At 43.8% G+C, this 144,179-nt stretch overlaps 1 protein-coding gene across 1 annotated transcript; it reads left to right on the forward strand.

Moving 5' to 3' along the window:
- Window positions 1-4,298: 4,298 nt before the first annotated feature.
- On the forward strand, window positions 4,299-116,332 carry LOC126336989 (uncharacterized). Its single transcript, XM_050001230.1, has 5 exons — window positions 4,299-8,911; window positions 45,841-46,000; window positions 62,504-62,771; window positions 93,651-93,868; window positions 115,701-116,332. Exons 1-5 carry the CDS (start codon window positions 4,347-4,349, stop codon window positions 115,872-115,874), a joined length of 5,385 nt encoding a protein of 1,794 aa, XP_049857187.1. The 5' UTR covers window positions 4,299-4,346; the 3' UTR covers window positions 115,875-116,332.
- The last annotated feature ends 27,847 nt before the right edge of the window (window positions 116,333-144,179 follow it).

Genomic DNA, 144,179 nt, shown 5'->3' on the forward strand with positions numbered 1-144,179 from the left:
GTTGTTCGTGGTATGGCGTAATGCCTGAAATTTGCTATTCTAGGCACGCTCTTCACATTGTGGATCTCGAATATTGAATTTCCTAACGAGTTCCGAATTGGAATATCCCTTGCATCTGGCTGCAAGCATCATTCCACGTTCCAAGTCTGTTAATACTCGTCGTGCGGCCATAATCACATTCGAAAACTTCCATGTGAATCATCTGAGTACAAAAGACAGGTCTGCCAATGCACTGCCTTTTTAAACGTTACGTATGCGGTATTACTGCCATCTGTATATATAAATATCGCTATCCCATGACTTTCGTAATAACCTTCGATATCAGTGTGGGACTACGACTAACATATCCGTTAGGACAATGCGGTGAAATTGTAGTACTGTCAGAGACAGCAAAGGACTTGGAAGGGCAGTTGAACGGAATGGACAGTGTCTTGAAAGGAGGATATAAGATGAACATCAACAAAACCAAAACGAGGATAATGGAATGTAGTCAAATCAAGTCGTGTGATGCCGAGGGAATTAGATTAGAAAATGAGACACTTAAAGTAGTAAAGAGTTTTGCTATTTGGGGAGCAAAATAACTGATGATGGTCGAAGTAGAGAGGATATAAAATGTAGACTGGCAATGGCAAGGAAAGCATTTCTGAAGAAGAGAAATTTGTTAGCATCGAGTATAGATTTTAGTGTCAGGAAGTCGTTTCTGAAAGTGTTTGTATGGAGTGTAGCCTTGTATGGAAGTGAAACATGGACGATGACTAGTTTGAACAAGAAGAGAATAGAAGCTTTCGAAATGTGGTGCTACAGAAGAATGCTGAAGATTAGATGGGTGGATCACATAACTAATGAGGAGGTATTGAATAGAATTGGGGAGAAGAGAAGTTTGTGGCACAACTTGACGAGAAGAAGGGACCGGTTGGTAAGACATGTTCTGAGCCTTCATGGGATCACAAATTTAGCATTGGAGGGCAGCGTGGAGGGTAAAAATCGTAGAAGGAGACCAAGAGATGAATACATTAAACAGATACAGAAGGATGTAGGGTGCAGTAGGTACCGGGAGATGAAGAAGCTCCCAGAGGATAGATTAGCATGGAGAGCTCCGTCAAACCAGTCTCAGGACTGAAGACCATAACAACAACAACGGGCTATGGCAGGAGATGACCAACACGAGTGCCTTTTGCGAACAGCACGGCATCGCCTGCAGCTCCTGTCCTGAGCTCGTAACCATATAGACAGGATCCTAGACGACTGGAGATCCGTGGCCTGGTCGCATGAGTCCCGATCTCAGTTGGTAATAGCTGATGGTAGAGTCGGAGAGTGGCGCAGACCCCACGACTCCATGGACTCAAGTTGCCAACAAGGCATTGTGCAAGCTGGTGGTGTTTCCATCAAGGTGTAGTCTGTATTTACGTGGAATGGCTAGGGTTCTCTGGTCAAACTGAACCGACCATTAATCGGAAATGGTTATGTTCTACTGCTTGGAGACAATTTGAAGCCATTCATCCATTTCACGTACCCAAACAACGCTGTGCCACGTTATCGGTTCACAGTTGTCCGTGACTGGTTTGAACAAAATTCTGGACAATTCGAGCGAATGATTTGGCCACCCAGATCGCCCGATATTAATCAAATCGAACATTTATGGGACATAATCGAGATGTCAATTGCTGCACCGACAACACTTCCGAAATTACGGATGGCTATGGAGGCAGCACGGCACAACATTTTTGCAGAAGACTTCCAACGACTTATTGAGCCAATGCCACGTCGAACTGATGCTCTACACTATAAAAAAGAAGCTCCTACACAATGTTAGGAGATATCTCACGAGTTTTGTCACTTCAGTATATGTTATACATTGTACACCGTGCTTTGCCCAAAGAGTACGACAAGCTCGTTGACGAACGGTTTGTTAGAAGAGCTGATAATTTAGTGGGCATTTCCGAGTTCTTAATGTTATGCAGACATCGGAAGTTGTCTGTCTTATTATTATAACTGGTCAGCCTCCGTAACTGAGCGGAGAGCGTGTTTCACTATAGTGCGGAGAAAGTGAGTTCAATTCACATTACTGTTGGATACAGTCCACTTTCAAAGGACTAGAACTGTGTGCACTATTCCTCGCGAGGCTAACTGGGGAGCTACTTGTGTGAGAAGTAGCAGCTCCATGGTTCGGAGAACTCAGGGTGGCAGGTAGAGCGATGTCCTGACCGCATGCCCCTCCATACCGCATCGAAACGATTTCACATGGCACAGGATGACATACGGGATGATTGTTGTCCTTTGATCCTCTGGGCTTGACCGCGGTGCACATTTTACTTTATTTTAGTAAGTCAACTGCAGACTTGTACCGCTGTAACGGGCTATACCTGGAAGTAGCCACATTTTTTACTAAGTGATTATTCCTTGTGGAAGTGACCGTTTCGATGTTCCTACATACTTTTTGAACATGCTTCATTTAATTCATAATTGTTTAAGTGATTTCTTTTCGACCCTTGTCTGCGAATTGTTTTGGAGCGTAGCATTACGTTGTTCTGTAGCCCTTTCGTTATGTCGCAGAACCACGGCATTATTTCTTAAAATTAACATAGCTTTAGGATATTACCGTATTAATTTTACTTCTTTCACTTCTTATAAGTATCTCAAACCACTACTAAAAATCACACTTTCTGACTTTTGTTTCTTTTTTGTTAGCCATGTGTGAAGCGAGCCACGTGCCGTTGACGAGTTCTAGCAGCCAGCAAAGTAGCACGGCGGGCGAGGGTGACCACGACTCAAGCCAAGAGACTGCTGCTGTCGGTGACATGGGCAGGAGACGTGATATTGCTAAGGCAGCAAAACGCAAGCCCTCAGGCATGGGACTCATGCAGCTTCAACTGCCGGAGCTCCGCGGCAATGTTGCAGATGCGTTCTTTAAACCGCCCGAACGCCGCCGATCCGTTGGACTAGTGCTTCTTGATCAGAGGGGACATCGCAGAGCCGTTATCAGATCCTTCAACCCATTACTATCAGAAGTTGAAGAGGAGTCGGACAGGACAAGTGAAGCAGTTACAGATGCGGCTGATGGTGAAAATGGATGTGTGGTTGCGGATCCAGAAGAGTACGCTCTGTTGGACAGGCCTCTGCGTCCCCTGAAATCGCCTTTATCGGTTATGGAGGAGGAAAGAGAACGGTCGTCTATGAATGATGAGAACGTCGAGGCCAGAGGAACAGGGGACGCTCGTTTGTGTGTTGAGCTAAGCACATGCCCACTGACATTGTCTTTATCGCCATCTGGCCCTCTGATAGTTGGACCTTCCTCTCCTACTGACGAAGGCACTGAGACATCATTGTTCACAGCAGTCAATGAGGATTCTCTTGGAAGCGTAGAAATTGACGACAGAGAACTAAGTTATAACGGCGATAGATGTGTCACATCTGTTTGTTGTCAACTGACAGAATCAGCACAGCGGGTCGAAAATTCTTCTCCAACCATCCCTAATTTCCATCGCTATTCCAAGGGAGGAATTTCTTGGTGGGCGCCGTTTCTGGATACCCGTGATTTCACAAGTGACGACAATATCAATGACACTGAAGGATCTAGTGTAGCACAGAATTATCCTGCTGATAATTTCTCGGTAATAGCAAAGACGATAGTTGATAACTGTTTCTGTGTTCTAGGAGAGGAAATGTTTACAGATACATCAATTACAACTGACACTCGTAAAACTGAAATCACAGATGACCAGAGATGTACGGACCTATTGTCAGTTTCCACTATCACCCTTTCGTCGAAAGAATCAGTTGCACAACAGAGCCCAGAAGAACAGGACACTCTAGATACTATATGGCGGTCACAAATCCCAGATAATGGATTTAAAGGCATGAAGAATATTGGCAGTCTCAGTCTGTCAGAACACGAAGAGACGTGTAGTAAGAATGCTGACTGCCGTGCGACAAGTGAAATCCACTCCGACAGCTTGTATCCAGATGCGGCCACAAATGTGTCTGTTCATCCTGAAGACACATATCACACAAACGACAGTGATGTCTCTTATACTTGGAGCACCAGATCCCGAGGCCAAAAAAGATTCGATGAGGAAGAGCTGAGGTTCCCAGAAATCAGAATTCCAAAGCGGAATAACCAGAAGCAGAAGGTAGGGAAGAAAAGAACATCTCTGTCTATGTGCACTCTACACGACTTGGAGGAGCATAACTTTGGTCATAGTGTATTTCAAAGAGCCACAAAGGATGTCAAACTTAAGGACCGTCTCAACTCATGGCGAGAGATGCAGTCGAGAAAGAGGAGTTCCAGGAAAAGTGAGAAGAAGAAACATAATAGATCGAAGCGACGTCATCACAGTTCGAGTAGCATGGATCACTTGCTTCACGACTCAAGTTCTGAACACCGATCAGCGATGGAAAATAAGGCGAGCAAAAAGATTAAAGTACCAGCAACTGCGAAAAAAAGCGACACAGTATTTGCGGATGGCAAATCTACGAAAGATGGATACGAATGCCGGCTACGACAGCGTTCCAATTCATCTACATCACTGTCAAGTATTTTTAGCAGCAGTGGGGTAAAATGTGTAGAAAAAGTCATAGAGACTGGGGGGATACAAGAGTTAATCGGAAGTGGAAATGAGATGCAACTACAGGAGGTCAGCTTCCAGTATGTCCCGTGTCGTCCTGGAACAGCACCTTTAAACAGAAAGCACCTGTTCACAGCGGCACACCATGGAGATAACACGTTCGATAAGTCGCCAAGTAAGCTTCGACTCCATTTGAAAGCACCAGTGGATGTGAGCCAGTTACTTAAAAAGGTACCTACTGGAAGCTATATTACAATAGACAGCCCAGGTGCGAATGTACCCGAACGAGAGGTCACTGTGGCGATGGTGCTAGTGGACAATCTTAGATCAGAAGACGGAAGAGGGACAAATTGTTCCTCTGCACAAGAAATACCGAGTGCCATGGCCTCTCATACGAATCGTGAACAAGCGGAAGATACTCAAATTGGGGATTCACAGGATTTGTCCATATTAGCACCTGAAGACTGTGGCGCTGATGAGCACACCTCAGCTAATCAGCTACAGTCTGACGTTGACAACGTAGATACGCATCGAATGGAAACTTCGGAGGTCACTACAACCGATCTTTCAACCACCAAGCCTCACTCTCCTCACAAAGACAGATGTTGTAACGGTGAGTGTTGGATTTGCCAGTTATCAACTATTAAAGTCATACAGTACACTCAAGGGTTAGACAGTTGTGGAGATTTACCGAACCCTGAAAACAGTGAAAATGTTGTAGATACTCCTAATTCTGTAAAATCTGCTGTTAATGAAGATGAAATTACGGCTTCTGCCAATGTTCCAACTAATGTGGTGCAGGGAGTTTCATCAGTAGTTTCTAGAACCCCGGGAACGGCTCAGTATTCTGGCTCAAATGAAAGATTACCGTTACCGGAACCCACCCCAATAGGTGACGTGCCCCTGCAGGAGTACCATATCGAAGACATTGTTTTGCCATCAACACAGAACGAAGTTACCGCACTCGAATCTAGGGAATCATGGTCTACGAATCCTACACTTTATCGCACAACTATGGTATTACGACTTTATCCAGATGGGAATAGATTAAGTGGAAATAACAGCAGCAGTTCCAGCGGCGGGGAAAGGATGAACGAAAGTAGTGGAACAAGTAAGGAAGTCGTCTCAGAAGAACAAAAGCCGCCTCAAATGGCAGATTATGATGCGAATTCCAGCCATTGTGAGGAAACGAATAAGACTGCACCATTGCCGACAGTAGACGATGAAAGTAAGGGGGATGAGGGGGATGATGTTGGTAAAATGTCTACAGAGATTATCGATATATTCCGTAAGTACAAGCGAAGGTCTCAGAGAAGAAATAAATCATCTATGGAAGGAATTCATGAAACAAGGATTATGGATGGGCTTACCTCCTATACTGGTTGCGCAACGGAAAGTGATGTTTCCTTGATACCAGGCGAAGAGGAAGGTGTACCAGAATCAGCTAACACTCAGTCGTTTGCTTCAGGGGAAGACATTCTAACAAGCGAAAACCAAGGAACGAAATGTACAGAAACGAGCGAGGAAGGCGGAAGGAATTTTCTTTCTTGCGAGGATGGTAAATCAACCCTCAAAAGATTCAGTCTAGAATATGACATTCTGTCTAAAGTAATGCTATACGCTACTCTTCGGCAACTAGAAATGAACTCGACGTCTGTGGCCAGAACTGCAGGAGTACAACCTTGCGCGCAGAACAAGATTTGCGGCGGCAGCGGGCCGAATTACATGGGAGATGCATTTCAGCCCTCGCTGGACATGGAAGTGGTGAGGAGCCTTATGCAGCTACAAAATAGTCAGCATAAGTACACTAGCACTAAGTCTACGTGGACAGGACCTGAAGAAATTAATACTTCACCGACTGAACATTCTGCATCCTCACAAGCACTACCGATCACCTTCGAAGAGGAATCGAGCCGTGAAACTGGAGACACCAAAGAACGTCAGCAATCGGTTCCTGATGCGGACGGAGGCACCATTGAGGCGAACGTTTCAAATACACAGCTGCTGACTGTCACTTCCAAAACTGAAAAGAACTGTAGCATGTTGTGCACGAAGGGCTCCGTCGCTCGAGACGATAGAACACCAAATGTCGTTGAGGAAGTGACGTGCAATGATATGGAGGGAGAAAGCGTTGCTGATTCTCAGGATATGCGAGATCTAGAAGCAATAGATTTTTCAAGTAGCAGCGTCTCGTCAAACGCAACGAAAAGTCAACGAAGCAATAATGCCGAAACACACAAAACAGCTTCAGTCGAAGGCAGCGTGAAAGAACAAAAGTTGTGTTCTGTCGAAGTTAGAAACAAAGTGCATCATCCTGGCGGCGAACCTCAGCAGAGAAACAGACCGAAAAGACCTCAAACACGAGACAGAATTTTGTCTGCAAGAGAAGTGTACGAACGGAGGAAAACGTATGCAAAAAATTTAGCTCTGCGTCGCACTCAAAGAACTAAATTTTGTGGCGGCTCCGAAGACGGAGAAATTCGCAGTACTCTTGACGAAAATCAGTCGGCTTCAGAAGAAAAGAGCACTGGAGAATCATCACATAAGGAGTATCCTTCAAGAAACAAGAAAAGTGCAGATGGGTATCAATCTGCAGACAGCGTTAAGCGGATAGAAGCTGGAAATGAAAGTGTATCGTCAAACAAAGAGACCACAGTTAAGAACTTCAAACACACGACCGACAAGCCTAGAGCAGGGACTCGACCGGAGGCTGTCAGGGCAGGAAAAGGTGAGTCTTCCTGTAGCACGAGTAGCACCAAGAACAAAAGTGCTGCGTCTAGCGTAAAGGACAGAACAGTTTACGGCAATAGGGGCCTCAGAAGTGACTCGAAACTACCCGGAGCGAGAGAGAGAAGTGTGAGAACAAATGTCATAGGACAGCAGAGAAGAGGTCCTGTAAAAGAAGTAGACAAAGAAAGTGCCAATATTGGGCGATCCTCTGCTAGCTCGGACCATTCAGGTGGAGCGTCTGGCGCCAAGCGCACACCAGGGAGTATCGCAGCCAACGCGGGGAATGGGAGGAAGCTTTTTGGGATACACGGACACGGGTTGAAGAGTACCACTGTGAATGATTCTGCAGTACGAGCGCCTACGCCGAGCAAGCAACGAGGTCTTACAGAGAAACAATCAAACAAACATCTCGACAGTAAATCCTCGCTGCTGAAGTCTGTTGAGTTCGACTGTTTGGAAATAATTGATAAGCCTTCTCTGTGCGAGTCGTGGGTGAAGCAACACTATAGTGACTCGACTCTTGGCAGTATATGTGGCAGTAGTTCTGCAGAAACGACGGTCAAAACCACAATACACTCAACGAACAAGTCAGGCACAGAGCTGAAAGTATCCAGAAATCCAGCAGTCAGTTGCGAGAAAACTATAACAGCTAACGAATCGCGTGAAAGACTTAATAGAAAAGCAAGAGGCGGGTCAGAAGGCAAAGCATCTACACCACCAAATCAGCAAACTTCGTTGCCTTCAGAAAAGCGGAAGGTCAGTAGACAAACAGACGAGGAGAAGATACTTCCATCTGGAGACTCTGAGAGGTTGATGATATCTTTCCGAACGGATACTATACCTCTACTGACATACAAACCGCAGAAATTGTCTTCGGATGACCTGAAATCTGCACATTCAGCTCACAGTCGGGAATCGCGTTCAGAAAAGCGTTCGCAACTGTTACTCGATTCACTGCATACACAAACTGCTGGTTTGCCGTCGAGTCAAACAGATGTGGGTGACGTAAGAAAAATAGCTGAACTGTTGGGTAGCAAATTAGACGAGGATACACGCAGCAATCTACACTTACCAGAGATGAATTATTCAACGGAAAATGTTACTGAAACACTTGAACTTCGGAAGACATTGTCTTATGGCAATAAAACCACTGCAACTCAATCCAGCCCTCCTTCAGTGCCTGATAGGAAGTCTGTAGCCACGTCGCCCATGCCGCTGCGTAAACATAGTCGGCAAATGAGTCTGACTGTTGAAGCTTTTTCCTTTTGCAGTACTGGTGTCAATACGTCCCTCAGCGTGAGTCGTCTTTCATCGCACTCACTGGGTGTGCAGTGTCCATCCCAAGCAATCTCGAAACGGCCCTCAGCCACGACAGGCCTTCTTCAGTCTATAATTGAGGCTGAAGTGAAACCAGAAACCCATGTCTACGCAGCCACAGGCATGCATGCGATGCTCACTGAGGTCGCGACGAAACTGGAGAGTCAGCTATTGGTTCAGAGGTCTGTAGCAACCCAATGGATGCGTCGTGCTTCAGTGCCGAATCTTGCCTTGAAATCACCCGGCCCGAAAGTCAAGAAAACAGGGAAACGAAAGAAACGAGACTCTTCGAATAAGGGGTAGGTCACGCTTATTCTTCTATTAATTGCGACAATTATTTATCGATCAAGTGTACACTTGTATCTATGGTGGTTTTTATAAGTAGCAGGCGGAATGTTATTCAGAGTAGATTGATACATTAAGACCGTAACTTGTTGCTCTTTACCAGACTATTGCAAGTATAGTCTCTGTTATTTGGAGCGCTGTGCTTTAAATATGCCATTAGTAATATAGAGGCGTTACAGGTGCAATTTTGATATGAAAATGATATGCGAATTAATTAAATTGATCAATTAAACACCCCTGCCCACCCCCGCCCCCGACCACACCCACACCCGCCCCGGATGACGTCACGGGTTTTTCTCAGCCTGCACGTGTGCCCCATGTCCCTCCTCCCCCTCCCCCCCACCCCTCCATCTCCTTCCAACGTACCTTATTGGCAAAATTTTCGAATTTTGCTGGGAAATTCGAAATTTTTGTGGGAATTTCGAATTTTGGCGGTAATTTATTTTTCTCAGGGCTTTACTGACATCCCACCCCATCCCCCACAGGGGAACTGATGGGAAATTAAAAATGGCACTGCCCTTTCAGGGACCCGACTACTGATTCTACTGGATGGGAAGCACAAGTGCACCCCCTACCACATGGAAACTGTCCAGATGCGGGAGGGGAAGGTTAGGTTAGTGTACTTTATTTATCTCGGTCCGGAAACTGAAGTAAAGATCGATCCTAATTAAGTAATTAATCACAAAGGTCGGGTCTAATCACACAATGATTTGCATAGTGCTGCAAAAGGATTGCATAAAGTCGCAAAACAACTTAAATCTGACGATGCCATACAACTGGTGTTATCCTGTTAGGAAAAAAATTCGCTGTACCCCTCGAAACTAGCGACAGACACACCAATCTCCATCCTGCACCTTAAAGCTTGCGGGAAAAAGTATTAGGAGTCAGATGTAATCTCTATTCTGTTTGGTGGTAAATACGTTCAACTGACGAAATGCTGGTGTTGGACAGAGAGGACTTTAGTGAGTGTTTCACCTGTAAGCATGCAGCTGAGGTCTGCATTTACAGTTGTTTGACGTCAGAGTTCGCTGCAGTTACCTGCTCAAAAATCACACTGCAGCCCAAACACGATAACACAAAACACGATAACACAAGTGATGGAAAAAATTCCTCATAGTTCTAATTATACGTCGAAATACTCGTGAAAAAATCCCCACTTGTAATGAATGGGTCACAATGCAGCACATGTACTGGGGAAAATCGTCGTCCTAGAAGACGGGGTGGTAGTTAAAAGTGCGTTCTCCTCGATAGGCGTCCAAAAACTGCCGAAAATCGAGGCCCCCTGTCCACGCCCCCCTCCTTTCATCCACCTATAGGGGAACACAGGCTTCTTGAAATGGTCAGTTGCTCCGCCGAGTGGCTCGTAGTTTTTCTGTTCCCTCGCTGCCCGCACTCGGCTTCCCACCATCAGACCGCCGCCTTAAGGCGACGCTCTTACGCCAGCACAGTAGCGTTTATAGTCAATTAAACAAATAGGACATAGAAGTACGGCCACCACAAGTGCAACTTGTTCGTCCAAAATATAGTGATAGAGCCCCCACACGCCGCCCCCTGGACAGAGAGCGGCTGTGTCTGGCCACCACCACAGCAGACATGACCCCCTGTTCGGCGTCGGGGATCAATTATATTTGACGTCAGTGCATCTATAATCAAGCACCTATTACAAGAAGCAGAACACATTTGCGATCTTAATGTGTCCTCTTCCTACGAAAATAGGTGAAGTCAATTTTCTTTTAGTTTTATGAGCAAAATCTGTATAGTTTTTACGTACCACTGCTGTCGCACCTCATTTTTTGGGACATCCAACGAAGTCCACGACCACCGATCACAAATGATCAGCAGAGACATGACCAACATCATGTGTAAAATCAGGATAACAAAACTTCGACTATTATGCTGCAAAGATTACCAATCTCCTGAGCATGTCCTCTTTATATCGAAAGAGTCATCAGAGTAAGGAAAAAACGATAATTTAAACTCCAAAGAAAAAAATAATAACCTATATTAAGCAATTTCTTCCGGCTTGTTGATACAAATTACACGACCTGAGAGCGTTTCTTGCATTCAATATCTGTAAATAAACACTCATTCACGTCCCCTTTACCTTAGAGAATGCAATCTTTCATGCCATTGGCTCACATGTCGGAAAAAAACAATCACTTTACGTTTAACAACAGGAAGCTATAATTCAAGAGAACGTAGCTGTTTTGCTCACTATGGCAGGTCCCCTTTTACCAGTGCGATGCTACATCTTACTAGCGTTTACGAAACAGATCGTGAGAGCCTGTCTCGCTTTGTGTAGGTGGAAGATTGAAATTTCGTTAAAAGATATCGCTGCAACGAAAAAAAAAAAAAAGAAACGGTTGTCAAGAATCATTCCGTGGCGCCCTAGCCGTCTCTTTTAATTTCAAGGACTAATTAAGTAAATTAATCATGAGAGTCACTTTGTATGGCGAGTATTTTTTTTTTCAGTAGTCGGATTGCACTCAAACAAGTTGGACACTTGGGAATCCATGGAGGGAACACGTACTTTTTGAGGAACACTATTCAGAAACGACATCTGAAGTTGATCACAGAGGGATTCTACAGCCCACAACTTACATTTTGGGTAAGGACCGCGCTGTTAAAAACACGCTCATAACGCCTATGTTTTGATTTGATTTCATTATAACAGCGATGCTAAAACAGCTTGGGTATAACCCGCCACTGCCCGCACAGAAACTACGTTTACTGTGCTGTATCGCGCCCTGTCTATCGAGTAAAGCCAACCAGTGCCCTTAAATAGTGCAAAGAGTCCCTCTACCAGTTTTTTGTTAGACACAATTTCTTCAGCTCTAGTTGTCCCGAAGATTCTCTATCTTTTATTCTCCAATGCCATACATTCGAAGATTAGGTGTGATGCAGTTTCTTCACCCTCATCACAGATCCTACATTTAGGGTCCTCTTCCGTTATCCCCATTCCCTGTCGGTGTTTTTTTGAAATTCCCATGGCCGGTCATCAGTCCAGTCATGAGTTTGATCTCTTTCCTGTTCAATCCCAGGATTACAGAGCTTCTTTTAAAACATGGCTTGGGCATCATTAGCTTACCATGTTTTTGCTTATGGACATTGGTCCAGTATCCTACGTAATGTTTCCTAAGCTAGTTTCATAGTTCTAATTTAATCGTAGCCTTGATGATTGTCAGGACAGCATCCGATCCAATACATGGAGTTGTTGCCCCCATCCTAGCCAATCTGTCAGCTTGTTCATTGCCACAGATCCCTGAGTGGCCAGGGATCCACACTAGGTTTAGCCTATTGCTTCCCCCTATCTCCACCAGAGCCCTTTGGCATTCTGCAACAATCTTAGAACTTGTTGCAGGAGCTGCCAATAATTTCAGAGCTGCCTGGGTGTCTGAATAGATGTAGATGCTACAGTCCTTGTAACACGTACTCATATTCTCCTCCACTCATGCCCTGATTGCAGTAATTTCAGCATGGAATACAGAGGCCAGTTTTCCTAGAGAGATGATGCCCTCCAGTAATGGCTCAACCCTGTACTTCCCCAACGGCTTGGTCTATTTTCGTCCCGTCAGTGAACCAAACGATGTCCCCCATACGGTGTCGAAATGTTTTTTCCCACTACCCCCTCCTTCCAATTATTATATTGTAAGGCTTGTCGAAGTAGTTGGGAGTTCCCAGAATGAGATTTTCAATCTGCAGCGGAGTGTGCGCTGATATGAAACTTCCTGGCAGACTAAAACCTGTGCCCGACCGAGACTCGAACTCGGGACCTTTGCCTTTCGCAGGCAAGTGCTCTACCATCTGAGATACCGAAGCAAGACTCACGCCCGGTCCCTTACAGCTTTACTTCTGCCAGTATCTCGTCTCCTACCTTCCAAACTTTATAGAAGCTCTTCTGCTAACCTTGCAGAACTAGCACTCCTGAAAGAAAGGATATAGTGGAGACATGGCTTAGCCACAGCCTGGGGGATGTTTCCAGAATGAGATTTTCACTCTGCCGCGGAGTGTGCGCTGATATGAAACTTCCTGGCAGACTAAAACTCTGTGCCCGACCGAGACTCGAACTCGGGACCTTTGCCTTTCGCGGGCAAGTGCTCAACCATCTGAGCTACCGAAGCACGACTCACGCCCGGTCCCTTCCCGCTTTACTTCTGCCAGTATCTCGTCTCCTACCTACCTAACTCCTTCTCATTCTCGAAATATTGCCTTTGTTAGACACATGACAAGCAGGAGACGAGGTAATGGCAGAAGTAAAGCTGTGAGGACGGGGCGTGAGTCGTGCTTGGGTAGCTCAGATGGTAGAGCACTTGCCCAAGAAAGGCAAAGTTCCCGAGTTCGAGTCTCGGTCGGGCACACAGTTTTAATCTGCCAGGAAATTTTGAGTTGGGAGTTATTATATAGTCGGCAGGCATTTCCTCAGCCGTTCCTACATTTACCTCACTCACTGTGTTGGTGTGTGATTCTGGATATCCGAATGACACCCAATTTTTGGCAGTTTTGAGTCTGTGCGCAAGCTGCTGCCTCCATCTTGACCCAAAGGTGTAGTAGAGGCGTGCCCAGCATGGTTCCCATTCCAGCAGTTGGTGTGCTGCTAATTCCCCTTGTTATGGCTAAGCAGCCCAATCTCTGCACCTTAGCTAGCTCCTCAGCCGCAATCCGCTGTTCTACCTTCTTCCACCACACTACGGCCCCATATCCTAGGTCTGACCACAATGGTGTATATCAAGTACATACCCCTGGGGCTTCGGCCCCAGTTTTTGTCACAAGCCCTTCTACTAATCACTAGAGTACTTTTCACCTTGGAGTAGATACTCTTAATGAGAGGGGTCCATGTTAGCCCCTCATCTAAGGTTACCCCTAGATATTTCACTGTCCCCTTCACGGGTAGAGATTCATCGAAGAGCTTTAGATTCCAACTTGAATGTGGACTACGTCTCTTTGAAATAGCATCACAATAGTCTTCTTAGGATTAACCCTCAGATCTTGTTTAATGCACCAATTTTGCACAATGTCCAAACTTCTTTGTGTCAGATTTCTGTGTCAGTAAATTTGCCAAGTATTACTATGACAAGGTCAGATTTGTATCCTTGGCAGAAGATTTGCCTGGAATTTAATTCCACTATGACTTCGTTCACCACTAGTTTCCACAACAGAGGGGACCAAAGTCCTCCTTCTGGGCAGCCTCTAGTGGTGTTAATTACCATATTTTCATTCATCATGGTAGCCTCTACCTTCCTTCCACTAAGTATAGCCCTGGTCCTCCTGCATATAGTGGTCCCCAGGCCTGCACCTCTGCTGCCCTTACCATGAAATCGAAGGTCGTTTTACAGAAGGCCACCTCGATATCCAGGAAGATGCCGAGGACTATTTCTTGGAAGTGAAGTGCTTTCTCCATCTTCCCAATGAGTTGGTGGAGAGCTGGAGAGATGACTTGCATGATTTACCTGGTTGATATGCATGTTGCTTTGAATGTAAAGGGGCCCTAGTTGGCCTCCTCTCTCCAGCATATACATTACCCAGTTTTTCCAATATTTTGAAAATGAATGAGGACAGACTGGTTGGTCTCATGTCGTTAGCCTTGGTATGAACCTTTCTCCTTGGCATTGGAATGAAGACAACCTTCACTGCTCTCCAAGCATTGGGAATGATTACTACTGCTAGGCTGACCCTGAATATCCTGCATAGGACTCTTATGAGCTTCTCTCTTGCCTGTTGCAAGAGAGGTGGAAAAATTCCATCTGGGCCATGTGACATGAAGCGTTGGAATGTTCCCATCGCCCATTGCATTTTATTAAAGTTCATTCCCAGTCCTCTCTTAGAGTGCCTGAGAACCATTGCCTCTCTGGGATCACGTTCTGGACTGTGTTGTCCGGCAGAGCATATTAAGGAAAGTGGGTTTTGAGGAGCAGTTCCGGCGTGTCATGTGCTGTCTTTGTATATTCCACATCTACCTCAACGTACCTCCTGGATTGGTTGGTACTCTAGTGAGAATCTTGTGAGTCTGGCTTCTGCAGCCATGCTCTCCACTTCCTCTCAGAATGCCTTCCAGGATGCCTCCTTTGCTTGTCTGATTGCAAGATTGTAGTTGACAAGGACCTCACGATATTTAGCCCATTGTTCTTTACGTCTTGCAATATTAAACAGTCTCCGTACCTGTTCTCTTTTCATTTCTAAGTTGTTATTCCACCAAGGCACACTCCTATTTGTGCACTTCTTGGTGATTGGGCAGTTCTCCTGATACGAGGTCACTATTGCAGTGGTAACATGCTCAGCTACTTCATCCAATTCTACTGGATTCCTGATCGAGGTTTTAATTGCCGATAAGCCTAAATCAAGGTCCCTTCTATATGTCTCCCCGTCAGTTTTCCTGGGATTCCTGCAGGTCATGGTCTGTTTGATTCTAATTTCAACCTTGAATTTAATGTACACGTGGTCCGATGAGGATGGCTCCAACTCCACATGCCACTGTTTGACGTAGCTGCCCATCATCACGGAACTAAAGGTTATGTCAATCACTTCTCCCTTTCTGCTATTCCTTAATGTGGGTTCATGGCCCCTATTCAGGGTCTCTAAGTTGTTAGCTAAAAGGAATTCAAGAAGGCACTCACCTGTACTGCTGCTGTCCTTGCTACCCCACACTAGGTTGTGGGCATTGGCGTCGCAAACCCACAGAAGTTGGTTACCTTGCCGATGGCAAGTTCCTACCAGTCTCCTCACCTCCAAGGGAGGAAGAGAGCTGTCTTCGTAAAGCAGATATGCTGAGGCCAAAACAATTTCCGTCGTGATATCTTCCTCACCCTGCTCCATTTTAATGGTCACTAAATCCCTAGAGCAGAAATCCATCATTGGCATAAAAGAAATTACATTCCTTACGTATATTCATGTTCTGAAGTTTCTTAGATTTCTAGCATATATCAGCTTACCTCCGCTGCCACAGAGGCCCAATACACAACCTTTATATAAATAGGGTTCTTGTTTCAGAGCACGTCCACTTCCCGCCTCCCCAGGCAGCGACTTAGGGCAGCAGAGGCCCCTTTACTGTGCTGCAGATTACTCCGCAGCATAACGCCTTTGTTACTATCACCCTGATTTCAGGCAGAAATGATGTATGATGTGCTGACCACAATTTGAAATCAAGTCTATCCATTGAACAACATATTTGCGTTGGATCCTGTAGAGAGGTCTTTTAATGATTACAGCCACTGGTCAATCATGTTCGTGCCACTCTCATACCCCGGAAGAAGTCACCTTTTTTCGAACCTATCTGCTAAGGATCCCATACACCTAAAACTCCAGCGCTGTGTTGAGACAGTCCCTGTGCATCTAGCAACTGCTCCTAAGTATCTGCCACGCCCTCCCTGCAGTTTAGTCTATGTGATCGTCCCAGTTTAAGTCTGACCTGTACAGAAGTCGGCGAGCAGTATATCTAAGACCTTTTGCATCCTGTGGGGAAATGGGACGAGCTGAGCTAATGCCACATAAACACGTTTGACCACTCGGTGGAAACGAGAACATGATGTCATAGCTCCACCAACAGTGTACAGTGTGTAAGGCCAGTGCCAAACGAAGCTTTCCCCTGCAACAAGTGGTAGTAGAAGAGATAGTACGAGCAGTTACAGTGGGGTTTCTTGTTGGGAAAATTAGGAAGAGTACACTTCATGCATGGCATGGAGGAAGGATAAAGATTTTGCTACTGCATTGTGACACATCTCCAAACTACATACAGGTAGCCCAAAGGAGATTTGTGTCTCTCAGGTTGCATTCATGTCTATAACCAAAACATATGTGGCGATCCTGTTAAACATACAGATATTAGTTCATTGGAGCAGGTGGTTTGTGATCGAAGTCACTTCCACAGACCTGTGTAATGTTTCATCACTTGTACTGTAGGATGACCATATCCAACAGACTATCAACCACATGAGAGGGTTCCTGTATTGCTCCTTCATAAGCAGTTTAATACACTCCTGGAAATGGAAAAAGGAACACATTGACACCGGTGTGTCAGACCCACCATACTTGCTCCGGACACTGCGAGAGGGCTGTACAAGCAATGATCACACGCACGGCACAGCGGACACACCAGGAACCGCGGTGTTGGCCGTCGAATGGCGCTAGCTGCGCAGCATTTGTTCACCGCCGCCGTCAGTGTCAGCCAGTTTGCCGTGGCATACGGAGCTCCATCGCAGTCTTTAACACTGGTAGCATGCCGCGACAGCGTGGACGTGAACCGTATGTGCAGTTGACGGACTTTGAGCGAGGGCGTATAGTGGGCATGCGGGAGGCCGGGTGGACGTACCGTCGAATTGCTCAACACGTGGGGCGTGAGGTCTCCACAGTACATCGATGTTGTCGCCAGTGGTCGGCGGAAGGTGCACGTGCCCGTCGACCTGGGACCGGACCGCAGCGACGCACAGATGCACGACAAGACCGTAGGATCCTACGCAGTGCCGTAGGGGACCGCACCGCCACTTCCCAGCAAATTAGGGACACTGTTGCTCCTGGGGTATCGGCGAGGACCATTCGCAACCGTTTCCATGAAGCTGGGCTACGGTCCCGCACACCGTTAGGCCGTCTTCCGCTCACGCCCTAACATCGTGTAGCCCGCCTCCAGTGGTGTCGCGACAGGCGTGAATGGAGGGACGAATGGAGACGTGTCGTCTTCAGCGATGAGAGTCGCTTCTGCCTTGGTGCCAATGATGGTCGTATGCGTGTTTGGCGCCGTGCAGGTGAGCGCCACAATCAGGACCGAGGCACACAGGGCCAACACCCGGCATCATGGTGTGGGGAGCGATCTCCTACACTGGCCGTACACCTCTGGTGATCGTCAAGGGGACACTGAATAGTGCACGGTACATCCAAACCGTCATCGAACCCATCGTTCTACCATTCCTAGACCGGCAAGGGAACTTGCTGTTCCAACAGGACAATGCACGTCCGCATGTATCCCGTGCCACCCAGCGTGCTCTAGAAGGTGTAAGTCATCTACCCTGGCCAGCAAGATCTCCGAATCTGTCCCCCATTGAGCACGTTTGGGACTGGATGAAGCGTCGTCTCACGCGGTCTGCACGTCCAGCACGAACGCTGGTCCAACTGAGGCGCCAGGTGGAAATGGCATGGCAAGCCGTTCTACAGGACTACATCCAGCATTTCTACGATCGTGTCCATGGGAGAATAGCAGCCTGCATTGCTGCGAAAGGTGGATATACACTGTACTAGTGCCGACATTGTGCATGCTCTGTTGCCTGTGTCTATGCGGCTGTGGTTCTGTCAGTGTGATCATCTGATGTATCTGACCCCAGGAATGTGTCAATAAAGTTTCCCCTTCCTGGGACAATGAATTCACGGTGTTCTTATTTCAATTTCCAGGAGTGTACATTTCTTTTCGGGTGTAACACACCCAATCAGTGTACACTGCCATACACTTTGTTTTTTCTACAACGACTTAGAAATCAGTGTCAGCTGCTGCTAAACTGACGTAACACATTTCGATCCTGTGGCTCTCACAGCAAACTGAACATCGCATTGCATAAACTACACAACTACCACAACACAGGCTGGTAGCAATAAAACACAGAGGCGATGTTTCTCATTGACAAAAATGTGGTATACTTTGCAACACATGGGATCTGAAGGCGTTTGCTGTATTGTAGAGCGCTTCCAACAGGTATACGAAGCTGATGGCCTGTTCAGTTAATATCATCTTCCCATCGACCAGGTAGCGGATGTCACGGTGCTTCATTTCGATAAACATGGTTACTTCATTTTGCAGTCATGTTCATGATTACTGTTCTAGTGTTAACCATCGCTGGAAGGTGCTGTTTACAACATGCATGAGGTAGCACAAATAAAAAGAGGTACTCTTATCTTATTTGTGAAAAAAATTAAAATAATAACATTGCAGCTTATGGAAATAGGATGAATCTGTAGCAACGAGGAACGCTTCCAAAGAACTGCATTAAGGTGATGACCTTGACACTTAATCCGATGTTCCATAGCGACAAGTGGCAGATATTCGGTATTCCGCCAAGTTTACCTCCATCTCAACGGAGTGGTGTCAATCAGTCATTGTGTGGCAATCAACAGTGCACCCAGTGGACGGTCGGGATGGGAAAGACACCATTGATATGGGGCGACACGCAGTAATACACAGCACGGTTGATGGCGAGATCTATTTTACCCAGAAATCGGAGAGAACAATATCTACCAAATTCTGCAACTTGTGTAGAAACAGAGTGAGCTGACGTAATGCTATAGGACAGTGTTTTGACTACTCGGTGGATGTGAGAACATCATGTCGTTGCTCCGCCACCTGTGTACGATTTGTAAGGTCAGCACCAAACGAAGCCTGCTCCTGCAACACGATGACAGTACGAACAGTTACGGTGGTGTGAATTTTCGTCAAAATTAGGAGGACTTAACATCAAAGCAGATCTGCGACCCTCAAGTTCCATTCACGCCTAACACCCAAACGTTCTATCATCGTTACTCTGTACCATCCAACAGAGAAAAATTACAAACTATAAAAGCTCCGTTAATTTCATCCGATACATTTTTACTATATCTATCTCTTGCGCTATATCGAAAACAAATACTATCTACGGGCTGGCGTCAAGCAATGCAGCCATACTATTAAATATATTTATCCAGGTGGTCAGTGATCGACGTCGCTTGCACAGACTGCAGTGAAGTTTCATCGTCGGTACTATACGATAACCCTCTTCCACAGCCTTGTTTTGTTGTTTGATACATAACTTTTTCTGCTGTAATACGTCTTGTACACTGACATACATTTTTTTTCGCCACAACTTCGACGTCCGTCTCAGATTCTAAACTGATATTAACACTTCAGGGGCATTGACCCCCAGGAAATTAGACATCACACGGTGTAAATCACATTATGTGTTAATCAACAGCTTACCAGTGGAGTGTTGCGATGTAAAGGACTGCCGTGCGGGATTAGCGGAGTGGTCTAAGGCGCTGCAGTCATGGACTGTGCGGCTGGTCCCGTCGGAGGTTCGAGTTCTCCTTCGGGAATGGGTGTATGGGTTTGACCTTAGGATAATTCAGATTTAGTAGTGTGTAAGCTTAGGGAATAATGACCTTAGCAGTTAGGTCCCATAAGATTTCACACACATTTTTATGAAAAAGACACCGTCGATGTACTCTAATAATAACCTGCATAGTTGATAGTGTGATCAATTTTAGCAATTTTATCGTAATTTCAACACAAACCAGTGATGCGGCAGCATGCTTACCAATTTCTGTACCATCATTAAAGAACCGCTCCACTAGTTTGCGAGTACCATCGCGAATGTAAGTAGATGACTGTGCAGTACATTCATTCATTGTTAATTCTCGAACATATACATCAACGTATAGCAGACAGCGACCTACATACCTCTAGAACTTCGATCATAGTGCATAGCTTACGATCTTTCTGTATGTGAATTGGAGTCACAGGGCATTCTCACTTTCTTAAGATAAAGTTCGAGACCGAAAGACCTCCTCGCGTTATGTTTGGCCAACACTCCCTGCAGCTGACCAGAAGCAGACCGCTAATTCCACGTTTCGTGTAGGAATAGTGGGAATCGAGGCTGTAACTGCTATCCTGCGCCCATCCAAGAACACATGATTTCTCAAAAATGGTACAGATGGCTCTGAGCTCTATGGGACTTAACTTCTAAGGTCATCAGTCCCCTAGAACTTAGAACTACTTAAACCTATCTAACCTAAGGACAGCACACACATCCATGCCCGAGGCAGGATTCGAACCTGCGACCTTAGCGGTCGCGTGGTTCCAGACTGTAGCGCCTAGAACCGCTCGGCCACCTCGGCTGGCACACATGATTTCTCCAGATGGGCGAATGTCGAGGAGGTTAGCACCCCTTAACGGTGTACAATGGATGTGAAACGGTATTGATGCTAACACATACGGTTAAGAACAAGAAACTTTTTTTTTATGCGGTAGAAATTCTAAAGTATTGTTCTAGTGCCTGGGGTCATTACCAAGGAAGTATTGGTAAGAGAGAACTTAAACACATGTGCTCCTAAAGCTACAATGTTCTTCACATAAAACATGCTATAATGCTAGATCGTTGCGGTTTCGGACCTATTAGTCATATGGAATGCAACGCTGATAGTATCCCAATGTAAGAAATATATTTCCAGCGCATGACACACTCCTTGCAGGTTTCTCTACGCAAACTATGGTGATCAACTGTAAAATGAAAAACTACTTTCTTGTGATACAAGTACAATATAGCTATCGAGACTTCTACAGCTTACACAATTCACATCCGATAACGTTCAGAAATTGTATTATGGTCGCATCAGTCCTATACAGGGTGTTACAAAAAGGTACGGTCAAACTTTCAGGAAACGTTCCTCACACACAAATAAAGAAAAGATGTTATGTGGACATGTGTTCGCAAACGCTTAATTTCCATGTTAGAGCTCATGTTAGTTTCATCAGTATGTAGTGTACTTCCTCGATTCACCGCCAGTTGGCTTAATTGAAGGAAGTTAATGTTGACTTCGGTGCTTGTGTTGACATGCGACTCATTGCTCTACAGTACTAGTAGCATCAAGCACATGAGTGAGTAGCATCAACAGGTTAGTGTTCATCACTAACGTGATTTTGCAGTCAGTGCAATGTTCACAAATGCGGAGTTGGCAGATGCCCATTTGATTTATGGATTAGCACGGTTCAATAGCCGTGGCGCGGTACGTTTGTATCGAGACGTTTTTCCAGATCGAAGGTGTCCCGACAGGAAGACGTTTGAAATAATTGATCGGCGTCTTAGGGAGCACGGAACATTCCAGCACGGAACATTCCAGCCTATGCCTCGCGACTGGGGAAGATCTAGAACGACGAGGACACCTGCAATGGACGAGGCTATTCTTCGAGCAGTTGACGATAACCCTAATGTCAGCGTCAGAGAAGTAGCTGCTGAACAATGTAACGCTGACCACGTCACTGTATGGAGAGTGCTACGGGAGAACCAGTTGTTTCCGTACTATGTACAGCGTGTGCAGGCACTATCAGCAGCTGATTGGGCTCCACAGGTACAATTCTGCGAATGGTTCATCCAACAATGTGTCAATCCTCATTCCGGTGCAAACGTTCTCTTTACGGATGAGGCTTCATTCCAACGTGATCAAGTTGTTAATTTTCACAACCAACATGTGTGGGCTGACGAGAATCCGCACGCAATTGTGCAATCACGTCATCAACACAGATTTTCTGTGAACGTTTGGGCAGGCATTGTTGGTGATGTCTTGATTGGTCCCTATGTTCTTCCACCTACAGTCAAGGGAGCACGTTATCATGATTTCATACGGGATACTCTACCTGTGCTGCTAGAACATGTGCCTTTACAAGTACGACACGACATGTGGTTTATGTAAGATGGAGCTCCTGCACATTTCAGTCGAAGTGATCGTACGCTTCTCAACAGCAGATTCGGTGAACGATGGATTGGTAGAGGCGGACCAATTCCATGGCCTCCACGTTCTCCCGACCTCAACCCTCTTGACTTCCCTTTATGGGGCATTTGAAAGCTCTTGTCTACGCAAACCCGGTACCAAATGTAGAGACTCTTAGTGCTCGTATTGTGGACGGTTGTGATACAATACGCCATTCTCCAGGGCTGCATCAGCGCATCATGGATTCTATGCGACGGAGGGTGAATGCATGTATCCTCGCTAACGGAGGACATTTTGAACATTTCCTGTAAAAAAGTGTTTGAAGCCACGCTGGGACGTTCTGTTGCTGTGTGTTTCCATTCCAAGACTAATGTGATTTGAAGAGAAGTAATAAAATGAGCTCTAACATGGAAAGTAAGCGTTTCCGGACACATGTCCACATAACATATTTTCTTTCGTTGTGTGTGAGGAATGTTTCCTGAAAGTTTGTCCGTACCTTTTTGTAACACCCTGTAAAGAAAGGGACAAACCCATAGCAGTGGTATCTGACATGTGAAATTACATGTCATTCCGCCACTAACTCCGTAAACCGGACATCTGTGAAGCAAATGTATACACGGGGATTGTAGTACGTCACAAACCCATGTCGCTAACCTATAATCATCATACTTATGAAACTGAAGACTCTATTTTATACTCAAGATGTGGCAGGGGTATGGAGTAAGTGGCATAAAACATCGTTCGTCGAGAGGAATGTGTCGAAACAGGATGAAAGTCCTCTGATGACCTAGAGGTTTGCTGTTTACGACTGCACGTAGACAGTGCTCTAAGTCATACACAGAACCGGCAGTTGTATGGGAGTCGTTCTGAGATTATGTCTGACAACTGATGTATTTCGACACAGCAACGAAAAAAATGGTCAAATGACATACAGCGACATATCCCTCTCTTTCACTAGAATGTATCGTCCATCTACCATTGAATCCTACCTCACTACAACTCCATCTCACCTTATCACTCCATCCACTCTGTCATTCTTTAATGCGTATGCAAGTATGAGGCATATGGTTATCTTTTTCTCCAGGATAGGATCGTAGACAGCAGCAACTCGCGCGCATCTCTGTTACCCAATAGACATATAGTAGAATGTTTTCACGACGAAAAACAAAAGTTTCTTTCCCCGGTACACGCACGTCCCATGTTCCAAAATTACTTGTAAATGTAGTACAGTAAATATAGCTGTATCTTTTATGCCATGCCATGTTCAGTTTTCTGTGAGAGCCACAGGATCGAAACATGTTAATATCGGTTTAGCAGCAGCTGACACGCATCTCTAAGTCATGGCAGAAAACAACAAAGTGCACGGCTGTGTACACTAATTGGGTGTGTTATAACTGAAAACAACAGTGTATTAAACTGCTTATGAAGGAGCATTACAGGAACCCTCTCGTGTGATTGACAGTCTGTTGGATATGGTCATTCTACAGTACAAGTGAGGAAACTTCACACCGGTCTGTGGAAGAAACTTCGATCATTAACCACCTGCCCCAATGAACTAATACCTGTATATTTAATAGGGTTACCACATGTTTTTGGGTGATAGACATGAATGCACCCTGAGAAACACAGATCTCCTTCGAGCTACCTGTATGTAGTTTGGAATGTGACGCAATGCAGTAGAAAAATCTTTGTCCTTCCTCCACGCCATGTATTTCCCAACAAGAAACACCACCATAAGTAATACAATCTCTTCTTCTACCTAGTGTTGCAGGGGAAAGCTTAGTCTGAAGATGGCCTTACGCACTGTACATGGTTGGCGAAGATATGACACCATGTTTCCATTTCCACCGAGTGGTCAAACGCGCTCCTGTCGCATTAACTCAGCTCTTCCCATTTCCCCAGAGGATGCAGAGGGTCTTATGTGTAGCGCTCTCCGACTTCTGTACAGGTCAGACTAAACTTGAACGATCGCATGGACTAAGCTGCAGTGAGAGCAGGGCAGGTACTTAGCAGCAGTTAGAAGATGCAGAGGGACTGTCTAAAAAAGCGGTTCTTGGTGTATGGGATACTTAGCAGATAGGTTAGAAAAAAAGTGACTTGTTTCGAGGTGTGAGAGTGGCACACAAGTAGCTGTAACCATTAAAGGACGCTTCCACAGGATCCAACACAAATATGTGGTTGAATGGATAGACTTGATTCCAAACTTGCGTACATTTCTGCCTGAAAGCGTAGCACTGCCAGTGACCTATGGGTGCCTCTGTAGACTCAATACCGCCTTTTGATGCAGCGTGATGGTAACATGGGCTTTATGATCGTGTTTTTAACAGCGTGGTCCTTTTGCTGATTGTGTGTTGTGGGTTGTAAAATCCCTTTGTGGTCAGCTTCAGATGTCATTTCTCTATAGCGTTCCTCGAAAAGAACATCGTGTTCCCTCCATGGATTCCCAGTTGTCCTACTTGACGAGTGGAATCCGCCTGCTGAAAAAAAAACTCGCTATACAAATGACTCTCAAGATCAATTTAATTAATTAGCCGATGAAATTAATATCATTGATGTGCCTCCTGGAGGGTAGAAAGAGCGGAAGAGATGGCTAGGACACTATGGAAAGATTCTTGACAGGCGTTTTTCTTGTTATATCTTTCAACGAAATTTCAATCTCCCACCTAGACAGGGCGAGACAGGCTCTCAAGATTTTTTTCGTAAACGCTAGTACGATATAGCATCGCACTGGTAAAAGGGGACCTGTCATACTGTACAAAAAAGCTACATTCTCTTGAATTATAGCTTCTTGCTGTCAAACGTAAAATTAATGTTTTTTTCCGACATGTGTGCCAATGAAGTGAAAGATTGTCTTGAAATGTTTGTAATAAAATAGAGCGTGATAGTTTATTTGCAGACAGTGGACTCAAGAAATTGCGAAATATAGATTTTTTTTCTGTGGAGTTTAAATTACTGCTATTTCTTTACTCTGATGACGGTTTTAAAATAGCGAGGATATTCTGCGGTGATCGGTAGTTTTCGCACCGAAATAGTCTAATTTCTTCTTTTTCCTGATTTTACTCAGGATGGGCAACTCTGCACGCCGAGAAAAACACTTAGCTTCATCTGGCGGTAGGAGTGGAAATGATCGGTGGTGGCGGTGAGCGGGGGTGATTAATTGATCAATTTATTAATTTGCATATCCATTTGATATCAAAACTGCACCCATAGCCCCCCCCCCCTATACTATTATTTAATTCTTGTATTCTGTATATGTTAAGAAATGTCATTCGAGCATTCTTCCTGCGAGCTAATAAGTTGGAGTGAAAAGCAGAGAAATTAAATGAATCCTTGTGACATATTTTCTTTCTGAATACAATAAGACAGAAATCATTCAGAGTTAACTTGAAGCATCTGCCTCATGTACGGAATAATTATCATTGCACAATGTCCATGAAGGAACTGTTCCAGTGAGAGAAACTTCAACGTGTGAAATTCTCACTACGTTTTTTCATGAAGGGGATCTGTTAACCATAACCTATAATGATTCATTCCATACATTTGAAGAATTAGCACAGTACAACAATCAATACTGCATTTGTATACCCTGGGTAGGAGTAAAACAGCAAGTAAATGAGTTCATCCTGCATTAACGGCAAACAACATACATTATTGGGGGGAGTGGAAGGGGGGGGGGGAGGAATAATTCGCCACGTCCCTAGTAAGTTTAAACGTACGTGATGATCCATTTAAGGTGACGGCGCCCCAAAGATCTCCATCTATGCTGGACTGTTAGTGGTTTGATGAAGCAGACTTTCACTAGCTTGAGGTAGTCAAGCACGCTTTCTGGTATTACACCAGCCTATGGTCGTCGGCTTCATAATTTTTATCGGGAAATGTTTAACATTCATTAATTTAAAAAAAAAGATGAACCTCAAGTACTTTGTGAGTTATACGCAGACGTAGTGGATATCTGTCGGGAATAAACAGCCTTAAATGAACTATTTCCATCTGTTTCACTAGAAGTTCTGAGGCGCTTTTGTGAAGACATCGTTGATTCCATATTGGTTCATAACACTACCGCGAATCTGTAATTTCAAAGGAAACAGTACAAAAAATTGTGAAACAATAAAAAGAGCTCAATAGTTAGCCTATCTGAGTAAGCTTTTGTAATGGCTAAAGTGCATTTATGAGCCAAGAAACTATAACCACCGCCTGCACTGCGTGGATGACAGCGTATGTACACGATCATCGACATCCCTCCATATTGTAAAAATTGATGAATTTATACATATAAGTTTCACGTCTCCTCCTAAATGACTGAACCGATTTATACTGTACTTGGCACACATACCTCTTACTGTCTGGAAAGAATCATTCTGGGCTAGGATCCCCATCTGTTGGTCCGAGGTAGACTGAAGAGAAAGAAGTGTAGCTCACGGTGTGCAGGCAGCTTGACTATATTTGTCCAATATTGGAGAATGAGAGAACTTAGTGCCCTGAACCAACATGCACATAATTTGTAACCTATGAGAAACTTTTCCTCTCTGAAGATCTCTTAACATAATGTCACCTAAAAAGTTTTTCGTTTACTACATTTTAACTGTTCAAGCAGTAAAATTACCATATCAAGCATGTTATTTTAATTCATTACACTTTTACTGCTAACTCTTTTTTGCAACATATTGTGTAGACAGTTTTGAAATAAAATTATAAATGTAACTGCAAAAATATATCGTTGCACGATACATAGTTAAGGAGATATGGCGTGGCCAGGACCGAGACGTGTAAAAGAACTGCCTCATCATGCATCACGTTTCAGTTTATTACTTATTTACCAGTAACTCTATTCGCAACACATTTCGCAAACTGTATCCACATGTACCTCTGGATATACCTTGAAACGTACGACATATAGTTCAAGAGACATGAAGCAGTAAACGAAACTGCAGGGCGAAATTTATAGAGATACATGTGAAACATGTACTGGTATGTGAAATATATATGACACGTGAGTATGTTGGTAAAGCCACGGCTACTCCTAAGCCCCTGCATTGATTTCAGCCAATTCTGGTGCACATGTAACTTCTATGAGGAAAGGCATACTGTGGGGGATGAAACCTACAACCCTCCGTTATTGTGGTGTTCATAACGTGGAGAGAGGTGGGGGAGCAGGAGATGGACAGACTTAGAGGGAGGAAAGAGAAGATGGTTTCAGGTAGAGGGAGATGGCCAGTAGAGGGGAGTGGAAAATGGGAAATGGATGGGAAAGGAAGAGGAGGAGATGGACAAAGAGAAGGCAGAGGATGAGATGGACAGAACAAGGAAAGAGGAGAGGAGGAGATGGACAGACAGAGGTGGAGGAGAAGATGGAGAGGGAGAGAGGAGGAAGAGATGGATAGAGAGAGTGCGAAGGAGAAAATGGACAGAGAGAGGGGAGGATGAAATAGGCAAAGAGAGGGGAAGAGAAGATGGCCAGAGAGAGAGAGGGAAGAAGAGTTGGACTCAGAGGGGGTGGAGAGAGCAAAGGAGAGGAGCAGATGGACAAAGAGAGGGGCAGCAGATGGACAGTGAATGGGAGGTGAACCTTACAGTATATTGTATTTTGTTATCACTGAGTAGTGTTTCGTTCTTCGCAGTTTAAGCGCTTCATCTCTTTTCGTTAGTACATAATAGTATTCAGTTACATATATCTGTATAGTTATTTGCTTAGTTTATTCTTTTGTCGAGAAAAATGCACAGTTCAATGAATGGTAAGCCATTAGCCACTGGGATTACATCATCTGCCTCCAGAATGTTTCCGGATCATGAGAAGGGACAGATGATTCATCGTAAGGGTAATGAATAAGGAAGTTAGATTATTATAAAATCGTATGATCTAGAAGCAATGCTGCCAAGTAAAACACGGTTACCTACTTGCTGCCTGTTATGCTGAGGTATCTCTACGATCTGTGGCAAAAAGCCATAAAGGCGTAATTTTCACAGGTACGACCCGTTTGCTACCCTGGTGAAAAGCGTCCAAGATATGAAGTACGTAAGTTTCGCTATCTTAACTTCAATATGGAAGTAATAAGAGACATTACACTACGTACATGTGGACATCACATTTCCACTGTAAGCTAGAAACAGTCGAGAAGCCCTCACGAATAACAATGTTTGAATTGGCGTGACGAGGAAAAGCATTTCAGGGCATACACGCTACCAGAAGTAAACTAAATGAACTAATTAGGCCTATACAAATGAATTAATGGCCTGTATTGTTCCGAAAGTATGAGTATTTTGAAAGAATGTGGTGAGGTGATATACTTAACTTGTTGAAATGTATTGCTGACAAAGGTAGATGTTCTTTCATGAGAATGTTTTTAGAAAGCCGTGAACTCCCTCTCACAAGACACACCTGGCTAGCTTCGGCAACCCTGATGCCCTCATTATTCTCAGCTGCTGACGGCACATTGACCATTTTCCTGTGGGACCGATCAATTGCTTATTTTTCGCAAAACAGCTATTTTATCCGCGATTTACACATTGTCAGCTTGACCAGTCATAGGTGAGTAACCAGCATCTGGCATATGCCTGTAGTTCCGCCTGAAGAGAACGCTTGTCATTATTTTAATACTGCTCAGATGAAGAAAAGGAATAAAGTACTTTGGTAAGTTTCCAGTCCAGTCGTTCAGTGTTAAAAATACGTTAGATTACGGGGATTCAACCAAAATTCCAACAGAATAGGCAGTTTATTTTTGTGCGAATGGTTAACATTTTCTCATTGAAGAAGCTTCATCATTTATGAGTAACGGCCAAAACACAGTACAATTTGCACAAACTCATCTTACAGCAGTTATTGCGACAGAATTCTTAAGCAGAGTGGCTCATTAAACAAATAACTGGCGATCAGAGAGCAGAATAGCTTACGAAAAACCTAATTGTGTCGGTTTGTAGGAAATAAGAGAAAAAAATTCGTGTTTATTTTCATACTAGGTAACTCTTGTTTCTCTAGCTGTCGATAACTCTTAAGAAATTACAGACACGAAAGTGAAAAAAATAAAATAGGTAGTATGACTTCTGCTATATCGGTATAGATAAGAAAGTTCCGTGTGTTTACGAACTGGCAATGTATTCTATCACTCGCCAAAATCTCGTCTCTGTGTCTAGAGCGGTTTAGGATATATGAGCGATGTTGTGAATATTATTCTCGCGGGCGTGTGATCGGATGTGAACTCTGTACATAGTATCCATTTTCTCGAGGTCGGAGGCAGATAAAAACCTCCTCCGAAGTCTATAGAAAAATTCAGCATGTTCGCTAATTTCATGCGTAGCAACATAGGGTGTAATATGCAGCAAATGCAAAATCAAAGCGACCCAGCCGCGCGGAGTGGCCGAGCGGTTAAAGGCGCCATGTCGCTGACTGCGCGGCCCCTCCCGCCGGAGGTTCGAGTCCTCCCTCGGGCACGGGTGTGTGTGTTGTTATTAGCATAGGTTAGTTTAAGTAGTGTGTAAGTCTAGGGACCGATGACAGCAGTTTGCTCCCTTAAGAGCTCACACACATTTGAACATATCGACCCCTATTTTTCATAGCAAACTTTTCGAATTTTGCGTAGCATCTTACTGAAACGTGTACAGCACAATAAGTGTGACGATCAGCGAGATGATGGCCTCTTAGCCACGAATCTGACGTATAACACTAGAAGCAAGGCAAAAATCAAATAATTTTACTGAATAGTTTCTGTAAAATCGTTTGTGAAAGATTACAGGGTGCGCGCACTTCGATTTTGCCAGCGCAGAGCGTCGCCAACCGGCACATGCAAAGAATGTGTACACATCTTAGCATGCGATGGACCAGCGCTGTACATGCCTAACGTGCGCGTCGTGCTTTAAGTGTCTTGTCACGTCATACGTGCTATACACGTCTCAATTTGCGCTTAGCCTTCAGGAGAAGGCTAGCAGAATATAGGAAGACATAGATACTCATTGGATACTCAGGTAGTTTTACAGTAACAAATGTGTTGCTGCAACTTTGGAAAGTAAAACAATAGTGATTATGTATGGTATTGGTTAGACAGGTACTGGTTCAAATGGCTCTGAGCACTATGGGACTTAACATCTGAGGTCGCGCGGTTCCAGACTGAAGGGCCTAGAACCGCTCGGCCTCAACGGCCAGCAGATAAGTACTGGGTAGGTTTCCGGAGGTTTGAGGCACTAGTGGTTTCTGGGCACGAAGCTGGTGCTAGATGGCGTCCCAGGTATGGTCGTCCTTCAGGTCCAGATCACTACAATTTTAATGGCCAAGACATCAACATGAGTACAACGTGATGCTTCTCAAACTATTGTACTGCAGACAGTTATCCTGCTTGCCGATGCCATTCCGATTGAGGATGTCATTAACCATGAAGAGATTCAGGTCACGCCACAACAATGTTCACTTAATCCACAGCTGTTATGGTGCATTTGATTAATAACACAGGTCTCATGGAAGTCTAACTGACTTGCACTCGTAGCGTATTAATATCGTCACTGACCTGCTGAGCAAGTTTCGAATACCTGTTTACCTTGATGAAGCAGTTCATAGACACAAACATTGATCTGGTGTAACAACAAACACGATTCATCTCAACAAGTGACACGTTTCAATTGATCCATGGTTCAGCTTAGATAATCCCATACCATTGCATACATAATTGAGGGTGTTGTTGGGTGAAATTGAGAGCACATAAGGGCAGTCTGCTGCAGAAACCATGTTAAAAATGTGAACTGAATAGTGTACTCAGCAACGGTGGTGCCTGCACCATCAAAGCACTCTCTTATCAGATCTACTACGGATTGCCGTCCATCTTGCTTTATAGAATGCCAAGTGTCTGACCTCTACATTCTGTGAGGAGGCAAGGCGTACAACACCTTGTTGACTACTCTTTGCTTCACCACATTTAAAACACTTCTCATATATGCTCGACAGTAGCACACGAACAGCCAATCAGATTTGCCACTTGCAGGAAGTTCGTTCCCAGATGTAGGGGCATAATTCCTTACATCAGTGGGTTTTCTCAGTTGTAGCCATGATTGTCAAAAGAACCATTCTCCATTCGTCTCTCCTCTCCTTGTATATAGAGTGGGCAACATACAACTGGCTTGGAAAATAATTACAATAAGACTGACGTAAGATTGATCCTCCTTAATGAACACCTCAGAGGATTCTGGAAATGGTCACTCATGACGACAATGCAGCACCGCACTCGGCTTATCAAATTGGGAGAAACGTGTAGCCAGCAGTAGTGTTTCCAATGTTGTGTTGTAGGTATTCCAGTGTGTGAGGTTTATTTGAGTACACTTGACCCTTCAGCTTGTCGCACAGGTATCAAACCATAACGAGAGACATCAGACGATCCAGGTGGCCAGGATATTACATTGCCTTTGCTGATTACCCCTCCTCAACGAACACCTCACGCACTCCTGACAAGGTTGAAAATAACAATGGAGTCTTTCATCTTATGTGTGTCAATCTACATATATGAATTAAACAGTTGTCGACATACTGATTAGCATTGACAGTTTGGTGAAAGAATTGTGTTATGAAACAGACACCAAACATTACATGTCCAGCATAATCTTGAGGTTATATGACCGACCTTCGAAGGACTAATGGGGATTTTGTGGTGCATATTGGCGCATATTCCCTGAGTTCACATACCTTGGCAGTCTGAACCAGGCCTCATCTGAGGAAACGACAGACCGAGGATCCATGAGTCGTGATTATTCTTCACTCAGACACCACCGATGGAACTCAGTAGGCAAAAGTCCATATGGATGATTTAACTAAAGGATAACAGCAAATTTGTGAAGTTGTAGGTGCAGGTGCTAAAAATGGTTCAAATGGCTATAACCACTATGGGACTTAACATGTGAGGTAATAAGTCACCTAGACTTAGAACTACTTAAACCTAACTAACCTAAGGACATCACACACATCCATGGCCGAGGCAGGATTCGAACCTGCGGCCGTAGCAGCAGCGCGATTCCGGACTGAAGCGCCTACAACTACTCGGCCGCAGCGGCCGGCGTGAAGGTGCATTTCTATAATGTACAGAGACAAGACACCTTAATTCTCACTAGCACAGAGTAATGGCGTTGAGATTTCGTCGGACTTCATTCCGGGCTTTGCTATACTCTAGGAACATTTTCTAGTATACGAGCTCTTTTCTGATAGTTATCATTGTCATTTACCAAAGAACCTGCTCCTTGACATTTTGCCGCTTAGTTGAGCTTTGCATCCTGTACTGGATATTTTGTCAAAACACTTCTAGGCTGAATTCTTGGGCATACAGATCCGCACACGTTTCCCACTAATTGTCCAATGCATAACATTCGACAGTGGCTATGCGCTGTTTTACTGTGAGCACTATTTTGCTGCTGTATTCAAGTGCATACTAAACATGTCTGCTCCTCTCTCTCACTCAAATGTAACGGTACGACGAAGTACTTGGGGTAGATCATGCGTGGGACGGGCATGTGCAGACACATAACAGCAACCTACTGGTTCACCAATCCCGATTTCCAAAATTTTTTGTTATAGCCACTTCTCTCGTTCTTTAACATGGGCCAGTTCCTCATCAGTCTTATAAATAATATCTGAGCCACTTTTATTTTGCGCCGGTCGCGGTGGTCTCGCGGTTCTAGGCGCGCAGTCCGGAACCGCGCGACTGCTACGGTCGCAGGTTCGAATCCTGCCTCGGGCATGGATGTGTGTGATGTTCTTAGGTTAGTTAGGTTTAAGTAGTTTTAAGTTCTAGGGGACTGATGACCACAGCTGTTAAGTCCCATAGTGCTCGGTGCCATTTGAACCATTTGAACTTTTATTTTGCGCACCTTGTGCGTGCCTCACCATCTCATGGGCCACAACACCATAGAACGGCATGTTCAATGCTCATAATATTTTGGCTCATTACAGTATGTTACAGTGAAGTCAACATTCTCTGGTGAATAACGTATATAATACTACTGAATAATGACAGTAGTTCATAATTTGTTCCCATTTTACATTCATAATAGCGTAGAGCAGGTGACAGAAGTTATTAAAAATACTACGAGAAAGTACGATTCTGTAAGGAGCAGTCTAATGAAACCTAACACCCGCCACAACGGGACAGTGGAATGGTTCCATTCTAAGGTAATCACCACACGTTAAGAATGTCTCATCAATTCCTGTTTCGTAGAATGCGGTCGACGGTTGATAGATCCACAACCACACACACCCTTGCAATCTCTCGTCAGACTGAAACCGACGTCCTTGCATATCTTTCTTCGGTCATCAGAGGTGTGACTCTTACATGGTGTAAGATGTGGGCTGTACGGAGGGTGCTACAGCGTTTCCCAAAGCGTAGACTTCATGCATTTGACAGGGTGAGGATGGGCGTTATCGTGGAACAGGATGATCCTGTCTGACAGCATTACTGGGAGTTTTGACTTTACGGCGCATTGCAGTTCTTGCAAGATGTCTTCATATCACTGTGCATTGATTGTTGTCCCTCTCTCGAGGGACTCGATGAGCAGAGGGCCCTTGTAGTCGAAGAAGCAGGTCATAATAACCTATCGGAACTTCTGTGAACAGCTTTGGGTTTCTTTGGCGGGGGAGGTGTCGGATTCTTCCACTGTCAGATTTTCCGTTTTCCCTCGGACTGTCGGAATGCTGCCCGACGAGGAATCATCTTGTTCACGATAATGCCCTCTCCAATACTGCCAATCTGATGAAGGCCATGCTCCAGCCGTTCCTTTGGGAAGCAATGCAACGTCCTTGACACACCTTATTCTTTCTCTTAGATAAGCTGCGCTGTAAAGATCTTTTCCCCAACTCGATTAATTACCTCCAGGTTAGTTATTCGAAGTACCATTTAAATTTCAGCATTCTTGAATGTACTGTTTTTGGTATTGTTCGTTGTTTCATTCGTCTTTTTCTCTGCCCAAAATCTCTTCATGATTTGGCTCTGTTCTTATTTCCTTTGTTTTGTCAACGTTGCACCTGTTCCCTTCTTTTCTTTTACTTCTCATATAATATTCGTATAATATTTCTTCTGACTTTATCTCTTTCATTTATCATTTACCTACTGATTCCTGCTTGTTGTAAGTCTCCTTGTATTTCTTGAAGCTAAATGGTTTATGATTGATCTGCTTATCGTATCAAAAATCTTCCTCGTGAATCTGTTGTTCATTCTAAGTACGCGTCCACAGAATGTAAGTCGGCGTATTCTTTTCAGATCCCTGAGCTTATCTGTGTGTTCGTGTATTTTTTTGGCTTGTGTGCTGTTCTTTCTTTCTATGTAATGCGTTTTCTTATACGATATCTGTAGATCTGTTTTGGTGTCGCACGCCAGGAATTTTATGACTGCTTTGTCTGCACATGTTTCTCCTTTTACTTTATCCTCCCGTTGTTTGATTTTGTCAAAGAGTATGTTGAATGAATGAGCTACGAGCCCATTTCGTAGTCTACTCCCTTACGTATTTAAAATCGTTCTGAGATTTCTAACATAACTTTTATTGTGGATGTTGTGTCTGGTACTATCTGTTGTATGAATACATTAAAATTTTTGTCAATTCCACATGCTTCTAGTGTCGTACGCTTGAAGTCCGAAAATGTGACTATAGTGTTATCCGTCTCCCTGACCTTCATGAGTGTTTGCAGATTCCAAATCTGTTCAATAGCTAATATCCTTTCTCTGAAGCCTGCTTAGTATTCACCCATCTTTGCGTCACTTTGTAGTTCTGTTCTACTGAGTAGTGTCTCGGAGAGACTTTTGTAAGCGACTGGTGATAATGAGATACAGAGCTTGAACAAAAATAAGGAAGAACTGCATGAAAAGCATGTTTGAACATATAAGTAGTAGCTAGCAAATCCTGCAGGTGCTGTTGTATTTGACCACGAACGGCACCTGTGGAATATTCTCAATATGTTGCACGAGTCAGTCCTGATCAGAACAATGTTCTGTGTAGTTGTGATTGTATTTTGTCACGCTGGCTGAGTTCGAACGTGGGCAAGTAGGTGACGCTCATATTGTGGGTACTTCCGTAACCAAGACAGCTGAAGTATTTGACATTTCAAGAAGAACCATATCGAATATTTCTACCACATACAGTGAAATCAGGAAAAAATCATCCTCTCAGCCACAGCGCGGACGAACGTTTCTGAAAATATCGTGACAGATGATCATTGAAGACGACTGTGACGAAAAATAAGAGGACGAGAGCTGTATAGTTCACTGCAAAACTAAATATCGCACTCACGTAACCTCTCAGCTCCAAAACTAACACGAATGGAGCTCCGTAAGAAGGGATAGCGGTCCGAGGTGCAACTCTGAAACTACACTTCAATGATGCAGATCCCGATAGCACAAAAACATTATTTCGAAGCCTGGGCTATAGAGCAATGGAATAATGTCATTTGGCCGGGTGAGTCTTGTTTCAAGCTGTTTTTTTTTCTTCTGGCCGAGTCTGCAACCCAAATGTGAAACTTGGTGGGGGTATTCCATAGGACCCATGGTTACTCTGCAGGATCGCATTACTGCCAAGGTTTATGTGATCATTTTGGCTGATCATATGCATTTCATGATATAGTGTTTGTTTCCCAATGGTGATGCTGTGTTCCAAGACGGCAGGGTCTCTGTTCACATAGCTAGAATTGTCCAGGACTGGTTTTGTGGACACGAGGATGAATCGTCGCATCCCCCTGGCCACCACAGCAATGTTTGTGGTCTACATTGGAAAGAATAAAATGTGTTTGCTGTCCACCTCCATCATCATTACCGGAACTTGCCATATTTTGCAGGAAGAATGGTATGAGATTACCCTAAGAACCATATAGGACCTGTATTTATCCACTCCGAGACAACTGGAAGTACTGAACGCCAACGGTTTCCCTGCACATTATTAAGCATGGTAATGTCTTTGTGTTTTTGCTGAATCCATATTTTTGTCCAGCCCTGTCTGTACCTTTGTAGTTAGTAGGGTCTGTGTTGCTGCCCTTTTTGTGCAGTGAGCAGATCAACGCGCATTTCCATTCCTGTGCGATTTTCTCAATGCATATTTCTGTGAGAGGTTTATGAATTTTTTGTGATGTTTTGTCTTTGAATTTCCAGAGCTCGGTGGTAATGCCATCTTCTCCCGAGGCTCTATTGTTTTTAGTTGTTTAATAATCTCCACTACTACTTTAACTGCGGACGATTACGATTTTTGATTTGATATTGTTGTCGTGAAATTTATTTTTTTAGGCTTTTTGGAATTGTGGAGTTCATCCAAGGTTTTTAAAGAATTTGGCAGCTTTTTACTAATTGTTTATGGAATGCTTTTGTTGTTTTGAAATAGATATTGGGAGGCTGATACCTTTTGTATTTATTTAGTATACTTTTGTCGTACACGCTTTTCTGTCTTCTAATACCTTTCGAGAATTGTTTCTGGACTTTTTGGAAATCCTACCGCCACGTTTCTGTTGTTCCGTTACTACTAAACTTCCATAACTGGTTTCTTCGTTGAATGGCACGGTCATGTGCAGTGTTCCATCATCTGTGGTTGCGTTTCCTGGCAAGCTGACTGCCAGTCCATTGCCTTATGAATTGCTTTCGCGAGGAGTGTCCAATTTTCTTTAGTTCTGATCTGATGGTTTTCTTCTGTGTTCTCTTTTGTTGCTTGGAATGGCATAAGCTCTACTTCTAGCAAGTGAAGATCCCTTTAGGTGCCCTTTGCTTGTTCTCACGTTCAAAATTTATTTTTTATTTTTTATTTGTTATAGCTACGTGATCTATTTGGAATTGTCCCCTTATGTGTTTGGACGTTTTCCATGGTGTGAGTTTTCGTCTTCGTTTTTAAAATTTCGTTAAGATAATTTTTAAGTTAAAATTTTGGCAATAATGTATGTGCTCTTCTCCGTTCTTGTTCATGCCATTATGTTCTCTGTATGGGCCTGTGAGTTGCTTGTTCTTCTCTCTTTGCGTAATTGTGCATTGAAGTCCTCTGTCACATTTATATGTCGTTCCGATATTTTGTTTGTTATTTCTTCCTTGTCTTTCATAAAGTCTTCAACTTCTCGCGGTTTCTTTCTGTAACGATAGTTTGTTGGTGCATGTGCTTTGATGATTGCGTATCTTTTGTTTCCTTTTTGGAAGGTTAATGTAGAGATTCTTTTGACACTGAACTGAAATCTAGACTGCTGTCTATGACTAATGTGTGAATCGCAAATGATGTACCAAACATTGTTGGTGTGCCTCTTTTCACCTATAAAATGAATCTCTTACGCTGCGAGGAGGTGGATGCGCAAATTTTCTTGTGTATCTGTAAGCTGTTTACGTTTGTCTGTCCTAAGTAGCGTATTTTGCTTGCGTGTAGAAATATAGTGTTTGCGAAGAGATTTTGAAAAGGTCCAACTCTTCTCATTTTCAAGATGTTCCTGTTCCTCCTCCATGCCATGACCAGAAAACCCAGGACATTTACGGTATACCTCGCGAGGTAGTGGATATCTTCCCTGTTGTTTCACCATGATTTTTAAAATTAATGATGGTTATGGTGACCTCTGTTGAAGATCATAATCTTCAAGAGTTGTCTGTTGATCAAGACATGTTTGTAGCAGTTACACCAACTTAGTGAACAGACTCTGACCGCTATCCGCTAGATGCTACAACAGAAACTAAAGGCTGTATTCTGTGTCAGTATATGCTCCACCATGGGCATTCAGTTACCTAAGTGACACTTATATCTGAGAGGCTTCTTATTATCCGCTTCCAGGGCAGATAAAATATTCCAAAACATTATACGCAAAAGATTAATGAAGGTTTTCTATGTTGAAAAACATATTTTATTATAGAGAAGAAAACATCCCAGCAAATGTATGGTGGAGTGCCCATCCTACCCCAGTGCGGTGAGTTGATTGAGGCTAAATCGTCTCTATCAAAATTTTCTGGTAATAAAGGGTGGATAAGACAGGAAATATAGTCTAGATGTATCGGAAAAGAAAGTTTATCATTTATAGTTAAGTAATCTACTGACACTACTGCTATCTAGGCAAACTGAAGGCGCAATTAGCGTGAGAAATGGAAAGTAACGAATAATTTCGTAAAAGGATGCAATAAGAAGAAGCTAATCTTTGTCAAGAAATAGCATATGCAGGGAGAGAAGTCGAAAATGTGCGAAACATAACGTTGGGCAGTTAATGTAAATCGCATTGTTTTTACCAGTGACGAACAAGCACTTTTAATAAAAGGCTTAAGCACGATCTCGGACAAAGATGAGAGAAAACGAAGCGTATGGTCGCAGAAGTAAATGTAGAATGTGGGGAAGCTGAAGTAACTAAATCCCAAGAGACATGTACAGCAGTCAAAACTAAAGAAACTATTCAACGCGAAAAGACGGTGAAAAGATATTAACAAGAGAGAAGTTAATAAATGAAGTTAATTCAGATTGGATTCTACTGATGTAATCACAATCGAAGCTGATGAAGAGTACATCTATTTAGTAATCTACATAAACGATTACGGAAACAACATGAAGCGGTCTATTCTGGAATATGGAACTGAGAATATTAAATTAGGAGGACCTGATAAAGAAGTTCCAGTGGAATTAAAGGCTAAACTAGAAGATCCGCCATTTTTGTTTTCTCTGGGTGAAAAATTTAAATTGACTAAAATGACTCCAAAAACACCAGAAGCAAAGTGCAAGTAAAGCTGCACAAATGTAATGTGTCATTGCGAATTATTTGCAATGGTACGGAAGCAGTTAATGAGCTCCTGAATACAGCGTTATGTCTTAATTTTAAGTCGGCTTACTGATTACAGGAGGCTTATTATGTCAGAAATAAAATTTACTTTGTGATCATAGTGAAAGGCGTACCCAGAGGACGGACGCCGGGTCTTGTTAGGTATTGTGAATCTGTAAACCAATTTAACTTTTTCAGAAACTTTTGAAATTTTTAAGAATAGTGTGAAAAAACTCGTCAAATAGTACGGGTGAAATTTCAGAAGACTTGGATTTGCTAGAGCTCAGGTTACATTCTCGGACTGTTTTATCTTTTTCAGGACAAGGGTTTTATGCAAGACGTTGGTTTAACGAAGGGCAGAAATTTTGTGAAAAACGTAGAGAACAAATTTTGTAGGTCTTTCTCAAAATCTAGAGAGACGATGGTTTATTACAAGCTGTAAACTGATGAATCTCTAAACCAATTTAACTTTTTGAGAAACTTTGGAAATTTTTAAGAATAATGTGAAGGAACTCGTCAATTAGTGTGGGTAAAATTTCAGAACACTTGGATTTGCTAGAGTTCAAGTTAGATTCGGACTGTATTATCTTTTTAAGGACAAGGGTTTTATGCAAGACAGTGGTTTAACTAAGGGCAGAAATTTTGTGACAAACGTAGAGAACCAATTTTGTAGCTGTTTCCCAAAAATTAAAGAGAAGATGATTTATCACAAGCCGTACAGTGATGGCTCCTTTTTTGTTTAAAGGAAAGAAAAATTAAGTAGGTAGCTGAACTGATGGAAACATTCACTTTGATTGGAACATTCACTTTAGAAACTGAAACGAATAGAGCAATAAATTTTTTTATGTTTATCTGTCAATAGGGTGAAAGGAAGCCACACTTTTCAGCGCCTACCGAGAAGACACTTGCTCAGAGAATGTTACAGAACAGATCTCACGACACCCATTCCAACATAACACAGCATACTTCTAAGCCATGTGCAACAGTGCCGCCAGACTGCCACTCACGTAAAACGATTTGTAAACAGAACTAGGAATTATCAAACAAGTAGCAACACCAAATGAATATAGGGTACAAGATGTCCAGCGTATGTGACAAACAAAATAAATAATACAAATGATAAAAGTAAAAAAAATTAAAGTTAAGAAGAAATTTATCACTGAGATACAAAGGGTGAGTATCACAAAGTATCGCCAAGTTTTTCCAGCCAACGTAGCCTTAGAGAACTGGAGTCGAGGCGATTTAATACACAACTTAAGGCATAAACCTAGCATTGCAAAAAATAACAGATATAACAGTTCCAAAGTACACAAAAACAAATGAACTGAATCTAATAAAAGTTACACAAGCCAAACTAGGTGAAGTTTTAAGATCCCGTATCAGGAACGATATGGTAAGAATAGTAGGACAGCATTTGAGGCACATGTAAAGAAGTACTAAACGTTAACTTCGTACACTAGGAGAACTGATGGAAATGTACCACAAAGTTCCAAAATGTTTACCTTTGAAAATGCTAGAGGAGCTTGGAGTTTACATCCACCTGCTAAAAGCCTCAGAAGAGCTATTGAAAGGACAAAGTGATTTTTCACCCAGAAATAGTCACGAAATTTTTAAAGGCATGTTTTAGCCTTTATCTGCTCATCACTGAAATGCCTTCGCCAAAGAAGACGAAGTATATATTCCGGAATTCGAATACAGAACAGCTGCCAACTTGAGTAACGTAGAAGTATATATTTTCGGAATAGTGGAGGCAGTCTTCCTGGTCAGAGAGCATACCATCTAATGTACCCCCCCCCCCTGGGGTTGGTTTATCCCATCCTTACCATTTGCCATGCATGAAGATATCTGTCAGAATTAAAGGGGTTGTGAGCCTAGGTCGTGCAAGGTAAGGAGATTCTGGATGTATTCGCGATTATACATCAGAACAACAGCTGTCACACATGCCCTAATATATTTCAATAAGGAAAAGGTAGCCTCTAATCTAGAAAACACAAACAACTGTTACCTGTACTAAATCTTTTTGTTACACATTGAGTTCAAGTGTGTAGTTGGTGACATTGGAAAATCCTCCATAATTATGAATATCCTGACATTGAATTCACGAAAATGAAATTAATCGCGATAAACATGAACAAATAACAACCTTTCAAAAGCGTTCCTACGTGAGAACATAACCCCTAGCGTAACTTACAATACAACAATGACAAAACAATTTATCCTCCAAAATATTACACTCCCAACGCTACTATATACCCCATTGTCTATGCTATTTTAGGTGGACAATAACGTATATTTATTGATATCTTTCTCGACTTTCAAGCCCTGTGAACACACAGGCGAAACGTGGATATCATGGACATGAGGGAATGAGAAGAAAATGCATAATACAACTCCAATCACCAATAGAATTGAAGTGCACACTCAAGTTAGTGACCCCGTTACTGAGCGCCTGAGGAACATGGTATTTACCGTTCTTTGTCGGCGATTGCCGTGGTCGGCAGAGGCGTATGATGAGGGTGGCGCGTCGACGCTGTGCGGAACTGTAAAACTCAATACTGTTCTGGCTTTGACTGTGACGGCCAATAAACTGTGGTTGATAAAGTCAACCACTCGGCCGTGGCGTTCCTCCGACCGGTTGCTCAGGCGGGAGGAGGTGGCCCTCACACGTCTTCGGATCGGGCACTGTCCTCTCACACACAGCTTTTTATTACGGCGGGAGGATCCTCCGTTTTGTGATGCTTGTGGTGTGCACATCTCTGTCCGGCACATTTTAACAGACTGCATTTTATGCCGTGATGCACGGGCAGAAGCACAAGTTGATGGGGATCTGCCTTCTGTTTTAGCTAATGATGAGACGTGTGTGTCTAGGGTTTTTAAGTTTTGTGATGTGTCTGGACTCTGGCCTAAACTTCTAGGCTGGAGATTTTAGTGTGCAGCACAGTGGCTGACTCCTCCCCTTTTTTCCTTGCGGTCAGCCAGCCACTTCCATCTGCTACTTTGTTTTAGCTCCCTCTATCATCTTCTTACTGTGTTGTCCATGTTTTACTGCTGACGCTCTGCTTCATCCCACGCTTTGGTGTGGGTGAGCACATGTTTTTCAACGATTGTTACCCATGTTTTCTGTTTCGTTTTATATTCCTGTTCTGGGATTTTTCTTGACACCCGTCTCACTATGTTATTGATCGGGCGCTGACGACCTTGCCGTCGTGCGCCCAAAACCCCTCTACTACTACTACTTTGACTGTATCATCAGTCGGAAACTGCCCTGAGTGTTCATGAAGCGAAAGACTGTGTTTTTCCCTGGCTTAACTATTGGCAATGTCCACTCGCTCTGGCTTAGCGACGTGTAAATCTACGCCGTCTGTAATTGTTCCACGGAAAAAAACTAACTCGGGTCGAAATCCGTAATCTCCACTCAAGAGATGTTACGAGATTTTCGAACCGTGTGAATGTAAATGTTCACTAAAAAAACTCTTCTAGGCCTACAGTGCATAAGTGCTCCATCTACACACAGCCCTGGTCTGAAGAGATCTCCTCCTCCTCCTCAAGGCCCTGATCTGTATATCTTTTTTGTTCACTCCCCACTGTAGCTTGTGTTTATCGCCTACCACAATTCGTAGCGGGCAGTGCAGATTATGGTACGACTTGCGTCGTTTCTTGGCCCAGTGAAGCTTGATAAGCGTATTGGGGTGGAAACTATTTTCCTTCTGTCCTATAGCATTCATGTTTCGCTCCTATACTCTCAGGCTCCATCCATGCACAAGGTGTCCACGTGCACCCTCGTGTTCTCCACGCCTTCATCACATGATAAGTAAGTGTTCGTTAAAAACAGTGGTATTTTCCACTGTGGCCTGTTTTCTGTTTTGGAAAAAAAAAGAAGAAACACAGCGACAATATTTCTCATTCTTGTCAAAGGCCTCCCCTTGGATTCTGCAACCATTCCTTTCCGAGAAGCCTTCCCAGGCATCAGGTGTGGTCTTTCTGTGTGTGTTCTGTCCTATCGTCTCTGCCCTGCTTCATTTCGTGCGACTTAAAATTTTTTTATAAATGCGTATTCCATGTATTGGAAGCGGCCACATGGACGCTTGCTATGTTGTTTCTTTCTGTTCCACAGAGGTGTGAGTCAGAGAAGCCCACTTAATTGCTTACTGTTAGCTAACGGTGTCTGCCTCCCCTCTGCGAAGGGTCGGCTGTTTTTGTGGACCCATTCGAAATGCGTTCCTGGTTCTACTTCTCTCAACGGCTGGGAACTCGCTACGTCGACTTCGGTTCAAACTGATTGCGATACTTACGTGACTATTAACATGCAAAGCAGCGGATGTATGTTAGTATCGAGTTAACGTTGCCCCTTCGCATTATGCATATTAGTATCACTTTACTTGAAGTACGGCATGTGTGGTGTTAAACTCCTCAACTTGATGGGTAACTTAAGTTTTTAAATTTTAAATGCTATGTTAAGGGGCAAAATTATACGGTTACCTTATCCACCAGAGTTAGATGTCTTCTGAGTATGCTGATACAACAGCTCGCTACTTAACAATCATATACAACTGTTCACCTGACGAAAGATCTGTACCCAAAGATTGGAAACTTGCGCAGGTCACACCAGTGTTCAAGAAAGGTAGTACGAGCAATCCACTAAACTGCAGGCGTATATCATTAACATCGAAATGCAACAGAATTTTGGAACATATATTGAGTTCGAACATTGTGGGTTACCTCGAAGAGAAGTCTATTGACACACAGTCAACACGGATTTAGAAAACATAATTCTTGTGAAAAACAACTAGCTCTTTACTCACATGGAGTGTTGAATGCTATTGATAAGGTATTTGAATTTGGTTCTGTATTTCTGGATTTCCAGAAGGCATTTGACGCTGTACCACACAAGCAGCTTGTAGTGAAATTGCGTGCTAAATGATTATCGTTTCAGTTACGTGACTGGATTCGTGATTTCCTGTCCGAAGGGTCACAGTTTGTAGTAATTAACGGAAAGTCATCGAGTAAAAGAGATGTAATTTCTGGCGTTTCCCAAGGTAGTGTTGTAGGCGTTTTGGTGTTCCTTACCTATATAAAAGATTTAGGAGACAATCTGAGTAGCCGTCTTAGGTTGTTTGCAGATGATGCTGTCGTTTATCCTGCCCAGGAAAGTCATCAGAAGATCTAAACAAATTGCAAAACGATTTAGAAAAGATATCTGTATAATCCAAAAATTGGCAATTGAACCTAAATAACAAAAATTGTCAGGTCATCCACATGAGTGCTAAAAGAAATCCATTAAACTTCGGTTACATGATAAACCAGCCAAATCTGAAGGCCGTAAATTCAACTAAATATCTAGGAATTACAGTTATGAACAACTGCAATTTGAGGAAACACATAGAAAATGTTGTGTAGAAGGGTAACCAATTTGAAAATGTAACAGATCTACTAAAAGGCTACCTACACTACGCTTGTCCGTCCTGTTTTAGAATACTGCTGCGTGGTGTGGAGCCTTACCAGATAGGATTCACAGAGTACAACGAGAAAGTTCAAAGAAGTGCAGCACATTCTGTACTGTCGCAAAATAGGGGAGAGAATGTCACTGAAATGATATAGGATTTGGGGTGGGCATCATTAAAACAACGGCGTTTTTCCTTGCGGCAGAATCTTCTCACGAATTTCAATCACTAATTTTCTCTTCTGAATGCGAAAATATTTTGTGGACGCCGACCTACATAGACAGAAACGTTCATCACAATGAAATAACGAAAATCAGAGCTAGCACAGAAAGACAAATGTGGTTCGGTGAACCCTCTGCCAGGCACTTAAAAATATGATTAGCAGAGTATCCATGTAGAAGTAGATGTAGATGTAGACCGCAATGGGATTGGAAGGGACACATTACAAAGCATCTTCTGCGGCATTCCAAGGTGCTCTGGCAGTGTCAGATTTGACACAACGGAGAAATCCCAACGCTGTGCTGCTGTCGGCCCGACACTTATGGAGTTTACTCTAAGAGTCTCTAAATGAAAGAAGAGTGGACATATTTTTTATAAGTTGGAACAAAGTAATGGGTTTTGTTTGTACAACATGGTATTCCAGGAAGCATAGCGAGTATTTAAAATATGACAGGAACGATCATTTGAAGCGAAAAAGTCTAGTAAACATGAGTTCCAAAATGCACACTTTAAAAAATATAAGCACTTGTTTGTAAGAAGAGATCTGTTTCACAGGAGCGAAGGTGAGCAAGTGTTCGTAGGTCTTAAGGTGTCCACTATAGAACCTATGCTTACTGGACATTTTTTTCTTGTTTTGATGCATACTAAGACGCCCAGAAATATGAGAAGCAAAGTACTTGTAGTAGAAGAGGTCCGTTTCACGGCATCAAAAACACAGTGCTCATAGATCTTAAGGTGTGTGTGTTAGTGCCCGTGTTCACTAGAATTTTTGCTTCGAGTGATCGTTCCAGTTATATCCCTGAGTACTGACCATCCGTCCTGAAACACGCTGTGTACCACCTGAAGTATAATATGAAGAGTGCCTGTGATACAAAACAAGTAGCAATAACTAAAAAAACATTTTGGGATACTGCAAGGTGTTTTATAAAATACTCGTGGTAATAAGTATATACACACCTAAATAGAGAGAGAGAGAGAGAGAGAGAGAGAGAGAGAGAGAGAGAGAGAGAGTAACTGAATTATAGATGGTAGCTCGTAAAATCTGTTACAGGTACTCCAGCTTCAGTGGGTTTTGATTTTTCTTTGTTTGCAGGCAGGGAGCTACATCACCCCAGCCTCAATTGGTGGAGTACGATCTGGGGTTAAACGAGGTCCAGATGGAGAACGTGCGCGCGCTACACAAACGGCGGCTATTTCGGGCTTTCTCCACTAACAGCCTCGCACTTGGCACCAACGAGGAGAGTACTAAAAAGGTGAGGTCCTGGTCCCACAGGTTGATGCACTCACTTTTGAAACACATTGATGCACATGTATAAGAGCTGCACAGGTAAGATTACATTTTGCGTACTTGTCTTTATGCAATGTATGCCAGTATGATAACATTGCTGAAAAGGAGTTACAGCTCCTGTCGAATGACGTACCTCGTGTGATTTCAGCTGATGTTACTGGTAGGTAAAGAATGCGACAGTCAGTCTGTAAGTATTACGAATACTGTTGCAATGCCCAAAGCGATGATCATCGTCATGCAGACCAAAGACTACCGTATTTAGAACACTGAGAGGTTAAAGGAAGTTCTCTACAAAATCGTAGCAAACTATCGTCGTTGGAATTGTCTAACTCTACGTGCTACTCCACCTACACCGGAAATGTAACAGAAATACGAGTGTCTGCTACCGCGCCCCGCGGAATTTGAATCCCCGTCAGACGTCACGGACGTGGAAGATCCCTAGAGGCCTCTGCACCATCGCGCCGTAAGCTGTGGCGACGCGCGCGTACTGGCCGGCATTTAGCATGAGGGCGCCACAGTGCAACATGTGGTTCCAGCGGCCAATAGCGGCGCACCCAATAGAGCATTTAAGCGCCTGCCTCTCGCTCAGCCAGCATTGCCTTACAGGTAGAAAGCCACCCCCTCACCTTTCACCACCCTGGTGACATCACCCATGCCTCTTCCTTCCTTCAGAAGACCATCACTGACGCTGTGGAGGCTCATGTTCCTACCAAACTCATCCACCCTCACCGCCCTACGCTTCCTCCACAGGCCGACCTTCTTCTGTGTGAATCCTGCAGGCTCTACCGCTCCTTCCTCTGCACTCGTGACCGGGATGCTCTCACCCGCCAACCTCCTTAATGCAAAGAAACGCCGGGACTGGTGCCAGATATGCACACGCTTCAACTCCACCCTCCCTGTCAACTCCTCCAAGTACTGGTCAGCCTTCCACCGCCTTACTGGTAGCCATCCCACTCCGCATTACCTTATGCTCCATGACGATCGACCCATTCCTGACAACCTCAGTAAGGCTAACCGTTTTGCTTCCCACCTATCCGAGGTCTTCTCCATTCCTGACGATCCCCATTTTGATTACTCCCTCTTTCCCACCGTCATTGACCACACTGACACCTGTCTCCCCCCACTCGCCCCTAGCTTCCAGTACTTGGACATCACACTCGTCCTCTGCTCCAAACGCAACACCGTCCCTGGTCATGATGGCGTCACCTACTGTCACCTCAAGGAATCCCCTCCATCCTTCCTGTCTGTCGTTGCTACCCTGTACAATGTCCTCCTCTCCATTGGATTTTACCCCGACGTGTGGAAGACTTCTTGTGTCCTGCTGTTAGCTAAACCTAACAAATCCCTCTCTGATACCTCTTCCTATCGTCCCATCTGCCTCACCTCCATGTTCAGTAAGGTCCTCGAGGCCATCCTCTCTCGCCGTATTCGCCGCCACCTTAACCCGCACCGCCTCCTTCCTCCTCCCCAATGTGGCTTCCAGCCTTCCTTCTCCGCCGACGACCAGCTCCTTAACCTTACCAATCTTCTTTCCCTCCAACCTAACTCCCACCGGTCCGCTATCTTTGCTTCCCTTGATCTCCAGAACACCTACGATCGTGTCTGGCATCCCGGGATCCTCTACAAACTCCAGACCTATGATCTCCCCATCAACTTCGGCCATCTCGTTACTTCCTTCCTCGCCCATCGTCCCTCCTACGTGACTATCCACAATTCCAACTCCCTTACTTTCTATCCCTCTGCTGGCGTGCCCCATGGTTCTGTCCTTTCCCCTCTCCTCTATCTCCTGTACACTGCTGATATGCCCTAGCATCCCCCCCCCCTCCCCGATCATATTCTCCAGTTTGCTGATGACACCGTCTTCCTAGCCCTTTATCCTACCCTTCAAAGATCCCAACGTACCTTCCAAACCCACCTAGACTAATTCACCGCTTGGTGCAACCAGTGGTTCCTCCGTGTCAATCCCTCCAAGACCCAGGCGATGATCATAGGCCGCACCACCAGCTCCTTCCGCCTCCATGATTTCTACCTCACCATTTATGGCCCTCCTATCCACCTCACTCCTACCCTCAAACACCTTAGCCTCACACTCGACCGCCACCTCACCAGGACTCCCCATCTCCTTACCATCCAAAACAAGGCTCACAACCGCCTCTGCTGCCTCAAACTACTGTCCGGCCAGATGTGCGGGTCTGCATCCTTCCACCATCCTTCACACCTACAAGTCCTTGATCCGCCCCATCCTCTGTTATGCCAGCGTAGCTTGGATTTCCGCCCCCCCCCCCCCCCCGGTTCTATAAAGGCCTCCAAGTCCTCGAACGCCATGTGCTCAGCCTCGCCTTCTGCATCCGCCATCTGTCCCCCACGCGCATTCTCTACTACCTCATCCCCTTCCCCCACCTTCTCCTTTTCCTTGAACCCATCCGCACACTATATATTGTCCGCCGCCTTGATCCCCCTCACCGCCTGGTGTCTCCCATCCTCTCCACCCCCAGCCAGTTGCCGCGCCTTTCCGTTGTGTCCCACCCTCTCTCCATCTCCACACCCTCCATCTCCTTTCCCAATGCAACTTTCACCATCTACCCCTCCCGGATGATGAGTTTCTCCCTGACATTTACCCTTCCTACCAACTCTAACCCCATCTTCCTGCCTCCTCCTCAGGGCTCCCTCTCCTCGCCATCCTCCTGAGTGGTTTTCCCCTCCTATTCTCCCTCCATCTCTTGTGCCACCTTTCAGTGTCACTGCACTCCTTCTGCCCTGTCTTCCCTCTTCATCTCCCGCCCCACAAGTCCCCTGCCTCTTCGTGTACCCACTGATGCCCCTCCTCTCTTCATCCTTCCGCTTCACCTGCTGCCCCTTACTCTCCCCTCCTTCCTCCTTTTCCATCCTCTCTGCCCTTTCCCTCGGCAGGTCACGCCTAGCAGTTTTATTCTTCATCATGTGTGCTCCAAGTTGGTTGTAAGTGTGTTGTTCTGGAGTGTTTTTACTACTGTGGCCGACTTTTAACCTGTGCATGTCCATTTTGTGTTTCTGATGACTTTTTTTTTAACTGTCCTCCATGAACGTCTCCGTGTTAGTCTATTTGTTACCTCCATTTTCTCCCATTATTCTGTTTTCAGTTCCCCTTTATCGCCTTATGTGTGTAACCTTTTATTCTTCTTGTATGTTTTAATATCACTCGGCTGAAGAGCGGTGGATTGTGCTGCTGACAGCCCTCCCCTGCCCATATGGGGCAGCGGAATGAAATCACAATAATAAAAAAAAAAAAACAGCTCAGCCAGCGAGTCTAATCGTTACATCGGCTCAACAACAGACAACGTGTTTATCGTTCTTTGTTTTCATTACTAATGGACATCTTGGATTTGTTTGGTTGTCTCTGTCACTCCGCTGCTTCTAGCTTGTTTTCATCGTAAGGTCTCTCTCCATCGTCCGTTGTTGTTTGATCACAACAGGTTACAACAAAGGGCGTGCTGAAAAGTAACGCCTCCGAATTTTTTATACGAAGACTCTTAAATCTTTTCAAATAAAACGGACTTTATTAATACTCTACATGTTTTTCTTCACGTCTACATATCTGTTTCTCAACGTAGTTACCCTGGCGACGAATACATCTCTCCCAACTAAAGATTAATTGCTTGATATCGTAACTGTAGAATATTTGAAATTGTTGAGTGAGCCATAATGTCACTTAAGCTTGCATTGTTTCATCACTATCAAAGTGAACTGGTTGAAGGTGTTCTTTAAGTTTTGGAGACAGATGAAAATCGGATGGGACCAAGTCATGACAGTGAACGCTAGGCGTCGGATTTTTCCAAATGTTACATCGCTCGTGTGTGGTTTAGCATTGTCATGCAAAAGGAGTGTGTGGACGAACTCTTCGCATTCGCAATTCGAATGCAGCACGTTGTTTCTGAGGCAGTGACATAGTTACGTTACACACCGCCATGTTACGGTTTAGAGCTGCTTTATCAACTTAATTTCACGAGTAGTTCCAGTAAGACACCATCTCCACCAGGAGGGGTTGTGCGTCTAGTGTCAGCTACTTCTGTCCTTTCTGTCTACCTGTGTTTGCTGCGTAAATCGTGGCAGGTCTAAATTGTCGTGTGCAGCTCTCATTGTAATTCTAATAAAACACGAAGAGTTTTCGCGAATTTTTAATTACCATCTCAAAAACGCTTGTTCCAACCATAAGAGTTGGTGATGTTGGTCTTTCTCTGGATATTCAGTGTTCTGTGCGACACAGTTTTTCATGGAACCGCACCAAGTACATCTACATCTACAGGGCACCTGGAAGCCTCTAATCATTTCTGGACATCGTCCAATTTTAGTTTCTGTATTGCAGATTATCTAAAAAGATGTTGATCTCAGAATCAGACTTGTCGGTTGATGAATCAGTCGAACTCCCTTTGTTAAGGTTCACGAACCTTTCCGCCGACGCTGCCGTACAGAAGCTCCATGGCAGACAATTATTACAGATTTAGTCGACAAGTTCCAGCGAAGAGGGAATATTTGCGACGAGGAACGCCGTAGGAAGCTGTGGAGACCACACGACAAGCTATCGACCAGAGACCAGAAGCGTTAACATGTCGCCTCAGCTGGAACACGTCATCCTTATGTCAATTACGTGGCAATCTTTGCTCTTCGTACTGAAGAAAAACCCTTATCACATCTCGGTTCTCCGTAGTCTTGAACCTGAGAACCATGCAGCACGCATGACCATGTGTTACTACTTAACTGAGGCAGTAAGCAATGAACATTTGTTAGCACACGTCTTGTTCGGTGTTGACTCTACCTGTCGTGCTTCTGGCCTCGCCAATCGCCACAACAGCAGGATATGGGATGCTGAACAACCATATATCACCGTAGAATGGGAACGTAGCACTGCAAAGGTAAAAGTGTGGCTGTGCCTCACTGAACAGCGCATTTACGGTCCGCTCTTTTTTTACTGAGGCAGCAATCACGTCAACGCGATCGAGCAATTCTCTCAGCCCCAATTGTTTGCCAGTAACATACTGGCTCTGAGCACTATGAGACTTACCTAGGACATCACACATATCCATGCCCGAGGCAGGATTCGAAACTGCGACCGTAGCGGTCGCGCGGTTCCGGACTGTAGCGCCTAGAACCGCTCGGCCACTCCGGCCAGCTATAACATACTGGATTAGGTGGTTTTTCAACAGGCCGGCGCCCCGCCACCATACTTTAGGCACATTGTGTGTCATTACCTCAGCGAGAAGTTCCGAGGACACTGGATGGCCCGAGTCCTATGGTTCTGGGTTGCAAGCTCAGGTGATCTAATGCCCGTAAACTTCTTTCCATGGCGTCACATCAAGAGTCAGGCATACGAGGTGAAGGTTATGGATTTGCAACAGCTGAGTGAGCGCATTTCGGCAGCGGGGTTTGCAATTACGCCAGCCATGTTGCAGCGTGTGTTCAGGTGCAACGAGGAGAATACGAACTCTGCTTGGATATGGAGGGCAGTGATTTCGAACGGCAATAATTTCATTGAATTACGGTCTCTTCTTCCACATTATAAGCATATTCTATCACAGTGTAAAAGTTTATTTGAATTAAATTGTTCCTCTAGAAAAAATTTTAGGGTTTACTCGGGCATTCTGTACTTTTAATTAATTATTTAATTTCAATTGCGAATGAGACAATGAATACACTTTCCGGTATGCTTTCTCCCGTATGGGACTATATTCAATAGGTTATGGCTCCAAGGAGACTGTTTAAGCAGGTGGATATGGGACTGATGATCTTCTGTATGTCTTCGCGAAACAGCAATGTACGTTCATTTTGCATCCACTGCTGGATCAAAACGACGACGGGATGAAGATGGCTGCAACATCTTGGGAATATTACATTTACTATAGCCATGAGCATTAATCCATATGAATGGAAATTTGAGTGACTGCGACACAAATGCATCCACAGAGATCGTGTTAATCTATGCAACATGACCTTTCACTGGGAAAAAGAAAACCTGATGCAATGCCATAACATGATTAGACTGTAAATTCTCCGGAATTTTCTTGTAGATCTTATTATTAAATTTTCGTAACACGACGAGTTGGTGCATTTGGGAAGGCAGTAGTTAAAATCCTATTTCGGCCACCCAGGTAAAGATTTTCCCTAGTTTCCATAAATCGCTTAAAGCAAATTCCGCGATCATTCGTTTGAATAAGTCGTAGTCGTTTGCCTTGCAATCCTTCAATTATTCGAATCTGTGCTTCAGCTCTGCTGCACTCACTGTCTACTGGGATTTAGATCATAATCTTTGACTATTCGAAATTTCCAGATGGTCTGTGATTCAGAACATAGGTTCTCTGCGTGAATCCTCTGACACAGGCTGCGCGTCTGCAGGTGTGAGAACAGCTACAGACAATATAGCTGCAAGTAGCTGTGGAGACGAATCAGCACCGTGATTGAGGTTATTTCAAGGTGACTAAATGCAGTGCGTGTTGCAAGCGCATTCTAACGTCAGTATTACCAATTGATTAGAGTAATGTAAATTAGCAGTTAAAGACAAAGTCCCCACATGACAAGCAAAAGCCGGCCGCGGTGGTATCGCGGTTCTAGGCGCGCAGTCCGGAACCGTGCGACTGCTACGGTCGCAGGTTCGAATCCTGCCTCGGGCATGGATGTGTTTGATGTCCTTAGGTTAGTTAGGTTTAAGTAGCTCTAAGTTCTAGGGGACTGATGACCATAGCAGTTCAGTCCCATAGTACTCAGGGCCATTTGATTTTTTGACAAGGAAAAAAATTTACTTAATTAAAAGTTGGAAATACGGAAGCAAGATTATTGTAAGTTCAAAGTAACCGAAAAACTGGGCTGTATTAGTGTAGTTAACACTGCAGCGGCAGCACTGTTTTTTTGGTGCTAATGAGGAAAATAACGGTGTTGCCATGGATAAACCAAGTGGCCCTGGAAGCGGGTCGGACTGACGCTGACCATGTCCTGTTATATGTGCGATGGCCTAGTGATATATTCCCATATCATCAGATGTCCACTTGCGAATGCCCTGGGGTCAGCCATCAGGATTCTTCTACGAACTGATCAACTTCCATATGACAATAGCCGCTTTGGTCATTGCCTCTGTTTCAGAACATTTTCGAGTGTGACATAAATGCTATCATTTCCATGAAGTCAGCCAGGATCTGTCACATTTAAACCACTTCCCGACCAGCTATCATTGTCAAGGAGCAGGGAAACACTGTGACGTATTCCCTCTTTTGGTTGAACGCTGAATCGAAGATCCAGCCGACTCAACCGTAACTGGCTTTCAAACCTCTGTCGCCACTTGAGTGAAGATATCATCTAGAGTGCCCCAGGGATGTGTGGTAGGTCCGCTGCTGTTTTCTATCGACATAAATGATCTTTTGGATAGGGCGGATAGCAATGTACGGCTGTTTGCTGATGATGCTGTGGTGAACGGGAAGCTGTCGTCGTTGAGTGACTGTAGGAGCATACAGGATCAGTTGGACAGGATTTGTCATTGGCGTAAAGAGAGGCAGCTAACTCTAAATATAGATAAATGTAAATTAATGCAGATAAATAGGAAAAAAAATCCTGTAATGTTTGAAAACTCCATTAGTAATGTAGCGCTTGCCACAGTCACGTCGTTTAAATATTTGGGCGTAACATTGCAGAGCGATATGAAGTGGGACAAGCATGTAATGGTAGTTGTGGGGAAGACGGATAGTCACATCCGGTTCATTGGTAGAATTTTGGGAAGATGTGGTTCATCTGTAAAGGAGACCGCTTATAAAACACTAATACGACCTATTCTTGAGTACTGCTCGAGCGTTTGTGATCTATATCAGGTCGGATTGAGGGAGGACATAGAAGCAATTCAGAGGCGGGCTGCTAGATTTGTTACTGGTAGGTTTGGATCATCACTCGAGAGTTACAGAAATGCTTCAGGAACTTGGGTGGGAGTCTCTAGAGGAAAAGAGGCGTTCTTTTCGTGAATCGCTATTGAGGAAATTTAGAGAACCAGCATTTGAGGCAGACTGCAGTACAATTTTACTGCCGCCAACTTACATTTCGTGGAAAGACCACAAAGATAAGATAAGAAAGATTAAGGCTCGTACAGAGGCATATAGGCAGCCATTTTTCCCTCGTTCTGTTTGGGAGTGGAACAGGGATAGAAGATGCTAGTTGTGGTACGAGGTACCCTCCGCCACGCTCCGTATGGTGGATTGCGGAGTATGTAAGTAGATGTAGATGTAGAATTTCAGTTGTAGATCTAGTGTGTTTGGCATCCAAGCAGGTCGGTTGCAGACCCTCAACTGGCCTCCTTCTAACCAACATACGGCCATTACTGGCACCGAGACCGAATCGACTTTTATCAGAAAAGATAACAGTCCTTTAGTATCCCCTCCAGTAAGCTGTCGCTTGGCACCACTGAAGTCGGAAATGGCGATGATACGGAGTCAGTTGAATGCACATTACAGGGTCTCTGTCTCGGAGCTTTCCTCGAAGTAACCGGTTTGTAACAGTTCGTTGTGCCAACTGCCGCTCAGATTGCTGTTCCAGATGTGGAGCGTTGCACCAGAGCCATATGCCAAACACGGTGGTCTTCTCTGTCGGTAGTGCCATGTGGCCGTCTGTAGCCCAGTCCTCTTGTAACTGTACATTCTCGTGACCACAGTGACTACATTACGGCCAAGTATTTCTGCAATATTGCAGAAGGGACTTTCAGCTTCCTACAGCCCTGTTACACGACTTCGTAACTCAGTGAGCTGCTGCCAATGGCATCTCTATTGCCTTAAAGGCGTTTTTGACTAACATCAACTCACCACGTCCAGCCTGAAGGGTAACTGACCGCTACAGCATGTACTTAAAGCAAACCTGATTTGCATCCTCGTAGTGGCGCCACTAACGCTATTCTTCAGCAACTGGCGGAAAATGCGAATAGACATCATCTTTCAGATGTAGAAACACGCCTACAAACGGTTGTGAATTTTGTGTTATTTTTAGTGTTATGCCTGCATACAGCGTGAGTCACCTAAAATTTGCAGCGCAAGTATTGGATAAAAGGAAAGTGCCATTGAGATGCAATTTTCACAGAATGGATTGGTAGTCAAGAGCGTATGTCGCTAGCCAGTAAACAGATTGTAATAATACTTAAAAAGTGTATTTTTTGTGCCAACAAACACTTTTTTAAATGGAACAATGTTCATCGGCATTAACAATGTCATGGTGTATGGAGAGTGTAAGAAGAGTGCAGTTCGTTCTTCTGTGGTGTATGCGGCAAGATATCCCAACAGTCACCCATCTTAGCAGTTAATTTTTAAACCTCCGCAACTAGTAATGTGATAGCGGTGTTGTAACAAAAAATGGCTCAGAGCACTATGCGACTTAACTTCTGAGGTCATCAGTCGCCTAGACCTTAGAACTAATTAAACCTAACTAACCTAAGGACATCACACATATCCATGCCCGAGGCAGGATTCGAACCTGCGACCGTAGCGGTCGCTCGATTCCAGACTGTAGCGCCTAGAACCGCACGGCCACTACGGCCGACGTGTTGTAACAGCTAGATAACATCATACCTATAAATTTTTATACTCAACAGGCTTCAACAGCAGAAAGGTTGTTATTTCGTGTGAGTGTGTATGTATGTTATGTTATGTTAACCGGGGACCTAGAAACGACGGAGAGGCTCCGTCCCCGCCGCAGCCGCAGCGGTCCGCAACCCCACGACGACTACCGCAGTCCACTTCAGCCCTCCGCCGCCCCACACCGAACCCAGGCTCATTGTGCGGTTTGGCCCCCGGTGGACCCCCCAGGGAACGTCCCACACCAGAAGAGTGTAACCCCTATGTTTGCGTGATAGAGTAATGGTGATGTACGCGTACGTGGAGAACTAGTTTGCGCAGCAATCGCCGACATAGTGCAACTGAGGCGGAATAAGGGGAACAGGCGCGCATTCGCCGAGGCAGATTTCAACCGCCTAAAAACCATCCACAGACTGGCCGGCTCACCGGACCTCGACACAAATCTGCCGGGTGGATTCTTGCCGGTGACCGGCGCTCCTTCCCGCCCGGAAGGCCGTGCGTTAGACCGCACGGCCAACCGGGCGGGCATGTATATATGTACCAATTAGTCATGGGAATTTAGAAGTATGGGTTAAGACTTTTTTCTAAGCCAGTTTATTTCTATAAGAAAAGGGTAGTATTAGACAGAAATCCTCTCTCACTGCTCTCCATACAGGGATTCTTCACTGCCGAACAAGGACGAGCACCATCTCTCCTACAGGCACACACCGGGTGACTTCACGTTATTCTGCTCCCCGAAATCTTTGGTAGAATTCCCTAAAGAGATAGTCACAGACAAAACAAAAATATTACCAAGAGATAGAGTGCATTGGTTATACTCCGTGGCAAGCCCAACGGTTATTATGTTCACTTGTTATGAGAGGGGACGTTGCAGTGACACGCAGTGCATAGAGCTACAGAGTCAAGGGTTATCGATCAATGACACCAAATGTTAATGTTACAGACCTACTATTCGATTATCCAGCAGCATCACTGGAACCTCCCCCCGCCCTCGGCCGCCCCCCCCCCCCCCCCATAAATTTCACCCGCACCAATTTACATACGAAACCTGCCCTTGGAGATACTGCGTACAGACGAACTGACGTACTTCAATAACACTCCAGACCCAAATATGCGGTCCTGCTTGGATCGGATTTTGGATGGCATACCTTATAGACTGCTTAAATAGATATTGTTCCGAACATCATTGCAAACTCATAACTATAGAAACCTCAACTTCAGTGACACGCATGATTTAAGTTGTAGTAGGTACTGCTTTCTACCAGTTCAAGCTAAAAGTTTCTACCTTCGGGTTCAAATCTGTAATAATAGCACCAACAAGAAACAGTCAGACATTGGACAGAATCAATAGTGAACGAAAACTCCATGTATAAACCAAGTGCGAGTGAGATCGAGAAAGAAGTATAAATAGTGTTGAAGATACAGTGAGTGAAAAAGGGGATACAAAGTGTTAATAGTTGCAAATAAAAGAGTGCTTATGTTTCAGCCAGCTTTCAACAGAAATCCAGAGACTTGAGTTTTTTTAGGAGAAAGAAATATTAATGGGATGATCTGTAGTAGTGCATGGAGTCAAGAACAGCACATCAGGAAACGGGTATTTGCCACTGCAGTCGATACCCGTAACTACTCATCACAATTCAAGAACATTAGTCACAATTCCTACACCGACAGACTTTCACGTGCCAATGCCTTGTCGTCAGCCCTCAGGAAGCTTCTACGAGCTGACTGACTGCCACATGTGATAGCCGCTTTCATCACTGCCTCTGTTCCAGAACATTTTCACATGTCACAGAAATGTGATCAGCCGCGCGGGATTACCCGAGCGGTCAAGGGCGCTGCAGTCATGGACTGTGCGGCTGGTCCCGGCGGAGGCGTTAAGTAGTGTGTAAGCTTAGGGACTGATGACCTTAACAGTTAAGTCCCATAAGATTTCACACATATTTGAACGTTTGAAATGTGATCATTGCTGCAAAATCAGCCACGAGACTGAAAGACGTGCACTTCATTCACCATTCAGTGCTCTTATTTCATATTTCTAATCCCAGCATTCTGGTACTCGGTATAGTAATAATCCAGCTAATATTAATAATTTCTATGGGTTGCCTGATTTATTTTACGATTATTACAGCTTGTCTCACACTGATTTTCTTTATTTATGCGCGTTGGCAGCAGTCTTGCTAGCAGCCATGATGGCTTCCTGTTTCCCATCCCTTTTCCGATCGCCAGGGTAGCACGTTGTGTCGTTTGAACATTCAGTAGTGGCCAAAGTTTCTCTTGTTCTCAGTTCCCAACCTGCCTTACCAACCTAGTAAACGCTATTTCTGCTCAATTTTAACGTCACGAAGTCGCCTGCCTGTGAAATTCCGGCCCTATGACTGACCAGTTCAGGTTCGCGTCCGTTTATCGCGGGCGGGCGCCAACCGCCCTCCGCGGATGTGTGGTGGACAAATGGGCAGTCTTCAGTTCTAGTGTGATCGTGCCGGAGACGGGAGGTGCCGCTTCCAGGAGATGAAGTTCGGTAAGCATGAGCGCTGACGTGCACTGTAGATTCGCGCCCTGCGTCCCAGAGGGAACCTGAGAGGTCGAATAGTTTCGCGTCTTGCGGGTTTTATTGCTTTAGTACGGGAGGCTACCGAGCGATTTACGCACAGTAGCATCTTCTTAGACTTTGGCGAATTCCTGGTGTTGGTCGTTGAGCGCCTGCAACCCCTTCCTTTACTAAATGGGATTATATTCGATAATACGGCGATCGTTACTAAAATTCCTTTCCTCCTGCTATCGTGGCGTGTTATGAACGTACGTTGGGGCAGGCAGCTGAACTCGAATCTTTCTTCTCCCCACCGCCATTTGGTTGTATTATTGTTCGATCCTCAACTGTTTAATAAATGAGTCCGTTAATCCTACATTCTCTCTCTTTCCTTACGTGAACTCACCCCTAGTGTAACAGAATAATGCGGAATAATAACGGTTGCTATGAGGTCGTGCAGGTCTCGTGCCACTAACGGTAGTATAAAGATTCAATATCGCGCTCCTGGCACGACCATTGCACGCATGGCACCGATAACAGTAGTAATCATGTTCAACTATTCCCTATTGATAAACTGAGAAGTGTTCACGGTTCAGTGTGAGTACGTGAGCATGAAATCCACTTGATGTGGTGGAAGTAGTGGCCTCTGTTTTGCATTGCAGGGTTAGACAAAAAATAAAAACGAGCCACCGCTTTTAAGATCTAAATTTAAACCCTTCCTGAACCGTCCACCGTAGCCAAGCTGCTGGACAGCAGTGTGACGTGGAGCCTGTGATGCTAAATGCAGTATAAAGGAGCCCATCATCTCTACCGTCACCATGATCAAACCTCTGTGCGCCACTTCAGCATCCGAAGGAATGGGCAGCTCAGCACTTTGCTGCCTCCACATAACTGCAACGTGGGGGATCCAGCCACCACAACCCCTGCTGAGGTATCAGCAGAGGACTGTCCATGCCATAGACCACAGCGTGATATATTCACAGCAGACCAGCTACACCAGGGTGCAGCGTCACGCGCCAGGAACCACGAGCCTTGCCACGACATGGCAGTTGCACTGCAGGTGCACACTCACCGCTATCTCGCACCAACACTGTGGTGGACACGCCGTTACGTGTATTACATCTACATCTACATCTACATCAACATCTACATCTACATCCATACTCCGCAAGCCACCTGGCGGTGTGTGGCGGAGGGTATCTTGACTACCTCTATCGGTTCTCCCTTCTATTCCAGTCTCGTATTATTAGTTGAAAGAAGGATTGTCGGTGTGCCTCTGTGTTGTCTCTAATCTCTCTGATTTTATCCTCATAGTCTCTTCGCGAGATATACGTAGGAGGGAGAAATACACTCCTGGAAATTGAAATAAGAACACCGTGAATTCATTGTCCCAGGAAGGGGAAACTTTATTGACACATTCCTGGGGTCAGATACATCACATGATCACACTGACAGAACCCCAGGCACATAGACACAGGCAACAGAGCATGCACAATGTCGGCACTAGTACAGTGTATATCCACCTTTCGCAGCAATGCAGGCTGCTATTCTCCCATGGAGACAATCGTAGAGATGCTGGATGTAGTCCTGTGGAACAGCTTGCAATGCCATTTCCACCTGGCGCCTCAGTTGGACCAGCGTTCGTGCTGGACGTGCAGACAGCATGAGACGACGCTTCATACAGTCCCAAACATGCTCAATGAGGGACAGATCCGGAGATCTTGCTAGCCAGGGTAGTTGACTTACACCTTCTAGAGCACGTTGGGTGGCACGGGATACATGCGGACGTGCATTGTCCTGTTGGAACAGCAAGTTCCCTTGCCGGTCTGGGAATGGTAGAACGATGCGTTCGATGACGGTTTGGATGTACCGTGCACTATTCAGTGTACCCTCGACGATCACCAGAGGTGTACGGCCAGTGTAGGAGATCGCTCCCCACACCATGATGCCGGGTGTTGGCCCTGTGTGCCTCGGTCGTATGCAGTCCTGATTGTGGCGCTCACCTGCACGGCGCCAAACACGCATACGACCATCATTGGCACCAAGGCAGAAGTGACTCTCATCGCTGAAGACGACACGTCTCCATTCGTCCCTCCATTCACGCCTGTCGCGACACCACTGGAGACGGGCTGCACGATGTTGGGGCGTGAGCGGAAGACGGCCTAACGGTGTGCGGGACCGTAGCCCAGCTTCATGGAGACGGTTGCGAATGGTCCTCGCCGATACCCCAGGAGCAACAGTGTCCCTAATTTGCTGGGAAGTGGCGGTGCGGTCCCCTACGGCACTGCGTAGGATCCTACGGTCTTGGCGTGCATCCGTGAGTCGCTGCGGTCCGGTCCCAGGTCGACGGGCACGTGCACCTTCCGCCGACCATTGGCGACAACATCGATGTACTGTGGAGACCTCACGAACCACGTGTTGAGCAATTCGGCGGTACGTCCACCCGACATCCCGCATGCCCACTATACGCCCTCGCTCAAAGTCCGTCAACTGCACATACGGTTCACGTCCACGCTGTCGCGGCATGCTACCAGTGTTAAAGACTGCGATGGAGCTCCGTATGCCACGGCAAACTGGCTGACACTGACGGCGGCGGTGCACAAATGCTGCGCAGCTAGCGCCCTTCGACGGCCAACACAGCGGTTCCTGGTGTGTCCGCTGTGCCGTGCGTGTGATCATTGCTTGTACAGCCCTCTCGCAGTGTCCGGAGCAAGTGTGGTGAGTCTGACACACCGGTGTCAATGTGTTCTTTTTTCCATTTCCAGGAGTGTATATTGCTTGACTTCTCGGTGAAGGTATGTTCACGAAACTTCAACAAAAGCCCGCACCGAGCTACTGAGCGTCTCTCTTGCAGAGTCTTCCACTGGAGTTTATCTGTCATCTCCGTAACGCTTTCGCGATTACTAAATGATCCTGTAACGAAGCGCGCTGCTCTCCATTGGATCTTCTCTATCTCTTCTATCAACCCTATCTGGTACGGATCCCACACTGCTGAACAGTATTCAAGCAGTGGGCGAACAAGCGTACTGTAACCTACTTCCTTTGTTTTCGGATTGCATTTCCTTAGGATTCTTCCAGTGAATCTCAGTCTGGCATCTGCTTTACCGACGATCAACTTTAAATGATCAATCCATTCTAAATCACTCCTAATGCGTACTCCCAGATAATTTATGGAATTAACTGATTCCAATTGCTGACCTGCTATTTTGTAGCTAAATGGTAAGGGATCTATCTTTCTATGTATTCGCAGCACATTACAGTTGTCTACATTGAGATTCAATTGCCATTCCCTGCACCATGCGTCAATTCGCTGCAGATCCTCTTGCATTTCAGTACAATTTTCCATTGTTACAACCTCTCGATATACCACAGCATCATCCGCAAAAAGCCTCAGTGAACTTCCGAAGTCATTCACAAGATCATTTATGTATATTGTGAATAGCAACGATCCTACGACACTCCCCTGCGGCACACCTGAAATCACTCTTACTTCGGAAGACTTCTCTCCATTGTGAATGACATGCTGCGTTCTCTTATCTAGGAACGTCTCAATCCAATCACACAATTGGTCTGATAGCCAATATGCTCTTACTCTGTTCATTAAACGACTGTGGGGAACTGTATCGAACGCCTTGCGGAAGTCAAGAAACACGGCATCTACCTGTGAACCCATGTCTATGGCCCTCTGAGTCTCGTGGACGAATAGCGCAAGCTGGGTTTCACACGATTGTCTTTTTCGAAACCCATGCTGATTCCTACAGAGTAGATTTCTAGTCTCCAGAAAAGTCATTATACTCCAACATAATAGGTGTATTAACTTGGCTTACCATGGATGCCGGCAGCTTCAGAGTCCAATGGCTCTATGAAAACAGTAATAGAGTCCGCGCCCGGTAGCTCAGTGGTTAGTGTGACAGAATGTCCATTATGAGGGCCCGGGTTCCATTTCCGGCTGGGTCGGAGATTTTCTCCTCTCAGGGACTGGGTGATGTGATGTCCTCATCATCATCACTCCCATCGACGCGCAAGTAGCCGAAGTGGCGTCAAATCGAAAGACTTGCACCTGGCGAACGGTGTACGCGACGGGAGGCCCTAGTCACACTACATTTTTTTAAAAGAAATAGACAAGTACTTTTATCTACGAACTGTCTTCACTGCCGCACCTGCATCCATCTGTGACAGAAAATCACCGCCCACGCCCAGCTATCCCAGAAATCCCTTTATAACTGCTGTAATAAGTGTGTCTCCTCTTATCCCTTTATACCTCCTATGCTCGTTTTCTTTTCACTAAATATATGAATTACTTAGAACACTCTGAAGTTATATACCAATCTTATACAATATACCAATGGAGTACTACTTTTCTGTTTATTTGAAGGTAATGAGGCGACTGTTCAGAAAGAAGAAGAAAAAGAAGCAGAAGTCGGACAGTACTGAAGGCAAAAGTAAGGGCGACAAGAAGAAGAAGAAGAAGAAGCAGGAGGAGGAGCAGTCCCAGGATTCAGCAACGGTCAGCGGCAGTGGCGGCGCTCACAGTCCGACCGCTGCAGAGGTGGCGATCGGAGGCGACGACAACGTGGAGGCCACTACGGATAGGTCCAACAAGAGCAGCCGCTCGCACTTCGACAATCTGTCCGACGCCACAGGTAAGAGAGTCTTATCATAATGAATCACAGCACTAACTACCGACGTGAACGTCTCCAAGTTGTAACGCTGTATGGTTCACTTAGAGATACTAGGCAAACTCTCTTTAAGAAAGAAATTACATATTAACTACCTATGAATTACTTTCTAATTGTTTGGTTAGTCATAATATAAAACTTAAGAATAAAAAATGATGCAGGATTATTTTGGTAAAAATTAGAAATGCAGGGTGGTCCATTGATCGTGACCCGGCCAAATATCTCACGAAGTGAGCGCCACGCAAAAAAAAAAAAAAAAAAAAAAACTACAAAGAACGATAATTCTCTAGCTTGGCCGACCGGAGTGGCCGTGCGGTTCTAGGCGCTGCAGTCTGAAGCCGAGCGCTACGGCCGCAGGTTCAAATCCTGCCTTGGGCATGGATGTGTGTGATGTCCTTAGGTTAGTTAAGTCGCAGAAGTTAAGTCGCATAGTGCTCAGGGCCATTTGAACCATTTTTTCTCTAGCTTAAATGGGGAAACCAGATGCCGCTATGGTTGTCCCACTAGATGGCGCTGCCATAGGTCAAACGGATATCAACTTTACATATTCTTGTAGTACGTAAAGAAATATGGATGTTTTAGTTGGGCCACTTTTTTCGCTTTGTGACAGATGGCGCTGCAATAGGCACAAACATTTGGCTCACAATTTTAGACGAACAGTTAGTAACAGATAGGTTTTTTAAAATTAAAATACACAACGTAAGTACGTTTGAACATTTTATTCCGGTTGTTCCAATGTGATACATGTACCTTTGTGAACTTATCATTTCTGAGAACGCATGCTGTTACAGCGTGATTACCTGTAAATACCACATTATTGCAATAAATGCTCAAAATGATGTCGTCAACCTCAATGCATTTGGCAATACGTGTAACGACATTCCTCTCAACAGTGAGTAGTTCACCTTCAGTAATGTTCGCACATGCATTGACAATGCGCTGAAGCCTGTTGTAAGGCGTTGTCGGTGGATCATGATAGCAGATCCGGTGAACGTGCGGGCCATGGTATGGTGCTTCGACGACCAATGAAATGTGCTATTCAGTACCGCGTCAACCGCACGCGACCTACGTGACGGACATCCATCATGTTGGAAGCACATCGCCATTCTGTCATGCAGTGAAATATCTTGTAGCAACATCGGTAGGACATTACGTAGGGAATCAGCATACATAGCACCATTTAGATTGCCATCGATAAAATGGGAGCCAATTAACCTATCCCCCATAATGCCGCACCATACATGTTCCACTTGTCGCAGCCATCATGGATTTTCCGTTGCCCAATAGTGGATATTATGCTCGTTTACGTTACCTCTTTTGGTCAATGACGCTTCGTCGCTAAATACACTCCTGGAAATTGAAATAAGAACACCGTGAATTCATTGTCCCAGGAAGGGGAAACTTTATTGACTCATTCCTGGGGTCAGATACATCACATGATCACACTGACAGAACCACAGGCACATACACACAGGCAACAGAGCATGCACAATGTCGGCACTAGTACAGTGTATATCCACCTTTCGCAGCAATGCAGGCTGCTATTCTCCCATGGAGACGATCGTAGAGATGCTGGATGTAGTCCTGTGGAACGGCTTGCCATGAAATTTCCACCTGGCGCCTCAGTTGGACCAGCGTTCGTGCTGGACGTGCAGACCGCGTGAGACGACGCTTCATCCAGTCCCAAACATGCTCAATGGGGGACAGATCCGGAGATCTTGCTGGCCAGGGTAGTTGACTTACACGTTCTAGAGCACGTTGGGTGGCACGGGATACATGTGGACGTGCATTGTCCTGTTGGAACAGCAAGTTCCCTTGCCGGTCTAGGAATGGTAGAACGATGGGTTCGATGACGGTTTGGATGTACCGTGCACTATTCAGTGTCCCCTCGACGATCACCAGAGATGTACGGCCAGTGTAGGAGATCGCTCCCCACACCATGATGCCGGGTGTTGGTCCTGTGTGCCTCCATCGTATGCAGTCCTGATTGTGGCGCTCACCTGCACGGCGCCAAACACGCATACGACCATCATTGCCACCAAGGCAGAAGCGACTTTCATCGCTGAAGACGACATGTCTCCATTCGTCCCTCCATTCACGCCTGTCGCGACACCACTGGAGGTGTGCGGCACGATGTTAGGGCGTGAGCGGAAGACGGCCTAACGGTGTGCGGGACAGTAGCCCAGCTTCATGGAGACGGTTGCGAATGGTCCTCGCCGATACCCCAGAAGCAACAGTGTCCCTAATTTGCTGGGAAGTGTTGGTGCGGTCCCCTACGGCACTGCGTAGGATCCTACGGTCTTGGCGTGCATCCGTGCGTCGCTGCGGTCCGGTCCCAGGTCGACGGGCACGTGCACCTTCCGCCGACCACTGTCGACAACATCGATGTACTGTGGAGACCTCAAGCCCCACGTGTCGAGCAATTCGGCGGTACGTCCACCCGGCCTCCCGCATGCCCACTATACGTCCTCGCTCAAAGTCCGTCAACTGCACATACGGTTCACGTCCACGCTGTCGCGTCATGCTACCAGTGTTAAAGACTGCGATGGAGCTTCGTATGCCTCGGCAAACTGGCTGACACTGACGGCGGCGGTGCACAAATGCTGCGCAGCTAGCGCCATTCGACGGCCAACACCGCGGTTCCTGGTGTGTCCGCTGTGCCGTGCGTGTGATCATTGCGTGTACAGCCCTCTCGCAGTGTCCGGAGCAAGTATGGTGGGTCTGACACACCGGTGTCAATGTGTTCTTTTTTCCATTTCCAGGAGTGTATATATGGTCGGAGTTTTATCGAGCTATGTTACTTGTCAAAGACCTCTCATGCGAGAGCTATTTTCATTCTTAAATGTTGCACACCAGAATATACAGGGTCTTCGTTTTAACTTGTAATATCCAAGTACCTCAAAAAATACGAAGGGTATGATGCAGCAGAGTGTGTACTTATACACAGCTTCCTGGCAGATTAACGCTGTGAGGACGGATCGTAAGTCGTGCTGGGTTTGCTTAGTCGACAGAGCACTTGCCCGCGAAAGGCAAAGGTCTAGAGTATTAGTCTCGCTCTGGCACACAATTTTAATGTGTCAAGAGATTTTAAAAAAAGGCTACATTTTTATCGCAAAAATAATATAGGATAAAATGAGTCGAATCTTAACATCAAAAACTGGAAAAACTTAATTTTTCGATTACAATGCCATCTGCAATGAATGTTTCGGGTAAACCCTAAATATTTTTTTAGCTTTAAGTCCAAATATGCAATAGAGATTGGATTTACCATTTTACAATTCAAAATTAACCCTCAAACCCTCCCACGGTATGGGAGAATGGGAATGGGTTGCACATGGTCAGTTTTAGCCGACACATGACTTCTTTGGAAACATTAACATTTCAATTAGAACATTTATTTCATAAAATGCACATTTTTCGACATACTTCGCTGCTGTAAGTTAATATAAACACGCCATATTTCCAATATTTGCAAGCTGCACTTATTCGAGATACTCTGTAGACATGACGAAACGGGGTTTTAGTTCTGGAAGGAGAATTAAGAACTCAGAGAATTGGCTGTGACTTCGTAACTATATTAGAGACAGCAAAGGACTGGAAACATCAGTTGAACGGAATGAATAGTGACCTCAAAAGTGATTTTAAGATGAATATGGACAAACACAAAAGGTACGTAATGGAATTTAGTGGATAAGAGACACTAAAAGTGGTAGAAAAGGTTTGTCACTTCAGTAGCAAAATAACTGACTGTTGTCAAAGTAGACATGATATAACTAACATACAGACTGTCAATAGCACAAAAAACGTTCCTGGAGCGACTAAAATTTTTTAACTTCGAGTATAAACATAGATGTTAGGAAATCTTTTCTGAATACGTTTGTCTGAAATGTAGCCTTGTATTGAAGTGAAACGTGGACGATAAATAGTCTATACAGAAAGAGAATAGAACAAGTTCCTTTTTATTTGTACACCGGCCTCAGGTTACACATATGGTATCGTTATCGGTTCAGACTTCTTAGTAAGTCATCATAAAATAATCCGTTTAAAAGGAAAGAAACATGGGATAACAAAATGTTGGGGAGCTGCACTATATAATGAAAGTAACTATTATATAAAGGTGACGACAAGGGACAAATATTTTGTCAAACTTCTCTTACATGAACTTTGTATATGAGAGCTGCTTGCCTCTCGACAGATGTAGTACTTTCCCTTTTCTTCTGTCTGTATAGCTTATTTTCTTCCATGAACTTCATTTAAGTACAAATACTGGCTGTCGTAAGTCGAACCAAGATATTCCCACGACACTTTGAAATAGACTTAAGTAGACATACTTTAGAATGACGCGTGCAAAGGCATGGAGAATAATTCGTAAGAGTAATCATAGGTCTCGGAACAGTTCCTGAACTCCATCAGTAAGTTCACATCCGCATGTAAATTATGGGAAGCCATCAGGAGGATCTCAAGGCACAACTCTAGACCGCTAATAGCAGCTGTACGAATACAGGGGTATCTTGTAACATCGATGAGGAATATAGCTCAGACAATAACTAAGTCACATAAATCCATTACCGCTGATTTCAGCTAGGATCCAACCTTCTATCGATATCTGGAGGCCCAGAAGAAGGCTGATCTTGATTTCCGTTCTACCAACATGGGATAATATAAGGAGCCTCTCTCTCTCTCTGGGAGCTGGATTCTGCATTGTCAGTTGCTTGCGATGCGATCACTGGAAACGACCAGTTGCAACAGTTGGTCCGACGGCCAAAGGAAGTCCTCCTTCAGCTCTTCAATAAAATTTGAATAACTGGTGACTTTCCCAACTCGTGGTAAGAACCTATTTTATTCCAAATTTTAAAACCAGGACAGGATGGTACAGTCCCTAGTAGTTATCGCAGTATTAGCCTGACAAGCTGTGTGGGAAAGACACTGGAGCGAATGGCCAATCGTGTGGCCTAGTCTGGGTTCTCGAAACCGGGCCCCTACTCAGTCGCTCCCAGTGTGGGTTCAGCATATATCGCTCCACTCTCGATAACCTGACCCTGCTCGAACCTGCAATGCAACAAGCTTTCCTTCGTAAGCAACACCTTACCGGTGTTTTCTTCTGTTTGGAAAAGACCTACTTCTCTACCTGGTGGCATAATATTTTGTCGCAGCTCCATCAGTGGGGATTCCGTGGACGTCTACCGACCTTCATACGGTCCTTTCTCTCGGACAAATATTTTAGATACAGGGTGGGGAATGACCTGTCTGACCATTTTAAGCAGGAGAATGGTGTCCCTCAAGGGAGTGTTCTAGGTGTCACGGCTTTCACCATTGCAATCAATAGTATTACAACCACAGTGTGATGTCGAGTACTATGTTCCTTGTTTGTGGACGACATGTCAGTCTTCTGTGCATCCTCCAGCCTCGCCACGGCTACTCGGCAATTGCAGCCGACGATCAGGCGCTTGGAGGAATAGTCTTGCACCACGGGTTTTAAATTCTCATGAGAGAAAACAGTTTGTGTTACTTTTAATCGTTCCTCCCGTCTGTTTAATTTTCTCGTTTTAAAACTGGGGCACACCGTTCTCACTTTTAAGGAAAAGCTGAAGTATCTGGGTCTTATCTTAAATGAGTAGTTAAAATGGTTGCCACACCTTAAAGAGCTGAAACAAACATCTCTCAGGCCTTAAACATCCTTAAATGTTTAGTCATATGTCTTGGGGAGCCGACAGAGCGCGTCTTCTCCAACTTTATAAGTTCTTTGTGCGACCCCGGCGTCAATACGGATGCCAGATTTATGGGTCAACAAGGCCTTCATAATTTAAATTTTGGATGCAGTTCATCACGGGGACATGAGGCTCTCGACAGGGGTTTATCGCACTAACCTTGTTTTTAATTTGAGTGCAGAGGCTGCTGAGCCTCCGCTGTCTATTCATTCCTACATCGCCAGTATCCAGTTACGTTGTTCAGCCGCCACTGGAACGGCTGGTCAATCATCGACCACAAGCAACACGGCCATTTGGGATCGGTAGAAGGGAGAGCCTTGAAATATTACAGGTAGTGGTGGTGCTGGAGAGCCTTGAATTATTACAGGTGGTGGTGGTGTTGGGGTCCAAAGTCAGGGGTGGAGTAGGGTCTCCCCCCGGCTACAACCAAGGCCCAGATTGCTTTTATAACCGACTGCCTGCAAAAAGCCTTATACCCCAGACTAAGTTTTCAAAATTATATTTTTAAAATTAATTTAAAATTAAATTTTTAAAATTAAATTTAATGAAATATTACGTAGCCACCCAGATTTTACTGCCGTCTACGCGGATCGGTCTAAGCAGGAAGATGTTTTCGGTTGTTCTCTCGTGTTCCCCGATATTGTCCTCAGGACAGGATTCCCGGGGCAGTTTTCAGTTGTTACGCGGAACTTTTGTGCTATGGAGTAGATGAGAAGGCGTCGTGTCAAGAAATCTATAATCTGATCTCATTCTCAAAGTGCCCTTCTTTCTGTTGGACAGGTGTACCCAGCAGATCGGATGGTGCAACAGGTACAGGACGCTCTCCTTTTCCTGCACAGGCAAAACAAGGAAATGATTTTTTGCTGGGTTCCAGAGCATATAGGCATCCAGGGAAACGAACTCGCTGATGCTGCTGTCAAGGAGGCTTGCTCCCTTTCCTCCCCCTGCCCGCTGTTCAGTCCTCTGCAGGTTGTCACTTCATTTGTGACCTGGAAGGCCATATTTTGGTGGGAATCTCATTGGCTGGAAGTGACGAACAATAAACTGCGTTCCATCAAGACCTCAGTGAGCCCACGGATCACCTCCTTCTGCTCGCGACGATGTGGAGAAGTAGTCCTTACTCGGCGTAGAGTGGGACATTGTTCATTGACACATGGTTTCCTCTTACGTCGGGAGGAGTCCCCAGTATGTCAGAGATGCGGGACACAGCTGTCAGTACATCTTTTAACTGAGTGCGTTTTTTAGAACGACTTGAGGGTAGAAATGGGTCTCCCACAGGATCTTCCTTCTGTTTTAACTGATAACGAGGCGAGTGTTTCTCGTGTCTTAAAATTTTGTTTGGCGTCTGGAATTCTTCCCAAAATACTGAGTGTGAGATCTTGAAGTGTCACAGAGTGGCTGGTTCACGTATTATTTCTAAGTCGTCATTCAGCAATGGTTATTTGTCCCTTTTTTTTAACAGCATCCTCACAGGTAATTTACCCATTATTTTATTTACTCGTAGTTATCCCGCAGTGTCTCTCTGGGATTTTATGAACCTCATCTTCTTGAGGTTGCTTTATTTTTACTGTCGTGGCATCAAACGTAGTTTTCCAATTTATTGATCTTCTTCCATAGACTGTGAAAACCCTCTTCGGTATAACATTAATGCAAGGGCGCTGATCACCTGGGTGTTTAGCACCCTCCACCATAAATCATCACCATCATCATCATTAAGTAGAGTTACATATTCCTTTCTTTACATCCGTTATAAAAACAGTTGTTATGATTACGAATTCGGTTCTGGAAACCTTCAAGATTTACACCAAGTTCTGCAACGGTTATGTTATTTAGTTAGTTTACATGCGCGCAATGAGGTCATGCGATCGTACGTGTCATTAATGTCTAGCACATAATATTTGCTTCATGGAGACGTGTTTTATTACAGTTTGCTACAGATGAATACCACGAGAACTAGTACCAGTGACGTAACATGACGTGGTAAACTCCATTATTCCATCAGAAACCCACAATCCGACAAAATGTGCCACACAGCGTTATTCACACACACTTCAATTGTTGTTATGAATACGATTAAAAGTGCCCGTATTCTTGATAGAAAACGCCATATCATTGCGCTTAAAGAAGTGTACTTGCAATTAAGCGAAGTGACACAATAATCAGTGGTGGAATGTTATTAAAATACACTACTGGCCTTTAAAATTGCTAGACCACGAAGATGACGTGTTACAGACGCGAAATGTAACCGACAGGAAGAACATGCTGTCATATACAAATGATTAGCTTTTCAGAGCATTCACACAAGGTTGGCGACGGTGGTGACACCTACAACGTGCTGACATGAGGAAAGTTTTCAACCGATTTCTCATACACAAACGGCAGTTGACCGGCGTTGCCTGGTGAAATGTTATTGTGATGCCTCGTGTAAGGAGGATAAATGCGTACCATCATTTTTCCAACTTTGATAAAGGTCGGATTGTAGCCTATCACGACTGCGCTTTATCGTATCGCGACATTGCTGCTCGCGTTGATCGAGATCCAATGACTGGTATCGGAATATGGAATCGTGGGTTCAGGAGGGTAATACGGAACGCTATGCTGGATTCCAAAGGTCCCGTATCACTAGTAGTCGAGATGACAGGCATCTTCTCCGCATGGCTGTAACGGATTGTGCAGCCACGTCTCGATCCCTGAGTCAACAGATGGGGACCCTTGCAAGACAACAACCATCTGCACGAACAGTTCGACGACGTATGCAGCAGCATGGACTATCAGCACGGATACCGTGGTTGTGGTTACCCCTGACGCTCCATCACAGACAGGAGCGCCTGCGATGGTGTACTCAACGACGAACCTGGGTGCACGTATGAAAAAAGTCATTTTTTCGAATGAATCCAGGTTCTCTTTACAGCATCATGATGGTCGCATCCGTGTTTGGCGACATCGCGGTGAACGCATATTGGAACCGTGTATTCGTCATCGCCATACTGGCGTATCACCAGGCGTGATGGTATGGTGTGCCATTGGTTACAAGTCTCGGTCACCTCTTGTTCGCGTTGACGGCAATTTGAACAGTGTACGTTACATTTCAGATGTGTTTCGACCCGTGGCTCTACCCTTCAATCGATCCCTGTGAAACCCTACATCTCAGCAGGATATTGCACGACCGCATGTTGTTGGTCCTGTACGCGCCTTTCTGGATACAAAAAATGTTCGACTGCTGCCCTGGCCAGCACATTCTGCAGATCTCTCAACAACTGAAAATGTCTGGTCAATAGTGGCCGAACAACTGGCTCGTCTCAATACGCCAGTCACTACTCTTGATGAACTGTGGTGTCGTGTTGAAGCTACATGGGCAGCTGTACCTGTACGCGCCACCCAAGCTCTGTTTGACTCAATGCCCAGGTGTATCAACGCCGCTATTGCGGCCAGAGTTGGTCGTTCTGGGTACTGACTTCTCAGGATCTATGTACCCAAATTGCTTCAAAATGTAGTCACATGTCAGTTCTAGTATACTACATTTGTCCAATGAATACCCGTTTATCATCTGCATTTCTTCTTGGTGTAGCAATTTTAATGGCCAGTAGTGTATATAAGTTGAAGATGAATGAATTGGGAATCCATTGGCACTAAATTTGTGACCGCTGCCTGCTGCAGTTAAATAGCAGCAATAACACATCCAAATAAACTTACAAACTCATTAACTACATTCCTGAATACCCGCGGTTCAGAAACATAGATATGTATTTACATCGATTGCATCTACTTTACGATGTATACCTTTCCTTAGCAACACTGTGTTTGAAATGGTATAGCCTATTTACTATAACACCTTGGTTGTTTATATTTATTGGAAACAGAAAATGTGATTCAAGATGAGTCTGAACAGACAGAACCGATACATATTATAAAATGAATGTATGTATGTGTGTTCCACATCTCCTCCTAAACAACTTGAACGATTTCAGCCAAACTTGGCTCGCTTTATTCATCGATTATACGAGAATAAGAGCACATAGCGACTTGCTACGAACATTACATATACACTCCTGGAAATGGAAAAAAGAACACATTGACACCAGTGTGTCAGACCCACAATACTTGCTCCGGACACTGCGAGAGGGCTGTACAAGCAATGATCACACGCACGGCACAGCGGACACACCAGGAACCGCGGTGTTGGCCGTCGAATGGCGCTAGCTGCGCAGCATTTGTGCACCGCCGCCGTCAGTGTCAGCCAGTTTGCCGTGGCATACGGAGCTCCATCGCAGTCTTTAACACTGGTAGCATGCCGCGACAGCGTGGACGTGAACCGTATGTGCAGTTGACGGACTTTGAGCGAGGGCGTATAGTGGGCATGCGGGAGGCCAGGTGGACGCACCGCCGAATTGCTCAACACGTGGGGCGTGAGGTCTCCACAGTACATCGATGTTGTCGCCAGTGGTCCGCGGAAGGTGCTCGTGCCCGTCGACCTGGGACCGGACCGAAGCACGGATGCACGCCAAGACCGTAGGATCCTACGCAGTGCCGTAGGGGACCGCACCGCCACTTCCCAGCAAATTAGGGACACTGTTGCTTCTGGGGTATCGGCGAGGACCATTCGCAACCGTCTCCATGAAGCTGGGCTACGGTCCCGCACACCGTTAGGCCGTCTTCCGCTCACGCCCCAACATCGTGCAGCCCGCCTCCAGTGGTGTCGCGACAGGCGTGAATGGAGGGACGAAAGGAGACTTGTCGTCTTCAGCGATGAGATTTGCTTCTGCCTTGGTGGCAATGATGGTCGTATGCGTGTTTGGCGCCGTGCAGGTGAGCGCCACAATCAGGACTGCATACGACCGAGGCACACAGGGCCAACACCCGGCATCATGGTGTGGGGAGCGATCTCCTACACTGGCCGTACACCTCTGGTGATCGTCGAGGGGACACTGAATAGTGCACGGTACATCCAAACAGTCATAGAACCCATCGTTCTACCATTGCTAGACCGGCAAGGGAACTTGCTGTTCCAACAGGACAATGCACGTCCGCATTTATCCCCTGCCACCCAACGTGCTCTAGAAGGTGTAAGTCAACTACCCTGGCCCTGGCCAGCAAGATCTCCGGATCTGTTCCCCATTGAACATATTTGGGACTGGATGAAGCGTCGTCTCACGCGGTCTGCACGTCCAGCACGAACGCTGGTCCAACTGAGGCGCCAGGTGGAAATGGCATGGCAAGCCGTTCCACAGGACTACATCCAGCATCTCTACGATCGTCTCCATGGGAGAATAGCATCCTGCATTGCTGCGAAAGGTGGATATACACTGTACTAGTGCCGACATTGTGCATGCTCTGTTGCCTGTGTCTATGTGCCTGTGGTACTGTCAGTCTGATCAAGTGATGTATCTGACCCCAGGAATGTGTCAATAAAGTTTCCTCTTACTGGGACAATGAATTCACGGTGTTCTTATTTCAATTTCCAGGAGTGTATATTCAAACCTTTACAAAACTTTTTCTCGCTGTCAGCCCTCACAAATGATTTAATGAAAAAAATGTTTATCGCTTGCTACATTTCCGCAATTTGTGCAGTAAAACTGCCGCATGGTGCATGTAGTCTTAATTTATTACTTCATTACTACTAATTGTATTAGCGACATATTTTGTAAACAGTATTCACATATACCACTGAATGTACCAGCAATATTATATCATCGTACGACAAATTGTTCCGGACATATGATTTCACAAACACTGAGATGCTCCTATACCACTGTATGTACTTGCAAAATTATATCATTGTACGCCACATAGTTCAGGAGATATGACGTGATCAACATTGAGCAGGTACAGGTGAAATATGTGTACAAATAAATGTGGAATATGTTAAATATTTGTGAAATATATCTGACATGTATGTATGTGGGCGAAGCCATACATGAACTCTGGAACATTTTCAACCAACTTTGATAGAATACTAGTTAAGATCGGGAAGGAAATACTGTGGGGAGTAAGAACCACCAGCCTCCTGTCGTAGTAGGAATGATAACGTGGAGAGAAAAAGGGAGAGGAACAAATGGGCATACAGAGAGGGCGAAGGAGGAGATAGACACAGATAGGTAGGGACGAGGAGTTGAACAGAAAGAGGGATAGGTTGAAATGGACGGAGAGAGGGGAGAAGAGGAGTTGTACAGAGAAAAGGAGGAGGAGTATATGAGCAGGATGAGGGTTGAGAAGGACTTGAACACAGAGAGTAAAGAGGAGGAGATGTACAGAGATAGAGGAGGAGAAGATGGCCACAGGGGGCAGGAGGAGATGGGCAGTGGGTGTGGCCTGGAAGAAGGGGGACAGAGAGTTGGTATAGAGCAGATGGACAAGGATGAGGAGAAGGAGTAGATGGATAGAGAGAGGGGGAAGGAGGAGATGGACTCCGTCCAAACAGACTTTGAAGGCCTGACGGTAGGGACTGAACACCATGTAGTTCTCAGCCCACACGCGCAGTGGATGCAGACATGGGGGAGCATGTTGTCAGTACACTGTTCTCCTGATTGTTGTCAGTTTTCGAGACAGGTGCCGCTGCCTCCCAATCAAGTAGCTCCTCAATTAACTTCACAAGGGCTAATTGCACCCCATTTGCCAAGGGCGCTCGGCAGACTGGACGGTCACTAATTCAAGTGCTAACGAAGCCCGACGGAGAGGCCCAGAGTGCCTTCAGACTTGGTGCAATACAACAGAGATTGCACTCCTGCCACCGTCTTTAATGGAACATTTTATCTCAGCACCACAACTATGTAGCTGTATTTACGGATGGGTCGGACAAGGGGATTTGGTTGGTTTCTCTCTTGTTTTTCCGGATCGTGTTCTCAAGGTTCAACTGCCTCAGACTTTTGCTGTCTTTGATGCAGAATTGTCTGCGATCTTGCGGGCACTGGAGCAGGTGAGACATTCTTCCTGTCCTAAATTCCTTGTCTGTTCCGATCCACTAAGTGCCCTTCACTCACTGCAGCGTTTGCATCCAGCAGATAAAATAGTTCAGACCATCCAGGATGCCCTCCTCCAAGTACAGCGACTGGGGAAGGTTGTAGCTTTCTGCTGGGTTCCGGGGCATGTTAGCATTGCTGGGAATGAAAGGGCAGATCTCGCAGCCAAGGAGGCGTGTCTCGATCCACAAGTATCTCATTGTGCTATCCCCCTGCACGCACTCACCTCGCTGTTGAGCTCACGAGTCATGCGTCGGTGGGAGGATGAGTGGCTGGAAGTGACTGACAATAAGCTCCGTATAGTCAAGTCCACAACGCGTGTGTGGTGTACTTCCTTTCAGCCCCATCGACGGGACGAGGTTCTCCTCACTCGGCTACGAATAGGCCACAGCCCGATGACGCATGTCTTCCTGCTCCGATGAGAGGAGCCTCCAATGTGTTGTGCTTGTGGCGTCCAGGTCACTGTGCGCCACGTTTTATTGGATTGAGTTTTATTTTCTGACCAGCCGGTCGCGGCTGCCTTGCCAGCGGATCTACCATCTCTTTTAGGAAACACTCGGACGAATATGGTTAAAGTTTTAAAGTTCTGTGCCTTGTCAAATGTTTTTACTAAGACTTTAGGGTGAGGGTCTTAATTTGCTCACTGTGTGACAAGCTCGCCCATATTTTATGTAAGTGGCCAGCCAATGACACTTTTCTGTGACATTCTGGCTGCTACGTTTTCGCTTTCCTTACGTTTTACTTTCTTATGTAGCATTTTCCTTCTTTTCTTGCATTCTTTGCGTGTGTGCTTCGGTTTTATTAGGTCTGTCCCCATTCGTTCCTTTTCATGTGTGTCACGGCGCTGATGACCTCGCCATTGAGCGCCCTTAAGCCCCAACACACACACACACACACACACACACACACACACACGCACACACCAAGCCCGATAGTACTTAACTTCGGTGAACCAGTGTTGTCAGTGCAGCAAGGCCGTTGGAGGTACTTACAAAGCTATAGTATAAACAATAGTGATCTATGCACTCCAAATAACGTAATTTCTACAACTATGTTTTAAGAAGAAATCTTACAGTGCCCTCTAATGCTCTCGCCACTTTGGTGAAACATTCTTCAGTAAAACAAAGAAGGTGAAGCTACCATTCTTTACTGCTAGTGAGGTAACTGAGCTAAAACGCCACGACGTTTTTCTGAAGGTAGGCTTCATGTATATATCTTTATTTTTCTCTGGACCAGATGATTTTTCATAGCAACGTTAGGGTGATTTTTTGTGCGCATAATACATTTTTCTCTTGACCAGATGATTTTTCATAGCAGCGTTAGGGTGATTTTGCGTGCACATAATACAATTTACAGTCCTTTCCGGACTGAGACAAATTTTTTTTAATTGCATTATTTGATCAACATTGTGTAGGAGCCCACCAGATGCGACCTAATACAGGAGTTTAGACAAACGGGGAGCGATTGGGGGTGGGGGTGGGGGCTGTGAAGCGCAGGGTACTAATGAGACATCATTCAGTTAACAGACTTCTATTTCCGAGATTTTTAGAATGAATTTCTTTTCTTCCCACTGTGGCTTAGCACCAGCCCTGCTGAGCCTACGTTGCACAAAGGTGCAGGGTAGCACGTCAGCGCCCAACAAGGAATTCGCAGTCACAGGCTCCGGCGTTTACCAAGGTCAGTGCCGTGGCCCCATCATAGGAAGGTCTGACAGCTGGCTCGTAGCTACAGTCTGTGGGTGTCTATTGGATCCTCAGCGCTCTCACTGAGTGAAACTGCACTTAGGCTCAGCCCAAGATACCTGCACCCCCCTTTTGTCAGCTGTCGACCTGGCATGTAGGTGGATGACGTAGCAATTACACAAAGGACAGCCAGAGAGATAGTCCCAGCATACATTTTGTAAGGCAGTACTTGTATTGCCCAGAAGTGGTGGCACAGGTGACCTACTCCCAAACTGAATAGCTCGTAGATTCGTTCTTCTGTCACTAATGATCAGCCTAGTGCTAATCCTCAGTCAGTAACCGCTGTGATGAATGGGAGTACTGCTCGCAGAATTGAAGTTTCCTCCACAGCCAGACGACTATCAACTCGTTGCAGTGGACTGCAAGGTGGCTGCAGCTGTGAATCACTTCCTTCTTTGCATTCGCCATGACATCCTACAACTAGCAGAGCTGCCTTTCGATCAGTATCAGTGATGCAGATCGAGTGGCCTAACTCTGAGAGTGGAAGACAGGCAAAGATTTTATAGCAGTCCATGGCGTGATCTCCCTTGTGTTAGTTACCGAATGTGCTCCAGTTTTCTGAGCTTTTCAGCGTTCTTGGTTGGCTTAATATTTAACTTTGGGGCTTTAGAGCTTTCCCTTAGGCAAAGTTTGCAGTTTTAAAGGTGTTCTTCTTGTATCTCTAGGTGCAGCTATTGCACATAGCCTTGTTACAGAAGAATGTTTGGCACTGTTGTCTATGTGCTGAATAAGATGTTCCTGACATTCTCTCTGGCACTCTGTGACGTAATAAGCTCCCTATCTATATGTACTTCAGTCCTCCCGAGTGTTAACATTGGTTACAGCACCTTTGCGTACCTGATGGACTTGTTGCACTTAGTGTCGTCACAGCCAGTCCTAATAAAATTTTGTTCTCATACTTAATTACTATTATGTTGTGCAACATTCCCTTGTCCTTTGTAAAATTCGCCACTAATTTTTGCACTTTACTAACCTGTATACACTTTCTATTAATTATTTTTTATGGAATATCTGACTGTTAGTTTTAAGTTGATTTTAATTTTGTAAAGCTTAATCCCCTTAAACGGTAACGCTAATTTCTAATTAATCTTTACTTTACCTCTTAGTGCTTAGACCCATAATTCGACTTAAATTAGTCAACATCATTTTCTGTAGTAAAAAGGTAACTGATGCACAGGTATCTCTGGGTGTTGTGCTGTTCTTTGGTTGTAACAAACATAAATTTCATAAACGGAGATCAGAATCGCTACAGTACTACGAGCTGAAATGCTAAGTTCAGAACCTGCATACTCTGTTTCACACAGTACTGTTGGATGTCTTGCAACATCTGTTCTGCTGAAATCTGCCCCTTCTGCGGCACTATACATTGGTCTAATGCGTGAGGGATGTATGGGTTTAGGGTGTCATTTAGAAATGTTGGGTTTCAAACTGACAGTATCCCTAACGTCTGATCTGGACAAAACGGCAAGATATGTGTTACCTCGATAACTGTGGCAGATAGGCAAAACGTTGTCCTGGTTACCGAGCGAGGTGGAAGAGTGGTTAGCACACTGGACTTGCATTCGGGAGGATGACGGTTCAATCCCGCATCCGGCCATCCTGATTTAAGTTTTCCGTGATTTCCCTAAATCTCTCCAGGCAAATGCCGGGATGGTTCCTTTGAAAGGGCACGACCGACTTCCCTTCCCATCCTTCCCTAATCCGATGAGACCGATGACCTCGCTGTTTGCTCTCCTCTCCCAAACAATCCAACCCCCTATATCAGTTGTCCCGGTTACGTCACAAGTCGCCCTATTAGTTACGATTCCGCTATCTTTTAGCTCCATCGTAGTCATATCATGGAGCTTTCCTTTACTCTAACAATTCAGAATTATAATCTCTTTAGTGCATACCGAATTCATCCAGAGTAGCTCATTACTTGGGAACGCAAATAGGGGGGTACGTAGTTCTCTCCGACACTTAGCAGCAGCCTGGGGGATGTTTCCAGAATGCGATTTTCACTCTGCAGCGGAGTGTGCGCTGATATGAAAGTTGCTGGTAGATTAAAACTGTGTGCTGGACCGAGACTCGAACTCGCGATCTTTGCCTTTCGCGGGTAAGTGCTCTACCATCTGAGTTACCCATGCAGGATTCACGTCTCCGCATATCCTTTCTCCCAGGAGCGCTAATTCTGCAAGGTTCGCAGGAGAGCTTCCGTGAAGTTTGGAAAGTAGGAGACGAGGTACTGGCGGAAGTAAAGCTGTGAGGACGAGTCGTGAGTCGTGCTTGGGTAGCACAGATGGTAGAGCCCTTGCCCGCTAAAGGCAAAGGTCCCGAGTGCCAGTCTCGGTCCGGCACTCAGTTTTAATCTGCCATGAAGTTTCATATCAGCGCACACTCCGTTTCAGAGTGAAAATCTCATTCTGGAATGATCACGCAGCGTTCCGCCTGTATTTATGCATTCTCTCTTTCTGCAAATCAGTGCTCTCAGCACCAGGTTGATCACCTATTTCAACTGCGCCCCCAGTTTCTCATAAGAGAGTTGCAATCCGTACTACTCCTCGTGAATTTTCGTCATAATTCACTCTTTCTCCTCTTCCTCTTGGAATTTCACAGAGGTGTCTTCGAACTCGGTACACTTCATTTCTCATCTTGTACATATTCAAAGTTAACCCTAGCGTCCACTGATGACTTATTAATAGGATGGCAGGTTGTCTTGAGAACACCACTCCAGATTCAAGAGAGGCTGTTTCCGTCATTCATTCCCTACTCCTGTCTAGTCAAGGCGTAGGAACAGCGTGATTGCCATACTCTTCCTGGCTACCTTTGCTGGCACTCAACTTGAAAGGAAGGAATTCCTCATCACTTCCCCTCCCTCCTTCCAAAAGTATTGGTGTATTATAAAATACTACTGAATACTAAACAATATGTAGGCATTAACGTCCCTATTATAACAAACCTCCAAAACAAATTAACACAAACCTCAACAGTTCAGCAATTCTAAGTCTAAAAATACACAACAATCAAATGGAAACTAAATATGTGGTCTTAATGCGTATGATGTATTACATCAATACTGAACATTTTAACTACTTGCTTCTTCACATTCTTACAGTTTTTATCCCCACGTGTGATGCTGGAACCTGTGTCAAAACTTATCGTACTCCTTGGAAGGACCTAACAGTTGTCTTTGTTGTAAGCTGCACCTTCAAATATACTGGCCATTTTTTTTCTCTCCCACTTGATACAGAATGTTGTACCTAGTTAAAAACGTTTTTGTTTTTCTGGTGTGTAAGGGTTAGCTAACAAAACACACTAACCCACTCTATGCCGTGGTAGTGTCTCCGAAAATTGCCCCACCTTTTCTTGAAGTTCGAGTGGCTTTCTATACACTCGTTTGTCCTGCTGCCAAACTTTTTTTAATCACTTTCTAAATTTTTTCACTGACTTTTCAGGGGCACCTAATTTATATTCCTGAACCGTAAAGGAGATGGCACCTTTCTACTGTACACCAACCCCAATGATGAAAGAGCTGTACTGTTGTGTACTTAGAATTACACACTGAGACAATATATTGAAGATACAAGTCCAAATTATCATGCTGACAATTCACATTATGATTTAACATTTTAGAAATTGTTTGGTACGATCATTTGCTTTTGAATGGAAGCTAGTATTGCGAATTTTTCGGATAGAAATCAGGTGACACAACTGCTACAAGAGGGCTGGCAAAATTTGTACCCTGATCTATAATTATAGTATAAAATTAATATTGCGGTAAAATTTTAATATCCAATTATTATCGTAGCATTTGTGGCTATTTTTAGTCGCCTCTTCAGTCTATATACATGAAATGGTATTTTAAATGGTTTTGTTGCTTCTGTCAATCGATCTGCTCTTTGCACACATGACACAAGTCATTGTCAAGACGTTGCTTTTACGTTCTCCGCCAAAACTTTTCGCCTGCATGTCTACTTTGGTTCTACGTACTCCATGACCTGCCAACAGGTAGTCATATGTCTTTTGCAATAATTCATTTCTGAACAATGCAGGAACCACCATGCAGCTTCTCTCTTTGTACTTCTGCACAGCGAGCCGTTGTGTGTCACAAACTGTAGCTGTGAAGTTAAAGCCTGGTGGTCAATGTCAGCTGCTTGCACCTTCTCACATACTTTTGCCCAGTGCTTACAGACTTCCAGTATTCCTGCCTGGTATATCTGAATAAATGTGCATCCTCCTAGATTTGTTCACTATTTAGTAATGAAACTCACTTAACATCAGTGCCTACCACGTTAATCTACTGCAAGGGTATTACAGTCCAAATACCCGCTTAAGGAACACGATCAGTAACTAACTCAAATGATTGTCCATATAACTAACAGAAAAAGTATCGTTGAATAGTAGCATACCACCCTGTTCAGTTGTATCAATGCATAAGCCATAGAATGTTCTTTTACTATCGACAATTTGTCTCAAAACACACCGACTGCCCTATTGCTCACATCACGGGACAGGATGAACTCTTGTCCAAAGTTACGAAGTACTAACACAGAACTCGATAACAAAGCATGATACAGTGTCTCGAACACGGCTTGACACCCTACTAATCACTCAGATTTCACTCCTTTTCTTAAAAGATGATTCAAAGGATCATAAATTTGTGTAAAATTCCTCACAAACTACCTATAATAATTACAGAGGTCTAAAAATGACTGTAACAGCTTTTTAATCTGAAGTGGTACAACACCAAAAACTGCTGATAATAGCTGCGGATAATTTCTAACTCCTTCCTGGCCAGTTACATGTCCCAGATGCTTTTCTTCTGATGAGGAAAGTGGCACTTATCAGCACTGTGTGTTAGACATGCTGATTATAGTCGTTTGAAGATTTCTTTCAACCATTTGACATGTTCTTCCATGTTCTTTGAGAATACAATTATGTCATCGAGATACTCCATGCAGTTTTCAGGTTTCAGTCTCCAAAACACTCCATTCAAGAGGCTCTAAAATGTAGGTGGTGTGTTTTTCAGTCAAAACGTCATCCTACAATACTAGTAATGTCGCCATGGTTGTCAGTCTTTCGAAACTTCTTCAAGCTGGTGTTAGCCATTCGTCAGATCTCTGGTTGAGAAGTGTTGAGATTGACCCAGATTGTCGAGGGTCTCCATACTTTTCAGGATGGGCTACCCATTACGACTTTATTTGAGCTTCAGAAGCGATAATTAGAAACGAACATGTATTTATTGGTACCATTCGATGACTTTTCAGGCACACTGAAAATGCTCAATTCCGAGCGGCTATCATCTCCTCAGTGATTCAGTCACTCAGTTGTTGCCTAATGAATTCCTCAATCAAAGGTAATAAATGTTTTGAAATCCTGTATGGTTCATTATACCTCGGAGTGTCGCTTTCTGTTGGTATCTTATTCTGTGTTTTAGTCATCACTGACAATGAATTCACTGGTTTAACAGATCCATGAATCTAGGCAATAAAGCTTCCATTTCTTCTTTATATTTCGATATCAAATGTTTGACATTATCATGTAGTGCAGAAGTGCTACTGGTATGCTTGTGGCTGAGGTCATCACTTGGTCTATTAACAGAACCCTCTTCCAAGACACTCAAACTGGCAACCATTAGGTCCTTGACAGACTAACCTTGCCCATGCTAAAACTGACTAAATTCATGAGAACCATAAATTCTTCATCTATATCTGTTACATATACTATACACCTGTGTACCATACAGTGTGACTTACCTAACTCTTCATTGCAGCCCAATAATTCTACCATGCACAGTTTCCTCAGTAAGTCCATACCTACATTACCCCACATCAATTTTGCTGAATCTCTCAGTAACCTAATCTGTAGTGTATGTGTACACAGTTTATCTGGTAGCACCGTCATGACAATTGCAGCTTAGGACATTCTTTCACAAGCAGCTCTCTCTCTCGCTCTCTCTCTCTCTCTCTCTCTCTCTCTCTCTGTCTCTCTCTCTCTCTCTCTCCTACGAGAAACATAATTCCACCAAGTTCGGCCATACGCTGCAAAAGGTTAATTATATTGAGATGTTCATTCAGAAAATCGTGTCCGAGAATGAAACAGTACCTCTTACCAACATGTGACAAAACCTCTAATTTGCTCCTTAAAACTTTGAGCTCCGATGCTAAAAGTGAGCAGTGTTTCCTCCAATGACTTCACCTCATTGTTCCCTACTCTACATAACCTATCCATGGTGCTCCAGACAGTGAGGTCCAGACTAACAGCTGACACATATGAACCCATGTCTGCCAAGAACTTATGTTTCTTATTATTCAATGCACCAATCAAGCAACAATAAGTCTCCGCGCAGGTCCTAGCAGTATGCTTTTTTTATTGCGAATGACCTCTGATGTCAAGTTGTTTTTAATGCACATTTTTTTCTGTTGCCCCTATCCTTCGTTCTAGTTTTGCAGTCACACACCTCTTGTTTTAATTTGTTTTGTCTGGTCTCTGTCAGAGTATTTTATTTATTTATTTATTTATTTAACCTGGCAAGATTAGGGCCATCAGGCCCTCTCTTACATCTAACCAGGCATTCTACTTCTTTTACAATCATATGTTTTAGTAGGCATGTTAAACTACATCTAATACAAAAAGTGAGATAAACAATTAGAAAGGTACTCCTCGAAAAATAAATTATTGAAGAGAAAGATTTTAGATAGGAGTGCTGGCAGCAGGGGGTATGAGGGAGACTCATGGTGAAGAGAGGAGAAGAATAGAGAGACATGATGAAACATAATTAAGGAAAATATAAAGGAAAAGAAGACTGCGTGGCTAATAGAGATAGATGAAGAAGAAGGCATCTCAGGAGCAAGATAGGAGACGCTAGCTTTGCTATTTGACAGATGAGAGGATTGGCCAGGCACATTAATTTTGTGGAGAATTTTATGCAGATGATAGTAGGAAATGCTTCAACTTCTTCTTAAAAGCAACAGGAGATTGAATTTTCCTCAAGGTACGGGGCAGTTTGTTCCAGAGGCGAACAGCGGCAACTGAGAAGGAGTTTGCAAAAGTTTTTGTTTTGTGAGTGGGCACAGTTAGGATACCAGATAAGAGTGACCTCGTGTTTCGATTATGATGGCATGACAGGTTTTTAATCTCTGAAGCTAGGTACTGGGGTGCTTGCGCGACGAGGAGTCGGCGAAGTAGACATAGAGTGTGGTAGTCACGCAGTTTGTCCGGCCGCAGCCACCCCAGCTCGGAGTAATAAGCACTAACATGATAATATCGGCGAATGTTGCAGGTGTAACGCACACAGGCATTCATGGTTAGCTCTAGCCGTCTTTTGTTTTCACTACTCATGCCTTGTTGAATCACATCACAGTAGTGGAGGTTTGGTAGAACGAGTGCTTGCACAAGCTGGCATTTCAAGTCCTGTGGGAATATGTTCCGAAACTTTTTGAGAGCATAGAGACAAGCAGACGTCTTTCGGCACACTGCGACTGTATCCTCCGCCCAGTTGAGATGCTCGTCCAAAGTTACACCCAAGTTCTTCACTGTTTTCTGATATGGTATTGGAGTACCTTCCAGCAGAATAGGAGGTAACCGTTCGCGGAAATCAGAACTTATTAATTTCTGATGGGCTATTAAGATTACTTGCGTCTTTTTTGCATTTAATTTAAGCCCCAGGTTTTTCGCCTATGTTACTACTGAAGACAGATCATCATTCATCAGAGCGATTGCAGTGTTTACGTCTTCAGGTCTCACGCTTAGGTAGAGCTGGAGGTCGTCGGCATAGAAATGATGTTTACAGGAGGACAAGATCGACGAAATATCGTTGACATATAAAGAAAACAAAAGTGGTCCTAAGACTGATCCTTGTGGCACTCCCGAAGAAACATGTTTCCAGGAAGATTTTTCATTTGCACAGACAACACATTGCTGTCTGTCTTTTAAGTAGCTTTTAAACCATCTCATTGCACTATCAGAGAAATTAAGCTGTTGCATTTTTCTGAGTAATATGTCAAAGTTAACAGTGTCAAAAGCTTTGCTGAAGTCCAGTAGCGTCAATATTGTTCCCTTTCGATTGTCGATGGCATATTTCAGGTCATCAGTTACTTTAATTGGAGCAGTGTTTGTGCTGTGATGTTTACAGAATCCGGATTGAAATTTGTCATATGGACTGAATTCATGCAAGTGTTCAGTGATTTGGTCATGAACAATATATTCAAGTGCTTTGGAAACAGCAGGAAGTATGGTAATTGGTCGGTAATCACTAGGCAGTTGCGGGTTTTCGATCTTAGGGATGCGTCGAATTATGCTTCTTTTCCATGCAGTGGGGTATATTCCGTTCACGAGGGAAAAATTAAATATGTCAGTTAAGACAGGTACTAAGATATCGGCAACATTCTTAATCATGGTTATACCGATACTGTCGTTGTCTATTGCATCAGAAGAGATTCTCATTATTGCTTTTCTTGCCGTATTTGTTGTTACATGTTTTAGATGGAAGGTATCGTTGTTAGTTATCCTGTTTGGGAATTCTTGTGGATGGTAATTATCAGCCGTGCTGGTATTCAGAGGTGCAGAGAAGAATTCATTTAATTCGTTAGCTGACACATGAAAAGTAGTTTCCGATTTTGCCTTTCCGACCCCCAAGCTACGGAGATTCTTCCATAGAGTCGTGGGTGTCAGATTGCTGCATACAAGGGAGCGAGCGTGCCTGATTTTGGCATTGCGAATGCATTGTTTCACTCTGTTCCGTAGCTTTCTATATTCTTCGAAACGCTCGGGTTTCGGATCTGCCTTGAAACGCCTGTGGGCAGCATCCCTATTAGTCATCATTTGACGTAATTCATCTGTCAGCCATGGAGCAGGAGATTTTCTTACACGGACTGTGCACACAGGTGCATGTTTGTCATAGAGGGCAGTGAGTTTATCACCAAGTTCATTAATTTTTCCGTCGATTGTAGGTTCTCTGATGCCATGAGATTTCTGAGCAATCGGCTGTTAGAGCGTCAAGGTCAATACGTTTCATGTTCCTACAAGTTATGTAACGCGATTTGATCCTTGGGGGCTGCACAGAGTAGGCCAGGAATATTACATCATGTGCTGAGAGGTCAGGGGCCGATGATTGACCAACATCTCTTACTTTGTCAGTCTGTTTCGTTGCGATCACGTCTATAAGAGTATGACTGTGCGCCGTATGGTGTGTAGGTTGTAATGGAAAAATGTTCATGCTGTTGCAACTAAACAATCTTCTTAGGTTTATTGCGGAGGGAGTGTCTCTTAGCAGGTCTATGTTCAAGTCACCCATTACGATGACATGTTCGTATTGACACTGAAGTGAATGTAATTCCGACTGGAAGGAACACATTGAGCTTATTTTAGGCGGCTTGTACACGACGCCAGTCAAGAATTTCCGACTTTGTATATTTATTTCAATGAACATGAATTCAGCCTCTTTTTCTTCAGCAGGATTTGACGTACATAAGACTTTCGCTTTGAGATCTGTTCGTATATATGCACCGACCCCGCCACCTCGCTTTTTTGATCTGTCTGCCCTAAGAAATGTGTACCCTGGGAGATGAATAGATGCAGAGGATATGTGTGGTTTCAACCATGTTTCGGATAAGAGGATTACGTGGTAGTTTAGTTGGTTGAAGAGGAGGCTAAGTTCTTCGTAATGCGCAGGTAAAGACTGAATGTTGCAGTGAGCTGCTAAAAGCTCGGACGCGTTCCGCTGAGCAGCCTGGAGTTGGGTGGCAGACTGGTTTGTCCCTTTGTTAGGCACTACCTGCCGCGAGGGGCACTGGCCGGTGTTTCCGCCAAGTGACATAATACAGGGATGTCCGAGATTTTGCGCGCCCTGTTTGTGACTCCGCGAGTGCCGAAAGAAAGGCGACTGCAAGAGATTTCCTGAGGTTGCGGGAGTATAGAAAATGGATTAGTGGTATTCGGTGCAGGGAGAATATGACCAAAATGGTGACGGCTGTGTGTCACTGAGTATCCTATGTCCTAAGAGGAGAAATGTAATTAGAGTATTTGAAACAGCTTAGGGTGGAAATAAGGGAAAGGGGAGTGATTTAAGAGGCCGATGCTGCCAGCAGAGAGAAGTAAGCTTAATATTTAATAGATTATCGTAGGAAGCTAGAATTAAATTGAAATTTACTAGAGTGATACTGGTAGTGATTATCGTAGGAAGCTACAATTAGATTTAAATTTGCTAAAGTGATACTGATAGTGATTTTTGTTATGAACAATTTAAACCGAAGAAATGGTTCACTAATGAACTAAAGGAGAGACTAATAATTGCAATAGAACTATTACAGAATGGAAGAGAATAAACTGAGATAATGAAAAAAACTATTAGCAGTAACTAAAACTGAACAATGGCTACAGCTAAAGACACAAAAAATAGTAAAAAGTTAATACAGTTACAAAAACAATTAGTTGAAGGTACAAACAATTAAAAAGTTAATACAATTACAAGACTATATCTGAGTATAGGACTGTTAAAATTTGCAAATGGTGTTAAATTTGACTTTTGGCTCGAGTAGGTTCACTTAATACTATTTAGTTCTGTCATTTTTGTGACTGTCTTCTTTCCAGCTGCAGTCTTAATGATTACTCTGCCATCCTGAGTCCACACATTCTGAAGACCGAAATGGGATATGGCATTGTTTAAAATCTTTAGCCTCTCATGTGTCAGATCTTCCCTTATTGTAAGCCCTGTCCTTGCTAACTTCTTCTTCTGGGTAAAGATCTCAGCCCTTTTTCGGTACGACACAAATTTAATTATTATTGGACGAGGTTTGGTAGCACCTGGTAGTTATCGTCCCACCCGGTGGCTCCTGCCAATGTCTGCCTTGGTCACTTCAACGCCTAGTTTTTCACGCGCAACCTGTATAAGCAGGTTGTCCGTGTCTTCTTCTTTATTTTCTGCTACTCCAAACAGTCGTAGACTATTTCGCCTTTGGTACTGTTCTAGCTGGCGGCAGATAGTTTCACTTCCAAATCTCGTGCCTTTTTCTCGTATTCAGACACAGACTTTTTTAGTGCTGTAATATCGGCAGTATTGGCCTCAACAGTTTCACGCATTTTGGCCAATACTGCTGCCGTTACAGTATCTGATATGGTGCCTGCTATCAGATCGAGGTTGTTTTTATCGCGAAGCGCAGCGTTTACCTCAGACGGACCAGCTCCGCTATACCGGGAGCCGCGGCCGCACCTTCCGCCAGGAGCAGGCCCGCCGCACCTGCTGCTTCCCTGCTGTTTATGGAACAAGGAACCGATGACCATAGTAGTCTGGTCCCTTTAATCCCACAAACCAACCAACCAACCAACCTCTTGCCCAACCTCACTACATCCTATGCACTGTGACTGGCAGCACTGCTTCTTCACGTAGCTTACTCGTCCATATATGTACAGAAGAAGAGGAGAAGAAGCCAAGGTGTGTAGAAATTCTGAGATCCAAGGTTGAATCACAATTATTCCTTATTCTCGCCCATTGGAACATGTGCGCTAAATACTCTCTACAAATACGTCTGAGGTCCTATTCTCTGCTTCCTGCAAGAGGACTCTGTCTGCCTCTACAATAGGCATCATTTGAGAAGTCTGCAAGTTTAAATTGCGAATTCCGTCAGAGAATGCTTCTACTGACACACCGTGGTTCTGTGTTAATCCCATGAGCTTTTCCCTGAGAAATCCGACACTATTTTACTCGAGATAGTGTTGGGTAATCCCTTCGGCAAGCTGGTTAAATGTCTGTGTTTTATAGAAGGTTTCATTGTATGTTACAGACGTTTTAGTATCACCTGTCAACGGTAATTTAGAAATAGACAGACATGTCGCATCGGACCAATTCCTTAACCAAGGTGCTTCCCTCACATGATACCGAAAGACTGATACATCCACAGATGCTTTCCTAGAAAAAGGCCTAATAAGAGTAGTTACCACAGGATCAATGAATCGGAAATATACATTTACTACGCTCTTTGTAACCCGTTTTTGCCACTGCATCAAAAACTTCATCAGATTCAATAAAAGTTATTGCACATGTTTCTGATCGTTATGTAACCTCCATTTAGCCCGCCCTGTTAGCCGTGCAGTCTAATGCGCTGCTTCCCGAGCGGGAAGGGCTGCCGGTCGAATTCGCTCGGCGGATTAGTGTTGAGGTCTGGTGTGCCGGCCAGTCTATGGATAGTTTCTAAGGCGATTTTTCATCTCCCTAGGCGAATGCGGACTGGTTCCCCTTATTCCGCATCACTTACACTATGTCGACGATTGCTGCGCAAACACTGTCTCCATGTACGGATACACCATAATTACCACGCAAATATTGGGGTTACACTCGTCTGGTGTGAGACGTTCCCAGGGGGATCCACTGGGGGCCGAACCGCACAATGACCCTAGGTTCGATGTGGGGCGGCGGTGAGGTGAGTGGACTGCTTTAGCCTTTTGTAGGGTTGTGAACCACCTCATGAACCATGGACCTTACCGTTGCATGGGAGGCTTCCGTGCCTCAGCGATACAATAGCCGTACCACAGGTGCAACCACAACGGAGTGGTATCTGTTGAGAGGCCAGACAAACGTGTGATTCCTGAAGAGGGGCAGCCGGCTTTTCAGTAGTTGTAGGGGCCACAGTCTGTATGATTGACTGATCTGGCCTTGTAACAATAACCAAACCGGCCTTGCTGTGCTGGTACTGCGAACGGCTGAAAGCAAGGGCAAAACTACGGCCGTAATTTTTCCCGAGGGCATGCAGCTTTACTGTACGATTAAATGATGATGGTGTCCTCTTGGGTAAAATATTCCGGAGGTAAAATAGTCCCCCATTCGGATCTCCGGGCGGGGACTACTCAAGAGGCTGTCGTTATCAGGAGAAAGAAAACTGGCGTTCTACGGATCGGAGCGTGGAATTTCAGATCCCTTAAGCGGGCAGGTAGTACAGAAAATTTAAAAAGGGAAATGGATAGGTTAAAGTTGGATATAGTGGGAATTAGTGAAGTTCGGTGGCAGGAGGACAAGACTTCTGGTCAGGTGATTACAGGGTTATAAACACAAAATCAAATAGGGGTAATGCAAGAGTAGGTTTAATAATGAATAGAAAAATAGGAATGCGTGTAAGCTACTACAGACAGCATAGTGAACGCATTATTGTGGCCAAGATAGATACGAAGCCCACACCTACTACAGAAGTAAAGTTTATATGCCAACTAGCTCTGCAGATGACAAAGAAATTGAAGAAATGTATGATGAAATAAAAGAAATTATTCAGATAGTGAAGGATGATGAAAATTTAATAGTCATGGGTGACTGGAATTCGGTAGTAGGAAAAGGCAGAGAAGGCAACGTAGTAGGTGAATAAGGATTGGGGGGAAGAAATGAAAGAGGAAGCCGCCTGTTAGAATTTTGCACAGAGCACAACTTAATCATAGATAACGCTCGGTTCGAGAATCATAAAAGAAAGCTGTATACATGGAAGTAGCCTGGAGATACTGACAGGTTTCAGATAGATTATATAATGGTAAGACAGAGATTTAGGAACCAGGTTTAACATGGTAAGACATTTCCAGGGGCAAATGTGGACTCTGACCACAATCTATTGGTTATGACCTTTAGATTAAAACTGAAGAAACTGCAAAAAGCTGGGTATTTAAGGAGATGGGACCTGGATATACTGAAAGAACCAGAGGTTGTAGAGTGTTTCAGGGGAGCATAAGGGAACAATTGACACTAATGGGGGAAATAAATACAGTAGAAGAAGAATGGGTAGCTTTGAGGGTTGAAGTGGTAAAGGCAGCAGAGGATCAAGTAGGTAAAAGGACGATGGCTAGTAGAAATCCTTGGGTAACAGAAGAAATATTGAATTTAATTGATGAAGGAGAAAATATAAAAATGCAGTTAATGAAGCAGGCAAAAAGGAATACAAACGTCTCAAAAATGAGATCGAAAGAAACTGCAAAATGGCTAAGCAGGGATGGCTAGAGGACAAATGAAGGATGTAGAGGCTTATCTCACTAGGGGTAAGAAAGATACTGCCTACAGGAAAATTAAAGAGACCTTTGGAGAGAAGAGAACCACTTGTATGAATATCAAGAGCTCAGATGGAAACTTAGTTCTAAGCAAAGAAGGGAAAGCAGAAAGGCGGAAGGAGTATATAGAGGGTCTATACAAGGGCGATGTACTTGAGGACAATATTATGGAAATGGAAGAGAATGTAGATGAAGATGAAATGGGAGATACGATACTGCGTGAAGAGTTTGACAGAGCACTGAAAGACCTGAGTCGAAACAAGGGCCCGGGAGTAGACAATATTCCATTAGAACTACTGACGGCCTTGGGAGAGCCAGTCATGACAAAACTCTACCATCTGGTGAGTAAGATGTATGAAACAGGCGAAATACCCTCAGACTTGAAGAAGAATATAATAATTCCAATCGCAAAGAAAGCAGGTGTTGACAGATGTGAAAATTACCGAACGATCAGTTTAATAAGCCAAGCTGCAAAATACTAACACGAATTCTTTACAGACGAATGGAAAAACTAGTAGAAGCCGACCTCAGGGAAGATCAGTTTGGATTTCGTAGAAATGTTGGAACACGTGAGGCAATACTGCCCCTACGACTTTTCTTAGAAGCTAGATTAAGGAAGGGCAAACCTACGTTTCTAGCAGTTGTAGACTTAGAGAAAGCTTTTGACAAAATTGACTGGAATACTCTCTTTCAAATGATGAAGGTGGCAGGGGTAAAATACAGGGAGCGAAAGACTATTTACAAATTGTACAGAAACCAGATGGCAGTTATAAGAGTCGAGGGACATGAAAGGGAAGCAGTGGTTGGGAAGGGAGTGAGACAGGGTTGTAGTCTCTCCCCAATGTTATTCAATCTGTATATTGAGCAAGCAGTGAAGGAAACAAAAGAAAAATTCGGAGTCGGTATTAAAATCCATGGAGAAGAAATAAAATCTTTGAGGTTCGCCGATGACATTGTAAGTCTGTCAGAGACAGCAAAGGACTTGGAAGTTCAGTTGAATGGAATGGACAGTGTCTTGAAAGGAGGATGTAATATGAACGACAACTAAGGCAAAACGAGGATAATGGAATGTAGTCGAATTAAGTCGAGTGATGCTGAGGGAATTGGATTAGGAAATGAGACACTTAAAGTAGTAGAGGAGTTTTGTTATTTGGGGAGCAAAATAACTGATGATGGTCGAAGTAGAGAGGATATAAACTGTAGACTGGCAATGGGAAGGAAAGCGTTTGTGAAGAAGAGAAATTTTTTAACATCGAGTATAGATTTAAGTGCCAGGAAGTCATTTCTGAAAGTGTTTGTATGGAGTGTAGCCATGTATGGAAGTGAAACATGGACGATAAATAGTTTGGACAAGAAGAGAATAGAAGCTTTCGAAATGTGGTGCTACAGAAGAATGCTGAAGATTAGATGGGTGGATCACATAACTAATGAGGAAGTACTGAATAGGATTTGGGAGAAGAGAAGTTTGTGGCACAACTTGACAAGAAGAAGGGATCGGTTGGTAGGACATGTTGTGAGACATCGAGGGATATTAGCAGGTATCCCATGACTTTTTTCACCTCAGTTTACAATAACGGCTGTGGAAACTGATGGTTCAAATGGCTCTGAGCACTATGTGACTGTTGAGGTCATCAGTCCCCTAGAACTTAGAACTACTTAAATCTAACTAACCTAAGGACATCACACACGTCCATGCCCGAGGCAGGATTCGAACCTGCGACCGTAGCGGTTGACCGGTTCCAGACTGTAATGCGTAGAACCGCACGGTCACTCTGTCCGTGTTACGGCCTAAGGTCGTTGCATTTAAAGGAGATTGTGTTGAAAAATAGGATTTTGTAACCAAAAGAGTGTGGGATAATAAGCTATATTGATTACGGGATAAAATCTGCCGGCTTTCAGAAGAAATTTGAGTTGAATTATTTATTGAAACTCCCTTGTAGTAGGCTGACATGCCGTTTACAGGATGTGTGTGCAGAGTCGGTATTTCAGAAGAGACATACAGATGGAGGTGAGTACTGCACCATCGGTATAAGTCACATCTCAGTCAACATAGCTAATGTCACCGCCTTTCAAAATTTCATTTACTCAACTGCGTCCAAAATTCCGACTGTCATCGAGTTTACTCTCCTAGTACATAAACACGTACATGTTTTTACCGTGGGATTTTTTAGTGGTACGAGATATCCCAGAAACAAAAATACCTCCAATTCTCCTGTTCCGATTGGGAGGTTTCCCTTGGTTGTAAAGCATTGACCAGGTCTGTCAATCCGCTCCCATACATTCTCAGACGGGAATGCCTTCGCCGCACTCCCACTTGGATGGACATTTCTGTTAGGAATGGGGACCCCTACAGTGATCCACTCTGCGCACTTTGGTAGGAAACGAAATATTAAAAATGTAAAAATGGCTGCGCTCTCTGCATTTCATTTTTAATTGTCGCAGGGGGACTGAGGACAAACCTCCAGCACAAGCTAAAAGAAGCTGTTCAGAAGGCTGTGAGTCCGCGGATGCTGCTGCTGAGGGGAGCGGAAACGGCGCAGAACCCTGCGCTCTTTGAGGACCTGGAGGGCGGTTCTAACTGGTGCAGCGAGCACAACAGGGCGCCGGAGCAGGGGGGCGCTGAAGCAGACGCCGACGAGGTCTCTGCCGCGGTCGCACAGGTACGAGCGACGCTAGCCTAGACGTTCTCACTCTTGAACATTCCACCAACTAGCAGAAACACTTTAAGATTGTTCGCTGTCGGTGCTGTTGACTGGTGGGATGTGTCGGAAGGAAAAGTAAAGCACTTTCATCAACTTTTTTCCACAGTACTAGGAGACACACTATTCTAGGGCAGCTCCGAGAACGGGGATTCCATGGCCAACTCCTCATCTTCATTCGGTCCTTCTTCCCTAAGCGCTTTTTGCTGTCGAAAATTCCGAGTAGGAGAATGATATTCTCCAGAGAAGTGTTTTAGGTGTTCCTCTCTTTACCATCACCATAAACAGCATAGCCTCTACGGTATGGAGTTCTGTACAATGCTCGTTCTTTGTGGACGATTTTTTAGTTTTTTGTTCATCTTCCCACTCGGCAGTAGCTACTCGTCAGTTACACCTTACAGTAAAGAGGTTAAAGGAGGGTTTAAAATTTTCTGCCGATAAGTAAGTGTGTGTGTGTGTGTGTGTGTGTGTGTTGATTTTAATCGTCTGACTTCCACGTGAGTGTCACCAATCTACCTTTTAAAGACTCAGTGAGGTTTCTGGCCTCATTTTTGATTCTAAGCTGTTGTGGTCGCCACACGTAAGGTACCGGAACGGAAGGACCTGGATGTCACTGAATATCATAAAGTGCCTTTAAGGCTTTTACGTATAAACTAACGATACACAGCATTCCGATCAAGAGACCTTCTTGTCATAATAGCACCCAACCTCAGGGGATCAAGCTGGTAGCGGCTGCTTACCGGACTGATTCAAAACCGAGCCTTTGTTCTGAGGCTGGGGAACTGCCTTTCACTATCTGGGAGCATCTTCTCAATGTGTGTCAGGCATATTACATTTTTTCTACCACCTGTTAACCCAAGTACTATACTGTTCCTCATCCAGCTATGGAACGCCTTTTCTCCAAAGACGATTTGGAAACTGCGTGAAGCGTGAGCTGGAGTCACGTGTTGTGGGGCAAGTTCTGACCCAAATCCAGGGTTTAGCCGATTGCCACCATGACTAGTGCTCAGACCCAGAGTAATTTTACACTGAGTGCAGTAAGGAGAGGTTTCACTCCGCCATCTGTTTTTAATACTCTGTTTGCCAACATTTTAAATGAGCACCATAATGATGATGATGATGTCCCATACTCCGAGGAACATAGAGGACGGTGCGGGAGACACGCACCGCCAAACTAGGCAAGGTCCTAGCGGAGGTGGTTTTGCCATTGCCTTCCTCCGACCGTAATGGGGATGAATGATGATGATAAACGACACAACAACACCCAGTCATCTCGAGGCAGGGGAAGTCCGTGACACCGCCGGGAATCGAAATCGGGACCCCGCGCGCGGGAAGCGAGAACGCTATCGCAAGACCAAGAGCTGTATTCACAAGTGGATCTAAACAGGGATATTCCAGTGGCTGCGCTGTTGTTTTCCCTGATTGTGTCTTCAAGTTTCTGTTATGTCAATACTTCAGTGTCTTAGATGCCGAATTATCCGCTATCTCCTGGGAGCGGAAGCAGATGATAGATTTGTGGTGCCTACTAAATTCCTCGTTTGTTCTGTCTCCCTCAGTGACTTTAATTCCCTACAACGCTTGCGCTCGGCAGATAAAGTAGTCCGGGATATACAGGCTGCTCTTTTCCACTTACAAAGGCTGGGAAGGAGGTGTCTTTCTGCTGTGTTACAGGACGCATAGGGATTAAAGGAAACGAAGTGGCAGATTTAGCATCTAAGGAGGCGTATCTTGATCCTCCGAACTCCAGCATCCTTCCAACTCATTGTTGGGGCACAGAGTCATGCGTCAACGGAAGAAGGAGTCGCGGCAGGCGACCGACAATAAACGGCATCTGGTAAAGTCCGTAAATTTCCCATGGCGTACCTCCTTCCAGACACACAGATGTGGTAGATTCTTTCACTCGTTTTCACATAGGGCACAGCCGTCTGAGGCAGGGTTTCTTGCTCCAGTGAGAGGACCCTCCAACGTGTGGTGGTTGTGGCGTGCAGATCACAGGGCGCCACGTTTTATCAGTCTCTATTTTGTATACTGAGAACAGGAGAACAGATCCTTTTTCCTGACTTACCCTCTATTTTAACTGACAGTGACATGAATGTGGTATATACACTCCTGGAAATGGAAACAAGAACACATTGACACCGGTGTGTCAGACCCACCATACTTGCTCCGGACACTGCGAGAGGGCTGTACAAGCAATGATCACACGCACGGCACAGCGGACACAGCAGGAACCGCGGTGTTGGCCGTCGAATGGCGCTAGCTGCGCAGCATTTGTGCACCGCCGCCGTCAGTGTCAGCCAGTTTGCCGTGGCATACGGAGCTCCATCGCAGTCTTTAACACTGGTAGCATGCCGCGACAGCGTGGACGTGAACCGTATGTGCAGTTGACGGACTTTGAGCGAGGGCGTATAGTGGGCATGGGGGAGGCCGAGTGGACGTACCGCCGAATTGCTCAACACGTGGGGCGTGAGGTCTCCACAGTACATCGATGTTGTCGCCAGTGGTCGGCGGAAGGTGCACGTGCCCGTCGACCTGGGAACGGACCGCAGCGACGCACAGATGCACGCCAAGACCGTAGGATCCTACACAGTGCCGTAGGGGACCGCACCGCCACTTCCCAGCAAATTAGGGACACTGTTGCTCCTGGGGTATCGGCGAGGACCATTCGCAACCGTCTCCATGAAGCTGGGCTACGGTCCCGCACACCGTTAGGCCGTCTTCCGCTCACGCCCCAACATCGTGCAGCCCACCTCCAGTGGTGTCGCGACAGGCGTGAATGGAGGGACGAATGGAGACGTGTCGTCTTCAGCGATGAGAGTCGCTTCTGCCTTGGTGCCAATGATGGTCGTATGCGTGTTTGGCGCCGTGCAGGTGAGCGCCACAATCAGGACTGCATACGACCAAGGCACACAGGGCCAACACCCGGCATCATGGTGTGGGGAGCGATCTCCTACACTGGTCGTACACGTCAGGTGATCGTCCAGGGGACACTGAATAGTGCACGGTACATCCAAACCGTCATCGAGCCCATCGTTCTACCATTCCTAGACCGGCAAGGGAACTTGTTGTTGCAACAGGACAATGCACGTCCGCATGTATCCCGTGCCACCCAACGTGCTCTAGAAGGTGTAAGTCAACTACCCTGGCCAGCAAGATCTCCGGATCTGTCCGCCATTGAGCATGTTTGGGACTGGATGAAGCGTCGTCTCACGCGGTCTGCACGTCCAGCACGAAAGCTGGTCCAACTGAGGCGCCAGGTGGAAATGGCATGGCAAGCCGTTCCACAGGACTACATCCAGCATCTCTACGATCGTCTCCATGGGAGAATAGCAGCCTGCATTGCTGCGAATTGTGGATATACACTGTACTAGTGCCGACATTGTGCATGCTCTGTTGCCTGTGTCTATGTGCCTGGGGTTCTGTCATTGTGATCATGTGATGTATCTGACCCCAGGAATGTGTCAATAAAGTTTCCCCTTCCTGGGACAATGAATTCACGGTGTTCTTATTTCAATTTCCACGAGTGTATTTCAGGGTTTTGTGAAACGTCAAGCTTATTCCCTAAAATTGTTAGGTGACGTGTTTCATGTGTTATCAGGATGACTAGATCGTCCAGATTTTGTTTATTAGATCAACCATCCACATATTCCTGTGAGTCTATTTTAGTTTTCCTGTCGGCTTACTTGTGTTTTAATTGAAAGTTTTGGAACATACGACCATTTTAATCCTGTGTTTTGGGATGTGAGCTGGTGTGATCGTGAGGTTGAACATGGGTGAGACCGGAAGAGAGTGAGTACAATGTTATGTCAAATTGCTTCTCAGTTCTTTTATCGTATTTTCTACACACTTGGTATATTGCATGGCCGCTCTCTTTACAACATTGGTAAATGTACAATAACACCTACAAAAAAGAAAGAAGGATCACAACAGTATCGGAGTACAAGATTAGTGGGCAACATCCTTAGCACCTCTTGTACTACAAGTATTAGGGGGTAACATTGACATACGATTTGAAATGAGATGGTCACGTAAATTTAACGTCAGAGATGGTGAATAGAAAACTTACACTGGTTGTGGGAAAACGCCGTATATTGTGAAGGAAATCGCGTACAAGGCACTAGTGTTACCAATTTAAAGTAATGTTTCAGTGATGGGAGACCATATTAGGTAGGGATGACAGCAGACATAGAACAAATTCTGAGACCTACCGCTACGTTCGTAAATTATCCGTATGACCAGTACGGAAGTGTCACAGAAATTCACGGAGAACTGAAATGGATATCCTTAGAGAGAAGATGGATATAGTTCCCGCGAAACCTTGTTGGGTAAACTTAGAAAAAAACTGTATTCGAAATAGACGGTGCGACATTTTTGCTGACATCATCGTGTACATCGCGCATTGATCATGAGAATAAGGTAAGGGGAGGTACAAGAACATACTGACACGTCGCTTTCTCCTCGTTTACTATGCAAAATAATAAAAAAGCTGTAATCTTTGTGCGATGTATCCTTTGTCAACCATTGCGAAGTTGCTTTTGTATTCTGTACAAGGGGCAGTCACACGAAAAACGGATACGCACCACAATGGTACTATGTAATGGTTCAGATCAAAAAGTTATCACCACAAGGGTTAAGGAAAATGTAAACATTCATTTAAAAAATCATTACAGCCATATTTATTAATATAAAAATCGAAAATATTGCACGTGAAAAGCAAAAGAACTGTGTTTTAAAGTAAAAATATAATAATATACACAGGATTAATATTTTCCCAAAAATTTGAATTTTTATTTTTTTGTCTTTTCTATAACAAGCCATAACTCAAACTCTGATCATGCAATTAATCTGAAAATTTTATTGTGCTGTCCTGAGAAGGTTATAAGACCACTGAAGTAAAGTTATTAATTTATGGTACAAATAGTATCATTAAAAGTTTTTGATTTTACATATCCAAAATTAACATATTTTTCTACATACAGTCATCTAAAAATCAGAATGTAATTCCAAGAACTCGTATTTTTTAGTTCCAGGGAGACAGCAAGACGTTGCGAACAGTTTCTGAAAATTTGACAACATTAGCGCATATACTATTTGGGAAAAGGCTTCTAATAATGTAAAAAATTGTAAAACAGAGAAAATGAGAGTAAAGATTTTGTTCTCTTACTTATACATGTAATAAGCTTCCCTCAATTTTAAAATCCTCATTACTGTTACTCCTCTCCGTCCACGTTTCTCTTGTCTCCTCTTCGAATCTGCCTGGACAGGTAAGATCTGATAGATTTCTTGACCCTGCTCTCGTCGATGGTGTAAAATGCTTTTGTTGTAAACACGTCATGATCTACAGCAACTCTCTTCAGCACTTACATTCTGCCATTATTTCAGTTACTGTAACATAAAAATGCGCCAGAGACACCTATTTTACGTACTTGAAGTCCACAGAATGTCATTTTTGAGCCTCTAATCCAAATTAAATTATTAAGACTTTCATTTGCATTTTGGGTCCTTCCGTGAAGACACTTCCTCAATAAATCAGTGTTTGCCAGAAACCTGAACGTGGGCTTAATTGTATTCATAACAGGTTCTGGTAATGAGTGTTTTTGTGAATATGTCTCATTTCTGTTGTTGAACTTACACCAGTCGTCTTTCGGACACAGATTGTGCAGTGGTGTTTGGTCAGTGGACAGTTTGTGGAAAAAAGCTGCCCACACAGCACCCCACATTGCCTCTAAATTATGTTTGTTTTTCCTGTAGTTCTCCCACAAAATAACTAAAGAGATATATATTCTTTCAGAGTAAGCCTGCCTTTTCCACCCAGAGGTTTTCCATTCTCAAGTAGTACACCTTACTTCTCTTTCAGCAACCGACGAAGCCTACCACCAAGCCTCTTTTGGATGTGGCCAACACATTTCAACTTTTCTGTTGTATTGTACGGATTTTTATCTTTTACAGCTTGGAACGAAGAGGAGTCCCCCCATCACCAAGATATTTAGTATATCTAACGCCATGCTGCTCCTCAGATCTGGAGAACATCCTCACAACTGTAGCAGCCTCCATGCCCCCAATTCAGCAACTATAATTTTTAGAGCATGCTACTGCATGCTTTTCCTGCCAAAGTTTCTCACTGTTTTCATTGTTGGACATTTTCCTTGTGGCACACTGGTAGCACTATTTAGCTTTTCTCTGTCGAAAATATTGGTGAGATTCTTGAAACTTTCGATGCCATCCACCTACGAACACGTATCCACACCATGGGTATTTTTTCTTCACATATTTTCGCGGAACACCTTTCAGCTATTTCAAATGTGGTGTCTTAATTGACTGATTTTTTTCCTAGGACTTTTCGTTAGGTGAGTAAAGATTTTTTGTTGCTCTGAAAACTGATGAATCTGTACTCGACTCGAACGTTGATTTGAACATTCCGGTGCTTTACTGTGCATGGTATAACTAGAGGTGGTACGCTGTTGCTTTCCTCCGAGTATTTTAATGATTTATCTCGTGAGCTGTAGCGTGAGTACATTTTAACGTTAATTCGATGCGGCTAGCCATTTTTCACAATACCAGTGCTCTCTAACAGGCGAAAGAAATGATTGTGATAGAAGAAAGTTTCGGACCGTTGGGAACTGAATCTTGGACCTCTAACATTAGCCCGCTTAGCGACCGTTTGCCACTTATTAAATCCGACGAAGCTGTAAAATCTAGCAACTGCTGGTTGACTGGATGAGATCTTTTGAAGAATCAAAGCCTCAAAGAGTTTTATAAAATGTAGGTCTCTATATACTATGGCCGCTAACACTATTTCTCTAATAAAACAATGTTCCAGACCGCACCACACAAGAAAAAAATTTATTGTAACCGACCTCACCGCTCAGTAACAACGACATTGATATTCCCTACTTAAAACGTGTGATAACGCTAACGTCAACAATCAGTCTACAATGTCTCAAGCAATCTCTCTAAATAAAGGAAAACCAGTTGAAATTTATCATTGATATTCGTAATGCACATCATGTTAGTACAGCTCTCGTTATCCACCGCTCAAGAAATTCATCATGATGAAACTCATGAACATGCATTCATTCATCAGTACCACATAATCGTATGTGGTTCTGTGAAATTCCTGTGGAATTTAAAATCAATGCAGTACCCCGAAACACACGATATTCTGTTGCAATAACGTGCTATAAAAAGCACAATGTTGAGATGGGATTTCTTAGATTAGTCTGCAGTCTAGATTCTATTGCTCTCCATGACAGGGTATTACATGGAAGACATTGAAACACTGTTAGACAACAGAAGAGATCTTCTGAAGAAACGCTTTTTCTCGCCAATATGTGACTTTGCAGAATTAACTTTGACGGACTATTCTTTGGAAGTTTTGGACTACGCTACTACGCGGCAGGGCCAAGTGCAAAGCATGAAATTTCATACCAAGGTAAGACCATTTCGTTAAGAGGCTAGACTCCAAGTACACAATGACAGTCTGCTTAGTTGAAGCCACTGAATAAAGAAAGGAAGATTTGTTTGCAAAAGAGCGACGAACTTACGCATATGATTAGAAAGTTTACACCGAGATCCTTAAAAGTTGGATAGTGAAGGGTAAAAAACAGTATGCTTAACCACCATCCAAAAGAAAGTGACGACGATGGTCTATTCTCCATTATGATTTATCACACTTCGAACGATTCGCAGAAGAACGGCGGAAAAGTTAAATTATTACAGATGGGAAGATATTAAACAGAAGAAAAAAATTACATTAGCAGTTCTCTGTTCTGGGAGTTGCGTGAGTCTGATCAGTACGTCACTGTCTTTGCACCAAACGCTTCTCTCTAACAGATTATGGGTGCAAAGGTAACGGGGGTCCGCACATGGAGCTCTATGCGGAGTTCATTCATCTGAGATGCGCGTTTGAGTTTAGTGGTCAGAGTTTCATGTTTACGGAGTATTTTTCATGTTACATGCCAGACTTTACACTTAAACGCTGGCACAATATTTTTGTGGCTAGTTACATTTCTTTAAATGGTGGTTTTTTTACCGTAGATAAGAACTCTCTTTTGCTTAATGGTACTTAATTCTCTCTGAAACGAATCGTACACATCAGTCCAAGTACTTATAATGTACCATAAATGAACTATCGCCTGCCTAGTTACTTTTATATCATCCTTATTTCGTACCATATTGGTTCGAGCAAAAGAAATGAACAAAACCGAGTGCGCTCAGTATTGTGGCACTGGACTGAATAACGAGCCAGTTACTACAATTCAGTGACATTGCAATTATAGAGGAAGCATAGGTCGTAGCGAAGAGTTCTCCATACAGGTACTAGGGCACTGAAACCTTAATAGCATTATACATATTTATTATTCATGGCTACATATTTCATGGAGACAAGCCCGTCTTTGCGACTAAATCAAAACCAGTTTGTTTCTTGCCGTATTTATTGCTCAAAATAGCCACCCTGACGACGAATACATTTCTCCCACCGAGAGACGAGTTTGTTAATATTGTCACTGTAGAATGTTTGACGTTGTTGTTTGAGCGACAGCCTGCTTGCACTGCCTCATCACTATCAAAGTGGAGTCCTCGAAGGTGTTCTTTAAGTTTTGGAAACAGATGAAAATCGGACGGAGCCAAGTCGTGACTGTATGCAGGATGATCGATGACAGTGAACCCAAGGCGTCGGGTTTTTGCATATGCAGCAGCGCTGGTTTGTGATGTCGCATTGTCATGCTGAAGGAGACGGTGTTCCATATGTGGACGGATTCCTCGGATACGAAACTCGATTACAGCGTACTGTTTCTGACACACCGACGTACGTAGATACGTTTATTCAAAAAGCTTTAAGACGAGGCATCACGTTTCAGCGAGCTCTCGTATTTGTCCTTCTCTTCCCTAACCAATTAGCGAAGAGAATTGTCTGTGTCTCGGCACTGCTCCTTATCTCCCTCACTTTTGTTTCACGATCCGTCCATGACGCAATTAGTGCAACCGTTTCAAAATAAACACTTGTTGTTCAGAGTAGCATACGAGATGACGATCTGATATGATATTCGGTTCGTCCTCGGAAGAATAGCGGCTCAACTCCGCATCTGCCTGTCAAGATTTGGATTTCTTTCATTTTCATAAATCATGTAAGATGAGTACCTGGATGGTTTCTAGAAGCACGGCCTGTTTCCTTCCAACTCCGCGCTTGCGCTCAATTTATAATAATCCTGTAGTCGTTTTGGCCAGACTGTACGCTCAGATGCCACAAGACGCAAGAGTTGCTCATAGGGTTAGGCTGAAGAAGTTTTCTCGGGATGATCTCCACGTACCTCTGTCTGACCAAATAGGGCGGATGAGCGTCCAGCCCCTGTTTTTGGCAGTGTGGGTGGTGCAACGACCCTGCCTTGTTATTCCTATCACGAGTGGCCTTTTTCCTCTACAGTTAGGCGTCAAAATTAGTTGGAGTGTCGCTCATATCTGCTGTGCTGCGTGGCGTGCGAAACGTGAAACTTCAATTATGAGAGACCGTCCTGCTTACAAAAATTCGAAATCTAGTACAAGTATTAATGATGTCGTCATGAAAACGGGCTTCATTAACTAATGACGTAACATTCATAATGGATATTCTTAACAAAGGTTTATGGCAAATTCGTTACACTCAGAGACACGAAAGAACAGGAAAAATGTTGTCGAAAAACGTCAAATTACCAACATTAATTTGCTCAAGAAAACAAACACACTCAAACACTACAGATACTTAGAAAGCAGTGCACAGCGTATTCAAATTTTTTCTTTTTGTATTTTTGTTTCATTGTTAGTGGCAGCTGACAAACAAAACTTTTTTTCTCGCATATGAGCAGTGATTTCAGCACAGTTGAAAAGATTTTCACTAAAAAACTATTTCTTACCTGTTAACGTTGTTATTTATGCACACCTTTTTCTTTGTCCGTGTTTTATAATAGCTAAATATCTTTTTGTTTTCAGATATTTGTCTCATGTGGGGGAATAGTAGTAGAAAAAAATTGTCTTCATACTAGCTTTTTGGCGTGTCACAAAACGCAGGAAACAATAACATAAAGATTCAGTAGAATAAAAGTGCAACATGTTGTAACCTCCCAACAGAAAAAAATTGCCATTACACCTAAAAAATTCATATTTAGTGTAACCTCCCAACAGTTTATTATTCCATAACCTCGCAATAATAACGTGACTAACCTTCCAATAAAAAATGTGACTCATATATAAACTTTCAATAATGAACTGACTGTGAATCTAAACTGGTAAATTTTGACGTCAGCAGTGCTGCGTCATTGCCCTGAAAGATCATTCTGAATAACTTGAAAATTATTACCTCAGTGAAGTCGCCGGATAACGCATATATATCTGCCCCTATTAGAAATTTTTCTGGCACAGCCCTGTACAATGCTGGCCGCTAGATTTGTCATGTATAAAAAGAAACAACTAATTTTTATTTACGATAATCGGGATGACCATGGATTGGAGTAATTAGTAAATTCTTTAAATTCAGATGAATGATTGTCAAAAGTTAATTTTATAAGAAAGATTATTATTAAAAGATTTTTAAATATATTTACATGGGACTTGATATAACAATAGTACAAATTTAGTTGTAACAAATTAGATATGCGCGCGCCTGTTTTTACCTTATACTACATCGCTCAGGCACGAACGGCCCAACCGCCGACTGCGAGCTACCATTACTACTGCCGAAGCTACAACTACTGCAGCCGACACTGCTCCTACTGCAGCGACACTGCTCTCTCATCTGCGATTCCATTATAGCTTACATATCGCAGGCAGCGAGTGAGCAATCCATCGAAATTACATCTGCTCTAGTGCGCTAGCAATAAACTCCTTCGTCGTGGACCTCTTACAATGTGTAACGTGTGTGAGCACGAGGAAAATTGGTTACGATCGTAGGCAGATGACGCCAAGTTCCTTTGTTTCAGTGCATACGCAATATGGAACAATCTCAGGATTTTACAACTCCACTCTCGGATTAGTCAACTGATCATGACGTCATGTACACTATCGACATGGTTATCAGTTGATCTACACTCCTGGAAATGGAAAAAAGAACACATTGACACCGGTGTGTCAGACCCACCATGCTTGCTCCGGACACTGCGAGACGGCTGTACAAGCAATGATCACACGCACGGCACAGCGGACACACCAGGAACCGCGGTGTTGGCCGTCGAATGGCGCTAGCTGCGCAGCATTTGTGCACCGCCGCCGTCAGTGTCTGCCAGTTTGCCGTGGCATACGGAGCTCCATCGCAGTCTTTAACACTGGTAGCATGCCGCGACAGTGTGGACGTGAACCGTATGTGCAGTTGACGGACTTTGAGCGAGGGCGTATAGTGGGCATGCGGGAGGCCGGGTGGACGTACCGCCGAATTGCTCAACACGTGGGGCGTGAGGTCTCCACAGTACATCGATGTTGTCGCCAGTGGTCGGCGGAAGGTGCACGTGCCCGTCGACCTGGGACCGGACCGCAGCGACGCACGGATGCACGCCAAGACCGTAGGATCTTACACAGTGCCGTAGGGGACCGCACCGCCACTTCCCAGCAAATTAGGGACACTGTTGCTCCTGGGGTATCGGCGAGGACCATTCGCAACCGTCTCTATGAAGCTGGGCTACGGTCCCGCACACCGTTAGGCCGTCTTCCGCTCACGCCCCAACATCGTGCAGCCCGCCTCCAGTGGTGTCGCGACAGGCGTGAATGGAGGGACGAATGGAGACGTGTCGTCTTCAGCGATGAGAGTCGCTTCTGCCTTGGTGCCAATGATGGTCGTATGCGTGTTTGGAGCCGTGCAGGTGAGCGCCACAATCAGGACTGCATACGACCAAGGCACACAGGGCCAACACCCGGCATCATGGTGTGGGGAGCGATCTCCTACACTGGCCGTACACCTCTGGTGATCGTCGAGGGGACACTGAATAGTGCACGGTACATCCAAACCGTCATTGAACCCATCGTTCTACCATTCCTAGACCGGCAAGGGAACTTGCTGTTCCAACAGGACAATGCACGTCCGCATGTATCCCGTGCCACCCAACGTGCTCTAGAAGGTGTAAGTCAACTACCCTGGCCAGCAAGATCTCCGGATCTGTCCCCCATTGAGCATGTTTGGGACTGGATGAAGCGTCGTCTCACGCGGTCTGCACGTCCAGCACGAACGCTGGTCCAACTGAGGCGCCAGGAGGAAATGGCATGGCAAGCCGTTCCACAGGACAGCATCCAGCATCTCTACGATCGTGTCCATGGGAGAATAGCAGCCTGCATTGCTGCGAAAGGTGGATATACACTGTACTAGTGCCGACATTGTGCATGCTCTGTTGCCTGTGTCTATGTGCCTGTGGTTCTGTCAGTGTGATCATGTGATGTATCTGACCCCAGGAATGTGTCAATAAAGTTTCCCCTTCCTGGGACAATGAATTCACGGTGTTCTTATTTCAATTTCCAGGAGTGTAGATGCAGACACGTGACGTGCGAACACTGAGATTAGTATTTCTTGTAAAAGGTCCTTAAAGTCGCTTATTGAACACAACTGACAGATCGATGCAACTCTGGACATGCAGGTGCTGGGGAAACAGTATCTTAGCAACGTTACAGGTGGAATGTTTTCATATGCGAACGTTCTTGGCGCGTTGTGTGCGGTCTTTAGGGTGGGGAAATATAATATTGTGTAACAATAATGAAAGTTTGCACCAAGAAGTTCGAGTGGCGACATGAAGAATCCAAGATGGACAATCAGGTTATGTACATCCCCAATGAAAACAGTTTAAAACGGAGGGATGGGGATGCTCTTATTGAGTCAGAGTTGGATGCTATTTCTAATGACAGATAGTTCAGTACTAGACATTTTCAGGGTGTAAATAATAACTGTTTACGACGTACCGCAGGGGTGCAAGTGAAGTCGAGAGGACCAAGTGATGTATGATACTTGTCTCCTATCAAGCCGGGAAACCGCTGCAAACTGGCCTACAATAGCAAACTGAGGTAGAGTCGTGGATAAAACGAGCGAGACCCCTCGCCTTTTCATTATGCTGACCGCACAGCTTGGAAGTCTGCTGCACAGCATAACAGGCAAGGAGGCGAAGTGCTGCCAACATACTATGCACAGGTGTGAAATTGACAAACTATCCGAATTGTCTCAGACTGTTTTCAATCATGTGTATGACTATATTAATACTGATTAGAGTGTTAAACATAACATGTAAATATAAGATATAAATGAAAGAAGAAACGCTAATTAGTATGAACTGTACAAATAAAAATAAATTTGAGCTTATCGAGGTAACTGTTTTAGTAAAACGAAGTACCCCAGATAGTTACGAATTTGCAAAACTGGTTTTAAGGGATGGGTAGACAGACAGACGGTCAATAAAGTGAGACTAGTAGGGTTCAATTTTTACCGATTTAGGTGACGAAATCTTAACAACGAAAATAGCTACGACAGTTACTGAAGATGAGAGCCGCATAAATAACCCCATCCCCCTACTCTTTATTGGAAATGTTCTAGTTGCAGTCGATACATCAGCATATTATTCGTATCTTAGCTTTCGATCCAGATCACGTTTACAGAAGTGCAAATAAAATCCATTTGCCCGTACACGTGGTAATTCATATCCCAGTATCAATGCCACCGCGTTTTAGAAGTGCGAGCATTCCCATTGCCAGGTAACTTACAAAACACTTCGGCTAATGACCGTTTTCTCGCTGTGGCGAGTCTAATGGGGAATTCGAAACATTGTAGAATATATTTGGCAGCTATGTAGCCGTTTATTTGCTGGGGTGGTGCAGAATTATCCTACTAAATTTACTCGCTAATAACAGTATTTTGTTATTTTGATAAACATCCCGAATGATTGTCACGTAAGCGGTGCCATAAAGATAGAAAATTCTTGTTATTGAGTCCAGAAAGCTCTGTGCAACGTAAACTGCAGATCATTTTGCCATTTTCATTGCGAAATTGAGGGCTTATTCAATTCTGGGGTAATAATAGAGGGCTATTTGCCTGGGTTGTCTGCTAGCGTAGCGAAAGGTGTTTGCTACTGCAACGGAATTCTGGTTTGTTTTCGGTTCTAATCTCGATGGAGGCAGATAGACGGGCAGTAAAGCAATTTGAAGAAATTCTCGCGCCCCCAGTACGTTTTATTGCTACCTTTATTCTGTACCGGCGGCCTGTGGATGTAAATATTAAGATCTTATAGAATTTCATACTTCTTTCTTACTGATTACTTTTTCCGCTTCTGTCAATAACTAAATTGACTTACGTGTGGCACTGAATGATTTTTGACTAGATTTCGTTATGAATCTTCATGCATTGCTAAATTTGCACATTTTTATGGTAGGTCATCAACAGTAATCCACTTTCTTCTTTCATTTACATCTTACATTTACGTGTTGAGTTTAACCCCACTAATCAGCATAGTCATACACATGACTGAAAACAGTGTGACAAAGTTCGGATAGTCTGTCAATTTCACGCCTGTGCATAGTATGTTGGTAGCACTCCGTCGCCTTGCTTGTTATGCTGTGTAGCAGACTTTAAAGCTGTGCGGATCAGCATAACGAAAAGGCAAGGGGTCTCGCTCGTTTTGTCCACGACTGTACATCACAATTTTAACTTAAGTCGACCTTGAATGTTGTAAACTCCTTGTTCTTGTGCCTGCAACATGTAAAACTAATGTTTTCGTGAGTTTTACACAAAAATACTGCGAACTTTAACAGCAAAATATTCACAATTAAACCGTTTCGTTTTTCGGTCTTTTTACTTCGAAAGTTGTCTACCTGTAGGTTTACGTTTCGATCGAATTGTAAACGAATCAGTTTTTGCATAACGTTTACAAAAGTATTTTCTTTCCTTACCCTGACGTAAGTGGTTAGATAAATGATATTAACGAAATAGTCGACTAGATGTAGGAGGGCTAGGGAATATTGAAAAATTAGTGGCTTTCACGCACTGTAGATAAGGTGACTTTTGAAGGCTTGTAGACCATAAGTGTTCGTGACCGAGCTGTTCGCTACGACTTCCTCTGCACCACTGTGTTACGTAGTAAACAGTTACCGTTTACATCCTAAACACATGAACTGCTTCTCGGAAATGTGCATCCGGCCTCCAGATTTAAGTTTTCCGCAATTTCCACAAATCTCTCCAGACAAATATCCCGATTGTTCACTTGAAAGTACACTGCCAATTTACGTACCCATTTTTTTAAAGAAATACACACACACACACACACACACACACACACACACACACACATACAGGATGTTAAGCCTTATATTGCCTTCTTTCTCGGAGATCAGTCAAGAAGTTGCTTCTGTGTGCAAAGACAGTCATTGTGAGCCATTGGCCCTACCGCTGCAGGTCTGCTCAAGCTCAGGCTGTAAACATGTAGCAGCAACAACAGTCGACCTCCAACCCACCACTTTGCCTTGTTCATGCACAGCGTGCTTCTCCTGACTTTGCCAAGAGACCGGTGAAGCTTGGTAACAACTTGCACTTAACCACACCCATCATATTTCACCTGCTAATATTCTGTTTATTTGAGAGTAAGAACAACTGAATGCTGGAAAAAATAGCCCTTCCAGATTTTCATTAATACAAAATGCGTTTTTTTTATTTTATTCATAGCTACTGTGCATGGGGGCTTAATTATAAAATAAAAATATAATTTTAGCAGCTGTGTGTCCTGTTACGAAGTCTCGTAACCGGTTGGCCCTGAGTAGCATTAGTACGCAATCTGACTGCATAGAATAACAATAAAAAATGAAAGGAAATTTTCGTTAACACAATTGATTAATTAAGTCCCCGGCAACTATAAAAGTTACGAAACAACAAAGCACAAGTGTAACTGTTCTGTGTGTGGAAGTATGATTCAACGTACACATATTTGGCACGGTTCTTGCTCAATACGACGAGATATTTTAAACATCATTTACAATGAATTAATTGAAAAACCAGAAATACTATAATTTCACATAGAAACCAGAATTACAAGTCTAATACATGAACACGAGCCACATGCTTAGTTGACTAAACCTGTGACCAAGAGGCATTGTTATTTAGGAAATTTGAAATAAAATTTTTTTCTAACTTCATATATATTGACGAAAAATACACTGTGATCATTGCGACATCTTCCATCTATACATTAAACCAACCGAATAGCATCTACGCTCTCGCCCAATAGAAAGACAACTGCACACGACATCCTCTGAACTAGTACTGCTCTCGACATGCTCTCAACTAGCACTGCCCAAGGCAACCCCCGAACTACAACTGCCCTCGACATTCTCTGAACAACTACTGCGCCAGTGGAGGCTGCGGAATAATACTCTTTGGCGCAATCTCTGGCGCTGTGACTCAGTGTAGCCACCTTTCAACAGGTATATACTAATTCTCTTATATTTATTATTGTTAAAAGATAACCGAAATTTACTAACGGCGTCTTACGAGAGCACATTTTATTCAAGCCTCAGAGGCATTCAGTAAGCAATGCTACAAATTATTTTTTTATGAAAGCAGGTTGGTTTTATTCAGGATTCCAATACACCGTATTATTTCCCAATGTTCTGACTACAAAACCCTATTTTTCAACGTACTTTCCGTTTGGTGCGACAGCATTACGCCACCTTACTGGGAGAGCGCATGGTACCACTCCACTGGTCGGCGTCAGGGTCAACTCCTTGTTGGCGTCAGTAACCTCCCGATCTTCCACGTGTTGCTTCCTACGGAGTGCATCCACCAGTGGGAAAACGGAAGGTGCGACAGCGGGGCTGCAGGGTGGATCGGGAAGAACAATGAGTGAAGTTTTGTGTGCTCCTTTGGAGTGTGCGGACTATCAACACTACCACACTACCAACAGAAACAGCAAGTTGTGCAGAGAGGTAAATGAGAGTGTCCGCACGTTCCAGTATCAGGGGAGTTGCAGCCGGCACACGAAAGATATGATATCTTTGGCGACGTTGCTGCAGTGATAACAGACGTCTCGCCGAACAACTCACTTTGGTTTAGTTCACTGCCAAGTCTCCGCAGACTTTCTGCAAGAGCTTATGAATATCTGTGATGCTGTGGTTTTTCGCCAAAGAAACTCAGTGACAGCTATCTGCTTGGAACGCACCTCCGTCACAGACTCCATTTTGAAGACTTTGTATAGCGCCACCACCTAACGGAACTTTATGAAACTGTAGGAGCTAAAGCGGTAATATTCCGCCGTGTCCCACATCAAATTTCTCATTTTTATAACCGGAATTTGTCGAGAGAAAGTGTTGCCTTACTTGTTGAACACCCCTCATCAAATCACCGTAATACACGCTACTTAACTTCTTGGAGGTGGCGTTCCTAATCGCGTTACGTGCAGGAGTAATTGCAAATGCCACAGTCAAGTGCTACGATAACCAAGAAAATTTCATTATTTCAACGTGGAATTGGGATTTAGTTTCGGGAAGCCCTTGCACAGTAAAGTTCGCTTTAAGGTCGATTCTCCCACAACCGTGACGAAAGACTGTGTCTGGTCTGTGATTTCCTCTCTTGACGTCATACAACCGTTACTGGAGTGGGAAAAAGACAATATTTTGTGGAAGTTAAGCTCTTAGTATCGGCTAAGATTATCGATGAAGTAAAGGAAGAAGAAAGCGAAACCAGTTAGTGGGTCAGACACTACGAAATTTACATTTGCAAGTAATGAACGCACTGAGCTGAGCGTTGCATTTGGTTCAAATGGCTCTGAGCACTATGGGACTTAACATCTATGGTCATCACTCCCCTAGAACTTAGAACTACTTAAACCTAACTAACATAAGGACAACACACAACACCCAGCTATCACGAGGCAGAGAAAATCCCTGACCCCGCCGGGAATCGAACCCGGGAACCCGGGCGCGGGAAGCGAGACGGGTACGGGAAGCGAGAACGCTACCGCACGACCACGAGATGCGAGCAGCGTTGCATTTAGTGGAAGATAAACATTCACCGAACACTTCAATACCGATGCCGGACCGCTTTACTTGACTGATATCTGTCTTTCTCTACATATAAGGAAACGTACGTTTGTAATAAAAAACGTGAAACAGATTCGCAGCCCTTAAAAATATGTTTCTATTTATAAAGTATAAATAATAACACAAATAAACAGCAATTTTCAACCATTTGCTTCCATTTAATTGCACTCTTCATATAAAGCTTGAAGTCTGTGTCCTGTGTTTTGCTTTGGAGAGCCAATTTTCAACACAGGTTACTTGGGCTTTGTCTCAATAATCGTTTCGTCTCTCGCATTTACGATACAACAAGGTAGAATATCAAAAATTAGAGAACTCACAACGCTACAATTTGCACTGCCGTGAGGGAAAGATGTGGCCCGCAACAAATCCGACGATCGTTGTACGGCAACGGCGACCGCACTGTTGGAATCGGCACACACTGGTGCCGCGTGGGCACGAATACAGCCAGTCCGGTTCTAACTCTGTGTGTTAAGCTTCACTTGTGTGTGGGAATCGATCCTTACAAGACCTAGTAAGGAGTTTAATACACACAACACCAGAATAAGAAAAAATACAAGAGGAATGTGACCAGTTGCATCAGCCCCTGATCTACGAAATTTCCTAATCGGGGCAAAACACTCATAATAAAAATAAAAGGGTGAAGATGACGGAGAAGAGAAAATAAGAGAGAGAGGATGCTGAGTGTCTCTACTGTGGGGACTTCTACTTCGTTTCTAATGCGGGCTAGGTCGCGTGCCAGAGTGGGCACACAATTCATATGCTGGCATAGACAGTGAAGATGAAGAGGAAATACTGATTTGTGACTGTTGTCGAAAGGGCTAGTAGTTAGTGGTTTGGTGGTTATTAAGCGTTGTTCATATTTTAGAATGGCATTAAAATATTTTCTTATTTTGAAGAATGACTTTTTAATTGTTTAAGTTACACATTCCTTAGTCTGAATTGCCTGTTATACAACATTTTGTCATAGTGTAATACCATATTCGTAATTCAAATTCAACGTTTGTGCAATAATTTAACAAAAAATATCCTTATCCCATTCTGCCCCGTGAGTGGAGCGGAACGGGAAATATGCAAGACTTTCTTTGAAAAATTGTAAAAAATGCAAAACGTATTGTTTTAAGTGATTTTAAAATAAGGTACATTACGTTATACTATAAAGTGTTTTTTATCACTTTAAGAAGTGTTTGCTTGTGTTCCCTTATTTTATAAGAATTGTTAAACATTGAGTATCCCGTTCTTCCCCGAGTTCCCCTACATTCATTTTGTAGCGCACACCATTCTGAATAATTTCATATATTAAACATATGTTCGAGGAAATGTAAGACATGTTATTTGATCAAGCATGCCAAAGTGGAATGCCACTCTTCTTCGCACAGCATTCTTCTATCGAACGTCAGTTTGTGTCGTTCTGTGGAATTCAGATGTGTATATTTTGCAATAGAATCCATTAAGCCTATATTCAGGGCAGTGGAATTTAAAATGTCCTGTGGTGTCTCTCCTACTCTCAGTTTGTCGGTTTGACATTGTTCAGAAAATCTACACTCTTTATTGACTATTAGCTAATAATTTTGTCTTTTGTGTGACATAAAATTAATTATAGGAAATATAAAACTATAAGGATAAGAAACAAGCAGGACAGTACACATTTCCTCAATCCTTAGGTCTAAGCACATTTTTCTCTCTAATCTTGCTACAGCTTAAATAGGTGTATTTTCCTTTCTGTGAATGAATCTATTCAGCATCAGCGTTCGTTGGACGTGTTGCTATATGAAAAATAGGAATGTTTTCTAACACGAATGGTACCCTTGATTAATGTGATTTCTCTATTCGATTACGACTATTTTGTGATAGTCTTCTGGATAAATCGAAATAGGCCTTTCTCAGCAATTGTAACACACGCCAAGTAAGCGAGACTGTTTTGCACAGTCATTTTCATCTATCTGATTTACATAAATAACATGACAGAATATAATTCACGAAATACTAATACCAAATGTCTATTAGGTCTTTTAGAAGCAAAACGTTTTATGACATTTCATTCATATGCTCTAGCTTCTCAAGTATGAGATCGAAAAGTAGCAGTAGTGCGAAATTTTTATAGTCTGCAATTGTCATATTCTTCCATATACACACATCAAAAAAGTTTTGCATCACCTCGTTTCAGAGAGTTCCGGAACCTGTACACAAAATTGGAATACAGGTCAACATAAACATAATATCCGCCCTTTTTATTACTCATGAAAACTACATATTGCATGTTGTATCACCATACAGCGAGCCCTTCAGCGTTGGTAGTCCAGACTGCTGTTCCTCTAATACCCAGTAGCACGTCATGTTGCACTGATGCGTGCCTGTATTCGTCATTCAGCCTATTGCGCACTGTTTGAGTCGTAACAGGGCGTCCCGTGGCTGCACAAAAATCATGGCGTTGCTGTCAGGGTTCCTCCGAGCCTCAGTCCGTAGGTAATGGTCATCCAATGGAGCAGTAGCCCTTGGGCGGTCTGAGCGAGGCATGTCATCGACAGTTCCTGTCTCTCTGCATCTCCTCCATGTCCAAAAAACATCACTTTGATTCACTCCGAGACGCCTGGACACTTCCCGTGTAGGGAGCTCTTCCTGGCATAAAGTAACAATGCAGACACGATCGAACCGCGATATTGACCGTCTAGGCATGGTTGAACTACAGACAACACGAGCCCGGTACCTCCTTCCTGGTGGAATGACGGTAACTGATCGGCTGTCGGACACCATCCGTCTAATACGCACTGCTCATGCATGGTTATTTACATCCTTGGGCAGGTTTGGCGGCATCTCTGAACAGTCAAAGGGACTGTGTCTATGATACAATACCCACAGTCTACGTCTATCTTTAGGAGTACTGGGAACCGGGTTGATTGAAAACTTTATTTAGGTGTGTAATTTGTGTGATGTCGCTTCTCCTTCCTCGTTCTAACCAACGATCTTGTAATCACACATTCTTTAACTGTTCCTGCAATTGTCAAAACTTATCCGGTTAACTTCGGTAACCGTGCCAGAATCACCGTTTTAGTTATCCCGCGTTTATTCTCACAAACCTCGCGGCCACTTCGCGCGGCATTTTCCGCTCCATTACTAGAATAGATCTTAAGCGGCTGTTAACCAGGGACCGTACAACTGGCCCTTAGCAGTGTAGTGATCTGGCCAAAACTTTGTCATAATTTCATTTTCTGCGATACACAGAGAATGTAATTTGTAATCTTTCTTACCTGTTATTCCTGATAGTTTGAATCTATGGATTTCCCTACTAATTATAACAACGCTTATTATTTGCGCACCCAGTCAACCACATAAACAAACAGTGGCTCAGCTTTATTCGCCTCAGCTCGTATAGCCCCGCCCCTTTTGTCTACAACAATGTTGTTTATTTCTCGATGCGACGGGGTATTCCCTAGCAGACACATCACCTACACTATGCACGCATCCAAAAGTCCTTATCATTCGTTCTGAAATCAACTTAGAATGATTTCAAAAATCTTCATAGACCAACAGGGACGTGCTTCGAAATCATATGAAGAATCAGTAGACCATCGTGGGCTGGACGCTAGGCGCCTTGTGAAACAAGGTTTTTTTCTTCAAGAACATTACTTCGGCGCCCCCTGAAATTGCCGCCTGGAACAGATACCCCGGCTTCCCGCTTCCTCCCCCCCTCCTCCTACATGCCACCACCCGCACCCCACCCCCTAGCTCCAGACCTGAGTTGCGTTTACACTTAGCTGTGAACATGTGGTTGCAGGTGAACACGGGCGCCCACGTGCTACGCGTGTCTCTGGCTGACGAAGAGTCGACGGGCTGTTCGGACTTGGGCTCGATGGAGTTCGTGGTGGGAGGAGCGGACGCCGGCCGCCATCCCGTGCCGACTCCATCTGTGCTGGCGCGGCTGCGGCAGATGCTGACGTGGCGCAGCTGACGGGGCATGTGCACTGCAGCTTCAGCCCGAGGCAGCTGGCAGCTGCCTCACTAGCTACAGTTAACAACCGTTGCTAAGCCGATGATTACCTCCTCTGTCACCTGACGTGGCGATATGATCATACAAAAGGAAAGTAGGGCTGGAATAAAATTTAACGAGGTCCATTACATTCCGTTTACACTGATAGAAGCCTCGATAAGCTGTCTGAACCTCTGTTACCCACATGGTGTGAAGTTTCGACTAAATTTTTAATCCTCGTTGACAGATTCTTAGGTCGTTCAAAATAAGTGTCTGTACTTCTGGGAGTAGTCACTACATTAATTTGCAAAATGAATTTATCTCAAATTAAACTTTTTGATTGCCCTGTCTGACGTAGTTGTAAGCGCTTACATAAATTACAAGTTATGCGTTGAAATTTGAAATTTCCTGATTTTAATAAAAAATTATCTCATTGCTAATTTCTGTTTCGTCAATAATTATAACAGGTAATTTTAGGGAAAATATCGTTACTAATGGTCCAAAATGTTTTGACGATTGGTTTGTGTATTCAGCATACTTTCATTAAGGTTGGAAAAATGAGGCAAAACTATTACCATAGCTTAGTAAATTTCAGCATAACATCTGTTGACTTCATCTTTAGGTCAGTACATCCGTGAACAATTCGGTAAGACAATTATCAAACGAAAAAAGTAAGACGAGTTCAAACCATTTTAAATAATGTATCAGTCGTTTGGTATAATTGCTTTGACCAGAACTAAAGGGTTGTCAATAGAGATTGAATATATTGCAGTCCTCCTGTGCTTGCTCTTGCAGGGCATGCAATATGATTCTTTTCTGCATCTTTTATTACACTGGAGTCAGTGCAACTGGGCCAATAGAATAAGTGAAGTAAGTATCGCTTGAACTTGTGACACTGTTTTCTAGCACAGAAACTCATTGTCCTTTGCAAAGGACTGTACAGTATCGCATTAAGAAACTGCTCTTCCTTTGTCCATTCAGGGTGCTCGAGATGAAACTTTTATTTCTCCAGTGTGCGGGAAATCATTCCGCAAAGCTACAGCCGTGTTTTATTCCAAAGGACTTGATAGTACGGTAATTTGTTATGGTTATCTCAGTCCTAGAATGCATATCACACCTTTAGCACACTATTAAGGTACAGTCAAAACAGTTTTCTAGAAGGTACCCACATAGAATGAAAGTATTTCTATTTATTTCACTTTCAGTGAAATGCCAAAATCAAGCACCTTGAGTATTATGTTGTGGATGTAACGACTTATACAGTACCATATCATATCAGTTGTCGCTACTGGTGAACTTACTCTAAGTACCCTTTACTTTCTAACCACGCAAAGCTGGTAAGGAGCAAAGAAAAAAATGGTTCAAATGGCTCTGAGCACTATGGGACTCAACTGCTGTGGTCATTAGTCCCCTAGAACTTAGAACTACTTAAACCTAACTAACCTAAGGACATCACACACATCCATGCCCGAGGCAGGATTCGAACCTGCGACCGTAGCAGTGGCACGGTTCCGGACTGCGCGCCTAGAACCGCGAGACCACCGCGGCCGGTAAGGAGCAAAGAACAACTTACTGAATTATTCCTTGATAAAGTGATTTAAGGAAAATTTATACACATGATCATAATCTATGTGTGTGTCGTACTAACGTGCTTAATGATTTTCAGTAACAAATGTCGCCGTCTTACAGAGACTAAATATTTATTTCTACATGTGTGCTCTATGAACACTTGAGAGGTTCAGAAATACAACTACACAACTTACTCTAAATCTGTAATACACGTAAATGCGATATACTTAATGGAAAAAAACTGCGGATGATCAATTGATGAATGTTCATACCTAAAAGTTAACAATTTATTTGTTCTGCCCTGCTTTCTCACACGCGATTTTCCACTGTAATTTACGTTTAAGTAATTTCCTTGAATAGCATAGGGCAGACATTGCACATAGCTCATATGCTTCATCCTCTTTGGCCACTCCGATCTTCAGTTCGCTGTCTTAACGATATTTTTATGTTCATAGCTAAGCAACGGCGACACTTGCAGAAAACACCCATGCTACCTAGTTTCCGTTTCCCATCAGTCATTTCCCTCCAAATTCCCAAACCGCCAGGTGCTCCGTCACCCACATAGGAAGAGTACGGTATTACATGGTTCGCCTTACATTTAAGAGAACACAAATTTACAGCAAAAAAATTACTTGTAAGCGACACTCGTCTATAAGACATAAGTGTTTGGAGGTCGTTAGAATTAGCCGCACAGAAGAAATAATTCGATTCTAAGTACTATAATGGACTTGTGATCTCATAGGTAGCTTCTCATTAAGTTAGTTGTGACTGAAACTTATCTAAACGATATTCTCTGAATCTTATTGATTAACTCACAAGGAACCCCTTGAATGCGAGGTGTCAAGTTCACTCCTGCGTCAGGCTCATTTGAAAGTACTATGTTAACATTTGTGACAAGAAAAATATCAACTACTAATGACTCAGCATGTATAACAGAAAGGCGTCAGAAAATCTGTGTCTGGGAGGGACAGAGATCAACCATTTATGGGATGTGTGTATTGCGCTTAAGAAAGTGGACAACGTCGACATCACCAAATGTTCAAAACGAACCATTAACTTGCACCAAGAATTCAAATGAGAATTGGCCCACCACAGTGATGTCAAGGTTCCCACCATCAAGACTGAAGGAGAACTCATTGGGAGTTACAAGAGGTTCAGCTGGATGTCTACTCTCACCGAATGAATATAGAATAATGTAGTTGTAACGCAAGGATGAGAACTGATGGAATGTGACGGCACGCAGGCGAATGCGAAACAGTCTGTCGTGGACATTACCGTGAAACTAGCAGTCCTCAAAGGCGGTGCTGCAGATATTGCAGTAACATACTTCATAGTCACCAGAAAAAGAAACACACAGAGGCTGAGTCTGTTGAGTGGTTCCAGGTGGTATGAACTGCAACGTCACACACTTTTCAGGAGGGATAATTTGCTGTAAAGGAGCACACCAGGCATGAAGAGAAAGTTATTTTGACTGGCTATTGATCAAAAGCAGTGCTCATACCATATTTGTAGTTCTCTTACGCTCAGTTTTCCTCTCTTGCTTGCTGTGACGTAAATATTCCCTACTGCCCTTTGAACACCACGCACCGACAAAGAATTGTTGGGAGCAGAGCACGTCCAACTTCTCGCCGCACAATAAATAACTTTCCAGTCAATTTAATATCCATATTGACAGTAGGCATAATGGTATACGGATGGGTTAAGGCATTCATACAACTTTTTTGATACCTCTAATTTCCAGAATTCCTTTCCTATGCGTTCCTCCGCAAATCCCCATTGGTCCCACTTGAAAGCAAATTCTGTAATGAACGATAGGATAAGTTTGTTTAGCATCTCATTTACAAATTGTGAGGCCGATTCCGCAGTTTGCTGATCATCGACAAGTTGACGCTTTGTTTGAAATTTCGTTATGTTACGTCTTCCAATTCTGCTTCCTTTGAAATCACTGTGATCTACGCCGCGCGCAATTGGACGTGCATAATTTAGTAGGTCACTATCATAGACTTCCTTTAAGTTGTATCGATCATCCTTGAAACGCGCAAACATCCTTTTTCGTAACACGGGCGCCTTGTCCTCCATTGAATATCCGTAGTTTTCCTTATGCACTACACTATCATATTTTTGCAGACATATTCGAAATCTATTCATAAAAGCTTTTTACTATGCTGTGCATATTCTTCCACGCACGTAATTTGGCGACGTGTCATCTTCAGCAACTGTTGTTGTATATACAATGGAGTGTCATTGCCATTGCTCTGCATTGCATCAACACCAGAAGCAGTGTAGCACTGTTGTTAGTCGCTGACTATAGGCAGTTCAACTACGTTCTGTAGCCTCATGCTCCGCTTGCCACTGGATACCTCCAGTCCCGTCCCCTGTTGCCATTAGCAGCCAACATTGTGGCTGCACGGCAGACAATATGTTGGGATGTCAGACACCATGAACATCACCAATGTTTTGTGACCTTGCACTTAAGAGGTTCCTTGTCAGGTAAATTCGAGACATACGACACACAACCACTGTAAACACTACATCTACATTTAAACACTACAAGCGACCCAACGGTGTGTGGCGGGGGGCACTTTACATGCCACTGTCATTACCTCCCTTCCCTGTTCCAGTCGCGTATGGTTCGCGCGAAGAACGACTGCCGGAAAGCCTCCGTGCGTGCTCGAATCTCTCTAATTTTACATTCGTGATCTCCTCGGGAGGTATAAGTAGGGGGAAGCAATATATTCGATACCTCATCCAGAAACGCACCCTCTCGAAACCTGGCGAGCAAGCTACACCGCGATGCAGAGCGCCTCTCTTGTAGGGTCTGCCACCTGAGTTTGTTAAACATCTCCGTAACGCTATCACGCTTACCAAATAACCCTGTGACCAAACGCGCCACTCTTCTTTGGATTTTCTCTACCTCCTCTGTCAACCCGACTTGGTACGGATCCCACACTGATGAGCAATACTCAAGTATAGGTCGAACGAGTGTTTTGTAAGCCACCTCCTTTGTTGATGGACTATATTTTCTAAGGACTCTCCCAAAGAATCGCAGCCTGGCACCCGCCTTACCAACAATTAATTTTATATGATTATTCGACGTCAGATAGTTCCGTAAGCATACTCCCATATATTTTACAGAAGTAACTGCTACCAGTGTTTGTTCCGCTATCATATAATCATACAATAAAGGATTCTTCTTTCTATGTATTCGCCGTACATTACATTTGTCTATGTTAAGGGTCAGTTTCCACTCCCTCCACCAAGTGCCTATCCGCTGCAGATCTTCCTGCATTTCGATGCAATTTTCGCATCCTGCAACTTCACTGTATACTACAGCATCATCCGCGAAAAGCTAAGGAGAACTAGCATATAGACAATTTCTCCTAGGAACTAGGAATAGTACAACAGTGGACGATACACACAATTCAAGACTTAATTAACTCTGGCCTAGAAAGTGGGACATTATGTACCTCGAAAAACATTTGACTGTTTGTCTCAAGACTGACATATAAGGTCAAATAGGGAATAAGTTTCCAAAAGAAGTGAAATTTTGTGCACTGCACAGAAGAATTTTCAGTAGATGTAATGTGTCATGTTAGCAGGTCACTGAAAAATATTTGGTTTTCCTGAATAAGTTCATGTAGTAGTGAGATTCACGAACATGTTCCATGAAAAACTGAGAAAAAAGTTAGAAGTAAATTATTATCTAGGTAGAAATAATCTGCTGTACAGTGAGATAGAGTTCTTTCAAGAAGTTCAATGTGTCTTCAAGGTATCACATCAATTTCACAAGTAGATGACATCCGAGAGTTTTGAAATGACGTTCCGGATGGTGATCCCTCTATCTTAATGAGTCGCCGGTATGGGGTCCTGTAGAATGAATTTCTATGTAATTTGTAACGATACTGTGGCTGACCCCAGTGAACCATGGACCTTGCCGTTGGTGGGGAGGCTTGTGTGCCTCAGCAATACAGATAGCCGTACCGTAGGTGCAACCACAACGGAGGGGTATCTGTTGAGAGGCCAGACAAACGTGTGGTTCCTGAAGAGGGGCAGCAGCCTTTTCAGTAGTTGCAGGGGAACAGTCTAGATGATTGACTGGTCTGGCCTTGTAACAATAACCAAAACGGCCTTGCTGTGCTGGTACTGCGAACGGCTGAAAGCAAGGGAAACTACGGCCGTAATTTTTCCCGAGGGCATGCAGCTTTACTGTATGATTAAATGATGATGGCGACCCCTTGGGTAAAATATTCCGGAGGTAAAATAGTCTCCCATTCGGATCTCCGGGCGGGGACTACTCAAGAGGATGTCGTTATCAGGAGAAAGAAAACTGGCGTTCTACGGATCGGAGCGTGGAATGTCAGATCCTTTAATCGCGCACATAGGTTAGAAAATTTAAAAAGGGAAATGGGTAGATAGTGATGGTCTAAGTAGAGAGGATATAAAATGTAGACTGGCAATAACAAGGAAAGTATTTATGAAGAAGAGAAATTTATTAAAATCGAGTATAGATTTAAGTGTCAGCAAGTCGTTTCTGAAAGTATTTGTGTGGAGTGTAGCCATGTATGGAAGTGAAACGTGGATGATAAATAGTTTGGACAAGAAGAGAATAGAAGCTTTCGAAATGTGGTGCTACAAAAGAATGTTGAAGATTAGATGGTTAGATCACATAACTAATGAGTAGGTATTGAATAGAACTGGAGAGAAAAGAAATTTGTGGCACAACTTGACTAGAAGAAGGCATCGATTGGTAGGGCATATTCTGAGGCATTAAGGGATCACCAAGTTAGTATTGGAGGGCAGTGTGGAGGGTAAAAATGGTAAAGGGAGACCAAGAGATGAATACACTAAACAGTTTCAGAAGGATGTAGGTTGCAGTAGGTACTGGGAGATGAAGGATCTTGCACAGGATAGAGTAGCATGGAGAGCTGCATCAAACCAGTCTCTGGACTGAAGACCAAAACAACAAGAACAACAGCAACAACAACTTCGGCTGAGATCAGGACGTGGATGGACTCCTCTGCCAGTTTGTTAAGAGGTAACATTGTTGAAACTCTTCTTGTTTTTGAAGTTGTCTACTTAGAAACTTTGCTTTCTAGATGTAAAACTGTGTAATTTTTCTATTTTGCAGGAGTCATCTCTTTTTGATTTTCTAGGACATTGTTATTTCGATGAATAAGCTGTCTACAGCAGTGAAAAAGCATGATTTGCAAACTAAATCGTTCAGACTGTCATCTGCTCGAGTAATATACTCCGAAATGCCGTTTTTGCCGTTCACTCTTTCATTAAGTTATCCCTTCGTCGCAGAGGTGATATTCCAGAGTAAAAGAAACAAACAACTTGGTTTTGTGAGTGGTGCAGCCAGCAACGTGTTTCAATATATCCGAAATACGTTCTGAGTCGCTGTGAATTCTCTATCCCAGTTGCTCAGGCTTCGGCCTCCGTTCTTCATCTCGCGCAGATCAGGTATTTGAAATTCATTGCGTGGCGTAACCTCGCCGCCTCAGCCGGAGAACTTTATTACGTTCCAGACGCGGCGCCTGCCTGGGGCTGATTAAATTGCGACACTCTTCGCCTTAAGTCCTTTGTCATGTAAGAGGCGACGAGCGAGGTGCTCCACGCCTGCTAACGGCGGCGGGTCGGAGGAAGCCGCCGCATCCGTATGCTATGCCCCTGCAGCGCTCGCTCCCCATTTTCGAGAGAGCGTGGTTTCTTCGTTTCTGTTTAATTTTTATTTGTTATTGATTCTTGGAACTGTATCACTGTGAAACCTATTCAGCCATCTCTTCGTAAACTGGAACTTCACTTAGCAGGGTAATACTAAGAAACGATATGAATTGGGACCACCACGTACAATCAGTCTTAGTTATGTTTTTCTTGGAAGCATTCTAGGAAAGTATAGTCCCTTTGCAAATGAAATTCCATATAAAACGACCAATTCTAAGGTATCCTTCCAGCGTTTAGAGTCCATATGAAATAGGAATGGCTACATACATCGAATAGTTCAGGACCGTCCTGTTAGGATAATAAATTATTGGTATAGCTTTTACAAAAATGAAACAGATATTGTCGGACACTGATATGAAGTTCTTGGACGAAGGACGACGTAGTTCCCGTGAAATCTTGTTGGTAAATTCAGAGACTCTGTCAATACCGTTCTACTATTGTTCCAAGTTTTTTGCTGCCTCTGACAGAACTACAAAGCTATCGTCAAACGTCAAGGTTTTTTATTTCTTCTCCTTTGATTTGAATTCCTATTCCAAATTTTTCATTGGTTTACTTAGCTGCTTGTTCAGTGTGCAGATTGAATAACATTGAGGATAGGCTAAAACCCTGTTTCACTCCCTTTTCAATCATTGCTTCCCTTTTGTGCCCCTCGTATCTTATAACTGCCGTTCGATTACTGTACAATAGCCTTTCGGTCCCTGTATTTTACCCCTACCATCTTTAGAATTCGAAACAGTGTGCTCCAGTCAACAGTGTCAAAGTTTTCTCCAAGTCTACAGCTGCTATTAACTTACGTTTTCCTTTTCTTAATTTATTTTCTAAGATAACTCTTATGGTCAGTATTGCCTCGCGTGTTCCTCCATTTCTACGGAATCCAAACAGATCTTACCCCTGGTCGGCTTCTACCATTTTTTCTATTCGTATGCAAAGAATTCGTGTTAGTATTTTGCAACCGTGACTTATTAAACTGATACTTCGGTAATTTTTCACCTGTCAGCACCTACTTTCTATGGATTTTGAAGTATTATATTCTTCTGGACGTCTGAGCGTAATTTGAGCTGTCTCATACATCTTGCCCACCAGGTGGTAGAGTTGGGTCATCGCTGGGTCTCCCAAGGCTATCAGTAGTTCTAACGGAATTTTGTCTACTCCTGGGGTCTTGTTTCTTCTGAGATCCTTTAGGGCCCTGTCAAATTATTCACACAGTATCATATCTCCCATGTCATCTTCATCTATGTTCTCTTCCATTTCCATAATATTGTTCTTAGGTAGTGAAGGGAGACGAAAACTTAATAGTCATGGGTGACTGGAATTCGTCAGTGGGAAAAGGGAGAGAAGGAAACATAGTAGGTGAATATGGATTGGGGGGAAGAAATGAAAGAGGAAGTCGTCTGGTAGAATTTTGCACAGAGCATAACTTAATCATAGCTAATACTTGGTTCAAGAATAATAAAAGAAGGTTGTATACATGGAAGAATCCTGGAGATACTAAAAGGTATCAGATAGATTACATAATGGTAAGACAGAGATTTAGGAATCAAGTTTTAAATTGTAAGACATTTACAGGGGCAGATGTGGACTCTGACCACAATCTATTGGTTATGAACTGTAGATTAAAACTGAAGAAACTACAAAAAGGTGCTAAATTAAGGAGACGGGACCTGGATAGACTAAAAGAACCAGAGGTTGTAGAGTGTTTCAGGGAGAGCATAAGGGAACAATTGACAGGAATGGGGGAAAGAAATACAGTAGAAGAAGAATGGGTAGCTTTGAGGGATGAAGTAGTGAAGGCAGCAGACTATCAAGTAGGTAAAAAGACGAGGGCTAATAGAAATCCTTCGGTAACAGAAGAAATATTGAATTTAATTGATGAAAGGAAAGAATATAAAAACGCAGTAAACGAAGCAGGCAAAAAGGAATACAAGCGTCTCAAAAATGACATGGACAAGAAGTGCAAAATGGCTAAGCAGGGATGGCTAGAGGACAAATGTAAGGATGTAGAGCCTTACCTCACTAGGGGTAAGACAGATACTGCCTACAGGAATATTAAAGAGACCTTTGGAGAGAAGAGAACCACGTGTATGAATATCAAGAGCTCAGATGGAAACTCAGTTCTAAGCAAAGAAGGGAAGGCGGAAAGGTGGAAGGAGTATATAGAGGGTTTATACAAGGGCTATGTAATTCCGGACAATATTATGGAAATAGACGAGGATGTAGATGAAGACGAAAAGGGAGATAAGATACTGCGTGAAGAGTTTGACAGAGTACTGAAAGACCTGAGTCGAAACAAGGCCCCGGGAGTAGACAACATTCCATTAGAACTACTGACTGCTTTGGGAGAGCCAGTCCTGACAAAACTCTACCATCTTGTGAGCAAAATGTATGAGACAGGCGAAATACCCTCAGACTTCAAGAAGAATATAATAATTCCAATCCCAAAGAAAGCAGGTGTTGACAGATGTGAAAATTACCGAACTATCAGTTTAATAAGTCACAGCTGCAAAATACTAACGCGAATTCTTTACAGACGAATGAAAAAACTGGTAGAAGCTGACCTTGGGGAAGATCAGTTGGGATTCCGTGGAAATGTTGGAACACGTGAGGCAATACTAACCTTACGACTTAACTTAGAAGAAAGATTAAGAAAAGGCAAACCTACGTTTCTAGCATTTGTAGACTTAGAGAAAGCTTTTGACAATGTTAACTGGAATACTCCCTTTCAAATTCTGAAGGTGGCAGGGGTAAAATACAGGGAGCGTAGGGCTATTTACAATTTGTACAGAAACCAGATGGCAGTTATAAGAGTCGACTGGCATGAAAGGGAAGCAGTGGTTGGGAAGGGAGTAAGACAGGGTTGTAGCCTCTCCCCGATGTTATTCAATCTGTATGTTCAACAAGTAGTAAAGGAAACAAAAGAAAAATTCGGAGTAGGTATTAAAATCCATGGAGAAGAAATAAAAACTTTGAGGTTCGCCGATGACATTGTAATTCTGTCAGAGACAGCAAAGGAGTAGGAAGAGCAGTTGAACGCAATGGACAGTGTCTTGAAAGGAGGATATAAGATGAAAATCACCAATAGCAAAACGAGGATAATGGAATGCACTCAAATTAAATCGGGTGATGCTGAGGGACTTGGATTAGGAAATGAGACACTTAAAGAAGTAAAGGAGTTTTGCTATTTAGGGAGTAAAATAACTGATGATGGTCGAAGTAGAGAGTATATAAAGTGTAGGCTGGCAATGGCAAGGAAATCGTTTCTGAAGAAGAGAAATTTGTTAGCATCGAGTATAGATTTAAGTGTCAGGAAGTCGTTTCCGAAAGTATTTGTATGGAGTGTAGCCTTGTATGGAATTGAAACATGGATGATAACTAGTGTGGACAAGAAGAGAATAGAAGCTTTCGAAATGTGGTGCTACAGAAGAATGCTGAAGATTAGATGGGTAGATCACATAACTAATGAGGAGGCACTGAATAGAATTGGAGAGAAGAGGAGTTTGTGGCACAACTTGACAAAAAGAAGGGACCGGTTGGTAGGACATGTTTTGAGGCATCAAGGGATCACAAATTTAGAATTGGAGGGGAGCGTGGAGGGAAAAAATCGTAGAGGGAGACCAAGAGATGAATACACTAAGCAGATTCAGAAGGATGTAGGTTGCAGTAAGTACTGGGAGATGAAGAAGCTTGCACAGGATAGAGTAGCATGGAGAGTAGCATTAAACCAGTCGCAGGACTGAAGACCACAACAACAAAAGGTTCATCGCCCTTGTATAGACTCACTATATACTCCTTTTACCTTTCGGCTCTCTTTTCTTTGCTGAGGACTGGTTTACCATCTGAATTCTTGATAATGGTACAGATGGTTCTCTTTTCTACAAAGACCTTTTTTGTATGTGGCATCTATCTTAATCCTACTGTTATATTCTTCTATATCCTTTCATTTGTCCTCTAGCCACTCCCACGTAGCCGTTTTGCACTTCCTGTCGATATAATTTTAGAGACGTTTGTATTCCTTTTGGCCTGCTTCAGTTTCTGCACTTCTATATTTTCTCCTTTCATCAATTAAATTCAATATTCCATGTGTTACCCAAGGATTTCTACTAGCCCTCGTCTTTTTATCTACTTGATTCTCTGCTGCCTTCACTTTTCGTCTCTCAAAGCTACTCATTCTTCTTTTACTGTATTCCTTTCGCATGTTCATTTCAATTGTTGCCTAATAGTCCCTCTGAAACTCTGTAGAACTTGTAATTCTTTCAGTTTATCGAGGTGCCATCACCTTAAATTCCTCCTTTTCTGCAGTTTCTTCAGTTTTAATCTACACATAATAATTATAATAACAATAATAATAAAAGGAAATTGTTTCTGAAGTTATTTGTAGTTGCCTTTGTACAGATGTGAGAGATGGAAGAGAAACACTTAAACCAAGAAGGGAATAGGAAACTGTGAATTCTGGTGCTAAGGACGAATACTGAACATTATAAGAATATATAGAATAACTAAAGAGTAAGTACAGAACTGGACTGGAGAAAAAAGAAACTTAGTGGCCAATCGTATTAAAAGCAGGGACTCATTGATAAGACTCATCGAGAGGCATCATCGTGAGGTTACGGCTGAGCGATCGACATACCCCTGTGAATGTTAGAAGGACTTTTTGCGATGGGCTTTCCAATAAACAGATCACTCCCCATAGGATCATGTGAATTTAACTACAGGTATCGTGTAACCTATAACTAATGGACTGAATTTATTAAACAGGGTTGGCCCGAGCACTCGTAGAACTTGGGTACTGTAACTCACAAGATGATAAAAATAGAGGGTTCATCACACTATTAAATGAAGCAATGGTCACTATAAAAATTGCTTATTACACGTCCCTGTAGACTTCTAACTAAACGCAAGAGTACAACTACAAGAACGCAAGAGTATAACTACAACAAACGGTTGGATAAATGTATTAACGCAAATTATAACGAAATTAAAATATCAGTACCTTAAAATATCGGATAACGAATCTGGGGTGAATACGTTGAAGTCAACACAACATTTGGGGAAACAACTATGTTCGTGGAAGGCACACAGTGACTGCCGACTATTAATCAAGAACGAAGGAAAGGATTCTGATGGGCCCATGTCGAGCTCGAGATGGCTAATGAAGGTATTCAACTGAAAAATGTGGAAATCCCAACATCAGTCTGAAGTCTTTGTGTGCCTCCTACAACTTGGTTTGTGAACACTTCTCTTGCTCGCCATACTTAGAATCACCGGTGCTCACAATCGGCTGCTGTGTCGGATGCATGTAGCAGATGGCAAAAGCGTATCTTCTACACCATCTTGGAGAAGGCGGCAAGAAATGAATGGGATATCTAGAAAATAATAATGAGCAAGAAAATGGGAAGAAAGAAGTTCACACTTTAGCTGGTAAATGCACGCAAGGGACCGAAAGACTAGACAGAAGAAAAGACAGAATATGACAATACGGTAGAAAAATCGCTTATTAAGTGTAAGAAGTGTCAAATCAGCTGCTGCAAGCGCAATAAGACCAAGGACAACTGTGTAATGTGTCACAACGCAGTGTGCGGAAAATGTGCGTTTCGAATAGAAATCATCAGTGCTAAGTGCATCTAACAGATTCCAGTTACTTGAGTCAAGAATATAACAAACCGTGCGTAGAACACATATGGGTACAATATGAGCCATGTTTACTAAATATGTCTGTAAGGTTCTACAAATATTAACATATGAAACTCTACTGTTTAGGAAACTTGTTAGCCTGAGCAATGACAAACCGGAGCGTTGAAATAAGTAAGTAAGGTATTAATTATTGTGTTAAATAATTTTTATAAATGGCAAAAAGGTACGGATTAACTTATGCTTATATGATGTGCTCGTTCAAGTCAAATATGAAAATAATTTATGTGGTGTCAAAAAGGCCCCTTTTGTCGTTTCAAAAGCGCCAGAATCTCCGCTGTTCTAGTGTTAATATGCGGTACTCAAAGCTGTATGAAAAATACTGACAGGATAGTACACTTACAACAGGAACAACTGCTTGAGGATGTTTCATAGAAGGCATGGGAAGTTGTGATTAATACACCCAGTGGAAATACTCTCTGCCACAAAATATTAGTGGCGTATCATTCACTGATATATCGGCCTGAGGAATGGCAAAATTCACTGGTTTAGTAGCTCGCACCCGATATTTGCAGAGGATATAGTGTGTAAGCTTCCACCCCAAATGCACCCTATTTTCCATCCACATTACTGGCGACATGTTTAATTATGGCAATGCGAATCTATTTGCCTGGTGGGTCAGAATTCGCGTACAGCTAAACAAGGCAAGATTAAAAGCTTTGACATTGTACCTATAACTCGTCTACATCCCTGTTCGACTTAAATATAACTTGATTATTAGTTATTTCACGTCATTTAAGCATTATTATACGCTTGGATTAAGTCCAGTAATTTAGGAAGTACAAAACACATAAAAGCAGAATATTTTTATTTGACAAGTTCTTCAACTCTTGACATTTCAGTTCGTACGTGCACTCATTACCGATGGTATAGTACCTTTTCACACTACAGCAACCGACATTCTAGAATATTCCAGATAAAAGACACAAAAAAGTAGATGAAACATTGTGCATGAAAATTATTTTTAGTATCATTCACACGAATTGGTTAACTTTTTTGAAACAGGAGCCATTTTAAACCCGTAACTTCCTTAATAACGTTTTATTGACCTTTTTTCTCTAATATAGATAACGCTCTTCCCCATATTTCGTTTCTACTACGTACTCGTCATCGATATTAATCTCACATGTGACACTGATTAACATTCCTTGTAATACAGTACTTCAAAATTCAGACTGACTCCGCTACACCCCATCGACTCACTGACTAAAAAAAAATGAATGCACACTCGAAAAAAATCTTCGTACTGGCAGCTCTATGTGTCTCACGCCTGTCAGGCTACTAAATTATTTGGTCCCAATAGATATGGTGCACATACATGTGTAATCGGAAATTACTATCAATTACTTACTATGTTGGTAGAATATTACCAATAAACCAAACAATTTTCTTATTGACAGTACTTTTGAACATGCCAGAGAGCAGGATGTGTACTGAAAGTGTGCTGCCAGTGATGCGACCTTCTGTTTTGGGAGAGTAGTGTATTTAATTACTTGGTGTTATCCTGTAAGGGGCGTTCAAATGTGAGTCGAAAGGGTTCTGCCAACGTTATTCTTTGACCAAGATGGTCCCCTTATGAAAGACTTCCTGCAGCACGGAACAACACTAAATGCTCAGCGATACTCGCATACCTTGATCACCCTTCGCCAAGCGATCAAATCAAAACGACCAGGAAATCTCACCCGTGAGTCATTCTGCTCCACGACAATGCAAACACAGTCGCGGCACTCGTGCAGAAATTCAAATTCGAGGTTCTCGGCCACCCTCTGTACAGTCCGGACCTCTCTCCCTGTGATTACGCCATTTTTGGTCTCCTGAAAAAGGTTCTGAGGGGCAAACGACACACCTCGGACGACGACGTCCAGCTGTACGTGCGGAACTGGTTAACATCGTAGTCCCGGGAAATTTGTAAGACAGCCATTCACCGCCTTGTGTCACAGTGGGACAAGTGTGTCAACAGCCAGGGTCAGTACTTCTAACATACAGTTACTGGTTTCTGTAATTATGCCTCCGGCTCGTTTCTTTTTGAACGCTCCTTATACTCAGCGCCGATTCCAGTTTGAACTCCGACATTGGGTTCTGCACCTCACTGACCTCTGAAGAATTAAATTTACATGTTAGTTCAGGATATTCCGCTATAGCTATCGAGTCGTGGTCACTAAGTGTATCGGATTTAATAGCGTAATATTCTGCGATTAATGAGCGCAATTGACTCTGTAATGTTAAGAAACAGAGATAACACAATACTGCCGCACCGATACTGGCATTAGTCTGTGTATGGAAACCTATTATTCTCACTTATAAGCAGGTTATAATGTAAGGCCTCATTTTCCACATTAACCACTTTTCACGACAATAAGCATTACAGTTTTGATATTAGACCTCTTATAAATTCCTTGCTTTAAGAAAATATCAAATAACCTGCCGTAAATTTAGATCGTCATCAAATTGCAGGAAGAGTCATTAGCAGCTGCGCACTTTTCGTACAACTCACTTTTCCACCCACCTCTCGTTTCAAAATGTTCAATCTTCATTTAAATAATTATGAAAGCACAAATGGAAATAACGATTCTGAATGCTATCTGTTTCCCAAAATTCAAACAACCAATGACATATCGTACCGTCACAACTTCGAGATGGTTTTTTTCCGCCACACCTTACGGCTTATGCCACATAAAAACTATGTCCAGTAACGTACAGTGCAGGTATTCGCAAATGTGGCGCCTTTAGAAATTCCGTAGGGATGAAAAATTTCATTAGTTGATTAATTAAATCATTACTGGATTAATTTATTAATATAATAAAATATAATGTTATATAATTTAATTCATAAGTTTAACTTGTTAAAAACGGTGGACATACCAAATAAATGTAGCGTTCGGCATAATTTGCTCTCCCGTCATCGTCGGCTTGGTGAAGAGTAATTCCAGCATCTCTTATACAGGTGAAGATCACGTATGCTGCCCTCCCTCGCGAAACAGAACGAAACACACACATTTTATAGTTTCAAAAAAATGTAGGTTACTTAGAGACAAATTTCAATTGCAGCCTAATACTTAATTTACTAGGCAAGTACTTATGCTTACCATATGTCGTTGCTGCGATCAGGCTCGTACTTATACAAGAAAATAACCTATATCATGACAGAAGACAGAACGTAGCTCGCCTGACTAATATACTACTGTGTGTGACCTCCGCTAAATGCTGAAAGAGTGATGGAAACGTTCCAGCAATTCTGAAACGATAGTCTGATCCAGCATAACACTAAAGAAGTTTATATTACACTTCTCTGAGGAAGGATTCACTTGCAGAGATAGAATTCGTCTTACAGAGGTTTTACCGGAAAGGACGCAGTCCGTCACATGCGCAAATATTGCATTGCGCAGTATCTTTCCCCGTTCTGAGAAAGCGGAAGGCTGTTGGTATTTCAAATGTCAAATGATTTCTGGAGCTATTCTCAAGCAAGATACGCGACATAATGACTCTGAGGGCAAAGTTGTACAAACAGAACAGAAGTCTCGTCTAGAAATTTTAATTTGTATGTCTTACTGAACTTATTCTTATTGTGGCAGAAATGTGAGAAACTAATTAACAAGTCTGAAATATATTTTACCGTTCGTCACACGGTAACAAGGTAGGACTATAAAACAGACTGAACAAGAGATGTGAGGGGTCATTATTAAGTCATCCTTAGAATCTTGCAGTTGTTTTCTAGATAAATCATGAAACACTGATTTCTTATTTTGTGGTTATTTCGAGTGTCTCTCTCTCTCCCCTTCTGCCTCTGTGCACTGCAACTATGGCTTTTCTGAAACAACAGAATGTCCTTCGATAAAAGTGAAATGAAATTGTGAATTTGGAAAGCACCACTGATAGTGGGTTACTTGTTTTATACACCAGCTTCGACCATAAATTTCCGGTAAAAGAAATTCGTTCTTTTTTCAGATAGTTATCTAGTGGATTCTCGTTTCCCCTTAAAATACAGTCTCCTTTCCTTTGGGCGATACTGCTCAGTTGCTTTCAGGGCTTCTGTATCGGGCCGAGTCATCATATGATCCTTACTGCTGCAAGTAGTCTGGTTGCAGCAAACAAGTCCATATAGTCACTTCATTGGAAGTATGTGCTACTCGCAGCAATCCTATGGCAGGTAACCGTCAACAGAATTTAACCTTAGACCAAGAACAAATCGATGAGCTGTTTAGCCATCAAAATATGTAAAATGAATATTTGACCACAATGAAATACACACATCAAAAAAAAAGTTTTGAATAACCGCGGTTCCGAGAGTTCCGGATCCTGTACAGAAAACTGGAATAGAGGTTAACATAAACATAATTTCCCCCCTTTTTACTACTCATGAAAACCACACATGCATGTTGTACCACTATACAGCGCAAACTTCAAAAGTGGTGTCCCAGATTGCTGTACACACCGGTACCTCTAATATCCAGTAGCACGTCCTCTTGCATCGATGCATACTATCCACAAGTTCATCAAAGCACTGTTGGTCCAGGTTGTACCACCCTCAACGGCGATTCGGTGTAGATCCCTCAGAGTGGTTGGTGGGTCACGTCGTCCATAAACAGCCCTTTTCGATCTATCCCAGGAATGTTCGATAGGGTCCATGTATGAAGAACATGCTGGCCACTCTAGTCGAACGTAGTCGAGCGATTTCGTTATCCTGAAGGAAGTCATTCACAAGATGTGCACAACGGAGGCGCGAATTGTCGTCCATGAAGACAAATATCTCGCCAATATGCTGCCGATATGGGTGCACTATCGGTCGGAGGATGGCATTCACGTTACGTAAAGCTGTTATGGAGCCTTCCAAGACCACCAGCGGCGTACGTCGGCCCCACATAATGCACCACAAAACTGCATGGAACTGCACTCGCTGGACAGTGTGTATAAGGCGTTCAGCCTGACCGGGCTGCCTCCAAACACGCCTACGACGATTGTCTGGTTGAAGACATATGCGACGCCCATTGGTGAAGAGAACGTGATGCCAATCCTGAGCGACCCATTCGACATGTTGTTGGGCCATCTGTACCACGCTGCATTGTCTCGTGGTTGCAAAGATGTACCTCGCCATGGACGTTGGGAGTGAAGTTGCTCATCATGTAGCCTTTCGAGCACAGTTTGAGTCATTAACACGACGTCCCGTGGCTACACGAAAACAAGGCGGCTTTGCTGTCAGGGTTCCTCCGAGCCGCAAGCCGTAGGTAGCGGTCATCTACTGCAGTAGTAGCCCTTGGGCGGCCTGAGCGAGGCATGTCATCGACAGTTTCTGTCTCTCTGTATCTCGTCGGTGTCCGAACATCACCACTTTGCTTCACTCCGAGACGCCTGGACACTTCCCTTGTTGAGAGCTCTTCCTGGCACAATGTAACTATGCGGACGCGATAGAACCGCGGTACTGACCGCCTAGGCATGGTTGAACTACAGACAACACGAGCCGTGTACCTCCTTCCTGGTGGAATGACTGGAACTGATCGGCTGCAGGACCCCTTCTCGTCTAACTGGCGCTGCTCATTCATGCTTGTTTACAACTTTGGGTGGGTTTTGTGCCATCTCTGAACAGTCGAAGAGACTGTGTCTGTGATATAATATCCACAGTCAACGCCTATCTTCAGGAGTTCTGAGAACCAGGGTGATGCAATACTTTTTTGATCTGTGTACAATTTTAAATGTGTTATGCCACTGAATGTGCACTCTGCTGCTCACAGCGTTTTAAGTGGCAAACATGAAGCGACACAATGTCTTCTCATCCTGGCTCTTCCAGAGTTTGCTTGGCAGACGGATTGGCAAGGATATGAAGCATATGCCTCTCTTGAGCTACCGGGGATCTTGGAAACTCAACATCTGGTAAAAAATAGACTAGCTGTACATGATCGAATAAAAGATTTATAAGGCAGGTTTTATGTAAACGACACTAGTACTGGTCACAAACATTACGGCTAGAATTAACCCAAGTCTGACTGCTTGAAGGAGAGTTAAATAATTATTTATAACATGCAGAACCAATAATCTGCACGGCCATGGAATAATCTATAAACACTCTGAGTCGCGAGTTCGCAAGTAAGTGTCACCTGCATTCCACTCATGTGTATCATATTTGTAAATATTAATAATGCTCAAAAATTGTACAACTTTCTAAAGTTACTTATGTTCCTCCAGGGTCTCATGATATCTTTTCATCGAACGTGATGCAGCAGTTTAGTCATGTGAATATAACTGTGAGAGATACTTTGCGTTTATAATATTATTAGGAATGTTGTACTGCCTACACCACTCTGGCAGCTTGCTGATTTGGGATAGCTATCATTCCCAAGAGTAGCGATAAATGTCTATTAAGGCAAGAATATAGCGCTCCCTCAAAGGATCCAGGATATTCATCCCAGTTATTCCAAAAGACATGCTAACTTCTGGAAACGTTTGCAGTTGAAGATTCTGGTGACCCAGGTGAGTTTTTCACATATTGTTCCAGAGCCTGTCTGCTCATATGCCATCAGTAATTTCTAGGCTGTAGGTCATTCTGCCCCATGGCTAGATAACACATGATTACATGCCTGTTATAAGTTGCCTCCTGCAGAATGACTGGAACTGCAGCATGAGGACCAGCTTACGTCGACTAGCGTAACACATCGTCGTGTGTAATGAATAGTGGGCTGTATTGAGGATGCTTAGCAGTCTTTGTTAGCAGCTTGGACTTTTTTCCACTCTTTAATGCAACGACCCTCTTTCTGTAGTGCACTGAAACTCCTACTACGTCATCTTCAATGCTGTCAGTTTTAGCAGTTTTATGGATCGCTTCAAAATCTAATTCACTCAGCAGTTCCTTGTCTATCTTCTCAACACTCCATCAAACAGACACTGAAACCATGCCGGTGAATTCTATGACTCAAATAGCATACAACAATACTGGTAGTGACCCCAGGGGACCATAAATGATATTCTGCCCCATTCCTCTGATGTTATTTCCAGCTAATGTTTGCTACTTCGCTAGTCTGCGGTGGAGACGTACCTACACTGCCTCATATTTCTCACAATCATACGACTATTGAGGTACTTGTAGTTTCAGCAAAATCGACATACTTTAGTTCAATCTGTGCTCTTCTATTACAGTTGTTCACATATTTGTTGATTTAACTCCTCCATCACCGGCTGTGTGTAATGAGGTATATGATATGGTTTATGATATACAAATCACTCACTCCCTGTTGGGATTCTATGTTGTGTCACCAGGGTCATGGTCACTGATCAGGTCGTAAGATCGTAATAACAATTCTACCATGGCTAATGTCTCTTCTGTTCCTTCCAAATGTTTCGTGTAATGCAGGTACAGTACTAACTTGATTATCAGTAGAGTTCGATTTAATCCTGTCCTGATTAATTTCATCTAAAAGATCCTAACTGATGACCAACAACCCTTTACAAAAGCCCATGTCTTCAGTTTCAGTTGGGCACTACATGTTTACCATCTGTTTCCTATAGGCATACAGTAGTTCTGCGAGTAACACACTGCGGTTTGTGTAATTAATCATTTCCTCTCAGTGGCTCAACAACACACATTACGTTTTAGTCGCAGATCAGTTCCAGCTTTAGCTTCTAGAGGAAATGCCACTCTAAGGTCGTGTAGTAACAATCACCTGTACGACTTCCACATATTACCGATAAGTCTTGATTCTACAAGAAAATGTAACATTACATAATATAGTGACTGCACGCTATTACATCACACGTCACGTAGCTGATATCGTGGAGGGTTTAACTACCTCTTTTCCCTGAGATCCAAACTTGCCACAGACGTGCACTCACCTTGCCCTATAAAATTTTGAGTTTCCTCCCAGCCCGTACGCTATCAAGAAAAATTCCATCTCCGGACATGTTTCAATCATGAGATAATTTATCGATAGCGCTGCTAGATGAACTGGCTGCTCCCTTTGCCATTATTCGTTGGGTACTTCCATTTTGTCCCTTCCTATTAAGCTTCCTATTGTGTCTACTTCCCCATCCCTGATGTCCAACTTTGCTGCATATTCCGCCTTCTGACCGACAGCAGTCTTGCTGTATGTGACTCAATCGTTCACAACGCAAACATTTTACGTCAGTGGAAAAAATACGTCTGCTATCAATGACTCCCATTACCGCGTCTATTTCTTCTAAAGGCAATGTTGTTGCTATGGCTCCGTAAAAATCCTAACGGAATTCTGTGCATACCTTTCCCAACACAGCGAGTGGCAAACCCTGTAAAAGTACGTCTAACACCCTTCGCTCTTCTTCCTCCTCGAGAGGGACCCTTTCATGTAATCACTCTGTGTAAAGGCGCAGCTTTTAACAGCGAGTTTCGTTATTCTGTCGATGGATTTGCCCTATCTTTGCAACGCATCATCCAACCGTTCCCAATAATATTTGCAACTATTTTGCCTTCTATACTGCTGTACTACGCCCTTTCTCAGGAGTTAAAACCTCTGAGCATTTTCCAGGCCTCCAAGGCAATCAAAAGTATTTTAACATTACCTACTAAATGCAATTTGGCCCTATGTAACAGGTGTTCATCTGACCAACAACCCAGCTTTGCAGCTATTAACCAATTTTCCACTCCTCAACCGCTAACACATCATCCTCGGAATTACCCGAGAATGGAGAAATCAAGGTTGCGGCATTAGTATCTAGGATAGGTATTGCTAAACTGGACAAGGATCCGTCATATGGTTCATGCAGTTCTATATTATTTGCTCTCATGGAGCCCTTTCACCTAATAAAACCAGAAATGTTTCTGAACATGTAATCATCTGTTCCCTCATGAACATACTATAAAGACTGAAATTTTATAATAGGACAAAATATACGACAAACAGAGGCGAATGTTTAAACTTATCAAAACTATAACAACTTTTAATACTATTCAATCTTTACATGGGACCCTGCATTTACTTAAAACAAACTACAGGTGACAACAGAGTCCACAAGGAATTATGTCCCAACGAATTACATTGATTGGTCGCAATCCACATATATTACTCTGAACTCCCTTAAATCTTCACCTGAGTTACACTGGACAATTCGCCGGTCTGGCCAGACAGCCTGACTGAATCAAACAGCCAGAGCTGTTTGTCGTCACCCACCACGCTGCCATGAGGATGCCGTACGCTGATTCTGTACACTACCTGACGTCACTGACTCTTCTGACACCAGTCGTTATGGGACGAAACTACTAAGCCACTTCTGGTAGCAGTTTTTCTGGGTAGACAGCCACTTAAGGACGCGGACGCACTAATTGTAATGACACCATAAAATGTCAGGATGACGACAGGGTGCTAAGCAGGACGGTAAGTGTGAAGCACAAAGTCCCTGGCGACTGTGGAATTATAAATGCAGTGATATAAACACCGTACTTTATTTGGCAAGCACTTATAGTAGTGGCTGTTGCCATCTCCGTGATGGGTGTTGACTCCGAGAGGCAAAGCCCAAATCACTGTAACAAAAGTCTGTATCAGATGGAGTTAGATGATGACAATCAGAAGGAGACACCAGCTGGATGGCTCCTTTTCAGGCACTGGCATCGACAGGCCTGGGACTAGCTGATAGACCTATAGCTGGCTGGCATTGGCGGTGGCTGGTTGTAGATGCCTCTAGGTGACCCACATTGCATCGACAGCTGACAGAGAGTCATTATCGGTGAAGATGGCGATGTCCTGAAACATTTCTAGGTCAGAGCGGCTGGTATTTATATTCTTCCGTCGAGACAGTGCAGCTTCAGGTAACTGTACTTGCCACTGCTGTGAGTGGGTGTCATTCCACCTCAGCAGTATTACGGCCATGACAATGGAATTTCATAGGTTGCAAGCTTGCCCACCTGGCCATAGATTGTGACATCTGCTGGGGAAGGTGTTGGAGTATGAGACTGCTTGACTTTGTTGTAGGATGATAACACGGCGTTTCTGCCGTTCCTGGAGTAAGTGGAAGGCATCTGCCTTCGACGTTCTGCCTCGAGTCAACTGATTGAAACAGTCTAAATCGCTTCAAATGGTTCAAAAGGCTCTCAGCACTATGGGTCTTAACATCTGAGGTCATCAGTTCTAACTAACCTAAGGACATCACACACATCCATGCCCGAGGCAGGATTCAAACCTGCGACCGTAGCGGTTGCGCGGTTCCAGACTGAAGCGCCTAGAACCGCTTGACCAGACCGGCCGGCATCTAAATCGGACGAATACGAAGAATCACTTACTTAACCTGTCAGATGCATTCTAATCTGATGAATTAACGAATACAGCCATTCTACTACAATACAATCTCTCATGACTTCTTCCTGCCTCCTTTTTGCTACAAAAATGGTTTACAAAAACTAGGGCACAACACTTGTGCCTTCCGCCTGTGGAAACTACAACTGTTTCCCTCCAATAGTTCGGTCTTTACATTTCCACGCTTACCATACGCTTCCTTAAATAGTCTTTGCTGTTTCTTCCTTCTCGTTCATTTCGTCGTGGGGTCTTACAGTGCTCTGGATTGATAGTTTTTGCAAAACACTTTCCGTGCTGACGAATTCATGCGCGTTTGATTAGTGCTTAGGTAACATAACATTGACTAAGACGCAGGGTTTGGGAAGGACTGCGGTTCAGATCCCCGTCCGAGAAGTACAGCTTAATATTTCCTTCATTTTTCTAAACTGCTTAAGTTTATTGTAGGATAGTCAGAACACGGCCGATTTCCATCACCATCCTTCTGAATCCTAACTTATGATTCGTCTGTAACGCTCTAACCGTCGGTGGGACGTTAAACACTAATCTTCCTCTGCTGGCAGTGAGAGATGAACAGAAGCGCCTTCCTGTAGTGTTTCCCTCACCTTCGAATGTGGGCCGACATTATTGTGCTTGTTGGTACTGGTATACAGACACATAAAAACGCTTATCCGACGCTTTACTTTAAATTTGCTCCTCCGAAAAGACATATCCTTTCAAATAATAGGCTACACAACGTATCAGAATCCCATATCACTGTATAGATACATTTAAGGGCTGATAGTACTTGATTTGACTGTACAGCTGAGCAGTTCCGACTTGATTGTTAATTGGCTTTGGGCACTCATTTCCTGCGCCTCGCTATTTACTTTTGCGCCTTTACGCCTACATAACGCAGAGAGAGCTCTTCCCTGGCTATTCTCGCCTGCACTCCTTATCAACCTAAGGAAGGATCAGTAATCTCACATACATTATAACCAAAAATCGTTATTTTTTCCAATAATTAATAGAAAATATACTTTTATAAAATTACTTTAAACGTTTCAGTCGAAAGAATAAGGAAAACGCTCCTATATATACAGGGTGTTACGAAAAGGTACGGCCAAACTTTCAGGGAACATTTCTCACACACAAATAAAGAAAAGATGTTATGTGGACATGGGCCCGGAAACGCTTAATTTCCATGTTAGATATCATTTTAGTTTCGTCAGTATGTACAGTACTTCCTCGATTCACCGCCAGTTGGCCCAATTGAAGGAAGGTAATGTTGACTTCGGTGCTTGTGTTGACATGCGACTCATTGCTCTACAGTACTAGCATGAAGCACATCAGTACGTAGCATCAACAAGTTAGTGTTCATCACGAACGTGGTTTCGCAGTCAGTGCAGTGTTTACAAATGCGGAGTTGGCAGATGCCCATTTGATTTATGGATTAGCAAGGGGTAATAGCCGTGGCGCGGAACGTTTGTATCGAGACATTTTTCCCGAACGAAGGTGTCCCGACAGGAAGACGCTTGAAGTAATTGATCGGCGTCTTAGAGAGCACGGAACATTCCAGCCTATGACTCGCGACTGGGGAAGATCTAGAACGACGAGGACACCTGCAATGGACGAGGCAATTCTTCGTGCAGTTGACGATAACCCTAATGTCAGCGTCAGAGAAGTAGCTGCTGTAAAATGTAACGCTGACCACGTCACTGTATGGAGAGTGCTACGGGAGAACCAGTTGTTTCCGTACCATGTACAGCGTGTGCAGGCACTATCAGCAGCTGATTGGCCTCCACGGGTACACTTCTGCGAATGGTTCATCCAACAATGTGTCAATCCTCATTTCAGTGCAAATGTTCTCTTTACGGATGAAGCTTCATTGCAACGAGATCAAATTGTAAATTTTCACAATCAACATGTGTGGGCTGACGAGAATCCGCACGCAATTGTGCAATCACGTCATCAACACAGATTTTCTGTGAATGTTTGGGCAGGCATCGTTGGTGATGTCTTGATTGGGCCCCATGTCCTTCCACCTACGCTCAATGGAGCACGTTATCATGATTTCATAATGGATACTCTACCTGTGCTGCTAGAACATGTGCCTTTACAAGTACGACACAACATGTAGTTCATGCACGATGGAGCTCCTGCTCATTTCAGTCGAAGTGTTCGTACGCTTCTCAACAAGAGATTCGGTGACCGATGGATTGGTAGAGGCGGACCAATTCCGTGGCCTCCACGCTCTCCTGACCTCAACCTTCTTGACTTTCATTTATGTGGGCATTTGAAAGCTCTTGTCTTCGCAACCCCGGTAACAAATGTAGAGACTCTTCGTGCTCGTATTGTGGACGGCTATGATACAATACGCCATTCTCCAGGGCTGCATCAGCGCATCAGGGATTCAACGCGACGGAGGGTGGATGCATGTATCCTCGCTAACAGAGGATATTTTGAACATTTCCTGCAACAAAGTGTTTGAAGTCACGCTGGTACGTTCTGTTGCTGTGTGTTTCCATTCCATGATTAATGTGATTTGAAGAGCAGTAATAAAATGAGCTCTAACATGGAAAATAAGCGTTTCCGGGCACATGTCCGCATAACATATTTTCTTTATTTGTGTGAGAGGAATGTTTCCCGAAAGTTTGGCCGCACCTTTTTGTAACACTCTGTATATGGAAGGATCATGTGACGCAGGCGGTAACGTTACGGAGAATATTAAAATATGGTTATTACTACTAAAAGACTTGTGTGGAAATTTGTAACTCACGTCGAGGTTTTCTGACGATCAATTTTCACACGCACCATTCCCGATGGAATAGAGATGTGAGGAAAGGATAATTGTACCCTCCACCCAACACTGTACCGCGGTTTTCGGAGTATAGATGCAGGATGTCGATGTCGCTTGCTCGCCTTTATTAACCCCTGTTGCGTTGTAAGACATAACGAACACGCTCTGTGACAAAGGCAGCGGAGACCCAATTAGCCTTAGGTACACGACGGCAGAAATAGCAGCCGGAGCCGTGAAGTCAATATGGTCGCGAGGGAGGCGTGTACCGAGAACTGAGGCGATAGTCGTTGTGTAGGCTGGTGACACTGCGGCGACGAGGAACAAACAAGAGGTGCAGCCTGGGGGAACTAATTAAATCCAACAGACTGTAACAGTCAGCTTATGATGTTCCAGTAATTAACTGTGCTTGCGTGTGGTAGAGCAAGTATTCTTGCCGCAAACGTTACCGCTCCTGTGCTCTAGGAACATTGGACGCTAATGGAAAATTCAGATATCGATATTTCCATAGAACTATGTAACAACGCTTACGATCTGGAGGCAATATATATATATATATATATATATATATATATATATATATATATATATATATATATATATATAAAGGAAAGAAGAAGAAAAGTAGAAAAGGCACAAGGCAGAAAGTTAGTATTTCTCCTCTATTCTTTAGAGGTGAAATTATGTCAATGATAAGAATCGCTTATAACATTACTATCGTCTGTCAACTTGACGGAGAAATGCAAGGCCTATTTGGTGGAATATATGGTCAGCACAGAATATGGACTGAGACTAAACATAACTAATACGGTGGTATTAAGGAGCAACAGGAACCTAATGTAAGATTTCGGAACCATATCGTAGACGAAGTGAAGGACTTAAAAGCAAAATAATGTGTGGTGGACGAAGCAAGGGAACATTACAAGCAGTCTTACACGGTCAGAGAGAATTATCTTTGGTAACAGTACGCTAGTGTCAAACATGTGAGAAAGAAATTTCTGAGAATATACACCTGGGGCACTGCATTGTATGGACTGTGGCAGAAAAAATGGGAAAGACGACAATCGAGGTGTTTAGGCTGTGTTGTTACAGACTTTTCCTGAAAATGACCTACACCGATAAAGTAAGAAAAAAAAATGCTCAAATGTGTGTGAAATGTTATGGGACTTAACTGCTAAGGTCATCAGTCCCTAAGCTTACACACTACTTAACCTAATTTATCCTAAGGACAAATACACATACCCATGCTCGAGGGAGGACTCGAACCTCCGCCGGAACCAGGCACACAGTCCATGACTACCGAGCGAGGTGGCGCAGTGGTTAGCACAATGGAATCGCATTCGGGAGGACGACGGTTCAATCCCGCGTCCGGCCATCCTGATTTAGGTTTTCCGTGACTTCCCTAAATCGCTTCAGGCAAATGCCGGGATGGTTCCATTGAAAGGGTACGGCCAACTTCCTTCCCTAATCCGGTGAGACCGATGACCTCGCTGTTTGGTCTCTTCCCCCAAACAACCCAACCTAACAGTCCATGACTGCAGCGCCCTAGACCGCTCGGCTAATCCCCCAATAATGGGGAGGAAAGGAATGTATGGGAAGCACCGACTGTGGAAAGGGAGAAGATGATAGCACATGAGGCAAGACAGCGGGGGATTGTTTTGATGATACTAGAGGGAGCTGTAAACGATCAGCATTTTAGGGAAAAACAGAAATTTGAATACATATAATAAATAACTGCGGACATTAGGTGTAACTGCTATTCTGAGACGAAGGGGTTTGCCCATGAGAGAAATTTGTGACGGGCCTTATCAAACAAGTCAGAAGTCTGACAACACAAAATAACAAAATCAGTGTTAGCGAGACAGTACCCTGGTATACTCCACTAACGAGAGCTGACTTGCTTCCTTCGTAATGAATAACCGTATCATCCAACGTGCTTCTAATAGACCGTAGGGATATCAACAGCTAACTGAGTGCAGGCTTCTAAAAGTTTCATGAAAACAGAGGAGGCTAAGGATTTAATTTCAGAGTCGGGAAAAATAGCTCGCAGTACAGTAATTCCTTTTCGGTGCAGTGCAGTCTAACTGGTACGTGGCCTGCCGCCGTTACGGTCTGCTGAACGCGCTTCTGTGCTTCTGCGTTTATCTGGCACCAGGCTTAATCCACGGGCTGCGATGCGTCGACCGCTTTGTAGTCCCCGGCGAGGCGACTGCTGTTCAGAGCGAAGTATCCTCAGTCTTTCCTTCGTTCTCTGCTGCAGATAATTTTTTCTTCCTTTCTTGTCATTAC

Source organism: Schistocerca gregaria, chromosome 1 (assembly GCF_023897955.1).
Source record: "Schistocerca gregaria isolate iqSchGreg1 chromosome 1, iqSchGreg1.2, whole genome shotgun sequence".
Lineage (NCBI taxonomy): Eukaryota > Metazoa > Arthropoda > Insecta > Orthoptera > Acrididae > Schistocerca > Schistocerca gregaria.

What these genes read in the sequence shown, in the direction of transcription:
- LOC126336989 (XM_050001230.1), top strand. Translation starts at nt 4,347, where the DNA reads ATGGATCACTTGCTTCACGACTCAAGTTCTGAACACCGATCAGCGATG. An exon ending in ACGAGGAGAGTACTAAAAAG is followed by an intron (nt 46,001 to 62,503) that starts GTGAGGTCCTGG and finishes GTTTATTTGAAG; the next exon opens with GTAATGAGGCGACTGTTCAG. An exon ending in TCTCTGCCGCGGTCGCACAG is followed by an intron (nt 93,869 to 115,700) that starts GTACGAGCGACG and finishes ATGTGGTTGCAG; the next exon opens with GTGAACACGGGCGCCCACGT.